This window comes from Protopterus annectens, chromosome 2.part1 (assembly GCF_019279795.1).
Source record: "Protopterus annectens isolate FY-2018-M chromosome 2.part1, PAN1.0, whole genome shotgun sequence".
Classification (NCBI taxonomy): Eukaryota; Metazoa; Chordata; order Ceratodontiformes; family Protopteridae; genus Protopterus; species Protopterus annectens.
This window is the reverse complement of record NC_056729.1, coordinates 601173811-601317989: the sequence shown is the minus strand read 5'-3', so window position 1 is coordinate 601317989 and position 144179 is coordinate 601173811.

Sequence of the window (144179 nt, the reverse complement as noted above, 5' to 3'; positions counted from 1 at the left end):
TTCTTGCCCAGCATGGGCAGAAGCTGCTGCAGAGTTAACATTTTGAATTTTGGAATATCCAGGAATGTGTTTAGGATAGACAGGTCCAGTACTGGTCTCCAGGCTTTGTCCTTTCTGGGTACCGAGAAGAGCCCTGAGTAAAATCCTTGTCCCTGCTCTTGCCGTGGTACTTGCTGAATGGCTCTCATGTCCATGAGGGATGAAACTTGTTTTTGTGCCTCTGCCCATTGATTGCGTGGCAGGTCTGGCATACCGTTTGGCCTTGGCAGGGTGTGAAAGTGGAACCTGTATGCTTGAGATATGATATTTAAGACCCATTTGTCCTGGGTGATCATGTGCCAATTTTGTGAAAAAAGTGCTAGTTTTCCCCCCAAAGGAGCTGCCAGAAGATAAGTGCTTGGTGCTGGCAGGGGAAAGTCATTGAGACTGTTTCCTGTATGGCTGTGATTTTTCCTCTCTGCTTTTGGAGGTAGAAGCACCCCATTGTTTAGGCCTGTATGAGCCTTGGGGCTGTGATCTGCCTCTGGGGAGTCTGTATCTGCCTCTTTGTGGCCTGTCTGACACTGGAAAGGACCAATTCTTTGTAGGCCAGTTCCTGCTAAATCTGGGAGGCTGTACCTGTAAGAAATCTTCACTGTTTGCATAGATTTAGCTTTGTCCTCCATTTTCTTCAACACCTCTTCTGCTTTAACATCAAACAAGGTATCATGTAGTAATGGAGCATCTAATAGCTTTGCTTTAACATGATCAGGCAGATTCTGTTCTTTTAACCAAGCATGCCTCCTAATGACAGAACCTGTAACTGCGGCCCTGCAGGAGGCCTCTAGAGAATCAAAACCACATTGCAAAGTATGCTTTCCCACTTGTTCAGCTGCATGCAATAAATCCTGCATTTCTTTGTTTTCTGCACATTCTGAATTTGTCAACATTTTCTGTTTGAGCTGTGACATAAGATATTGCTGATATTTAAGCATATGAAACTGACAACTTAAAGCTCTTACAGCCAAGGTAGCAGAAATATAAATCTTTTAACCCCATCTGTCCAGGGCCCTTGAATCCCTATCAGAGGGGATAGGGTTTTTTGCCGTGGAAGCCTTGACCCCCTTGGGACCCTGAGAAATAGTTTCTGGGTCAGCAGCAGGGTTTTTGTAAAGAAATTTATGAGAATCAGGAACCCTGTAGTATCTGTCTGGCTTAACAGGAGCTGGTGGTAAAGAGTCAGGAGATAGACCGCACTCTGAAAATACATCATCAACAATATCTAAAACAGGAGGAATAGCAAGTGGCCTGTGCTGGGATAATAAAAAGGAAGTCTCTGAGCCTTTTCTTGGATTCTGAGCAATCTTGGTTCTCCCAATGGAAATACTCCCTCATAGTATGCAGGGTTTCCCCAAAAGAATAATCCACAGGAGGTGAAGCTGAAGGGATAGATTCTTCAGCATCAGAATCCTCATAGGGAGGAAGGGAATATTCCTGTTCAGAAGAGGAATCAGAAGAAATGGAAACCTGATCTGAAGATTCATATTCTATCTCTTGCCTAGGTCTCTTATCAAGAGGGGGATGGGAACCCCTGAGCAAAGTAATTAGGTCTTCGGCCATTTTAAGCATCTGTTTTTTAGGCATGGAGGCCTGTCCAGGAGAATGCTGTACTTGTTTCTTTGTCTTTAGAGCTGCTTTAGTCTTTGCCTTTGAAGCTGAAGATGGCTTTACATACAACTGTGTAGGCCTGAAAACACCCTCAGAAGCCGATGCCTGCTCAGCGGCTCCGGACCCATCTGAGGGAATAGTTTCCAAGTGTCCAATACCTTGAGTTTCCAGTGGCCTAGTCGGCTCCACGTGGGAGTCGGAAGCAGCCTGTGGCTCTGAGGTAGCGGGCGTCAGGGGCTGCGAAAGCACCTCACTGAGAACCGGCGACAGGCCTAACGGAAGTCTCGTCGTCGGTTTTGGACCTCGGATGCCTGTCCTTTTCTTTTTCTTTGCGCTTTCTATAAACTCCGGTAGTCAGCTGTTCTGACGGCATTATATAATTGAATCTTCTGCCAAAGTAATGAAATGCAAAATCGTACCGACGCTTAATAGTGCATTGGTTAAATCCAACACAAAACCGACAACTAGCAACGTCATGGTCAGGGCCTAGGCAAGGAATACCTTATGAGATATTTGCTTCCCACAAGAAATACAATTATTAACTTTTTCAGACATCGGTCTGGAGCAAGAAAAAAGTTTCCCCAATGGGGTGCTTAGCTTTAATGAAGACTTCGGATCTGAAATTCGAATTTAAAAATCTCAGGAGTCGGCCGACCGGCACTTGTGAACTACTTTTGCTTCCGGCACCGCGCGGCAAGAAAGACTGAAGAAAATGGCGTCGGTTGCATCTTTTATACCTCTGGCGCACTGATGTCAGGGAGGAGGCGACAGCAACTGATGCTGGACCTAGACTTTGGAACTCGGGCCGACTGTAGGTAGCCTGCTAGCAGGATAACCCAATTGTAATGACTGCAACAGTGTAACACGATGAACATCTTTAGTTATTACTAAGTATGAAACTACACCTACCCATGTTGTTCAATGACCTTACTCTTTAACCCAAGCAGTTTACAATTAAACAATGAATAAATGGAAAGTACTATCCAATTCATGCTTTGATGAAAAGCTGAGACCAATAAGCTGAATGACTTCCTAATTAACATTACAAAAACTGCAGCTCCAGTCCAATTATATCCTTTTCAATGTTTCTTCTAGCAGTCATTTCTATTATTAAATATAGCATTTCCTTCTCTCTGAATCTGCCACTGGGGTCTACTTGCAGTTTTGTGTGGCTAGCCTGTCCTGTGAATAAGAATGATCTACACGATCAGCCATCTTAGCAGTTAATACATAAATGTACATTTTCAGCAGCTGACCTAAGTCGGTGAAAAGAGATCAGCACATCACAAAACTGTTGATTTCTGACACACAGATGCATGCACATTTCTGGCTTCAGTGTACTTCAGTTCACACAAACGTTCTGAGAAGGTGAGAGATGTGCCCCTCTGTTATGCTGTAAGGATATAATTGAAATCGTTGCTGCTGAACTTTGTAACACAATGTGAAGGAGTAGATATAATCAATGAATCGCAATGCTCTTTATTCCTGTCAGGGGTACATACATATGCAACTTTTTTGTCATAAAGAAATTTTTATACCTAAAATCCTTTTTGAAGCTCATTTCAAAGAGAATTGTATATTCTGTTTCCTCCTTACAAGTTCTGAGCTAAGGAAAGACTTTCAGATGTTAAAGTGCGACTTAATGCCACTCGTGAGACTTCTTTTTAAACGTCAAAGCATATTCTTCCCAGATTAGAACATCTGTGCAAAGTCTCTGGGTGTTTTAATAATCCTGGGTTTCAAATCTCAAAATAGACTACAGGGTCCAATTCACTGGACTGTTATTTCACATACTGTGAAACTCTAAGACATATGTCAATATTTTTAATTTTCAGTAAAACCGCCAGATTTGGGTACATACAAAAAAAATTTCAGGTGGCTCAAGCTACTGCAGAGAGTAAAGGGCGAAACAGAGCTAATAGCCTGCTAATGATGCAATCTCTCTGCAGAACGCAGTCTACTCCACCTGAAGGTATCATCTGTATACCAACATCAGACTCAAAGTGTAGCATTATGCAACAATCATCACATTCAGTGCAAAATGCCATTTCACAGTTACCATTTGATACACAGAAAAACTGCAGCAGAAGAACAGTACAAGGTGCCCTGCCTTTAACTGCTCACAACAAAACCATGATGGCTTGCACAATAATGTGTGAGAAGCCATATATGTCAATCAGTCCCAACTAAATACAAGTATTATACTGTAATGTATAGCATTGTCTACCTTATCTTCACATGGTTTCTGTTATCTACTGAATGTACTATGTTCTTCATCTGTAACTATGTTTGTAATACTTTAATTGCTAGGATTCTTCATCTGTAACTATGTCTGTAATATTTTAATTTGTGGAGCTTTTCTCCCTGGGCCTCCGCTGAAAATGGACCTGCGCCCAGTCGGACATTCCCAGTCAACAAATGTAAATAAATAATAACATATCTCAGTTAGGTATCATACCACTAAATGAGGTAGCAGATCATAATGCATGCTACTACTGAGTCACACAACAAACTTATTTGCTGCATCCTGTCACATGATAACAACAAAACCCTTTACTCAAACATCACAGCTCTAAATCTTCAAAAATTCTGCATCCTTTTAGGACTACTCATTGAAGTGGGAAAAGATAACAGCATAAAAGAACTATAAGGAGATCAGAGAAAAAGAAGACTGTTTCTTTGTGTATGACTTTTTTTTTTAATTTTACCAATGTACCACACTGATCACAACTGACAAATTTCAGGAACAGGCTGGGTGAACGTATCATAACAGACAACAATAACACAGAAGTAAAAGTGAATTAAATAATAAATAACACAACAGTTGAAAAACATAACACTATAATAATACAGTTTAGAAAAAATAAACATGCTTATACACTTTTAAAGGCACCGTCTTTCAGAAAGTCCCACTGGTGTATGGATAATAAGCATGGAGACAGGCATTTCAGGTGGAATAAGTTCTAGGATATTAAGTGCTGTACCCCAGTTTCACACATTTGCATTTTTCTTGTTTGCCGAGATGTTTGAGCTGAGGTCTAAATTTAGACTCAGTTAAGAGATATTTCAAGTGGATAGCATGAGGCTGCCAAAGTGTGAAAGTTGTTTTGGAAAATGCATGATCCATGTGAAGTGATCTAATTTTTGGTGGTTGCAGTTTACTTAAGTTTATTTATTTATATATTTATCTATCCTTTGTTGGCCAGGTTAGCAGCCCCATGATCTAATTTTTGGTGGTTGCAGTTTACTTAAGTTTATTTATTTATATATTTATCTATCCTTTGTTGACCAGGTTAGCCCCATTAGGCTAGTAGCCCCTTTTCAGGGAAGACTCCAGGTGGCATTTATACTACTCAGAAAATTTTGGCAAGAGCATCAAGAACTTCATCGACTCTTTCTGTTGTGAGGGGGAATGTTTCTGCAGATGAACTTCCTGCTTCTGTTCCTGGCAACGGGGCTGCCAGCAGAAGCTGTGCAGAAATGGTAGGAGAAGAAAGTTGCTTTGCTGGTGATAGCAGTGTGGTTCTGTCGTCAGACAGAAAAGTGTTGAGAAATGAATGGATAGCACAAATAGCTAGTGTTTAGCTGACTTTAAACGCCATGATTTTGAAATGTTTGTTGCAACTGAAATCACTTCTGGATTTGCCTGATGAAAATCTGGCTGGTTTATTGAACAAAGGTGATCTTGGAGAAGACTGAAATTATGTGGTCAGATATGATAGAAAAGTTTTTGTTCAGAACAGACAGTGATTTGAAATGAAAGGAAATAAGTCACAAGTTTGATGGACATAAGTTTACAGGTGGGATGCAATTTGAAAAATTGTAAGCTGATGTAGCTGGAAGAAAGAAGATACTGTAAACTTTTTTAACAAAAAGAAAAAAAAAAGGTTTGTTGTTTGGATAAGAAAGAAGAAATAATTGGGATAATTCAGTACTACCTTTGGGCTTTGAAGCAAATTACATTAAATCCAGGATTCTTTTGGGGAAACGGACATTTTCTGACCTAACATTTGAGACTGAAGACACAATAGAAAAAGTTTTGTTTAATTGTGAAAAAAGTAGAACTGTTAACCATGAAATGAATTTATGTTTTCTGGGCAGGGGACTCAATTAAAAAAAGTTTATGAAATTTTTCACTGACAAAATTGAGTTAAAAGGTGTTAAAAATATTTTTCATTTATGTGTTATTCAGTTTCTGACATTGTAAATGTTAAATATGAGAGAGTAAATGGAATGGGGGATGGGAAGTTGATGTTATTTTAAACTATGAAAAATATGTGATAAAGCATCTACCAAGTGTAATATATGTAGATGGTAACAGAGGAACAATTAGGTATATGGGAAACCAAATTTTTTTTTTTGTGCGGATTTCAATCACCTGATAAATGAAGATGTAATCAACGTGGGCGGCAAGGTCATATGATGAATAAGTGTAAATAGGAATGCAGATTATGTAAAAGTGAGAAGCATTTTTGGTATGATTGTAAAAAGAATACGTAATATAATGTTGAGCAAGATGATGAGAAAAATATTTTAATGCCTGAAAGTAATGAGAAAGTAGGGGGAAAGGTGTTAATGAAAAGAGGATGAAGTAATAAAGGATGACCTAGATAAAAAGGTTATATTTCAGGAGGATGAAGTTAATTGTACTGAGAGAGATAAAAATGAAGAAGAAATTGAAAGTCATAAGTCAGAATATGTAAACTCAAAAAATATTCAATTGGTGAAAGAAAAGAAAGAAAGAAATGAAAATGTAAAATACTTCCCTTAAACTTAAAAAGAAGGAAAATAAATAATTTTAAAGTGATTTCAGTAACGTTGAATAGTATTAATACCGTAAGAAGGATGGGGTACTGGAATGGTATGCTAAATATAATGGGGATGTTACTCTGTTAAAGGTTGTAAGATTCCTGACAAGTGAAGAAAGATTGCAAACAGAAAAAGCACGGTGTGGAAATATAATATGAAATTTAGGAAGTAAATGTTGTTCTGCAATAGCTGTATTGTATATAAAAAACAAGTCCATACAACTCTTAAGGAAAACAAGAGAATTTTTTAAGTGACAACATAAAAGCCACTATGAAAATTGTGGATATGAGAGTTTCTAGTGTCTTCCCCAGGTGTCCTCAAGCAGCTGAATGCAAAGTCTCCAACAAAAATACATCTCTACACCTGGAACAGATGAGACTAGAAGAAGCAAAATATAAAAAACAGTCATCACTTGTTCCAGAGATTCCAGTGCAGAAACCTGCCAGAGTAAAAAGAAAGTACAGTTGTGTACACTTACCATAAATGTAGATGTTCGAGTGTATTCACTGTTGCAGTCACTACATTTGGGTTATCTGCTTGCAGGTTGCCCTCAGTCAGCCTGATTAACAAAGTCTTGGGGCCTGCATTGGTTGCTGTCCCTTCTTCCATGATGTCAGGTCGTCAGGGGTATAAAACATGCAGCTGACACCATTACATTAGTTTTTCTTGCCCCAGATGTCAGGTGCCCCCCTAATGGGAAGCAATTAAACATAAAAGCACAAAGATATACCTCCAACAAAAAAAGCAAATACACCAAAAAGGCTTTTAAGCATAGTAAAGGAAAGTAGAGGTATTGCAAAAAGAAGTTAAGGGGCTGGAGGGAGGGTAACCAGGACTGCAACAGTGAATACACTCGAACATCTACAATTATGGTAAGTGTACACAATTGTACTATGTTCTTCGTGTTTTACTATTGCAGTCGTTACATTTAGGTTTTCCATGGTGCTTATAGCATAAATGAATGCAATGGCTTATTCATTTAGAAATGGTTTGCTTTGAACTAGCCTTCCCCTCTGCCCCTGCAGCAAATGCCACCAGCAGTAGTTCAGATTCCCTTTGAGGTTTAGTCCTGTCCAAGTAGAATCTAAGTTATCTTTGCACATCTAAGGAATGCAGTATCCATTTCCCTTTATTCTGTGGATTGGGAAAGAAGGTTGGCAAATGAATGGACTGATTAAGAGCCACACTGGATACCACCTTGGGCATGAAGGATGGAATGGTTCTGAGGGACACCCTGTCTGCATGAAAAATGATGAAAGGCTCCACTGCCATAAGGGCCTGTAATTCAGATACCCTTCTAGCTGAAGTGATTGCTAAAAGGAAAGCTGTTTTCCAAGAAAGAAATTTTAAGTCTGCAGTAGCAGCTGGCTCGAAAGGAGGTAAAGTGAGTTTCTCCAAGACAAAGTTAAGGTCCCAGGCTGGGGTTGGAGCTCTCCTAGGTGGTCTCAACTTTTTGGCCCCTCTGAGAAACTGCTTGAGCAGTGGATGAGAGAAGAGGGGAGGTTCTGTGTTATAATGAGCTGAAATGGCTGAGCCGTGGATTTTAATGGAGGAAAAAGACAGGCCCTTGTGAAGCATCTCAGTTAAGTATTGTAAAATCTGAGGTAAATTGGGCGCTGCTGTGCTCATCCCTTGAGACTGGTTCCAGGCACAGAATCTTTTCCATTTTTCAGTATAAGATTTTCTAGTACTAGGTCTCCTTGCATCTAAAATGATATCCATCACAGGTTTGCTGAAGGATGGTTCTTCTTCTTTCGGCTGCTCCCGTTACGGGTCACCACAGCAGATCAACTGTTTCCATTTCTTCCTGTCCTCTGCATCTTGCTCTGTCACACCAACCACCTGCATGTCCTCTCTCACCACATCCATAAACCTTATCTTAGGCCTTCCTCTTTTCCTGTTACCTGGCAGCTTCATCTTTAGCATCTTTTTCCCCAATATACTCTGCATCCCTCCAAAGCACATCCAAACCAATGTAGTCTTGCCTCTCTGGCTTTGTCTCCAAACCTTCCAACCTGGGCTGAGCCTCTAATATACTTATTCCTAATCCTGTCCATCCTCGTCACACCCAGTGCAAATCTTAACATCTTCAGCTCTGCCACGTCAAGCTCTGACTCCTGCCTTTTTGTCAATGCCACTGTCTCCAACCCATATAACATAGCTGGTCTCACTTCCCTCTTGTAGACCTTCCCCTTTACTCTTACTGGTACTCGTCTATCACAAATCACTCCTGACACTCTTCTCCACCCACTCCATCCTGCCTGTACTCTCTTCTTCACCTCTCTTCCACACACACCATTACTTTGAACGATTGATCCCAAGCACTTAAACTCATCCACCTTTGCCACCTCTACTCCCTGCATCCTCACCATTCCTCTATCCTCCCTCTCATTCACACACATATATTCTGTCTTAGTCCTGCTGACCTTCATTCCTCTTCTCTCTAGAGCATATCTCCACCTCTCCAGGGTCTCCTCCACCTGTTCCCTACTCTCACTACAGATCACAATGTCATCTGCAAACATCATAGTCCATGGGGAGTCCTGTCTGATCTCGTCTGTCAACCTGTCCATCACCATTGCAAATAAGAAAGGGCTCAAAGAAATATGGTAAAGGAAAGATTAAGTAATTAGCCAGGCTGCAAGGTTCAGTGTTGGAAGCTGAGGGTGCAGAATCTGGTTCTCCTGCTGAGATAGCAGGGAAGGAGTCTGAGGCAGGTGCCATGGAGATAACCGTGACACACTGCGCAGGAGGAATCAAAATCATCCTTGGTTTGCCCTATTTGATTTTTAGTAGTACTTTGGAGTGGTACTTCGGGGTGTCTCATTGCTGGAGTATGCTTGGGTGGCAGTTTTCCCAAAAGGAGCTATAATGCATTTCTTGGCACTGAGTTTTAGTCCATGACTTTGGCATCACAGTCACTTTGTTAGATCCTAAGGAATAAAACCAAGAACCACAAGTAGTGAAGGTAGAGTCCCAGGAATCACAAACCCACGTCTAAACCTCAAATCCAATTTATTGACAGCAAAAGCAAATCAAATGCAGACTGTATTTGGTTTGTTTTTGCTGTCAATAAACTGGATTTGTGGTTTGGACTTTGGTTTGTGTAATTTTGTTAGATCCCCTTGTAAAATGTTTGTGTCATGGGGGAATCCATGATAGCTCCCAAGCTGCAGTCATCTGTGAACCTTTTCAGCCAAAGGCCCTTGACATTAGCCTTTACCTCTGAGAAGCAGATGCCAAATAGCAGCAGTCCAAGCAGTCCTGAGGTACCCCACTAGTGACTGGTTTCACAGTGAAGGTGGAATCATAAATCCTGACTTCCTAGGTCCCATCTGTGAGCCATCTTGCAATCCAGTGAGCTGTGTAGGGGTTTATCCCCAGTTCGGTGAGTTTGTCAACTTTACCTGAGTGGGGTATTGTACTGAATGCCTTAGCCAGGTCCAGTTAGGTGGTATGCACCATCTTCCCCTCATCCATTGCTTTGGTGACCTTTTCAAATAATTCCAATATGTATAGTAGGCATGACCTTCTTTTTACAAAAACAACAAGTCTACATTGGTGTTGTTGGGGGTTGGTAAGCATACCCACTACAGATAAGCAAGTGAGTACCAACTTCACACACACAGTTAATCTTAAATTCATCTTGCTTCACAAGCAGCAATACCTTTATGGTCTGAATTCCTTTACTTTGATTACAACCTTCAGAGATGAATGCAGCAAGTGATTACTCTGGGGGATAAAGTTAATCTATAACAGTAACTGACCACTGCTTTTACCTAATCACAGTTAAATAGTCACTGATCTGCAGTGTCAGTAACAGTGTGAGCATGCCTGTCAACCCTCATTGAGTTTGCTTCATATTCTTGCCCCATCCTTCATAAAGTTTTTGATTTTCTTCTAAATCACTAAGGATTAGACTCATTCAATGATACTACAATCAGAGTTTCATACTTCTTACTGTGAATTAGAGTAATATACACAAATTGTTACTAAATGTGTGCCTTTGTCTCCACAGTTTCTTTTCTTCATCCAGATTTCTTGTATGTGAGAGTGAGTGTGAGTGTGAGTGTGTGTGTGAGAGTGAGTGTGTGTGTGAGAGTGAGTGTGTGTGTGCGTGTGTGCTTGTGTGCGTGTGTGCGTGTGTGCGTGTGTGTGTGTGTGTGTGTGTGTGTGTGTGTGTGTGTGTGTGCATGCATTTGTGTGTGAGGGAGTGGCAGAGAGGGAGACAAAAAAAAAAGCTTATGTACATTACTATGGCAGAATTTCTTTCACCAGTTCAAAGTAAAACATCAAGTAGTAGTTATGGGACATGAGAAACTGATAGTTAATACTAGCTGACAACAATAAAGTCGCTGTTAATCTGGCCTGACACTAGTATTTTACATACCTTTTTACCTCTATACTTACTTATGTATCCTTTGACCAGGTTAGTCCCAATGGGCTAGTAGCAGAGGAGACCCGAATGTCTCACACACACACACACACACACACACACACACACACACACACACACACACACACACACACACACACACACACGTGTGTGTGTGTGTGTGTGTATGTTCAAAGAAACCTGAAATGCAATGTTGCAAAACTACTTTCATTTGCTCATAGTCAAACAGCAGAGGTGAACACACTCAGAAAATTGGTATACTGTTATTCTTGAAGAAAGGTATCTGTGTGAAGAATGAAATACAAAGCACTCTCCAGCCAAGACTGTGCTAGACAACCAAGAGGAGAAGGTTAACACCTGCACTACACCTCAAGCAACTCATAGCCCTTCAAAACCCACACCATCAATACCCACACATAGCAACACTAAGCCCACATATGCGGAGGCCCTTAACATTAACCTGCCCAAGCAGTAAGGACCTCCGAAGCTAAAACACAAACAAACACCAGTCACACGCAAAGTGACACATAGCTCACAACACCAGTCTGCCACCCAATAACAGTCCCTAAGGCAGGACAATGTACCCAACACTTTAGTCATAGGTGACTCTATAGTCAGGCACACTGATGTCCCACTCACCAGGCTAAACAAGGAGAAAATTACAGTCAGCTGCCTGCTGGGTGCCAGGATCCGCCACATAACACTTGCACTCAAGTCACTCCACAACAAGTACAAATACAACTTTGTCATTGTCTGTGCTGGAGTGAATGAATTGAGACGTACCTCCCTGGACTACATGAAAAGAGACATGGAAGAGCTCTTGGATCATGTGGCCCAGGCAGGTATGACCCTAGCCCTGAGTAGCATCCTGCCTTCGCCCAGAATGATACCACAGTATGAGGACAAAATGAGTGACTTCAACAATTGGCTAAGCTTCTGTTGTCATTCAAAGGGGATCCAGTATTTGTCTGCCTGGGAAGACATGATGGACAAACCACGATGCTTTGCCAGAGATGGTCGGCACCTGTCACCCCTGGGATTCAGGTTACTGGCTAAAGCTTTTGCCACCCCTATAGTGCCTTTTTTAGGCAAGGTTCAAAGGATAAAACCACCACCATAACAGATACAAGCATGCAAAATCTGAAGGTAATGCTACTCAATGCTAGAAGTCTAAACCTCAAAATTCACTCTCTCGAGGCACTCCTAAAAATGGAGAACATCAATATCTGTGTAGTAACTGAGACCTGGTTCAAGGCTCCAGACAGCACCCCTGCAATACCAAGCTACAACTCTTACCACACTTTTCGGCCACAAAACCAAGACCAAAACACTAAAGGTGGAGGAGTGTCCATATTCACCAAGGTTATTCACACCTCCAGGCTATTTGCCCAAGACAATGCATCTGAAATTCTCCAGGTGCAACTAACACTAGGTAAGACTGCAATCCAAATTGTAGCTTGCTACAGATCCCCACCATGCCCCAAGATTCTCACTACACCTTTCTAAACATACTGGAAAATATTAAGATACAACCAAACACCCTAATACTGGGTGATTTCAACTACCCTGCCATTAACTGGGAAAACTACTCAGTTACCAACTCCTTTTCCCAACGGTTCTTGGAATTCATAAATTCCAATGCCCTGGATCAACTAATCCATTGTCCCACCAGGGGCTCCAATATCCTAGACCTGGTCATTTCCAACATGGGAGATAGATGCTCCACACCCCCCTCATTGGTCAGGTCTGACCATAAGCAAATCACCCTTGACATCCACATCCCACCCCCACCCCCCAGTAAGGAAGCCTCCTTAAAAAACTTCTCCAAAGCCAACTTCATGCTACTGAAGTCAGAAGTGAAAAACTTCACGACACCCATGCAGACGGGATCTGAAAGTTCGACTGCAGAATCCTACACTAAGGTACTGTACGAGCACATCCACTTGTGCATGAATCGTGCCATCCCAAATAGAACCAAGATGCTCTTCTCCAAAAAAAGGAAGCCAATCTGGTGGTCCCCTGCTATAAACAAACTATACAACAGAAGGAAGAAACTGTTGCAGAAAGGAGGAAAATCCCAGTATGCAAAAAACACCCTCACCAGCCTCAGTAAGAAGCTGAGATCCCCTCATAAAATCCTCAAAAGCTAGTTACGAAAATAAAATTGCCAAAGATTCCAAAGACAACCACAAGGCATTCTATAGTTATGTCAAGAATCTAAATGGCAATGCTCTAAGCTACAACAAAATGGCATTAAATATACTGATCCCAAGGATATTGCCAATATCCTGGCAGATCGATTTAGTGCCAACTTCACCCCCCTCTCACCCCCTAAACATCCCATCTCAATACCAAAAGATTGCCAAATTCCGGTAATCACAGCCACACAGGTAGAAACCACACTCTCCAAAGCTATGAATACAGCATCCATGGGACAAGATGACATTCCAGGCTGTGTACTACATGAACTACAAAATGAACTGGCACCTCACCTAAGTGTCATGTTTAATCATAGTCTCACCTCAGGCTTCATGTCCACTGAGTGGCGCACAGCTACAGTTATCCCACTCCACAAAGGGGGATCCGCCTTGGATCCCAGGAACTACCATCCCATCAGTCTGACAAGCCTGATCTGCAAGGCATGGAACGCATTATCATGGAACTTATAAACAAAGACATTGGCAACCTTCAAACACTGGACCTCACCCAGTTTGGGTTTGTGAAGGGCTGATCTTGTCTCTGAATCTGATTAACATCTTCGAATCAGTCTCCAGAGCTGTGGATGAGGGTAAGGCAGTTCACACAGCCTGTCTGGACCTCGCCAAGGCCTTTGACACCATCCCCCACTCTGGAATCATATATAAACTTACTAAGCTGGGCATAAATCCCTATGTCCCTCGATGGGTTGCCAACTGGCTTACTGACAGAACCCAGACTGTAAAAGTAGCCAACTCTAAATCCAGGTCCAAACAAGTGACAAGTGGAGTACCTCAGGGTTCAGTCCTGGGACCACTCTTGTTTGGCATCTACTTCTCTGAAGTACAGGCCAACACTAAGGGACTCTGGCTAACAAAGTTCACAGACGACTGCAAACTGGGAGCCATTATTGAATCCCCAAATGATGTGGATAGTCTACAAAAGGGCCTTACAGAAACAGATGCCTGGTGCCAGAGCCATGGGCTCAAGCTTAATGCCAAGAAATGCATAGTTATCCCCTTTGGAAAAGAACATGTACCCATGAATTACCACAAAGGTTGCAGGACACTAAACATCGAAAGTGTGATGAGAGACTTAGGGACACAGGTGGACAGTGGTCTCACTTTCGATAACCACATCGCCACAACAGTCAGGAAATCATTCTATGTGGCACACCTCATCACTAAGGGCTTTTCATCCACAAAAAAGGAGGTCATTGTCCCACTGTACTCATCCCTCATTAGACCCATTATAGAGTATAATGCCCAGTTTGGTATGTACCTCAAAAGACATCTGCAACAGCTGGAAAGGCCACAGAAATACCTCACTAAAAGAATCACAGGCCTAAAGCAGATGCCATATGCTGACCGTCTGAAAAACTCCAGCTATACTCTGTGGCATATCGTCTACTCAGAGCCGATCTCTGCTTAGCATACAAGGCCATGTCAAACCCTGAGCTGTTGGACATGCTCCACTTAAAGAAATCCCAATCCCTCAGAGCCACACGCTCCAGGGATCTAAACCTTGTCATCACAATGAACAAAACATGCTGGAGGGATAGGTTCCTGACCAAGAGACTCCCCATACTCTGGAATAGACTTCCCATACATGTCAAGCAGAGCGCCTCACTGGTCCTCTTCAAAAGGAACATTGATGATTGAATGGGAGATAGGAAATTCACCCCGGGGATCATGTCAGTCACCCTGCTAGACAGGGGTCCAGAGAAGTAAATATTGTGGGAAGAAATATCCAGGGAATTGTTATGGCTAGGCTTGCATAGGCCCTAGGGCCAATAGCCTAGTACCAACCTATGAACATTTCAGACAAAAACTAACCATGTGTGTTACTCCTGTAGATTTTTGGGGTTCTTCTACATCAGAGGATGTACTGTAGGGGACCTGCCCATTTCCAGAGATACAACCCACATTTTGGCTTTAATTACTGTTACTTTACTGTTATACTTGGAAGGAATTAGACTAATATTCAAACAGACTGCTTTAATCAGAACAGATCTGCAAGAGTACTTAATAAAACAAGCAACGTTAAGATATTACTGACATGTATATGCACAGTCACTGAAGCGCAGGGTAGAGGGATGTGAAATGCATACCTGTCCAACCCACAAAAACATATGGAGTTATGTTGCTAAACACACATATGTCCATATTTTTACTGTTAAGTAGTACATATGAAGTTTGACCATTCTAGATGTTCACTGGATATTAAGCCTGCTATGATCAGTATCCCTGTGACATTGTAGCCAACATTCCAATGGGCAGATAACTGTCTGAAATGGACAAAGTCATACTGTCACAGCATTGCACAGCCTGTTTACATCAGTCTATACACATATACATGCACACACACACACACAGAGTCTATCAGTAAGTGACCATGATTATTCTTGCTGTCACCCTGCTCTGGACTGTCAGAAGACTTGTGGTGATGCTGGTGGACCACAGACAAGGAGATAGAAGCCAGTGAATGCATAACCAGTGCCAATGAAAAAGTACAGTTTTGTACCTACCATAAATGTAGATGTTCGAGTGCTAATACAGCTGCAGTAATCACAGATGGGTTTTCAGCCATCAGGCGGTCCCTCGGTCGGCCGAATTCCAAAGTCTTGGTCCGGCGTCGGTTGTCGTTGCTTACTCTTCTGATGTCAGTAAGGCCAGAGTATATAAGACACAGCCGACGCCATGTTCTTCAGTCTTTCTTGCCCCAGATGTCAGGTGCCCCCAAAAGGAAGGCAATACATAAATAAAGCTTATCTACATATGCAATCAATGCAATGAAATGCAAAATCAGTGTAAGCAAGCAAATAAAACATAGCAGGATAACCCAGTCAGGTGGTATGAAGAGGTTGTTAGGCCCCATGCCTTTACCAAGTGGGGAAGGAGGGAGGGAAACCTGTACTGCAGCTGTATTAGCACTCGAACATCTACATTTATGGTAGGTACAAAACTGTACTATGTTCATCGTGCATACAGCTGCAGTAATCACAGATGGGTAGAGTCCCAAAGCTATGCATAGGGTGGTAGGTACTATGAGGAACTGGGTTGAGCCAGAATGCCCTGCAAAACAGCAGTGGCAAAGCCTGCTCTTGCTCTGGAATATAAGGGCAGGTGGTAGTGTTTTGTGAAGGTATGTACAGAACTCCAAGTGGCTGCCTCCAAAATATCTTTAGTAGGAACACCTCTGAGGAAGGCTGTAGAGGTGGCTGTGGCCCTGGTGGAGTGAGATCTGATACCAGTAGGGACAGATTTCCCATGATAGGAATAACAAAACCGTATGCAGTGGCCAATCCACTTGGAAATGGTCTGTTTTGTAACTGGTTTCCCTTGAGCCCCTACTGCATAGGACACAAAAAGTTGATCTGATTTCCTGAAGGACTTTGTTCTATCCAAATAATAACGTAGCTGCCTATGGATGTCTAAAGAGTGTAGCAGTCTTTCCCCTTTGTTTTGAGGGTTAGGATAAAAGGTAGGTAGGTGTATGCCTTGATTTAAGGCTACCCTGGATAGCACTTTTGGCATAAAAGATGGGTTGGTACGAAGGGAAACCCTGTCCTGATGGAAGATGAGGAAGGGCTGCACCGCCATGAGGGCCTGTAGTTCAGAAACCCTACGAGCTGAAGTGATGGCCAGAAGTAAAGCTGTTTTCCAGGACAAATATTGCAAATCTGTTGAGGCAGCAGGTTCAAAAGGAGGCAATGTTAATTTTTCTAGTATGTAATTAAGGTCCCAGGCTGGTATTGGTTGCTTCCTTGGAGGTCTTATATTCTTAGCCCCTCTGAGGAACTGTCGTAAGAGTGGGTGAGAAAATAAAGGAGGATCCGTGTTGAATTCTGCAGAAATGGCTGAGGCATGTATTTTTATGGAAGAAAATGAAAGTCCACTGTTCCGCAGTTCAGTTAGGTACTGTAATACCTGAGGCAAGTTCAATTTTCTAGGATCCTGGCCTCTTTTCTCATTCCAACAGCAAAACCGCTTCCATTTTGCGGAGTAAGCTTTTCTAGTAGATGGTCTTCTGGCCTCCAAAATCACATCCTGCACCTCCTTGGAGAGTAGGGTCTGTTGTGGTGTTAAGGAATTTTCCATGCAGCGAGGTTGAGTGTTTTCAGCTGACTGTGAAGTGTTTTGTAGCTGTTCTGAGTCAGCAGAAGAGGCATTAGAGGCAGGGACAAGGGAGGAGTATGTGTTAGGCTCCTCAGGAGTGGATACCAGTGTTGCCTTGGCCAATCTGGAGCAATCAGTATCATCCTCGGTTTGTCTGTTCTTGCTTTCAAAAGCACCTTGGGCAGAAGAGGCAGAGGTGGGAATGCATAAACTGTCCATGCTGTCCAACTGAATGAAAGGGCATCCACTTTCCAGGCCTTTGGATGAAAGGTCCTTGAATAAAACTTTTTCAATTGATGGTTCCTGTGGGAGGCAAAAAGATCTATGTCTGGCCTCCCCCACACTTGGATTATCTCTGTAAACACCTGAGGATGTAACTTCCATTCGTGTGGATCTGTCATATTTCTGCTTAGAGTGTCTGCCAGTGTGCTTTCCAGTCCTGGCAAGTACTGTGCTTGAAGTTCGATTTGTCTTTCCAGAGCCAAGTTCCAAAGAGTCATGGCTAGTCTGCACAAGGGGTATGAATGTGTTCCTCCTTGTTTGTTTATGTACCACATTACTGTGGTGTTGTCTGTTCTTATCAGTAATTGTCCTGGATGCAGGAAGTTCTTGAAAGCTGTAATTGCATTTATTACTGCTAGCATTTCTTTTTGATTGATGTGAAGGTGCTTTTCCTTTTGGGACCATCTGCCCTGAATGCACCTGTCCTTCATGTGCGCCCCAGGCGTAATCTGAGGCGTCTGTGGTTATGACTTGTTTTGCTTGAGGCTTGCAGAATGGAAGGCCTGTGTTTACTTGACATGCTTGGGCCCACCATAGAAATTCCTTTTGCAAACATGGAATTATTGGTATAATTGCTTGCAAACTGTGACTGTGTTGAGACCATAGATTTTTTAGGTACCATTGAAGTTTCCTCATATGCAGCTTTGCACATGGGATTAGAAGAATGCAAGATGCCATGAATCCCAGAGCCTGCAGGATTTTCCTTGCAGTAAGCCTGGTACTTTTTGCTAGTGTTTTGAAGTACTGAGATAGTTGCCCTTGTTTTTCTGGCGTAAGATATGCCATCTGGGTGTTTGTGTCCAAGTTGGCACCCAGGAAGATTATTTTCTGAGATGGTGTTAGCCTTGATTTCTCCTTGTTGATGGTATATCCCAGAGAAAGCAGTAACCGTGTCACATATGCCAGATGTTCCAGTAGTATGTGTTTGCTGTCCGCTTGGATCAGGCAGTCGTCCAGATAAGGGTAAATTTGTATCCCTTGAAGTCTGCAGTAGGCAATCACTGATGCCAGGCACTTTGTGAATACTCTGGGTGCAGTAGATAAGCCAAAGGGCAATGCAGAGAATTGATAGTGGATTGAACCTGCAAGAAATCTGAGGTATCTTCTGCAGCTTTGTCTGATTGGGACATGCAGGTATGCCTCCTTGAGGTCCAATGTTACCAGCCAAAACTCCTTGCCCAGCATGGGAAGAAGTTGCTATAATGTGAGCATCTTGAATTTTGAGTGCAGTAGAAATGTGTTTAGGATGGATAAGTCCAGAATGGGTCTCCAGTCGGTTCCTTTCCTTGGTACCAGAAAAAGTCTTGAATAAAAACCTTGACCTTGTTGGTGCGTAGGTACCTTTTGTATAGCTCTCATGTTTAGGAGCTTTGAAATTTGCAGTTGTGCCTCTGCCCTTTGATTTTGTGGCAGGTTTGGCATGCCTCTCATTTTTGGAAGAGTGTGAAATTGAAATTTGTAGCCTCTGTTTATAATGTCCAGTATCCATTTGTCTGTTGTGACAATATGCCAATTGCTTGCAAATAATGCTAGTTTCCCTCCCAAAGGTGCTGCCAGCTGAGACTTGCTTGGCATGGAAATGAGGGAGTCATTGGGTTTGCTTCCTGTATTGTTGTGCACTGTCTTCCCCACCTCTTGGTGCTGGGGATTGCCATTGTCTACCTCTATATGATCCTTGTGATTGCCCTCTGCCCCTTGTGCATCTGTATCTACCTCTTTGGGGCTTGTCAGTGGTTGGAAAGGACCAGTTTTTTGAAGGCCAATTTCTGCTAAAACGTGGTGGTTGGACCTGTAAGAAAGCTTTGACAGTTTGCATAGATTTGGCTTTTTCTTCCATTTTCCGTAGTATCTCCTCAGCATTAGTACCAAATAGTACATCTTTTTGTAAAGGAGCATCAAGAAGTTTAGCTTTCACATGATCAGGCAAATTTTGTTCCCTAAGCCAGGCATGTCTGCGAATGACTGATCCTGTAGCAGCCGCTCTACTGGAAGCCTCTAGGGCATCATAACCACATTGTAAGGTGTGTTTACCCACTTGCTCTGCACTATGCATCATATCCTGTAACTCTTTTAAATCTGGTTGTTCAGGTTGAGACATTTTGTTCCTTAATTGTGATAACAGGTACTGTTGATATTTAATCATATGAAACTGACAGTTTAAGGCCCTCATGGCTAGGGTGGCCGAGGTATATAACTTTTTACCCCACCTTTCTAGAGATCTGGATTCCCTTTCTGCAGGAAGTGGATTCTTGGCAGTGGAGGCCTTTAATCCCTTGGGGCCTTGTGAAATGGTTTCAGGGTCAGCATTATGGCCTTTGTAGAGAAATTGGTGAGAGCTGGGTACTCTGTAATACCTATCAGGTTTTACTGGTGCAGGAGGCAGAGAATCAGGGTTAAGGCAAGCCTCCGAATAGACATCATCCAGTACATCCAAAACAGGGGTATAGCCAGAGGTCTGTGCTGAGGTAACCAAAGAAATTCCCTAAGTCTTTTCTTGGAATCTGAAAAGTCTTGGCCTTCCCAATGGAAGTGTTCCCTCAAGGTATGCAAGGTTTCCCCAAAAGAAAAATCCTCAGGAGGGGATACAGAAGGAATGGACTGTTCTGCATCCGAATCCTCAAAAGGGGAGTAAGAGTGTTCCTCTGCATCAGAATGTTCTGATAAAATGGATCCCTGATCAGAAGAGGGAGATTCTTCCTCCACTCTGGGCCTCTTGTCAGGAGGGGGCTGAGAACCTCTGATAAGAGTAATTCAATCCTCAGCCATTTTAAGCATCTGTTTCTTAGGCATGGATCCAGGAGATGAGCCCTGTGCAACAGTCCTCGTGGGATGCCTGGCTGCTTTGGATTTAGTAAAGGCCTTAATTGAAAAAGAAGATGAGGGCCTAAATACACCATGGGTGGAGGTGGACCTGTCCACATTAGTAGGCTCGACATTAGCAGGGGCTTCGGTTGTAGTCTGGGAAAGGGCCGAGGACCCAGCGGTCTCGGGTACAGAGGACACCACCAAAGGAGTGTCGTCGGTAGTCAGGGACTGCAAAGGCGTCTCGCTGAGAACCGGACCACGTGTAGCCTGTTTTGGCGTGGTGTCGGTGGGGACCGTGGGCCTCGCGTGTCGGTCCTTTTCCTTGCGTTTTTTGGACAAAACGGTAGTCGGAGTGTCTGACGACATTTTATAATCAAAAGCTTTACCAAAGTAGTGTTGGGCAAATTCCGCCCGACGCTTGATAGTGCGTTTATTGAAGGTAGCGCAAAAGCGACAGCCCGAGACGTCGTGGTCTGGGCCCAAACAAGGTATGCAAAGGGAATGGAAATCCTTATGCGGTATTTGCTTCCCACAAGAAATACAATTATTAACTTTTTCTGACATCGGTCTGAGGCAAGAAAAGTTTCCCAAACGGGGTACTTAGCTTTAATGACTTCGGTTCCAAATTTTTTCGTAATTCAGGAGCTGGCCGACCGGCACTTGCGAACTGCTTCTGCTTCGGGCACCGCACGGCAAAAAAGACTGAAGAACATGGCGCCGGCTGTGTCTTATATACTCTGGCCTTACTGACGTCAGAAGAGTAAGCGACGACAACCGACGCCGGACCAAGACTTTGGAATTCGGCCGACCGAGGGACCGCCTGACGGCTGAAAACCCATCTGTGATTACTGCAGCTGTATGCACGATGAACATCCTCAATTCAGCCAATACCATCTGCCATCATGACAACAGAATTAATATCATGATAACATAATTAATGATAATATGCAGGTAGCACTGTGACATGCATGTGTACAGATTGAGGCATGGCAATGAGCCTTGGCTTATGAATCACACACCAACCAAGAGATTAGTACTGCGGTGATGTGGTTCTGGACAAGTGAACTCCTGCTGGTAAGGGATGTTTGGAGGAAGCAGTAGCCACATATACAACTATATACAGCGAAGGACATGGATGGCTTCCTCCCACTGAAGGTGTCAGTCTAAGAGATACAGCTATTATAGACTTGGTCTAGGTGGGGAATGGAAGACTGTTGGAGGACCATCCATCATGGCATGAAAAGCAACTTGCTGTAACATATGGATGAGCAGAAGGGCTGGGATGTTGTTTCCTCTACATTTAATGGGTAGCAGCAGATGGGCTACATGTTGAGAGGCAAAGAACAGTCCATATACACAACAGAGGCAGGTCCATGCTTTGTAAAAAGGATAATGTGCCCTCTTCCACAGTGGTATTGTTTGATTGAACGGTCTTCCTAATCTATCGGGCTGATGCATACAAATCCAACATTTCTACATCAGACATGTAGTAACTAGCTTCCTTACTACAGGTGGCTTTCTTAGCCCATCTTTATTTTGCACGTTAGGAGCCTAAACTCGGAGTGCACCTTACGCTTATTCTTATTTGATAATCTGCACACACAACATTTTGATGGACAGTGCTACCTCACAACAACATGAATTTACTCTATGTATTATAGAGCACTACTGTCACAAAAAAGCGTACCTCATGACAAGGAACGTACCTCATTTGGGGTCTTAAAAAGTTCATGTTCCTCAAAGTTCCTCAATGTTCCACATTGAAAGACTTTGTCACACATTCAGTGTTAGGAATTTTTTTAAGTGAAATCCATGGTAAATGGAAATGAATCATATTAATTCATTAAAAGATCTTCTTTAAAAGTAAAACCAGCATATTTAACCATCCTATGGCCTTCCTAGTTGAAGGTGCTAGTAAGCTATTAGTATGTGTTCCACATTTTGCCCATTTGTTCCACATTATGAGGGCTAGTGTTCCTCATTTTGGAGATGGAAGGTTGACAGCTATGCAAAAAAGCAGCTGATCAAGCAGAATTTTTTCCCTTCTGTAAAGTGCTGTAGTCGGCATTGTGTGTAGGTGATTTCTGAACTGCATGCCAGAATCACTCCAGAGTCAGAGCACTCTACCTTTTTAATCTGGAAGTCATGGTACCCTGTATCCCACTCTAGATCAGCAACAGTGTTCTTATAAAATTTTCAGATCAAGACACATCTGAAAGGATTATAGAGATATGGTCATTTGTATGTAGGTTACATTAAGGCATACCCATTACATTAAAAATGTATGTTTTGCCATTAAAATTCAAGACACCGCTACTTCAAATGCCTTTGAAGGTACAAACATGATATAAAGACATTTTATAGGTAAGAAACCTAAAATAATTCTCTTTATATACAGGAAGTTAATTAACTAGAAAGAGTACAAATTCTGGAGAATGTTCAGCAATAAATCAGTTAAAGAAAGCAACAGATGATAATGACAAGAAATAATACATTTCTAGCTAGGAACAGATCTACCCTGTACTCCAGATTACCTTTGCATTGAATGCATAACATGGAGCATACAAACCTGACTGCTAAGTCTTGTGTGTATGTCATCACTCTAACCAAAGCAATAAACCGCACACTGCATTTCAAGCTGCTGTGATAAATGCACAACTCAGACTGCACTGTAAGCCACATGATTAGTATCTTTCTCTCGCAGACTGGGTGCTTCACAGATAAAAGATCCTATCACCTGAGTGTTTTAGCGCACATATACAATGTGTGTCAACAATGGTGCAAAAGAAATGAATCTCCAAGTGTTGCTGGCAGCAGTGATCCAAGGTCAAGTAACGCAACAAGGAAGGAAAGGCAGCGGCTGTTGAGCTCTCATCACCACCTCCCTCTGAATTCCTAAGCACCACGACAGCACCACCTATTTTTAAAGCAGTGCAGAAATTTCCCACGTAGATGTAACAGCACAATCATACTTCCCCACGTGTCACTGCCACTGAAACCACAGCTATTCACTTTGATACATAACACTGCTTAGGTATATAACTGTGCTGAGATGAAAAAGGGGTTGATTTGTTAATCTTTGCACTACTAGAATAGCTGCATGGAAATGTGGCACTTTATTTAGAAAATCTTTCTGCAGTCCCCTAATGATGAAAAAAGACTGCTACCAACGGGCTAACAGGACAACACAGGTATCATAAAAAGTACGAAAAGAAATTAAAGACTGAATGCAGTAATCTCAAGAAATGTTGAAAACTGACCCCCTCTGTTGTCTAAATCAATAAAGGAATGCAAGAACCAGCAAGATTAAAAACAAACGATGTACTGCAGTTATTCATTAAAGGTTCAGTACTGGCAGCAAATGGTGGGAATTACCTGTCTGGCTGCACTGAGAGTTGTACACATAGTCTGGAAAAAAAACAGAAAATGGGTAACTTGTCACTATCCATCGCAGTTCACCACAATAGTCCAAGGGCAGTAGAATTCTTCACACGACAGTTAACACCACAGTAATGGCATACTTTCATTTCTGAACTACACAAACATGAATGAAATACCAGAAATGCTAACCTGTATCAGTATCCAAATGTTTTTAAGAACTGGAGACAAGAGCACCTTAATCTTACAGGGTAGTTGTACTGCCATTAAAGATCAAGCAGTTCCTAAGATTACCACACTCCTCAGCATTGGCATCAATGTGTATTGCTAAAGACAAACTACATTGCCAATACCTCTGGAGCATTACTGGTTGCTTTTGAGAATACTTCCTGAAACAGCTTCTCATAGCCATTCACACTAAAACAAACCATACAATGGAAAACATGGTAGTCTGCAAATAAATGTGTAGGTGTGTGTGTGTGTGTGTGTGTGTGTGTGTGTGTGTGTGTGTGTGTGTGTGGAGGGGGGGGGGTACAATTTTAACTACAAAATGTTTTACACAGAGGTTTTCTTAAGTGTAACAATATACAATTTATACAAAATAACATCTCTGTTTTACAGTAGCATAGCTATTGTGGGACAACTGCCTCAGGCAAAGTGTTTGGGGGGGAGGGGTGTAATCAGCCAATCTGGATCTCTTTAATGCAATACCGGCTTTTAAAGACCATTTAACTTTGTCAAACCACAGCAGATCAGGGTGAGTCACTGTCATTCATAGACAGCTAGTGTACCGAGGAGTTATAGGGACTTTAATCGAGTACTTACTTCTCTCCTTATGCATACACAGTTAACTATATCAGCTTTCATAGATAAACAAACATGATGCCTGCAGTCTGCTTCATAACAGGAACATTAGAATGCCATGCAGCTTTTTTAAGATTCAAAATGAGAATGTTTCTTACAATCAGGCACACTTGAGTGATATGCTTATCTGGCTGCCTGCAAGGGTTTAAAGAATAATAGATTTCTTGCATAAGCTGCACCTCATCTGCTGCATTTTCTTACATACCCATCACATATCCTAACTGTGCCAATGGCTGCAGATGCATGATGCTTTTGTGGCCATTAACTAACATCATTCAAAGTTTCTATGCTTTCTGTCTGGTTCCACGTACCACGAACAAGACCTTTGGGCTCTGTGATTCATTTTGTATATCATGGGTGAAATCAAGCAGAAAGCCTGGAAATTAAGTGTGCATTGCCTTCTTTACTGGGCTGCTACTGCGGCAGGAGTATGTTTTAGTTGAAAAAATAAATAATAATAATAATAAAATGAGACATGCCTTGGACACCTATTGCCTATGGCTGTCCATGGGCAGACCCCCCCTTGTGAGACAGCAGGGTTCTATTGAGCCATGGATACCTATTGCCTATGGCTGTCCATGGGCAGACCCCCCCTCCCGTAAGACAGCAGGGTTCTATTGAGTCAAATAGGTTCAACTGGATTAAGGCAAGCCATGTCTGACAGCCTAGCTGGATTTTTGCCCCAAATTTTGATCCTAGGTGTCAGTCCTCAAGGACACAAGTCTCCCCAAAGGTGCATGGCCAGGAATCCATCTGTGCCACCTCTGGCCTAAGTTCAGGAATATGCTTGGATTGCTGACAGGTTCATCTGGGAAGGAGGACAGTATGAAATGGTTAGAGGCCAGCTCTCCTAATCCTGAGATGGGGTATATTCCAAAGGAAGTGCTGCCTGTATGACTTCTGGTAGACACCAGGAGCCTCAGCGTACTTGGGGGAGTAGGTACATATTATAATATTACTGCAGACTCCACTATCCATGCAACAGATTCCAACTGGCTTTGCTACATGAAAACTTCCAGTGCTAAATCTCATATCTCCTCATCAAATCCTCACTTCCTGGACATTCCAAATGTCTAACACAAGGTTGACTTTCTGAGTAGCTGAAAGTCCACCTGGAGATAGGGCTATGGCAGGACTAGCCTAGAAGGGCAGGTGTAGTAACATGGGGAACATACGGAAGGTTAACCGGGCTGGATGGAGAAAAATATAAAAAGTACTCCAACATGTTAGTTATACCTTCTTCCATATTCTGTATCTGGTACTAGGACAGAACTGACAGGGACCCATATCAGAAAACAGGTGAAAAGGGAAAGCAGTCACAGTGAAATACATGACAACCACAGCCCAAAGACCTAATCTGGGATGAGACTTTACAGCCTGGGGGTCTGAGGATGGGAACCTATACCACAGGGATGAACTTGTACATCAACATTTACTGTTCTGATAAGTTATTCACATGACCGTAACATGTTCATCACAGGGGAACACAACTGCAGTGTAATTCCATATCCATAGGAAAACTAACAAAGACCAGTTCTGCAGTACTTCCCTTCAAGGCTATATCATGCCTTGCAGAATAGCAGAGGCAAAACTCACATTTCTGGGAATGGGTTATCCAGTTTGCAGTGTTTGGAGAAGATATACATAGATAACCAAATCAGTACTTCATAAACTCTCTAAGCATACAGTTCTTGAAGAAAACAACTGTAACGGCCACTACCCTAATGGCATGCACCTTCATTGCATCCCCTAAGGACTTCTTGTCAGATTCGAAACAGAATATGATATAATTAGACAGACATTTGAAAAAATTCATATTTGTTATTTTTTATTTATATTTGCATGCACAGCCCAGTTGAATGGGATCACATAAGAAATGAGCAAAATACATTTACTGATACAAGGATATGCTAAAAACATCTACCTGTTTACAGATGCAAAAATATGCTATAACACTTCTGCTTGGAGACCAGTATGCCCACTTTGCCTGTGATGAAGGACATAAATAGGTAGTCTGTTTGCTTAAAGTCCTTGATTCCGGCAATGGAATACCAGACTGGCCTAAAACAGCCTTTTTCCTTTGTTTTAATGGGTAACTCATTCACGCCTATAGTGCTATTTGAGTAAGTCCTTGGTTGGCACTTTCATTGTCTCTTCAGCCGACAGCTTATAGACTCCATGCCTGCAGCCCCACAGTGCGCTCATAACTTCACTCATACCTGGAAAGGTTTTACTCATGCCTAAATGCGGTATTGACTTCCGCATTTAGGCACGTGCAAAATAAAAAAATGCTGCCATGGAAAAAAATCAAAATAAAATATTGTTCTTGTCTTCATGTATTGCTGCAGTATAGTATAGCCATTTTGTAGGACAGTAAGCATTATTTCTGCCCTTATAGCTGTCCAGACACATATTTTAGCAAAATGTATTTTCTGTTTAAACCTTTGCTTTGTAATTTATTTCTCTTATCAGATTTTTTCCCAAGGTACTGAGAGTAAGCTCTGGTTTGTCAAGTGTACATGTTCCTGTCTAACAACCTAGTTGGTTGGTGCACTGTGATGACAGACATCACAGTGCAGCAACCAATCATGGTGTTTGAAATCTGTGCAAGTATTTCCTAATCCTGTTATTTTTGTGGGGGCTTTGCTTTCCCGCATATCTGGCAGTATAAGTCGGACTGCCTTTTTTTTTGTGATGTAGAGAGATGTAAGAGCAGCTAAGAAGTTTTCTACCATTAGGTGGGAAAAAGAATTTGTTTGGAGTTAGACATATTCATATCAAATGAGTGCTCAAGCTGAACCCTTCAGTATTCTGTTCCACTTCTGCTGCTTGCCATCCTGGAAATATTTTTCTTACATTTTATACTTCTTTGCATAAAAATGAGCATGGGATTTTAGAGAGGTTTTTAAAGTTTGTACTGTTTCGGACTGTGGTGGTGGTGCTGCGGTAGCGTTGTTGCCTCACAGTAAGACGTTGTCCTGTTCGATTCTCAGCTAGAGCATCTTCTGTGTGGAGACATGCGTGAATGGGTGTACCTTCGTTGAAGGTTGTGCGTCAGGGCTGGCAACGCGGCACGTAAAAATCTACTGCCAATCATTAGCGGACCGGAGTTCCTCTGTGGCGACTCCTAACCAGGAAAAGCCAAAAGACACAACAACAACTGTTTCAGACTGCAAGAGTAAGATGAGGAAATGATTTACTGAATATTTAGCACATTTAGAGTGATAGGAGATTGTTGAAATGTTGTGATGAGACAGCACTAGACTCTTGTTTTACAAATCTAACCACAGCTGCTGGCACGGAAACGTATAAACTGTCAGACGCCTACACAAAAAACTAATAACGCCTGCATCTACCACACAGTCTTTGCTACTATCTTCTCTCCTTTTTAAATAAACCTTTTTAGAGACCATCACAGCAACTTTGTCTAGCCTTGCATGACTGGGACTTGTGTACTAGTAATGACATTGGTGCTGGGACTTGTGTACTAGTAATGACACTGGTGCTGGGACTTGTGTGTACAAGTAATGACACTGGTGATGAGACTTGTGGACTAGTAATTATACTGGTGCCGGGATTTGTGTACTAGTAATTATATTGGTGCTGGGACTTGTGTGTACTAGTAATGACACTGGTGCTGGGACTTGTGTGTACTAGTAATGACACTGGTGCTGGGAATTGTGTGTACTAGTAATGACACTGGTGCTGGGACTTGTGTACTAGTAATTATACTGGTGCTGGGACTTGTGTGTACTAGTAATGACACTGGTGCTGGGACTTGTGTGTACTAGTAATGACACTGGTGCTGGGACTTGTGTGTACTAGTAATGACACTGGTGCTGGGACTTGTGTACTAGTAATTATACTGATGCTGGGACTTGTGTAGTAGTAATGACACTGGTGCTGGGACTTGTGCACTAGTAATGACACTGGTGCTGAGACTTGTGTACTAGTAATGACACTGGTGCTGGCACTTGTGTGCTAGTAATGACACTGGTGCTGGCACTTGTGTGCTAGTAATGACACTGGTGCTGGCACTTGTGTACTAGTAATGACACTGGTGCTGGGACTTGTGTACTAGTAATGACACTGGTGCTGGGACTTGTGTACTGTACTAGTAATGACACTGGTGCTGGGACTTGTGTACTGTACTAGTAATGACACTGGTGCTGAGATGTGTGTACTAGTAATGACATTAGTGCTAGGACTTTTGTACTACAAATGACACTGGTGCTGGGACTTGTGTACTAATAATGACACTGGTGCTGGGACTTGTGTACTACAAATGACACTGGTGCTGGGACTTGTGTATTAGTAATCACACTGGTGCTGGGACTTCTGTACTGTACTAGTAATGACACTGGTGCTGGGACTTGTGTACTAGTAATGATATTGGTGCTGAGACTTGTGTACTAGTAATGACATTGGTGCTGGGACTTGTGTACTAGTAATGACACCGGTGCTGGGACTTATGTACTAGTAATGACACTGGTGCTGGGACTTGTGTACTAGTAATGACACTGGTGCTGGGACTTGTGTACTGTACTAGTAATGACACTGGTGCTGGGACTTGTGTACTGTACTAGTAATGACACTGGTGCTGAGATGTGTGTACTAGTAATGACATTAGTGCTAGGACTTTTGCACTACAAATGACACTGGTGCTGGGACTTGTGTACTAGTAATGACACTGGTGCTGGGACTTGTGTACTAGTAATGACACTGGTGCTGGGACTTGTGTACTGTACTAGTAATGACACTGGTGCTGGGACTTGTGTACTGTACTAGTAATGACACTGGTGCTGAGATGTGTGTACTAGTAATGACATTAATGCTAGGACTTTTGTACTACAAATGACACTGGTGCTGGGACTTGTGTACTAGTAATGACACTGGTGCTGGGACTTGTGTACTAGTAATGGCACTGGTGCTGGGACTTGTGTATTAGTAATCACACTGGTGCTGGGACTTGTGTACTGTACTAGTAATGACACTGGTGCTGGGACTTGTGTACTAGTAATGACACTGGTGCTGGGACTTGTGTACTAGTAATGATATTGGTGCTAGACTTGTGTACTAGTAATGGCATTGGTGCTGGGACTTGTGTACTAGTAATGACACCGGAGCTGGGACTTATGTACTAGTAATGACACTGGTGCTGGGACTTGTGTACTAGTAATGACACTGGAGCTGGCACTTGTGTGCTAGTAATGACACTGGTGCTGGCACTTGTGTACTAGTAATGACACTGGTGCTGGGACTTGTGTACTGTACTAGTAATGACACTGGTGCTGGGACTTGTGTACTGTACTAGTAATGACACTGGTGCTGAGATGTGTGTACTAGTAATGACATTAGTGCTAGGACTTTTCTACTACAAATGACACTGGTGCTGGGACTTGTGTACTAGTAATGACACTGGTGCTGGGACTTGTGTACTAGTAATGACACTGGTGCTGGGACTTGTGTATTAGTAATCACACTGGTGCTGGGACTTCTGTACTGTACTAGTAATGACACTGGTGCTGGGACTTGTGTACTAGTAATGACACTGGTGCTGGGACTTGTGTACTGTACTAGTAATGACACTGGTGCTGGGACTTGTGTACTAGTAATGACACTGGTGCTGGGACTTGTGTACTAGTAATGATATTGGTGCTAGACTTGTGTACTAGTAATGACATTGGTGCTGGGACTTGTGTACTAGTAATGACAACGGTGCTGGGACTTATGTACTAGTAATGACACTGGTGCTGGGACTTGTGTACTAGTAATGACACTGGTGCTGGCACTTGTGTGCTAGTAATGACATTGGTGCTGGCACTTGTGTACTAGTAATGACACTGGTGCTGGGACTTGTGTACTGTACTAGTAATGACACTGGTGCTGGGACTTGTGTACTGTACTAGTAATGACACTGGTGCTGAGATGTGTGTACTAGTAATGACATTAGTGCTAGGACTTTTGTACTACAAATGACACTGGTGCTGGGACTTGTGTACTAGTAATGACACTGGTGCTGGGACTTGTGTACTAGTAATGACACTGGTGCTGGGACTTGTGTATTAGTAATCACACTGGTGCTGGGACTTCTGTACTGTACTAGTAATGACACTGGTGCTGGGACTTGTGTACTAGTAATGACACTGGTGCTGGGACTTGTGTACTGTACTAGTAATGACACTGGTGCTGGGACTTGTGTACTAGTAATGACACTGGTGCTGGGACTTGTGTACTAGTAATGACACTGGTGCTGGGACTTATGTACTAGTAATGATATTGGTGCTGAGACTTGTGTACTAGTAATGACATTGGTGCTGGGACTTGTGTACTAGTAATGACACCGGTGCTGGGACTTATGTACTAGTAATGACACTGGTGCTGGGACTTGTGTATTAGTAATCACACTGGTGCTGGGATTTGTGTACTAGTAATGACACTGGTGCTGGGACTTCTGTACTGTACTAGTAATGACACTGGTGCTGGGACTTCTGTACTGTACTAGTAATGACACTGGTGCTGGGACTTGTGTACTAGTAATGACACTGGTGCTGGGACTTGTGTACTAGTAATGATATTGGTGGTGAGACTTGTGTACTAGTAATGACATTGGTACTGGGACTTGTGTACTAGTAATGACACCGGTGCTGGGACTTATGTACTAGTAATGACACTGGTGCTGGGACTTGTGTACTAGTAATGACACTGGTGCTGGGACTTGTGTACTAGTAATGACACTGGTGCTGGGACTTGTGTACTAGTAATGACATTGGTGCTGGGACTTGTGTACTAGTAATGACACCAGTGCTGGGACTTATGTACTAGTAATGACACTGGTGCTGGGACTTCTGTACTAGTAATGACACTGGTGTTTTTGTATTCTCATTTAGGTCAACTTCAGGAAAAAAACAAATGATTGCAACAACAAAACCATGCATTTTAAAGTGCTCCCTTCTCTCTTCATGTGTGTGTGTGTGTGTGTGTGTGTGTGTGTGTGTGTGTGTGTGTGTGTGTGTGTGTGTGTGTGTGTGTATACCTATATAAATATATAAAATCTCTAGAAGTATAGCCATTATATAGCAGGTGTGATCCTTAGCCTTTCAGTATTGTTGGACTAAAGAGCTGGGCTCTCCGTATTGTTAATAAAGTGCATAGTTATGCTGAATGTTGTGCTTCATTATCTTTTACAGTTACTTTTAGTAATACTGACACAAATGATCATATGCTGATTTGTCTTGTGAAGTTCAGCATGTCATTTAGGTATGCTTCCAGGGTATATTTACTGAATGTTAAAGTTTGTATGGAAAATATAGGGATCAATGCAGAGAGTCATGTTGGACTATAGAGCTGTTAGTATAAGTGCATACATCATATATTTATGATATTAACTTAACAAAGTGTTCATATGGTACTTCATGGCCCCAAGTCACCACAGTGATCAGGAATGGTGTCTCAAATAAGTTTGATACTCTGTAAAAGAGAAAGTCCAGTTTATTTTATACAGATATTATGCATACATGTCAAATGCTAACAATTATATTAACTTGAACAAAAGGTACTGCATGGTACCATACTAAAGATTATACAGTGCTGCAAAGGTTGTCAGTAATATACTGCCAGCTTACTACCAAACTGAATACATTTGCTTAGTAAAGCAATATAGATAACTGTGTAATATCATATTCCTATACAGAATTCAGTCATTATCTACCAGAACAAATAGAAAAGCACTTCAATTGCACAGTCAACACAGGGGTCACGCATGGAAGTTCTGGGGGGGGGGTATAACAGATAAAATCTATTTTTTCAGAAATGTATGTTATACATTTCTAATTATATTAATAAGTTGCACAAGGTGTTTGCTTTATATTCCATGGTACCAAATGAAAGATAATGTAATACTGCAAAAGTCGTCACTGATATCTGTTGTATGCTTACTACCAATCTGAAGCTATTTAGATTTGTTTAGTAATGCAATACACATATTTGCACAAATATCATATTTTCATACATAGCTCTTGAATTTTCCACCAGAATACGTTGTAAAACAGCATGTCACATGACAGGTCTCCACAGATGTCAGGAATGACTCCTCAGAAAAGTGGGATACTCTTAAAAGAGGAAATCAAGTTTATTTACTACAAATATTATGTTATTTATTTACTACAAATATTATATTATTTTTATTTGATTGCTGTTGGCTAGTGGAATGAATGGGTTGATACACTACAATATAATATATCATATCACATACCATTTATAGGTTTTTGGTTTTGTATTTTCATTCATGTTTCACATTATTTCTTTTTATTTTTACTTGTGTCATTTTATGGCGTTTTTTTGTTTTATGTTTTGTTTTATGTGTTGTGATAGTTTTGATTAATGTTATGCATTTACTGGAAGTGATACTATGAAATTGAAGTTGTTTAACATAAGGGCAATTTTAAAAGTGTATTTTAAGCTATGGTTCTAAAGGGTGAATTGCTTTTAGATGATGTGTTACAAATTGAGTAGTTTATGTATCCATTGAGTGCATTCATCTATTTGAATCAATTATCTAATTAATTAACAGCATCAATTTGTTAATTTATTCTACCTGAATTGGATTTGATTTTGTATATATATGGGTTTATAATATTTTGATGTTGAAACCTGATGAGGCGTGTTTTGTAACACGTGAAAGCGCTTGTGTTTTATATTAAAATTCTTGGTTTATGACTCAACTGTTCGTGTTGGTCCGTTCCTATTACTTTGTTACTATTATTGCGTTGATTCTATTGGAAGTGGACCTTTGCTTGGTAGCAGTTCTTTTTGTGTCGTTACAAATATTGTCATATATATATATATATATATATATATATATACATATATATATATATATATATATATTAATAACTTGAACAAGAACGTGTTTATGTGGTACTCCATGGAATCAAATGAAAGAACACTCAAATGCTTTAAAAACTCTGCACTGACAGTTGTCCTGCTAGCACTGCATTGTAGATACTTACATTGCCTTTCCTATTAAATACGAAAATATGGCATACCATTCCTAATTATACAAATATCTCAAAAACTGAGTGACTTCTACAAAACTGCTTTGCAGAAAATGAAGAACGCATCTGTGCAAATAAAGGTCACACTGATAGCTATGGTCCATCTAATATGGGTACAAAGACATTAATGCTTGTTTGCATAATTATAACTCATTTTACTTTATCAACATCAATATTTAATTAGCTTTAAGTCTGGCTGAACTTCTAACATCACCTACTTAATTTCTCCAAGTCTTTTGGGTTTCTAATACCGTGACAGGAATGGACCCCATTCCTAAGTCAAAGTATGATTAAAGTTCATGAAATTAGTAATGTTTCAGTCTTTGATGTCAGTCAAAAGTGCTCTTCGCAGCACCTGCATTGCAGCTAGGACTGACTCCTTATACAATTCATATGGCTGGGATTGACTCCTTATGCAATTCATACAGAGTTACATGTACCGGTAGCACATCTAAATGTTATTTGTCTTTCGGCTTTTTCCCGGTAAGGGGTCGCCACAGCGGAACTCTGGTCCGCTAATGATTGGCAGTAAATTTTTTTTTACGAAATGCCGAGGTGCCAGCTCGATGCCCAACCTTCAACGAAGGCATGGCCATTTACACACGCATGTCTTTCGAATGCTACCCAACCGCGGGAGGACATGCAAAGTCCACACAGAAGGCACTCCCAAGCCAAGCCGAGAATCGAACGGGAGAACCGCTTGCTATGAGGTAACGATGCTACCACTGTACCACCGCGGCATATGAATGTAAATTATTTTTTAAGAGACCATCTGCTCCTACTAATATTGGAACTGTCTGGGTATACTTTTTCCACATTGCTCTCACTTCTGTCTGCAAATCCTGGTATTTTATGACTTTGTGTCTCTGTATATAAGACACTGTAATCACTGGGTGTAGCAACTTCAATGATCAATGTTACTTTTGTCTTCTTTTCATGGACTACTATATCTGGTTTTCTCGCATCTGTTTTTTGAACTGTTGGTAATAGGTGTCCCATGTGATATAAACTTCATAATTTTCTATAATGATTTGTGGTTCATGTTTCCAGTGCTTCTCAGCTACTTCAATATTGTAATGTTTGCATAATCCCCAGTGCAACAGTCTGACCACATTACTATGCCTTTCAGTATACAGGCCCTCTGCTATTTGTGTAACATACCCATCAACAAGATATGCAACTGTTTCCAATTCTGTTTTACAAAACCTGCATTTATCTGTCTCTCTGACATGTTCAATGGATTCTGTAAACCAACATGTATGTAACCATCCTGGTACTCCAATATCAACCTTTAGTTTCTTGTATTTAAATTCACCTCTCCTTAACCATTCCTGTGTCAGATCCTAAACAACATGGGTTGTTACTGGAGTTTTCTATACTTGCAACTAAATTTATGCATTTTCCACATTTCTTGCCTTCTCATCTGATCCTTCACTTTATACTCTTTCTTTTGTTTTGTTTTTTTTTGGCACATTCAGTTACTACCTGATTTTGTTCTACTCCTGGTTTGATTTTCATTCCCACTTGACACCAATATGCTTGTGCTAAACTAAGCAGGGAAGTCATCTTAGATTTAATTCTCCTCAGGTTTTAAAACTTTTATTACGTTTGGATCTTGTGAGTTCAGCAGATATGTATGCAGTCCTATGACTGCAGATCTATACATGTAATCACATTTGAGGAGGCCCATATCTCCTTCAGAATGAGGAATATATAATCTTGTTATACACCGATTTTTATAAATTATGTGATAAGTGTAAAGCGTTTTCCTTATTTTCCTGTCCAACTGATCCAATAACTTTTGGGACCAGTAAACCACCCAAAAAACTGTAAGTTAGAACATGAAGTGAAAACTGATTTATAGCTTGGACTTTTGTTCCTAGATGTCAGGGCTGTTTTCAGTTTTAATTTTAGTCTTCTAAAATATTCCTTACTAACTTTTGTTCTCATTTGCTCATGTTTTTTCATCAATCCTTCATCAGTTCTCAAATATTTATATATTCCCTCATGCTCGGGTTCCTTTATATCACATTCCTGTCCCAGCCTGATGGTTTCTTTCTGTTGTAGCCTTCCTGCTTTAAAGGTTACTTTTCCACATTCATCAAGACCAAATGACATTCTTATATCATCTGCGAAAGTTTTGACCACTTGAACTATGTATTTTCAAATCATCCACAAAATAAGATGTTAAGTCTTTACACTTTGTTATTTTCTGGGAGCCAAAATGTAACCGTGACCTAATCTGTTAAGTAGACAGCTTAATGGGTTAAGGGCAAGACAAAAGAGCAATGATGACTAAAGAGTCACCCTGGAATATCCCCCTTTACATTTTTATCCCTGGGATAATAATGTGTCCTTTATCATGGCTTTGCTGCAGAGTGGTTTGACAATGTTTCATGGTCACTATAATATAATTGTTCAATGCAGGGTGCATCTTGTACATCTGTAAGCACTTCTTTATCCATGAATGTGGAATGCTGTCAAATGCTTTTCAGTAGTCTAACCATGGCATACTTAGATTCTTACCTTTTTTTACAATTCGCCATTATGCCTTTAACAACAAATGATCCTTTGTTCCATATGACTTTCTTTAATTACCCTTATGTTCTACTGCTACAATCAAGTTTGTTCTAAGTGACTATAAACTTTATTGGCAACATTGCCAGTATATAATTTTCATATCGTTGGAAGGCAAGTTATTGGTCTACAGGTTCACTCTTAAGGACAAATTTTGTTTTTCCTGTTGTTAACCAGGCTGGTATATGTTCAGGATGGGTATATAAATAATTCTCACTCAAGGCTAAATCTTTGTGTGAAGATGTTAATATTTTTAGCCAGAACTTAGGTACTTCAAGTGGGCCTGGGGTTTTCAACTTAGGAGGTTTCCTTAATTTTGTTTCAATGTCTCTGGCCATTACTTCAAATGAATAGGATATGAAATGTGATGAACTTCTTACCGTTTCTTCACTTCCTCTGTCCATTCAGCATCTTTATGTTCCACAGGGTCTTCATAGATATTTTCTTCAAAATGTATCTATTTCTTCTTTTTGGGGGGTATTTCTATTCCTTTTGTCTTGTTTCCCAATTCTCTATAAATCTTCTTTGGATCATCAATGAATTGTTTAGTTTGAACTTTTCCTTTAGGTTTATCTGCATATCTTCCAAGTTTGTTTGTCTGTGTTGATATCTTTAGTTTATTATTTGCAAAAGTGTACAATAGATCCTGGTCTTTTCTGATATTGTGCATTCCTTTTATCATGTATAGCTAAGTATGTTTCATGATCTTTTCCCTCTTCTATACTTTCTAACAGTGACACGTCTTGTCTTAATTGCTTTATAGTTTTCTCTATTCAATACTTCCATGATGGCATTCGATTTCTCCCTTTCCTTTCCCTAAATGGCCTGTGTTTTTGTTGCAAGACTTTATCTTACCACTACTGTAAGATGAGTGTGTATGCAAAATAAATTTTGTATTTTAACTTTTTTTGTTACTTTTGTAGCTTTCAAGATATAAACATTTGTTTACAGGAAGGCGGCAAAACCATATTCTCAGAATTTTAGGTCAGGCAGAGAGTGTCTAGGCAGGAACTCTGCAGATGTCAGGAGGTGTAAAATTCTTCTCAGCCTGGGTGTGAAACAACAAAGAAGAAAGATAGGGATCTGGACAGACTGGTTGAAGGCCAGTTCAGAGAACATTTTCAGTCTAAAGGATAAAGGTGGTCCTAAGGTTTACTATGTCTTTATGGTATAAGTACCATGCAGGCTTTTTATATAGGGTTTTCAGTTCTTATAGCCTTCTAGATAATGTCACTGATATTAAGAACAGTGTCATTCAGGATAAGAAATTTATTTACACATCCACCAAGCTTAAAACATGCCACGGTCAATCTTTCAAAAAGATATTTTATTGAGGGGGCCAGCTTTTTAGGTGCATTTATCCTTTTAAAAATTGTGTTTCTCCCTCCTCCTCCTCCTCTCAGCTGGCCACCAGCTCCTTTCTTCATTCACTGGATCTAATGTGCCTGCCTTATTCTTCCTCTGGCTCAATATGACCCCACTTCTGGGACTGCCGAGGAGACTGAGGATACTGGTGCCACATCATATTGCTACCAAGGAGTGTACCCTAACTCCTGCTTCCTCCTCATGGCAGTCTGCATCAGTAGGCACATGTGTGCTTCCACTCATGCATAACCTCTAATTAAGAATTAGGCCCAACTTGCAGCACATAGCCTAGTAGGCTCTTAATGCTACCGTACTGCAGTGACCATAGGCTGCCTCCCCCCTCCCTAAGATGGGCGGGTTGATGTTGGCTGCTTACTCCCACCACTTTGCTGCCTCTCCAGCACCCATGCACCCAGTTGAACATAAATCACCTGGATTCATAGTTTACTGGTGAGTACTAGGCTAACTACCCTGAAGGACCATTTTAAGCCTATCAAATAATAAGAGGTCAGAATCAAACTGTGTACCTTGTGTCTATGAGATAAAAATCTTAACCATTATACAAAATCCATCCCCACGGCAAGGACTTAATCCCTCTGTGCCACAGGGTCACTAGTTTTTCAAAAATGTTTGACCAAATAGTAAGCAGACAAAGAAGGGTCCAGGGTGTAACATGCTGAAATAGTATAAAGCAAAATACTGACAGAAGAATAAGACAGATCTTTCACTAGAAGTTTTGCCAAATACTGAAGAATCTCCTGCTCAATTCTCTGTTCTGTGGCAATGCATTTGAAAGAGCACAATGATGACAACCTTTTCTACTTTGCTAAGCATGGAAGCCACTGTGGTGCAGTGGTAGCGTTGTTGCCTCACAGCAAGAGGTTCTCCCGTTCGATTCTCGGCTGAAGCGCCTTCTGTGTGGAGTCTGCATGTCCTCCCCTTGGTCGAGTGGCGCTCGAAAGACAAGCGTGAATGGGTGTGCCTTCGTTGAAGGTTAGGCATTGGGCTGGCACCTCGGCATCATAAATAAAATTGACTGCCAATCATTAGCGGACCAGAGTTCAGCTGTGGTGACCCCTAACCGAGAAAAGCCGAAAGAAAAACAACAACAACTTCTAGCCTCTTACAGGATGCTAATGAACTTTCCTGAAAGCCTGCCCTTAAACGGTGTTGAGCTGAGCTGATCCATGCAAACAATCTTAGAGTCTTGACATCTGGGGGAGCTAGACTTCCCTGTCTTGCATTACTAGAATGCAGTGCTATGAGAGAAGACCACTCTTGGCCAGCTGAACCTGTAGCTAGAAGGAAAAGTTGTGTAAGAACTTACCATAACCATAGATGCTCTTGTCTTCCATGTTGCAGTATTCTGCATAAGGGTTTACCCTTCTAGTCTTGCATACACATGGCCAGTATCCAAAAGCTTTTGGTGCATGAGACGTCAGGTCTAGGTGAGAGTACTTGGACCATAAAAGTGATGTTGCCATGCACCAGACCTCAGAACTGAAGGCCCCAGTCGGAGCCTGTCCCAATAGGGCAATGCCAAGTCATTGCCATCCAGAGAGGGAAACAGGGGGGAGAAGGAGGGAGGGCAGGACTACTGCAACATGGAAGAGATGGAAATCTATGATTATGGTAAGTTTTTACACAACTTTTCTATGTCCTTCTATTCCTATGTTGCAGTATTCTGCACATGGGTTAGTGTCAAAGCTCACTGAGAAAGGGTGGTTGGTATGGAAGCATATTCCAGGAATCCATGTAGGATAGCCCTAGCAAACCCTGCCCTGGATCTAGAGATGTGGTCTAGTATGTAGTGTTTGGTGAAAGTATGAACTGAAGACCAGGTGGCTGCCTCCAGGATGGAGGAGGTATCCAGGCCCTTGAAGAAAGCCCCTGAGGATGCCATGGCTGTAGTGGAGTGGGCTCTTACTGTACCCTGAAGTGATTTACCATGGTGCTGATAACAGAACGTAATGGCCTTGGAGATCCAAGTGGAAACAGTCTGTTTGGACAAAGCTTTCCCTAGTGCTCTAGGAAGGAAAGATTTAAAATGTTGGTCAGTCTTTCTGATAGACTTGGTGTTGTGGAGGTAGAATCTAATTTGTCTGTGAACATCCAGGGAATGAAGTATTCTTTCACTTCTTCTTTGTGGATTTGGGAAGAAAATGGGTAAGTGGATGGCCTGATTGAAAGACAGGTCATTGACTACCTTGGGCATAAAATATGGGTTTGTCCTGAGGGTAACCCTGTCTTTATGAAAGACAAAAAAAGGAGGGGTAGCCATTAGTGCCTGGAGCTCAGATACCCTTCTGGCTAAAGTGATAGCCACTAGCAGGACTGTCTTCCAGATGCAAAGTTTCAGGGAAGCTTGATCAGCTGGCTCAAAGGGTGGAAGTGTAAGCTTCTCCAGCACATAGTTGAGATCCCAAGGAGGAGAAGTAGGTTTCCTGGGGGGTCTGAGATGCAGGACCCCTTTGAGGAAGAGCTTCGAAGGAAGTCTGGATGCCAAGGGGGATCCATGGGTAGGCATGCAGAGATGGCAGACAGGTATGCCTTAATAGATGAGTAGGCCAAGCCAGTCTGAAGTAACTTACACAAATAAGACAGCACTAGGGCAGTGTAGCTGGTAAGCAGATTCAGATGCTTATTTTGACACTAAGTACTGAACCTTTTCCATTTAGACAGGTATGATTTTCTAGTGTTAGATATTCTGCAGAACACTGAGCACGTCCTCACTGTAAAGGTGTCTGGATGGGATCAGAAGCCTATCTGCCACAGGGTTAGGTGTTGCAGCTGCCACTGAGGATGTATTAGAGATCCCTTGTGCTGTGTGAGAAGGTCCACTCTGTGGGGTAACTTGTGGTGATTGCCCTTGGGCAATTGAAGGAGTAAGGGGAACCAATGCTGTCGGGGCCAGTAGGGAGTCACCAGCAAGATTTTCGGATTGTCCTGCTGAATCTTTAGCAGGACCCTCTGAATCAGAGGGAAGGGGGGAATGCATAAAGGTATTTCCCCTTCCATGAGCTAGTGAAGGCATCTATTGTCAGTGCCTGTGGGTCTGATATCCTGGTGCAGTATCCAAGAAGTTGTCTGTTGTTGGCAGAGGCAAACAGGTCTATTTAAGGTGTTCCCACACTAGTACAGCAAGTCTGCAGAGCAGGTAGGATTTGGTTCCTTCCTCCTTGTCTGTTGATATACCACAGGACTGTGGTGTTGTCTGGATATATCAGAAGAGATCCCTTCCGAAGAAAAGGAGTGAAAGCATGAAGGGCTAGGAGGATTGCCCTAATTTCTCTGGCATTGTTGTGTTCTGTTTTCTGTCTGTATGTCCACAGGCCTTGTACTTTTTGAATGCCGAGAGTGGCCCCCCACCCCAGGTCTGAGGCATCTGTATGCATGACCTGAGAAGGTTGAGGTGGTTGGAGGGGGGATCCTGGGTTGAGATTCACCTGAGCTAACCACCATAAGATCTCCTGTTTTAGGCATGGGAGCAAGGACACAATGTGCTCCAGTGGGTGGTTTTGCTGCTTCCAGACAGAACAGAGGTACCACTGTAACTTTCTAATGTGTAACCAAGCTAGGGGTAGCATGGGAATGGTAGCTTCCATTTTACCCAGAAGCTTGAGGTACTGCCTTGCGGTCAGTTGGGAGGAATGTAAAATCCCTTGCAGCTGTTCTGTAAGAGAACTCGCCTTTGCTGTAGGCAGGTATGCCTCCATCAAGTCTGTGCGGATTCCGCACCCTAAGAACACAATGTCTTGGGTCGGTGTGAGGTTGGAATTTGGGAAGTTTATTTGGAACCCAAGAGCCTGTAGGAGAGACACAATGAACTGGATATGGGTTAGGAGATCTTCTTGGCTGGCAGCCTGTAAAAGCATGTCATCCAGGTATAGGAATATTTTTATCCCTTTTGTCCTGCAAAAGGCCATTACCAGAGCCAGGAATGTGGTGAAGACTCTGGGTGCGGTTGAAAGTCCAAAAGGCATGGCAGAAAACTGCCAATGTGAGAAGCCCACTAAGAATCTTAAGTAATTTTTGTTTGTGGGTCTTATGGGAATGTGTTAAGTAGGCATCCTTGATGTCTAGTGTACCTAGGAAGCCTTTGCACATAAGAAGAGGGAATAGAGCTGGCAGGGTCAGCATTTTGAAAGTTGGCAACTTTAAGAAAGGACTGAACCTTGAAAGGTCTAGGACAGGTCTCCATGGCCCTTCTTTTCTGGGAACCAGAAAAATCCTTGAGTAAAATCCTCTTCCAAATTGAGAGGGAGGAATTTTTTCTATAGTTCCCTGGTTTAAAAGGGACTGTAGTACTGGTAGCAGGAGGGGCAGCTGCTGAGCAGGGGGTTGTGGGATAGCTAGTCTCAACGGAGTGGTTATCCATGAGAGGTAGTAACCTTCTTGGAGGATGGAGAGGACCCACTTGTCTGAAGTGATCTGATTCCAAACAGGAAGGCAATGGAAAAGGCGAGCAGACAGTGGGATGGAAGCAGCTGGTGGGAGATGCAGGAGTGGTAGATAGTCAGACACTACCTGCCCTGTCCCGAAGGGGTATCCTTTGGCTACAGGAGGAAGTGCTTTAGCTGAAGGATTTTTTCTTTCTTGCTTGCCTATGTCTAGTTTGAGGACCAGGATTGGAGTGTTTCCTGATGAACTGTGTTTTCGCAGGATAGTTCCTGTAAAATTTAGGTACAGGGAGACGGGCAGATGTTTAAGATCCTGCATCTCTTTTCCCTTTTGTTGCAGGGGTTTGAAAATATCTGCTACTTTAGAGCCAAATAAGGCAGCATTGTCAAGTGGTTGTCAAGTGGTGCATTATTGAGCTTAGCCCTGAAGTCATTTGGCAGAGGTTGCAAGTGCAGCCAAGAGTACCTGCAAAGTGCAGAAGCTGACGCTGCTGACCTTGCTGAAGATTCTGCAGCATCATAGCTCCATTTAATTGAATGCCTGGACTTGGGACGTAAGGGCCAGTCCAGAAGAGATAAATGATTTGGCTGAGGAGTCTGGAATGTCTGCCAACAGTTTAGTGGCAGAGTCTAGAAGAGACAAGGCGTACTTTGCCATATGAGTCTGGTAATTAGTAGCTCTAAATGCCAAAGTGGAAGAGGTGTACATCTTTTAGCCTATCCTTTCCATAGTTTTGCTGTCTTTGTCAGCAGGAATGATGGTGGTGGTAGGCATGAGTTTGGAAACTTTGGCTGTGGAGACAGAAATGGTAGCTGGATCTCCAGGAGGGCACTTGATCAGGTGCTTAGCAGAATCTGGAACTTTGTACAATCTGTCTGCTCTACAAGGAGCAGGAGATTGTGAGTCCGGATTGAGAGATGCAGAAGAAAAGGCATCTAATAAGTCAGGGAGTATAGAAGGAATGGCTGAAGGGCTTGGTGTTTCCATTTGAATGAGGTCATAGTGCCTCTTTTGTATTTCAGACATGTCTGTGGATTCCCATTTGAAATGTTCTTTCATTTTATAAATAGTTTCAGAGAAGGTCAAATCTTTATCTGGGAACATTGGGTCTATAGATTCTTCCTCTGGGGATCCATATCCCAAGGGTGAAGAAGTTGAGAATTATAAGAGAGGGAATTATTTGAGGACTCTGAACAGATGTCCTCTTCCATAGTAACTGTTTCTGCTGGTTGAGGCCTAGGACTAAGGACAGGAGGAGGAGAAGCAGGGGGAGGAGCAACTGATGTAGCTGAGAAAAGGCTTTGGCTAAAGGCCTGCCAGTCTGGAATAGTTTCTGCTGGCTGAGAGATATGCTTCTTTTTTTTTTTGCTCCTCTTGAGAGTCCCAACGGGCGTCTGTTTAGGAGCGAGCATCAAAGTCTAAGGCAGGGAATCAGAAGGTTCCTCTGAACATGCTGGTTCCCCCCGGTGTCCAAAACAATCGCCGGAATAGTCTCTGTGGATGTGCTCTTAGCCACTGGTAGTACAGCTTCCTCAGAGGTACCCACGACATGCGGTGCAGTGCATCCGATTCCAGATCCTGAGACCAGACTGATGTCAGCCACAGGTTGTGGATCGGTTGGAAGAGGCTCAGCAAGTGTTACAGGCTGCAAAGATCTGGCCTTCTTTTTTGGTGGTTCAGAGGTGACATCTGATGAGCCCTCCATTTGCAAGGCAAGTTGTTTCAGACATTGGTTCTCTAAGTACAAGTTGAGTACATGCAAATGACTGCACAATGTTTTCAGAATGAACACCTGACAAATAGGGCAGGCCTTATAATCTTTCGACTGTCCGAGACAGAGCAAACACTTATCATGGGTGTCTTTATAAGGGATCTGATGGCCACACTGCACTGACATTTACCCTTTCTGGATGACATGAAAAGGCAGTAATATAAAAAGAAGGACTGAAAAGGTCCCCAACGGGGTACTTAGCTTGAAACTTGAATCGGCTGTCACCGAAAGAAGGAACACCTGGCATACAACTGGCGGCTGGAAGGTTCTGAGGGATGGTGTGTGCCGACATCACTTTTATGGCCCACGTACACTCGCCTAGACCTGACATCTCATGCACCAAGGAGGGACTGAAAGCTTTTGGATACTGGCCGTGCATACGTGAGACTAGAAGAGTAAACCCATATACAGAATATTGCAACATAGGAATAGACTGACATCTATAGCTGTTGTGAACAGCTTGGTGCTACCAGTAAGATTTGACTAATCTGAGCTTCTGTAACACTCCTGGCAAATTTTCATGAGATGGAAAAACACAGAGGAGATACATGTGTCAGGGGTACTGAGCATTTCAACCATGTAGGTTCTTCTGCAGGAGAATATGTAGCAAAATGTTGGTTGCCGAGGCTTTTTATCGGTCTGTGGCACACTCCATCTCTGTGTAAATGACCTGGAAACTTAACTCTGGATTCTAATCATACTTGTTAATGCTAGACCAGCTTGGTTTGTCTGCAATCACATTCTGGGCATACACAATGCAAGGGTCTTGAAGGTGCAGACCTAGTTGAACTGTCAAGTTCATACACAATCAATGTTAAATTGCAGAGTTAGTAAGAGTGAGTGGGTGCCTTCCTGTTTGTGAATGTACCACATTATCATGATATATGTAATTACCTTTACATTTCTGGCCTCACCTCTGATCTGAGGGCCTTTATGACCAAATATAGTGTCATCATCTCATTTACAATGATGTACTTGCTGACCATGTTCCCATTCCAGGTGCTGCGCACCTTCAGTTGGACAGGGTGTATTTTTGATGTAAAGTTCAGTGTACAATGATTAGGATCTGCTCTCTCTCTCTTTCTGTCTCTCTCTCGACTGGAGCAAACTGTATTATCTGGTGAAGGGGGTGGTAATAATGTTGGCTAAATGTTCCTGAGATACTATGGCATCCTTCGTATATACAGCCTGATTAACACTACCATTAAGACTGATGCTGGCATATGAATCAGGACCCTGAGTCATGGTCAAGAATACAGGGTTTGTTTTTCCCTTCCAACAAAAGGGACTGAAAAAGGCAAGAATTCCCAGTAAGGGCAGATGTGAAACTTTGTGTTCTCAGAAAAGCAAAACAGAATCAGACACCATGTGAACACCTGTGGCACTCTATTTGAGCTTTAAAAACAGGTGCACTAGAAATTGCTCTTATTCAAATTTAATTTTGGGAATCAGCTGTGGCACTTGTAAATGGGGATGTCAGGCATTCTTTAAGTACATGACAACTAGGAAGACTACTGGTAAATTAACAAGGGAAGACACTGCAAAGTGAGTATCCTGGACTTGGTAATCCTTAATTATTTGTTTAGTATGGAGAAGTCCAAAATGACCAGTCATTCTTGGGTACCAGGAACAGTCTGAACAAAAGCCTTGTCCCATCTCCCGCTGAAGGATTTATCCACTATCCTCACGGCATCCCTTTCACATATACGTAGTCTAGTCCAGAGGGTCTGAAGGGGTGTCCATAACAGCCCGAACTGCACTGAAATCTAATTTGTAACCTAAGGAATAATATCCTTTACTCATCCATCAGAAGCCAGGCTAAAAAGAATGTTCCTGATGTTATTTAGTCTCCCCTTTCAACAGGTGGGGATTAGTTGTACTTGTTCCTTTAAGAAAAGGAACAATCCCTGCCAACTGTTGCCTTTTACAGTCTGTATCTATAACTCTGGGAAATAATCTGCTGGACCCGTTTGTACTGAGTGAAATCTTTCCAGTTTTGCAGGCATTCTGTGATATCTTTCAAAAATTCTGGTATAGAGGGAGGGATGGGGCTGAGAAGGGGGGTTGAGAGGGGGGGAGAATATCCAAACAGTCATGGTTGGTGAAGGCACATCTTCTAACCCTCCATGCATGGGAGTGTGTGAATAAGCTGCTTAACTCTGCAATTTTAACTTGTTTCTTCACCTTTCTAAAGAATTTGGCTGTAGGGTTCCCAAAGAACAGCTTCTGAGAGAGTGTGGCGTTAAGGAGTTGCACCTTGATATTGCAGCCTCAGCCAAGCATGTCTTGTAATGACAGAACCCATAGCTACCACGTTGCATCAGCAGCATCATAATCTCATTTAATTTAACATTTTACAATCTTATAAATGCCTGACTGAGGTCTATTAGGTTTGCCTAAGATTTCAGTTGGGCACCTCCCAGTCTCTCATCTGATCTGAGAGAGACATCTGTTTATTTATCATATGCATCTGGCAATTAATGTATATAATGACCAGAATGGTAGCTGTGTAAACCTACTTATGAATCGCCATTGGTTTTATAATGGAGACATCCTGCTGTCTCAGTGAGGTTGCTATCCACCTCACATGGAGGGAGGAAGGGTGTTGAGCTCTGGAAGTAAGCATGAATGTCCAGGCCTTCTGCAGCTGAGCTTCCAGAAATCAAGAATACTGCAACCATGATCAAATCCAAGAATATCTGGTGCTGCATGGGTCAAAAGTAGGGTTGCCACCTTTTCAAATGCCCAAAGTGGGACGTTTTTGGTACAAACGTCAAATTTTGTAGGTCGAAACATACCGATGGCCAGTACAAAGGACAGAACTTCACTTTTTTGCCTAAATAAAAGCTTATTCTTGTAGCATTTTAGTTGCTTATTCTGTTTCTTATAACACTTAGGTGCTTCACATATAGAATGACTGTTTTATACAACCACTACATAAAATATAGGAAATAATTTTGTCCTAAAATCTCAGGATATTTGCCATTTGAACAATTTTTTTGCAGGACACAGAGGGACTGTCCCTCACAAAGTGGGACAGGTGGTAACCCTAGTCAAAAGGGGTATCATCAGTACTTACTGCCCCTCCTCCCTTTTCTTCTGGATGGCCCTAAAGTGAAATGCATGCTGAAAGAGAACTTTCCATTGGAAGGAGAAGGCATCCATTGCCCATGCTTCTTTGTGTGGTGCTCTGCTGTAGCTATTGTTGTTCAAAGCAGGAAAGAGGTCTACCTCTATAACAGCCCACCTGTGAGCAACCTGAAGAAAAACATCCCTGTTTAACATCCAATCATATGGACTGGTTGCTGATTTACTTAGTACACCACTGAGTCACAGGGATGGGATGTAGACTGGCATTAGGACCATCTGGAACACAGGCTCTACCTTCCAGACAGTAATGACCATCCTATATGATGGATAAGTGCAAGCTTCCTTTTATTTGTTTAAATACTGCATTACAGCAGTGTTGTACACTTGTTTATATAACGCATTACAAAAGCACTGCACTGTTATTTATGTACTGCGTCACAGTAGTGTTGTACACTTGCTGCATACTGCATTAGAGTAGTGTTATATAACAGTTTGTGTATTGCATTGCAGAAGTGTTGTGTACTTATTTGTGTGCTGCACTCTAGCAGTGTTGTATACTTGTTTACGTACTGCATTATAATAATATAGTATGCTCTCATTTGCAAGATCTCTTCTTTCCATATAGGGTTGAAAGCTTTGAGTCCCTGGATCAAGTCCATTTCTTCTTTTACAATTACATATTGACTCTTTAAGGTTGGTCCCAACCACCATGTATCTTGAGGTCTCTTGTGGGGGATCCCCACCCTAAGCCAGAAGCATCTGTGGTTAGAGTCTGGCTGTGTATTCCTATTTGAGTGGTAGCCCTAAGTTCTGTCTGATGTGGCTTGCTCACCAGTTGAGTTGCTGCATAATGCAAGGTAGCAGAGGAATTGTCTCCTACAGTGACAAAGTGTAGGATCACATGTTACTTGGATATGACTGGAGCTTCTGCTTGTGTATATAAGAGGGACCATAAGAACTCTGAAGATCGTGAATTCTTGTGACCTCATGATCTCCCTGGTCATGAGAATAGTTTTCCACCTCAGGGCCTGAAAGTACTGTGCAAGGAATTCTACTTTGTCTCAAGGGAGGAAGATCCTCGGATTTTTGGCACTGTCTCCAGGGAGGTAGATACTCCGATTCCTGGTGACTGCCTCAAGGAAGGAAGATTCTCTGATTCCTGGGGATTGTCTCCAGGGAGGGAGATCCTCTGATTCCTGGGGATTGTTTCCAGGGAGGTAGATCCTCTGATTCCTGGGGACTATCTTCAGGGAGGGAGATCCTCTGATTCCTGGGGATTGTCTCCAGGGAGGAAGATCCTCTGATTCCTGGGGATTGACTCCAGGGAGGAAGATCTTACTCCTGCTGATTTTTTCTAGGGAGGAAGATCCTCTCATTCCTGGTGGGTGTCTCTAGAGAAGAAGATCCTCAGATTCCTGGTGGGTGTCTCTAGAGAGGAAGATCCTCTGATTCCTGGGGATTGTCTCCAGGGAGGAAGATCTCTTCCTCCTGCTGATTTTCTCCAGGGAGGAATATGCTCTTACTCTTGGTGATTGTCTTCAGGGATGAAGATTGTCTGATTTCTGGTTATCAATAATGTGGCAAGGAGCTGCAGTCTTTTGTAGTGGAGTGAAACTGGACTTGGGGTTGCTAAATAACAATCCTAAGATTTGAAAACAATCCAGAGTGAACTGCAGAGCAGTAGCTAAGTATTGCAAAAAGCAGTGCGTGTATGCGTGCGTGTGTGTGTGCGTGCGCGCGCGTGCACATCTGTGTTGTTGTGCGGGTAAGTGTATGTTTGTAGGTGTCCATGCAACAGCACTGCATAAGTTCTTAGGGAGGACACTAGTACAGTTGCTTCTAACTGCACTCTAATCAAGTCAGAGAAATGATAATGAACTGTTAATGAGCTTTATGCCATTCAGTTCCTGCTTGTCTTTAAATAATTTTTACCACTACAGCAGTGCTAGGGCTCACCAGCAAAGCTCTAACAGTGGTACAGCCATAATGTCTCTGAATCTGCTCAGAGATTTCTCATGTAAGTAAAGTAAACAGATCGGTCTGTCACGGTTACCTGTGAATCTAAAGCACTAACTGGCACAAAAACAAAAAATGTTTTCCAAGCCACAAAACACTTAATAAACTTGCAATGAAGCTTTCTGACACTGTTAAAGGTTTAACTACAAAATATCATTTGACAGAGTGCTAAACTATCATGTTCCTTCAGCTTAACCACTGTGAGCAAATGTGTAGCAAAGAGCACTCATGTTTCTGTTGATCTTGGTGGGAAGGAAAACTTATGAAATGCTAGTATTCCAGCAAGGGGGAAAAACAGAAATGTTTTTCAATAAAAATCCATTCCTGTAACTATTTATTCTGCTTAAGTGGACTCTTTTGTCAGAGTAACCACTGTGCACTATCCATCCAAAAAGTACACGTGCAGTGGAAACACTGTCTTAAGAGAAATGATAAAAAGTCTAAAAATTGTACACATCACAGTAATGTAATTGTCAGTATTTCTCCAAGTTAAACAAAGCCACTTTCAGTCATCTGATTAAAGCGCTTTTATATACACCAACTCGGCAGCCTCCTCAGAAATTCTCTTCATCTGACAAAAATGCCAAAAGCTGAACCATTCCCTGCAATACTACAAAGGCTCCCAGGGACTGAAACATCCCCTGCAATAGTATGAAGGATTCCAGCTTCTAATGAGCTACTCTGCTCACTGTAATATATTATGTAGCTCCTTTACATCTGCCCTGTCTAAACCAAGCAAACAGGAATTCGCCTGAAAGAGTCAGGCTATTTCTAAATTCTGTTTTTGCAAGTCTAGCATTCCAATAGTCGCATGACACCAGCAACAGAGAACGGTAGAGAAGGCACTGCAGTTCCTCTCTGAATACTAATGAGGTGAAATCAAGCAGGATGAGGGAAAAAAAGTGCGTGAAAAAAATAAAACTGACAGCAGCTGCACTTTGAACATGCACATTTTGTGTGCTTCCTCTCATCCTTGGTAAATACGAGTCTCACCTCTACATAATGATATATACATACAGTACAGTATCCAAACTGAAAGGAGTGCATTGCTCTGATGTAATGCTTTCCTTTTCATGTCCAATCAGGCCTTGGGGCATTCATGTCCTCTTACACAAATTTACCTTCAAGACTCTTGCAGACCACCGTGAGGCCATAAACAGCTAATGTCAAGGCTACTTTGTCCACTTAAATGACTATTTCTAATTTCTGCTCTTCCCCCCAAAAGTCTTTAGTGTTACTTGATAAAACCTACACTGTTTATGATCCTATTACAGAAAAACTCTCATTCATTACTACAAAATGGGATTCCTGGCTGCTGTTACCACAGTTTCTCCACCCACCACAGTCTCTGGCAATCTCTGTGTAACAATCAGACTGCTGATACTTCTGTTGCAAAATACAGTGATCCAATTATGCCGAAGTTAGAAATGTTAAATAAGAGCTAAACAACCTAAGTAAAATGCTTGTGTTTTTTGGAAAAATGGCAAGTCTACCTTAATGGCACATAATGATCAAAGAGCAGAAAAAAAAAATCATTCATCAAATATCTATAAATTTAAGATCAAAACTTATCTCTTAGAAATAATAATTTTACCTGCTTGTATGCCCTCTGCAGCTGCAAGCTTGTGCATTTCTATCTGAAACGGCTGAAATCCAAGGAAGACAATAAAATCGGAATCTAATGGGAATATATTCTAACAGTACTTCAGTCAGCTTCTTGTCACCTCATGATGAAATGAAAACAGCAGCTGTCCAGCGAAGAAGAGGAAACATAAAACCAGCCAACAAACACAACTGCATACTTGACACTAATCCTACACAGTGGCACCGACGGCTGCGAAACAAAGTAGCCGGGATAGCAGATCAGCAGAAAGACACTGATGCAGACCTAATTTAAAAGCATCTATGTCCCGTCTGCAAGGATGAACTTAACAGAAAATGAAAGTAATAGACTGAAGGATTTGTGAGACAACCTCCTGAATGATGTTGACACACTGTGAAGCAGAACAATACAGGCAAAGCGGGATAAATTCCATGTATTATTCATACCTCTCAACCGTCCAGATTTTTGTCTCATATTTTTGGTCTGTTCCTCAGAAAATGTGTGGTTTTCTGGCAAATCACTGAGGATTGACGTCACTAAGTAATGACATACATTTGAGTTTCAGACTTCATATCCTTCAGAAAATACATGCCAACACAAACCCTGTTATTCTAACAACTTTCTAAGTTTATAAGAGCAATTTTTAAAATTTGCCTTTATTTTTGGCCCTTTATCCTCCCATTATTTTAGGCTTTGTCCAGATTTCATGCGCTATGATGCCAGTTTATGATGCTGCTATTCTTTCATTAATTAAGACACTTACAAGTTGGATGAACTGAGCCACTTAAGAGATTTTAAGAAATTCTTTTTCACAGAGGGTCTATGTTAAATCATCGAACGCTTAAAAAAGTGAACAATGATCTATCGAACCCATGTTAGTAAAAGCTTACAATCTCGAACGCTTAGAACAGCAATTTTTTTCCCAGGGGAAAAAAAATCGCTGTTCCACAAAAAAAAAAAAAAAAAATTAAACATTACATAAAGTGGGGGGCTTCGCCTCCCACCCCCCGATGTGGTGGCTGTGTCCCCCACACCCCCCTACTTAAATATACCAACTCCAAGATTGCACTACAGTCATGAAAACGGCAAAGTAATGGAAGCGGCCAAACAATTTCTTTCCCAGGGAAAGAATTCGCTTATATGCCATTTCGTGCTTTCAAGTTCGATCAAGATGCATTCGAATGAATGTGTCTTCGATCATTTAATAGGAACCCTTTTACAGAAAGAGTTGGGGTAGCACAACAACCAAACTACGGTGTTGAACATGTCTTCACACTCACATATGGATGTGAGCCCAGACACCAGTCCAGCATGAGTTACATTTATAGCTGCCGCTTTGCTACTGGCTACGAACACATTCTAGCTGTGATGATGTTAACCTAATAAAAAAACATTATACAGACTAAGAAACTTTGGTTTGTTTGGAATAAGAACTGACTAAGGAAGTGCAAAAATATTAAGAACAAAACCTAGAGATTTCTGAAAGGTATAAAAAAGAAACCTGGATATGGCAAAGAAAGAGATCTGACATGGTGCAATATTTATGCAAAGGAAAAAGCTAAACAAATCAATGCAAAAAAGCAGCTCCACAGATATTTGAAGCGAATTACAGGCAAAGGCCCCCCAGATATGGAAAATTTCACAATATTAAAAAAAGATCACAAAGGGGGATGTAGAACAGAAGGTTTGTAAAGTAGAAGTTAAACAAATAGAAGATGAAGTTATTGATTACCTGCAAAGTGAAGAATTTATTGTAGAAAGTCTAACACAGATTGTGTCACAATATGATGGAACAATGAGTCTCCAAAATAAGGAGAAACAGGAGTGGTAGACATCTGAAGAAGAAATATTGAGATGGGAAAGAAAAAGAGACTTAATATGGTGGAATAGTTACGCAAAGGAGAAAGCAAAACTAATCAGTACAAAAAACAGCACCAAAGACATTTGAAGAGAAATACATGCAAAAGCATCTGGACATGGAAAATCTCACAATTAAAAAAAATAAGAAAACAAATGGGGAAAGTAGAAATAGAAACTGAAGTTATAGATTACTTGTAAAGTGATGGATTTAGTGTAGAAAATCCATTTCTGGTAATGCCACAGCATTATCGAACGCTGAGTCCCCAGACTACGGAGAAATGGGTGGAATGAGAATCATCTGTTCTCTTGCCATATGAAGACACTCTAGAGCATTCAGTACGAAACCAGCACAAAAGTTCAGCTAGAGTTGTACAGCAAGTGAAGGAATGGGAAACGGTGGCAACTTTGACACAGTCAATGATCTGGAGTGATAGTCCATTGACTTTCCTTTTGAAAGAGGAATGGATGATGTACAATGCAGCTGAAGAGAATGTCACAGGAAGATATTCTGGAACTTTCTGTAGAATGCCCATAGGAAATGGAGAACAAAGAATGTGCACTCAGTTTAGAAGAAAATGATCCAAGTGAAAAGTTGTTGGATTTAAGAGAGATGGATAGACATATTAAGATCAACGAAAGAAATAGATTACAAAAAAATCAATAAGACCCAAAATGTTAGAAGTCTGATAAAGCAAATAAACACAGTAATGAAGACTATAACAGAAATTCATGTGATATAACAGAAGAAAATGGGATGTATTACTGTGAAGCTAAATTAAGCAAGAATGCCTGACAGGGTGTGTGTTAATGTGTAATTAATGCTCACCTAGCGGTGTTGTGAGGCCCGACTGCAGGCCTCTTCACCCCTGGAAGGGCATTAATTACACATTACCATACACCCTGGCAGGGGCAGCTCATGCTATAGGACTGCAACCCCCCCCACCTGTAAAATGAATAAAATAAATTCTCCCTACCGTAGAACATAAATTCCCCCCACCATAGAACATAAAAAATAAAATTAAAAACATTTCCGGACTCCGCACATGCGTGCTTAGTTCCTGACTGCTGTGTTAGGCAGACCAGAACTCTCCAGACTGCTCTGTTAGGCAGTCTGGATAGGGAAGGCAGGAAACTCCGCCCTTCCAGCCCAGAGGTCTGTGCAGTGATGACCGCACAAACCGGAAGGTCACCAGACTGCATCGCCACAGCATGCACGGGCCGTTATGGAGGACAGAGACAGGTGATCGGGCTGCAAGATTGCTACGGAGGACTTAGCTGGGCTGCTGCAGAGTTGTGTATGTGTGTGTATAAAATGCCCCAGTTGCTACATGGTGGTGGGTACAGAATAAGGCTTGAACCCTGTACCTTGGGTCCAAGTGACAAGAGCCTGAATTCCCTACCCACCACCATTTGTAAAACATTTGCAGATTTTTGCCTCATATTTGTTCTGTTCCTCATAAAATCTGTGGTTTCTGTATTTTTATTACTTAACACAGCCAGTAGTGCAGTGGTGCAGTGGTAGCATTGTTGCCTGACAGCTACAGGTTGTCTAGTTTGATTCTTGGCTGGGGTGCCTTCTGTGTGGAGTCTGCATGTCTTCCCTGTGTTTGTGTGGGTTTGCTCTGGTGTCCTCAATGGATATTTGTCCCTATTTTTTGGACTGTATTCCCCCATTATTGGTTTCGTCCAGGTTTTTTGTGCCAAGGTTGAGAGCTATGGTGATAACTGAACTCACTGAATATGTTTGGGGGCTGTATTCCCCCATTATTGGCTTTGTTCAAGTGTTTTGTGCTAAGATGTTGACAGCTATGGTGAGAACTGAATTCACTAAATGGTAGCCATTTAATTTTCAGTCTTCCTTTCTTTCATAAAAATAGATAATTTAGCATAGTGGTATGTTGCTCTGACTGTTTTGCACAGGGTCCTAGTTTCAATACTTGGCAGTGAAATGTATGGTGGTAACACAGCATTTTATTCTAGCAACTTTCCAACATTATACAAGCAATGTTTAAAATGTGTCACTGGTTTTTGGGATTTTGTCCAACCCCCAAATAAATGTTGGCTTTTTCCAGATTTCTGGTGCTGCAAAGTTCAGAGATACAGCTGAGTGTCAAGTAGATTTTACAAGGAGCTGAGAGTTGCAGGGGAACAAAAGTTTAGTGCTGCTTATGCTGAGTCTGCTTATATTGTTAATAGCACAACAGGTAGTGTACTTGCTTTTGATGCAAAAGGCTGTGGGTTCTACTCCCACAGTAGGTAGATGCATTGCCGATACTGTACTCTGTTGTAAAGGGGATGGATGCTGCAGTCCTCTTTGGTGAAGATACCTAGTAATTACAAACCTATTATCAGTTTGCCATCCATTCCCTTTTGCAATATTACTAGCTTATTTTTTTAATGCAACACAGGCAATTTATTCCTCAAGGGCAACAGGCACTTTATTTGTAGATGAAACAATGACATATAAAGTTGTTTGCTAGCAGTAACCTCTTCATTAGTTAACAGATTTCTTTAATGTGAAATTATTTAGATGACATTTACTTCTTCAGAGATCATTCATATTTACTGATACTGGTGGACTGTAGAAGTTTGAGTAGACTTTTATGATGGAAATGTTCTGAATTAGGCAGTTTTGTCATTATTGATGCATGCATTTTGTTTCATTGTTTACTGGAAAAATGTTCAAAACAATAAATTTAAAATGCCCCCTAACAACTGTACTGTATTGTTCAAGGAATATAATTTAATACAGTCAGGAAGGTGTATCAAAGAGCATGTGTATGTTTTGTGTTCAAGGGGCCTATGATTTGAAAACAGCCCAAAATTAATCTTTATCTGCCACTGGCAAAATGTATTTTCTTTGAATGTGGATTTCAATGTTGTTTCAATGAATGTGAGTTTCAAGGGCAGAGAAGTTTTAATGCTAAGTCTATTTTCATTGTGAGACTGCATTGCTTTGTTTAGCAGATATCTATTAGGGTTTATGCTGTAAAATATAAAATAAAACTTTCAAATGAAATCATATCATTGCAGAAGTAAAGCAGTATGCACATTACAGTGTTTATGGCAAATGGGGCGAAATAACCAAGGAATGGGACATTGGAATGGCTGCAGGGGGGACGCACCATTAGACCATGATTTTGTGAGGAGGGGGAAGGGCAGCAAACTCAGACAGCCCCGGCTGAACTATACCTCTCAATTGTCCAGAATTTTGCAGAATGAATAGATTTTTGCTTCTTATTTTTGGTTTGTTCCTCATAAAATTTGTGGTTTTCTGGCAAATCATTTAGGAATGAAGTCACTAAATAATGACAGACATTGAGTTTCAGACATCATAACCTTCAGAAAAATGCATGCTAAAGCAAGACCTGTTATTTTATCAACTACCTTAAGTTTATACAAGAGCAATTTTTAGTATGTTCCCCCAATATATTTGGCCTTGTCCAGATTTCCTGCATTAAGAGGTTGAGAGGCACATGCAAATAAATCGCTTTATAGATTTAGGAATATCCAAACCTCTCAACTGTCCCCAATTTTGGCTCAAAATGTTGCTCTCCCCCTAATAATCCCTCTGCAAAATGGCAATTTTGGAAGAAAACGTGTAGGGTTTACAATTTTAAATAACTGTAATGATCAGAGTTACAGATTACTTTTATTTCAAAAATACATGTAGATGCTCTTATTTTGTCAGCTGCTCAAGTTAACAGTACTAATTTTAAAAAGGTGTCCCTTCTTTGACAGGTTCCCAGCTGTATTGTGTGACAATTTTATATTTTTGCATAACATATTTGGTCTGTTTTTCATAAAAAAATTAGTAGCAAATCAATAAAGATTGAAGTTAGAAAATAATTGCAGACATTTGAGTTTCAGATTTAATACCCTTCAAACATTCATACTAATACAAGACCTACTACTATTTTTTATCTTTCTAAGTTTATAAGAGCAATATTTAAAATTTGTCTTTATTTATGGGCCTGTGTCTCACTTCTATGTATGGCTTTGTCCAGATTTCTTGCTCTGAGGTTGAGAGGTATGAATGTCAGAGCCATCACTGTCAGACAGAGACATTTCAAACTGTAACCTACTTGTTGCACCCCACTCCCCATTGTAGTGGCTCTGGATGTGTCCAAGCAAGGCAAGGAGCAGTTATGCAGTGTAAGTGTGCAGAGTATTCCTCCATCCAAGGTAGACCACAAGTACGACCGTGGCTTTTCATCTGTCCTTGATTTTGCAGAATGTTCTGGCTTTCTGTCATATTTTTATAGTGTTGATTTATGCTTCTTATTATTCAGAAAATGCATGCTGTTGCAGTGCCCTGTTGCTCTGTTTTAAAGTAGCAATGCTTTAATGACCATCAGGTAAGCTTGTCGGAGATTGGAAGATGCAAGTAAGCTTTAATAACCATACTGCTAAAGAATTACCAACATTGAAAGCCTTTTCATTGTTGCCATGCAGAGAATATTTACATAACTAGATAACGTATAAGCCTTAGGTATTGAAATGCATACGACATTATTTGTAATAAAGGACAGGATTAAAGTATTTTCAGGAGCTCATTACATTTGTTGGAGACTTGCAGTTATCTTTGCAGGCTTTACCCGTAAACTAAACAGAATGCCAATCTGTCATGTGTGGTCCATAACTTGTGCAGTAATCCTTTAAGCAATTTATCTTGAGCTTGTTTCTTGTTCGCTGTTCATTTTTTACTTTGATCATGTGTTCCCCATGAAACAAGTAGATAGTTGTTGTCAGGCAGCAGGTCTTTTTTGGATAAGAAACATTTTTACAAGTGGGGGTATCACAGAGATTGCTACTTTCAGCATGTTACTTGGTAATTTTATAAAGCTGAATATAAATTATAATTAGAACTGCAGTGCAAGGAGAAGTGATTTGAGCTGAGGGATGCTTTTTTTTTTTATACTTGATTTTGACTGGCATTCCAGTAATAAATTTAAAAAGCAATTTATTTTTTCATGCCTCACAACCTTTGTGTTTCCATCTAGCTATTAAGTAAGTTGTTATGTAGCCAATGCATTGAAATATTTTTTTCTTCTACACTTCATTTTGTCTTGATTGGACTCTCGTAATGATGGTTTGGCACCCAGGGCAGCATTTTTAATTAAAGTTCCAGTTGTTGTGGTTTTGAGCATAGCTCCACCCCTTTATAGTTGGTCACACCCCTTCCCATTGGCCCCATCCATTCAGCTGTCTCCTGCAGCCCCCCTTTAATTTGAAGTCACCAGCCGCCACTGCAACCTGGATAGTACTGTTGCACTTAAGAGAATGGTCTCTCTGTAAAATTGTTGTGTTTTACTTACTTATTTATATATTTGTTTATTACTATATATTTTTGTTTTGTCTCCGCGGTGGTGGTGCTGCGGTAGCGTTGTCGCCTCACAGTAAGACACTGTCCAGTTCGATTCACAGCTAGAGCGTCTTCTGCGTGGAGACATGCGTGAATGGGTGTACCTTCGTTGAAGGTTGTGCGTCAGGGCTGGTAACTCAGCATGTAAAAATCAACTACCAATCATTAGCGGACCGGAGTTCTGCTGTGGTGACCCCTAACCGGGAAAAGCCAAAAGATACAACAACAACTATGTATTTTTTTTATATATTTTGGATGTAAAATAGTTCCTCCACCTAATGTTTCAAAGTTGCTGTAGCATATGTAAATGGTATTAGAGGAAGCATTTTGCATTCAAACATTTTTAAAAAATATCCAGATATTTCCTTTATTTTTTGGTCCCTTACTGCTAAAATGGTTTCTTGCCAGCCATTGGATATTGAAGTCACTAGATAAGGACATACATTGACTTTCAGACTTTATTTCCTTCAAAAATTCCATGTTAACACATCTCCTGGTATGTAACTTACTTTTTATTTTTTTTTAGGTATAACATTTAAAATCTGTTCCTATTTTCGAGCCTTTGTTCCCATTTTATTTCAGGCTTTATCCTCATTTCTTGAGCTAAAAGGTCAAGAGGAAAGCAAACGTCTTATCTGCTGCTGCCAGTGTTCCATCAATCTCACTGTCTCTCTCTCTCTCTGTCACACAGACACCCCCCCCCCACATACACACACATACCTGTACTTCAGAAAATGCATGCTATCATAAATCCTAGTATTACAGCAACTTTGTGATTTTTTTAAACAGGAATATGTTCCTGTTTTGAGCCTATGTTCCCCCTTTATTTTACATTGTATTCAGCTCACTTATCTAAGAGGTGAGAGGTACATAAACCTCTTGACTGCTGCTGTTGCCAGTGTCACTATTCACTCACTCTCTCTCTCACTCATACACACCTCGCCTTTCATGCACACATTTACACACAGACAGAAACAAACACACACACAGATACACAGAGACAGAAACATACACACACACACACACACACACACACACACACACACACACACACACACACACACACACACACACACACACACACACTTTTTCCTGTTATATTTAGATTTTACACTCGCTAAGCAGCAAAAGCGCTGCTTAGCGAGTGTAAAATAACGGCTCGATCATTCTTGCTCACACTCACATGCACGCATTCAGTCACACACACAGAAATAAACACACACGCACTTTTTTCAATTTTCTTTTTTTAAATATATTTTACACTCACTGAACAGCAGAAGCACTCCAATAAAGGTGCTGATGTACAGTTTGCCAGTTCTCTAACAACAGATAAAGCCTTACCACAAAAACAAAGGGCAATAAGGTAAGGGAAGAAATCAAATGCCATCATGGAAGTATCGAATAGTGAAAACTATGAAGCAATTAAGATAAGAAGTGGCCCTGTTAGAAGAGTATAGAAGAGTACCAGATCAACAAAATTACTGAGAAAGACAGACGTGATAAAAGCAATGAGAAGTAGCAGAACAGACCAGGATCTATTGTGCACTCACAAATAATAAACTAAAAATATTAGCACAGGCAGAAAAGCTTAGAAGACATGCAGATAAATATAAAGGAAAAGATAAAAAAAGCAATTCATTAATGACCCCCCCAAAAAAAAAAAAATTATAGAGAATTTGAAAATGAAGCAAAAGAAATAGAAACACCACCAAAAAGAAGAAATAGACACATTTCAGAGAAATACGTATGAAGACCATACTTAACATACAAAGATGTTGAATGGATAGAAGTAAAAGAAACCGTAAGCAGTTCAAATATATAGGATATGAAATGGGATGAAGTAACAGGCAGAAAAACTGAAAATTCCTAAATGGAAAAGCCCAAGTCCAGATGGAGTACCTAACTTTTGGCTAAAAGTATTAACATCTTTACACAAAGATTTAGCCCCGAGTAAGAACTACTTATATGCACATCCCAAACAGACATCAACCTGGTCAACAACAGGAAACACAATACTCCTACTTAAGAATGAACCTACAAGCAATCCTAAAAACTATACACCAATAACTTTCCTTCCAACGATGCATAAACTATATATTTGAATTGACAGAGTTTACAGTCATTTGGGCAATGAAAGAAAGTCATATGGAACAAAGGATCATTTGTTGTTAAATAAAATCATAATGGAGAGTTGCAGAAAGGGGAAGAATCCAAAATATGGTATGCATAAATAAATGACAGCATACCACATTCATGGATAAAGGAGTGCTTACAAGTGTATAAGATACACCATATACTGATCGATTGATTACATAAAAGCGACCATGAAACAGTGGCAAACCACTTTGCCGCTAAGCCATGATAAAGGACAAATTATTATCCCAGGGAAAAAAATTCAAGATATTCCTGGGTGACTCTCTCGCCTCTGCTCTTTTATCTTGTCCTTAACCCATTAAGCTGTCTAATTAACAGATTCAATTATGGTTACAATTTGGCTTCAAGAAATCAAACTGTAAAGACTTATCTTTCTTTTGTGGACGATATAAAACTGTATAGGTCATCAGATGAGGAGCTGAAGGCCCAACTGGAAATAGACAACATTTTGTCACATGACATATAAGAGTGTCATTTGGTCTAGATAAATGTGCAAAAGCAACCTTTAAAGCAGGAAAGCTGCAGCACCAAGATAAAGGACAGAAATATGACACAAAAGAACTTTAGCAGGAGGGAGTGTATAAATATTTGGGAATTGTTGAAGGATCAACAATAGCATATGAACAAATGCGAATGAAACTCGGTAAGGAATATTTTAGAAGGTTAAAATTAATACTGAAAACAGCCCTGACAACTGAGAACAAAGTCCAAGCTATAAATCAATTTGCTTTTCCTGTTCTAACTTACAGTTTTGGGGTGACTGACTGGCCCCAAAAGGTATTGGATCAGCTGGACAGGGAAACAAGAAAAATGCTTCAAACTTATCAAATGATATATGAAAATCACTATATACCAAGATTATATATTCCTCATTCTGAAGGAGGTATGGGCCTCCTAAAAACTGATTACACATATAGATCTGCATTCGTAAGACTGCATACATATATGCAGATCTCACGAGATCCATGTACAGTGAAAGTTTTAAAAATATAAAGAGAACAAGTCTAAGATGACCTCCCTGCTTAGTTTAGCAGAAGCATATCAGTAACCAGCAGGAATGGAAATTATACCAGGAAAAATCAGCCAGCAACTGAATGTGCAAAAAACAAAAGAAAGAATAGGAAAAGGATCAGGTAAGAAGGCAAGACATAAGAAAAAAGCCATAAATATAGTTGCAAGTACAGAAAATTCCTGGTATAACCCCATATTGATCAGGATGGCTAAGGAGAGGTGAATTTAAAATAAAAGGTGAAAGGTTAATATTGGTGGCCGAGGTTTGTGGACTAAATATACAGTATATTGGTTTGCAAAGTCCATTGAACATGTGGGAGAAACAGACAAATCCAGGTTCTGTAAAAAAAGATCTACAAGCAGTCATACAGCCTGTTGCTGGGTGTTGTATACTAATAAAGAAAACACCAGGTTCACTGTGGATTAGGGTGCAAAGATATACAAATCTCTAGGGTTCTGTGATACACTAACAGCAGAGGACCTGTATACTGGAAGGCATAATAATGCGGCAAGACTGTTGCCTTGGGGATTGTGCAAGCATTACAATACTGAAGTAATGGAGAAGCATTGGAAATATGATCCACAAAGCATTATAGAGAACAATGAAGTTATATCACATGGGATTATCCATTACCAACACTTCAAAAAATAAATATGAGAAAACCAGACACAGTAGTCCATGGAAAGATGACAAAAGTAGCACTGATCATCAAAATTGCTACACCCAGTGAATACAGTGTCTTATGTACAGAGAGACACAAAGTCATAAAATACCAGGATTTGCAGGCAGTGTGGAAGAAGGATACCCAGAAAGTTCCAAAAGTACCAGGAGCAATGGGTCTTACAAAAAAGAATTTACAGTCATATTTAGATATGGTACCGATACATATAACCCTGTGGGAATTACAGAAGCAGTCAACTCAGGGCACATTGCGGGTGCTACAAAGAGCACTTTTGGCTAACATCAAAGACTGACATGATATTAATTTTGCAAACTTTAATCATACTTTGACTTAGGAATGGGGTCCATTCCCGTGATGGTATTAGAAACCCAAAATACTTGGAGAAATGAAAACATTACATAAATAAATGCAGTAACAGCAACATTTACATGCTAGAGCAACACTGTGTAATGGATACACTTTGCAACATACGTTATTCTTGGTATAATCTGGACATATTTCCATCGCTAGAAACAGATGGCTGTGGAATGGGGATTATCAAACTATGAATACTTAGATTTTAAAACACAGTTTATGTTTTAACTTCAGTAATGACTGGGGTTTAATTTTCCTGAATGATGTACCCCACATCTGTCAGCCAGAAAATGTGACTCTGGTCATAAGTGGGACTTAAAAGCAGTAAGCGGATCATACAAAGAGACATTTGCTCACACCTTGCCATTCTACAGTTATTGATCCAGTGCTTCTCTCTAAGCAGCAGTACTACTGTCTGAAGGGCACTCTGGTGGAAACTAAAAAAAACACAGAGAGAAAGAGACGCTGAAAAGGAACAATGAGAGTACGGACAAAAATGTGAAGAGGGAATACCAATCATGCTGAGGAAAACTCACCAAAAATGTGAAGAGGGAATACCAATCATGCGGAGGAAAAGTCACCAAAAATGTGAAGAGGGAATACCAATCATGCTGAGGAAAACTCACCAAAAATGTGAAGAGGGAATACCAATCATGCTGAGGAAAACTCACCAAAAATGTGAAGAGGGAATACCAATCATGCTGAGGACAACTCACCAAAAATGTGAAGAGGGAATACCAATCATGCTGAGGAAAACTCACCAAAAATGTGAAGAGGGAATACCAATCATGCTGAGGACAACTCACCAAAAATGTGAAGAGGGAATACCAATCATGCTGAGGACAACTCACCAAAAATGTGAAGAGGGAATACCAATCATGCTGAGGAAAACTCACCAAAAATGTGAAGAGGGAATACCAATCATGCTGAGGAAAACTCACCAAAAATGTGAAGAGGGAATACCAATCATGCTGAGGAAAACTCACCAAAAATGTGAAGAGGGAATACCAATCATGCTGAGGACAACTCACGAAAAATGTGAAGAGGGAATACCAATCATGCTGAGGAAAACTCACCAAAAATGTGAAGAGGGAATACCAATCATGCTAAGGAAAACTCACCAAAAATGTGAAGAGGGAATACCAATCATGCTGAGGAAAACTCACCAAAAATGTGAAGAGGGAATACCAATCATGCTGAGGAAAACTCACCAAAAATGTGAAGAGGGAATACCAATCATGCTGAGGAAAACTCACCAAAAATGTGAAGAGGGAATACCAATCATGCTGAGGAAAACTCACCAAAAATGTGAAGAGGGAATACCAATCATGCTGAGGAAAAGTCACCAAAAATGTGGAGGGAATACCAATCATGTGGAGGAAAAGTCACCAAAAATGTGAAGAGGGAATACCAATCATGCGGAGGAAAAGTCACCAAAAATGTGAAGAGGGAATACCAATCATGCAGAGGAAAACTCACCAAAAATGTGAAGAGGGAATACCAATCATGCTGAGGAAAAGTCACCAAAAATGTGAAGAGGGAATACCAATCATGCGGAGGAAAAGTCACCAAAAATGTGAAGAGGGAATACCAATCATGCGGAGGAAAACTCACCAAAAATGTGAAGAGGGAATACCAATCATGCGGAGGAAAAGTCACCAAAAATGTGAAGAGGGAATACCAATCATGTGGAGGAAAACTCACTAAAAATGTGAAGAGGGAATACCAATCATGCTGAGGAAAACTCACCAAAAATGTGAAGAGGGAATACCAATCATGCTGAGGAAAACTCACCAAAAATGTGAAGAGGGAATGCCAATCATGCTGAGGACAACTCACCAAAAATGTGAAGAGGGAATACCAATCATGCTGAGGACAACTCACCAAAAATGTGAAGAGGGAATACCAATCATGCTGAGGACAACTCACCAAAAATGTGAAGAGGGAATACCAATCATGCTGAGGAAAACTCACCAAAAATGTGAAGAGGGAATACCAATCATGCTGAGGAAAACTCACCAAAACTGTGAAGAGGGAATACCAATCATGCTGAGGAAAACTCACCAAAAATGTGAAGAGGGAATACCAATCATGCTGAGGAAAACACACTAAAAATGTGAAGAGGGAATACCAATCATGCTGAGGAAAACTCACCAAACCAATGGTTGCATGGGCAACTAATCCACATAATTTAGTAAACAGTGTGTGACTAGGCATACTGTGCCAAAAATAGTATAATACACTCCTATTATATTTTATAAATGCGTGCGTCTGTATAGGCCAGTTATTGCAAAGAAAGACTGACTGCTAGATGAGGTGCAGTCTGTTTGCTTTCCTCCCTTACTCCAGTGACTAGATGGCAGGTGGCCTGGCAATGCTAATCTGGTCCCTGATGTGAATGGGAGATGTGACAGATGTAACATTATGCATCCAGTGATGGGACTACCACCCTATTTAAACAGCTTTCTGCTTTGTGGTCATTGCTTACTAGGACTGGTCCTGGTCCTAGTAATTTGAATGGAATAAAGACAAAGGACATAATGTATATTTTTCCATGTAATGAATACTGGATGATGCCCCATGTGAAATAATATGTTAAGTTCTGTAGGCCACTCAGGCAAAAGGGCAACAGTCTGATCGAAGCACAGAGATGTGGTCTGCAAGGGCCATGAAGGACGACAAATGTTTAGAGAATGGCAAACGCATTATAGTACTATGGATGCTTACAGATACAGCACAGGCAGAATGAGAAAACAGTAAATCTGTAGTTAAAGATTAGAAGCACAGGTGGTAAATGGAACAGGAAGGTTTAGGTAAGACTTTATGGCAATAGTACTTTTCAGGAGAGTGTCGCGATGCAAGTTAAATGAGGTATTCAAGGAAGCTTGATATAAGTGGATGAAGGCAGGTAGGCAATTTTCCAGAGGCAGACATAGAAGTCAGTCAAATGTAACTTCTGTACTCTTCTGCAGATCTGCTGAATATGTGTGTAACTGTACACCAGGAATGACATAAAGATATAACCACTGAGCTTCACTTCACTGGCTATTGCTTGTAACATACATTGCACTGCATGCTGAAAAGAAATAGGGCAAGTACATTCTGTAATCTTCATCGAAAAGAATGACCTGTGCATGTTGTATAGATCACTCAAGCTTTAAACAGCTATCATGTTATCTTAACCAGACAACCTCTTAAGTACCACAGTTTACGTGGATGCACTCAACCCCAAACATTAAAGCAAAAATAAAGTTAATGTCACAGCAACAAGCACTAGCCACAAAATCAACTTTAAAAGAAATGAGAAATTCACTGAACTTCTTGAAAGCAAAGCATCATGGGAAAATCAGTCTTGTATGGGACTTTAATATGAGCTGGTTCTATCCATGGTCTCCAGTAAAAGAAGAATACAGCAAGTGTACTGAACCCATAAACATGTGGGTAATACTAATCCTAAGGAAGTAGCTTAGGACTAGTGCTACTCTTTTGCTTCTGCTGAGAAAAATCATTGATTTCTACCCAAGTGCAGCTCAGTTGTGACCAGCATTATCTCCACTACCAAAGAGATGGCACCTCCAGTTAAAAACTGTAGCAATTGTCTCATGTTTACTGACACCCATCTAATATTTAAACAGGATGACGCTGTGTGAGAGATGTAGTTATACAGGCAAAGCTCTCACATGAAGCCATGACAAAAAACATGCAGGTTGTCAGCACCACTCAACATCACACTAAACAAATCACATACAGCTCAGGCCAAACATGAAAACTTAAAGGTAACATACCTAAACCACAAAAGCCCCTGAATATAACCCAAAGAAACAAGTACCTTTAGCAACCTCATAAACAGACAACACAGACAGCACCCACTGCAAAACATATATCTAATAGTCATACTGACTCAGTTCAAAAGCCCATAAAGCAAACCTCCCCACAATTAAATGTCCTAGTCAGACGTGACTCCATATTATGGCATACTGATGTACCACTCACCAGGCTGTGCAAAGAAAGGGTCACATTCACTGTTTATCAGGTGCCAGGATTTGCCATATCACACATGTACTTGAGTCCTTGCACCACAAGTACAGATATGACACAGTCATAGTGAATGTGGGTGTAAATGACGTAATATGTACCTCCCTGGACTATCTGAAGAGACATGTTGGAGCTCTCAGAATATGTGTTTGGGGCAGGTATGAACCTTGCCTTCAGTAGCATTCCAGCATCACCAAGAATGATGCAACAGTACGAACACAAGATTTATTGATTTCAACACCTGGGTTAGCGTCTAGTGTCATTCTAAGGAAGTACAGTTTAAATCAGCCGGTAATAGTAAACAGTCCTATAGATTCAACTATCCCCCCCAAGGATTTAATATATTGACTGAAAACTTGCCCACCCCCACAATGTCTTTTTAGGCAAAGTCAGTCTTTCCAACATAACAAAACAGAATACGAATAACATAAACGGTATTACTGCTCAGTGCTAGCTGCCTTAACAAAAAACCACCACACGCTAAAACTGCTTCTTGTCTGGAACAGACTGATACATGCATCATCACAGAGACCTGGTTCAAGACAAATAACAGCACACCATCAGTGCAGGGGTTTAATGCCCACCACGGATTCAGTCCCACCACATTATGTTAAGGCACTAAAGTCGTCAGTGTATCCAGGTTTTAAAAAATCATCCTCAGATTCATTATACAAGATAATCTAGAACTTCATATCCAACTTACTATTAACAACATCCCTAATAATGTCACAAATAATTATAGAACCTCCTCTGTGCCCCTTCAGCCCATAACTCCTGCCTAACCAGTATAAAGCCCCTATGCAGGGAGCCAAACACTATTGTCCTAGGAGACTGACTACCCCTCCATTAAATGAGAGACTTGTACATCTGCAAATATGTATTCCCAGAAATTTTTGAACTTCATCAATACAAAGTCTCTGGACAAGTTAGTCTGCAAAACAACCGAAGGTGTTAAAATCCCAGACTTGTTCTTTACCAATATGGGGCAGCTTCCTCCCTGATCAATTTGGACCACAAAGTCACATTCACCTTAAGACTGAAGCTGGAAGAAACTGACAATAACTTGTTATTCAGAGATTATGGCAAGGCTATTCTACTAAACCTGAGTGATGACTTGGCTAAATTCCAAAGCCCCTCCTACCCTGATGACTCTACTGCTTATGCAGAATCCTTTACGGCCAAATGCTGTACACGTGCAAATATTTCTACAGATGCACTTGTCCCACCTCAGAAGTAAATGCTATGCCAAATTTAAATAATAAACCACTGTGATAGAGTCCTAATTTAAACAGGCTGTATACCATTAGAAACAAAAAAACACTCATTGCATGTAAAAATAATGTTTACTCTCAAGATGCCCATAACACTCTTGCAAACATAAGTTATTCTGGACCCTGAACAAATCAACCAAAGCCAGACACAAGGTAAAAAATAATCATGTAGGTGAAGGATTACCACAAAAACTTCTCTCACTATGGTAGAAATATCAGAAACAATGCCCAGCACTGTATATAGCCAATAGTAAAGGATATCACATACTTAAACCCAGAGGGCATAGCCAATATAGAAGCAGAGAAATTCAGTTCAAACTTCACCTCCCTCCCTCCCCCCCTCCATCCATCCCTCTCTCCTCTATATTCCAATATCATATCCCTGCATCTATGCCCCCTCCCCCCAAATCTCCTAACAAGAAGTCCTCAAGGCACTATCCAAGGCCAAGAACACTACTTCTGTAGGGCCACTGTGCTGCCTATCGGTTAGCCTGAAGCATTACTTATCAGACCCCCTACACAGGTTATTCAATATCAGCCTCCAAACAGGAGAACAGCAATAGTAATTCCCCTTGCACAGAAGGTGGGGCATCAATAGACCCATTCAACTATAGACCCATAAGCCTGACCAGCCTCATCTGTATGGTTGTGGAAGGGATCATTATGAAATTAATAAATAAGGACGTGGGTAACTTGCAAACTCTCGACCCAAGCCACTTCAGATTTGTCAAGGGCACATCCTGCCTACTTAACATGGTCAACTTCACTGAGAAGCTAGTGAAGAAAGGAATGAGGAGAAATCACTACACACAACATACCTAGACCTCTCAAAGACATTCAACACCATCCCACACTCGGGTATCCTAGATAAGCTCACCTAGTTAAAAGTTAATACCTATGCAACCTGCTGGATAACAAACTGAGTCTAGGAAATTAGGGTGAACAGCTCTACCTACCTCCTCCAAAAGAATCCTCACTAGTACCATAACCCAGAGTCCAGTCTTTGGGCCACTTCTCTTTGGCATTTACTTCTCGGAGATCAAAGCAAATGTTAATGGCAAACTCGGTCCTATCATAAACTCCCTAGAGAATACCAAAATCCTCCTAGAGAATCTCTCCCAAACCAATAGCTGGAGTCAAGACCATGGACTAAAAGTAAATGCCAAGAAATGTACAGTCATATTCTTTCCCTTGTAACTATCACTTTGACACCACACCCCTGAAAGTTGATCCTGTAGTCAGGGATCTGGGAGCCATTGTTGACGAACTGTCTCTGATTACTACGTATCCACTATTGTAAGGAAGTCCTTTTTCATAGCACAGCTTACATCTAAAGGTATGGTGACACGGTCCAGAGATGTAATTATTTCACTGCACTCATCTCTCATTAGGTTGATCATTGAATATAATGCCCCATTTTGTATACACCTGTCCAAAGTACTTTCTCACAAAAAAATCAAGGGCCTAAATCACAGAAACTATACATACTGTCTCCTTGCCCCTCTACCTGGTATCATACAGGCTGCTAAGAGGCAAGCCTGAACAGCCCCTATCCTGTCCGACCGATTACACATTTGCAAGTCCAACAGTAGCATGAATACCTGCTCAAAGGATCTCACTCCCTTTTGTAACATAAACAGAAGATTTTGAAGGGATAGGCATATATTACAGAGAATACCTCTTCTAAGGAACTGCCTTCAACTCCACATAAAGTAAAGTATTTCTTACTCTATTCAAATACAATTTGGACAAAAGGATGAGAAACTACAAATTCACCCCTGGTTTAGCACCCATGTCCCTCAAGGATAGTGGCAACAAGTAAATGTCCCAACAGTTCCTTTTTTCTGCCTCCCTGTTCTGCCTTTACATTATTCATATGCAGATACAAAGGATAAAAAATACCATTGGAATGTAAGGTTAGGCTTCTTAAGAGGCTAACAGTTGAACAGCCTTTAAGATCTATAATAAATATAAACACTTTGGCATAGGTAACTGTGGGGATTGTTTGTAAATGGTACAATTCATGTTTAATGTTTTTTTCTATAAGAAAATGTTGGATCTTTTTCTAAATTGCACAACTTCATGTATACTTTGGCACTATCATACGCATCTTATTCTAAAGTCATGTTACTGTCAAAGTCTTTGTATTCTCTCTAAAATGCCACTATAGTTACTTACCCTTTTGTGTACAGAATTGGTTAAGTAAATAAGTCACAATTTGCTGTTCCTTTGTACCTCATGTCATGGCTGAAGACAGTCTCTTATTTGGTCTGCCTACCTGGTTAACAAAATGAATCAGTGAATGAATTAATAAGCAACATCTGATATCAGCAACACGGGCAAGTTAAAATTCATAGCTGATAATAAATAGTGACTGAAAAATATAGCTTTCTATTATGTTGTTCCCTTGAAAACAGCTTATTTCTGCTCCAGGAACACTGGGTGGGTCTAGCCTTCCATGCTCAATCCACCCCCACCCCCCCAGCTCACCCCCATACAATACATTGACAGTCATCAGGCCTCCTAGTGCTGGTTCAGAAAAAAAGGGGAAAAAAAACGGAATTTTGTTTAGTTTTTCCCAAGCCAAACAAACTGGGACATGGGTAGCAAAACCTTGTCTACACCAAGGAGGTGAATCATGAAACCGAGAATGAAGAGAAACGTCTGTAAAACTTTGGCAGCTCACGTAAGCATTGTATACCACGTGGTATCATTTGTGCTGACAGTCGCTGAATGCTTTTCTCTACTGCTGAAGAAAATAAGGGGTTGTTACTCGTATCTTCAGTTAAAGAACCCCTTCATGTGCTTATGAGTGTATCCACATTAAAGACAGTAAAATGAAGCAATCAAGCAAAAAGTATTAAAAACATGATTTCATCACAATCACTGTATGAACCTTTATGAAGAATTGTGAATGTAACCTTAAAGGGAATCTTGTTTTGTTAAGGAGCATTTTTAGCATGAAGATGTCCAGGTGAACAGCTACTTATGGTTTGGCGTAGGTTTTTCACACACATCCATGTAGCTTAGCGCCAAATTTTAGAAACTATTTAGAGTACTAATTTCATATTCTCTGTAAGCACTTACAGACTGCCTAGGATGTGAAGACATTTTATTTTTTAATATGAAGTGCTGGAAATTCAGCATAATTAGCAGAGTCATTAGCCTGTGATACAGAAATTACACAAATAGCAGCCCACACCTTTCTCTCAGCTTGTTTTAATTGCTGCATTTTAGTTTTAATAACATAGGCATTTTCCACTTTTGCAAACTCATCTCAGAAATTCTTATAATTCAGTTCATATGCAGCTTTCTCACAGTCTATATAAGACCGCAGCAGAACCCTCTGGGGACTGCTCCCTTAGTGGCAAATTTTTAACACACAAAGCCATCACCACTTACTTCCAGAACTCACTGTGTAAAGAGTCCTGACCCAGGAAAACATGTGTGAGATTAAGGACAGTAAAACATGGGTGGATGGCAGCAGTGTGATTGTTACAGCATAGCAGAGCAAGACCTCGACATGAAACTAATGTCCTATCAGTTTTGACTTTATTCTTTAGAAACATCATGGAATCAGTTCTAAAAGAAATAATTCTACCAATGATTCATGGAATCCATGGTAACATGAACTTATAACAGGAATTTTATGAGGTACAAATTTGTTAAGAGTTATTTGACAAGGTAATAAATAGTAGATCAGAAAGTGGGCATGGATATGACTTACTCAAATGTTACTAAGGCATTTTTACACAGAACCAGACAAAAGGTTAGAGGACAAGTTACAAAATCTTGGAGTAGGTCCTACAGTAGTTGAAGAGATAAAATATTGGCAAGGCAACAGCACACAGGAGATCTAATAAAAAGAGTCAACTTAGATGATGGGGATGGTGAGAAGTTGGACACCAAAGAGGTCAGTATAGAGTAACGATCATTTCAATGTCTTCAGTAGCAGCACTGCACAATGTTTGGAAACTTAAATGTACCTTCAACAGATAATGCAAAAATATTCAGATGGATAGTACATAAGAAGGCTTAGAAAAGATGAGAATATGTGAGACTTGGCTAGACTGAATGATAACTCAAACATTTCAGTTCAAAATCCCAGCAAAATCAAACAACCCTTGAAAACTGAGAATATAAATGGAAGGAAAGCAAAACTAAACTGAAGAGGGACCATGCTGTAGAACATTAACAAATGTAATCAACAAATCAGGCAATAAATGGCATTATTTTGCTATACTTACCTTCCTGAACATAAACATCATAACTTAAAAAGTTCACATTTCACAACAGGAGGCCTCTGAAACTTCTAGTTTTGTACACACCCCTCACCTGGCTAATAACGGCAGCTTCTCTTCCTCTAATACCTATACACATCCTCTCTCTCAGTTTCCTTACTTCCTTAACGCTTAATTTTGATTTCATTCTTTATTTGTCCTGTATCCAACATCTGCTCCACTTATCCCCTCTAACAAATGCTTACTTAGTGAACCTATCAACCCGGGGATCACTCCAGTGGCTTTACTCGACAGAGGCACTGGGAACTAAGGTCGGATGGCACGATGCCAGGGTAATCCTATGGGCTAGGCTTGTAAAGGCTCCAGGACCATTAGCCTAGTACACACCTATGAACCTATAAGGAGGAGGAGAATGGAGGGGAGAGTGTCAGCTCTTTGAATGTTCCACTCTGACATTTGTTTTGTAAGTCATAAACTCTCACAGTTACGTCAGCACATTTCGGTGCTACATAATAGTGTACTTATCTTGCTAATAGTGTATCTATCTTGCTTTAATGATGGTATATGTGCATTATTCTAAATGTCATATATGTATTAATATTTGTATAAATCTATGTATTTACAGTATATTATAATATGTTATTCACCTATGTATATACATTATACATTACAGGACTTAATGATTCCATTTCTATTTTATCACTTCTTAAACTAAAATCGGTTAAACTGTAAATCATTGCATTGCATTTATTATTTCTCATGTTTTTAAACTATATTTATTATATTATATTAGCAATTTGTGTTGTTTTATCTTTATAATAATTTCATTTTCACATAATACATTTATAAAGTCTACGATATTTATTAATGTTGTTGGGTTTAAGTGTTTATACATATATATGTATGGTTTTAAATGTTGTGAAGTCGGGTACATGTCTTTTTCCTATGTATTTCATTTCCTCACCACTTCAGTAATTATTAGTTAATTGTCAAGTGATTCAATAAATCTATTGGCTTAATTGTCAATCAAGTTTAGGGTATATAGGTGCAATTATCATTGTTAATTGTTTTGATTTATGAAGAAGACTGGGTGACACTCAGACGAAAACACTTTGTACAATTTCAGCGTTAAGGATTTTTTACAAATAAAGTTTCCTGTCTGGTGATTACTACAAATTCTTCAAGATTTTTTTGTTTGTTTTTTATATACATATATATATATATATATATATATATATATATATATATATATATATATATATATATATATACATACATAATATATATATATATATATATATATACATATATATATATATATATATATATATATATATATATATATATATATGTGTATATGTATAAATATATATATATATATGTATATATATATATATATGTATATATATATATATATATATATATATATATATATATATATATATATATATAGAGAGAGAGAGAGAGATCTTTTCTTATATTTGTGGAGCTTTTCTCCCTGGGCATCCACTGAAAATGGACAAAATTATGCAGCTGGACTTTCCCTTTAAACAAATCTCAATAAATAAATAAATTAAAACAATGTAAAGTTTAAGACAAGCCGGACCCTTCAGGGCTATTCCATATCTGCAAATCTTACTTTATGTTAATACCATTTATAAAGGAGTGGGTACACCTTAATCCCACTTTCCCTTTCAGGACTAGCAGTTAAAAACAATACCAACTTCCATTTTGAATGGTACTAAAAGATAAGGTTGTCTGCACATATTGTTAAACAGAATATATCTGGTACTTAGGCATATAACTTTAAGCAATTTTTTTTTTAATATTTTCACATTTTGAATATACCTTAAACAGTATGAGTGTAGTGGACATGAGCAAAATGTCACAAAACTGGTGTACTGTCTTAATCTTAAAAGAATTTGTGTGTGTGGGGATGAGTATTATGCAGAAAAACCAAATGAGGAAAGAGATTTAGGAGTGATCGCATCAAATAATCAAGGTAGCGGTATGAAAGAGGAAACAAGGAAGGCTTGGGGAGCACTGGGATGCAAGGAAGATATATCACCCTCATCTGTGGGCAATAAGTTATTATATCCTTATTTCAATAGCTGGTTGTTTTCACATCTGGCATATTGTACACAGTTCTGCAGAACTCATTTTTAAAGACATAATTCAAAGTGCCAGTTCAGAGGAAAGCAGCAAAATTGTAAAAGGTCTGCACCACAGGTCATATAAAGGTTGCAAGGGTACAGTATGTATAGTCCTGAAGAAAGAAAGCAGGCAGGGCAAAGGTACAGTATGTATAGTCCTGAAGAAAGAAAGCAGGCAGGGCAAAGGTACAGTATGTATAGTCCTGAAGAAAGAAAGCAGGCAGGGCAAAGGTACAGTATGTATAGTCCTGAAGAAAGAAAGCAGGCAGGGCAAAGATACAGTATGTATAGTCTTGAAGAAAGAAAGCAGGCAGGGGATGTGACAAAAAGTGTCTCAATGATAACAGGTCAAGATGACACCCCCTTTAAAAAAGAAAATGGAGCACTAAATGAATAGTTCAAAGGATATGCTCAAAACATTATTTCACAGAAAGAGTAGTAATAGATTAAGACAAACTATGCAATGTATGATCAAACTTAGTACAAAATAAATAAACAAATTAGAGTAACATAATACAATTATTATAAAGAGTAAAAAAAATAACGGAGTGCACCAATGGTTAGGAAGCATCTGTAGTTTGTCTCTTACTATGTGGGCTGAGTGTTAAAACCTACAAAGTTTAACAAATTTCATCTCAGTATAAGGGACTAGCATAAATTAATAAAGAAAGCATTCCAGGCAAGCACACACTTATTTCTCCTAGCCTGCCTAAATGACAAAAAGTTAAAATTTCTGGACACAGAAAATTAAGAAAAAAGATATTAAACAGAAGCCCTACTACACTGAACTTTTTGTAGTTCCAATGGATACCAACGATCGCATGACGCATCAAAAAACATATGGGCATACCTCTTAGTTCAGATTTTCACAGACTGTTTAAATTTTCACCTCATATTTTTGGTGTGTTCCTCATAAAAGTCTATGGTTTTCTAGCAGACCATTGAGGACTGAAGTCACTAAATAATGATAGACATTCAAATTTTTGATTCCATATCCTTCAGAAAATGTGTGCTAATATAAACCCTGTTATTCTAGCAACTTTTCAAGTTAAAGTAATTTTCTAAAAATTGTCCCTGATTTTGGACCTTTGTCCATCCATTATAATTGGTTTTGTCCAGAATACTTGAACAAAACAGTTGAGAGAGATGAGTAGGGAAAGTTCCCCTGTGCCCTGGGTAAATTTCTCTCAGTCAATATGAACACCACCTCCAATCTCCACTGAAAAGAGGCCTTAAACCTAATGAATAAACAAAATGCAAGTAAAACAAGGAAAAACATATATAAAAATGAAGTCACAGTAGAACACAATAAAATGCTGAAAGGCCATATGTTTCCTTTATTTATAATTTTCAATTTACTTTCTCTTAAATTTGGTGACATTAGTTACACTGTTCTGAACCTAGAAACAGAAAGATATGTGCACTTTATGAAAAAAGTGAACGCACCTACATGGTCATAGGGAAATACTAGAGTAGCAGCCTTTGTGGGCCATTTTAATCCTAGCCAATTTCCCTTATGGTGCTTGAATTAATCTATCCCTTTTGCTGTCAGATCGGCCTTACTCATTCCATGGTTGATAATTATATATCATCCATAGTGAGACTAACTGGGATCATGCCATAGATACTTTGAGGGGACCTAGAATGGGGCAAAGCGTTTAGGAGCTGCTTTCATACATTAGTAGTACAGGGGGCAGTCTTGAGGTACATTTTCAGTTTCCCATCCATAGATCTAAGTTGCACTCTTGAATATGGACGGGGATGAACTTTGTTTTATGTGGATGGGGGGGGGTCTGTTCCAGAGCAGTGTTATGCTCTGTAAGATATACCTGCCCTTCCAAACTGTTCTGTTGATGTTGCAGAGGAGGTTTATATCCCTGGACAGAGTATTACTGATGCCATTTGACATGCTGATGTGCAGTAGGTCCATCAGTATTGGGTCAGGGAATACCCTGTATGCCAGATACAGGTCACCTCTTAGCACGTTGTAGAATACAGAGTATAGTAACAGGGCTTTGAGTCGGTCCATGTAAGACATACTTTTTAGGCCTTGTTTCCTTTTAATAAGGTTATCTGTGGGTGTTCTAGTTGTTGCATGTATTTGGACACATACATACCAAAAGGGGAATTATACTCAGTGGTTGGCCTAATTCTTTTCTTTCCTTTTTGGGTTCATTTCTGATAGCACATTTGCTTTCTGAGAAGCAACAAAGCAATTACAATTTCCAGTTTTGAATGATGGAATGAACATAGATCAAAATTAATGACAGCTAGTCTGTTCTTAACGATAACATTTGCAGTGAGAATAACCCCCAGCTGAAAACATTCCTGTCTTTGGTGGAAAATATGTTTACAAGTTGTACTTTTCAAAGATTATGGTACTGCGTATTGCTATAAAATTTGACATGGGTGGTCATAACATTTTAATACAATACAAATAAAAACTAATTATGACTGCAGCAAACTCACAAAGGTAAGAATGTATTGTATAACGCATTATCATTTATATTAAAAGATGCACAAATTAATTCTTTTAGGTCTGGTAACAATGACCTTGACTTATAGTATCAGTCAAAAAAGTGCCTCTTAGCTAAGGGACAGAAAAACATGTCCAGCAAATGGGTGATGTACTTCATAGCAAAGGTGGATGGTGGGGATACAGTAAGTGAATCCATGTCCTAGTAATACAATTACAGAGGGCCAGTAGGTAAGATAAGAAAAATTAATGTTTTTTAAGTCAAGCAACTGTTGTCATCGGTTGTGAGGACCCAATACAGACTAGTTGGAAATCCCAGATGTGGCCCTCAGACTCATATACATTGATTCTGGGGGTGACCTCAGGATGGTTTCCTATCACCAAATGCCATAAATATGGGGGTTGTAAACTGCAAGGTAAAAGTATTTACAGTGGATATAAAAAGTGTACACACCCCTGTTAAAATGCCAGGTTTTTGTGATATAAAAAAATGAAACCACAATAAATCATTTCAAAACTTTTCCCACCTTTAATGTGACCTATAACCTGTACAATTCAATCTAAAAACAAATAAATCCATTAGGGAAAAAATGTAAAAAATAAAAAACTGACAGTATGCTGGGTGCATAAGTCTGCAAACCCTTAAACTAATACTTTGCTGTGTGTGCACACCCTTAAACTATTACTTTGTTGACACACCTTTTGATTTAATTACAACATTCTGTCTTCTTGGGTACACACCTGCCATCGATTAAAGAGACTCTGATTAACCACAAATAAAGTTCAGCTGTCCTAGTAGGATTTTCCTGACATTTACCCAGCTGCATGCTACAGCAAAGCCATGGTTCACAGAGAGCTTGTAAAGCATCAAAGGGATCTCATTGTCGAAAGGTATCAGTCAGGAAAAGGGTACAAAAAAATTTCCACAGCATTGGATATACCATGGAACACAGTGAAGACAGTCAACAAAAAATGGAGAAAATATGGACATCAGTGACTTTGCAAAGAACTGGACATCCCTCAAAAATTAATGAAAAGACAAGATGAAAACTGGTCAGGAAGGCTGCAGAGAGACCTACAGAAATACTGACGGAGCTGCTGGAATTTCTGGCAAGGACTGGTTGTGTACTACATGTGACAACAATATCCCGTATTCTCCATATGTCTGGGCTATGGGGTAGGGTTGCAAGACGGAAGCCTTTTCTTACACAGAAAAACATCCAGGCCTGGCTAAAATTTACAAAACAATACATCAAGTCTCGCAAAAGCATGTGGGAAAATGTGCTATGGTCTGATGAGACCAGGGTTGAACTTTCTGGCCACAATTCCAAAAGGTACATTTGGTGCAAAAACAACACTTCTCATCACCAAAAGAACATCATCTCCACGGTGAAGCATGGTGGTGGCAGTATCATGCTTTTGGGTTGCTTTTCTTTAGCTGGGACTGGGGCTTTAGTCAAGGTGGAGGGAATTCTGAACAATTCCAAATACCAGTCAGTTTTGGCTTAGAATCTTCAGGTGTCTGCTAGAAAGATGAAGATGAAGAGGAATTTCACCTTTCAACATGACAATGACCCCAAGCATACATCCACATCAACAAAAAAAAAATGGCTTCACCAGAAGAAAAGTTAAGTTTTGGAATGGCCCAGACCTAAATCCAATAGAAAATCTGTGGGGTGACCTGAAGAGAGCTGTGCATAAGAGATGCCTTTGCAATACGACAGATTTGAAGCTCTTTTGCAAGGAAGAGTGGGCAAATATTGCCAAGTCAAGATGTGCCATGCTGACAGACTCCTACCCAATAAGATATTAGTTTAAGAGTGTGCACACTTATGCAACCAGTTTTATTGTACATTTTTTATTTTTTATATTTTCCCCCTAACAGATTTGTTTTTTTTTTTAAATTGAATTGCACAGGTTACAAGCCATATTAAAGGTGGGAAAAGTTTTGAAATGATTTATTGCGGTCTCATTTTTTATATCACAAGAACCTGGCATTTTAACAGGGGTGTGTAAACTTTTTATATCCACTGTATGTAATAATTAAACATAGGAGCTCGAAAACAAACATCTATAGAGCATGGACAAAATGTCTTCAGAGCTTCTTTGCTATTTCTTGAACAGTTGCTTTGGGTCCCACCTTGCCTTTACTCTAATTCACACAGCAATATACATTTTTGGGCAAGCATATGAAATGATGTGACAACAGCAAAGTTAATCTTTTCTGTGATAAATGGTAGGAATAGCTACACCTCTGTAGAAAAAAAGGAAAAAAAACAACCGTGTCTAACTTTTTAAAGGTTACACTGATGTCCCTCATAGTGTGACAAGAAGCAGTGTCAGATGAATTCAGTGAATTCAGAGTGCATACCTTAGCACAAAGGTGTAGACCAGCTCTCAGTAGGAAAGGGAAAGTTTCAAACAAGAGCCATACCCAGCCATAGAGGAGTTCCAGTACGAGGACTGATACTATGCTCTGCACATCTGGCTTCAGCTTCACTACACAGCAACTCTCACAAATGAAAAAGTCTATATCACAAGAAGAATAAGGCAAATGTCAACACAATAACCATCATAATGTAGTAAGCTTGTGTCTGGAAACCATTACTGGTGGAGTAGACATAAAATATTTCTTTCTGTACACATTAAGATTTCGCTTGAATAACTTCTCCAGTTCTGAGGTTCTAGTTCTAAAACAAAAGCTAATAAACCAGAAAAGATGCACAGACTTGATGGTGCATTTACAACATTTATCAGAATGCTGTTGTGTTCTCCTATTACAATACAAAGCTTTAGGTCTTAAAAAACAAACAAGCAAACAAAAACCTTCTTAAATTTAGTTTATGGAACGTGGGGGGGGGGGGGCTCAACTTAGTTTTAACTTAACTTGGGTTTACATCTTTAGAAGTTTGAAAGAACAAGACCACCCAAGGTTAATGTGAGTGTTTGGATTACCTGCATAACCAAAATCTTATTTTCATATGGTTACACAATCAGAAATAATCACTCCACATGTCAATGCTACAATCAAGTTTGATTTACACAGTACTGTAACATTACATAAAGCTACAATCATGTTTGGTTTACACAGTACTGTAACATTACATAATACTACAATCATGTTTGGTTTACACAGTACCGTAACATTACATAATGCTACAATTATGTTTGACTTACACAGTACTGTAACATTACATATTGCTACGATCATGTTTGATTTACACAGTACTGTAACATTACATATAACATGTTCCAGTTTGATAAATGTAATTGTGATAGTAAGCTTCAAATGAAAATAGATAAATTTGTCTTTAACTGAAATTTATATGATCTACATAGGGTTCTCATAACACTCAGGACATGTGCCATTTATTTGGTAGCTAAGGGACGAGGATAATTTCTTACACAGTGAACAGACACTATATTTTTAAGTTACATTATTATATGAAACATTTAAATTTAGACTTGAGAAGTAACTGCAAGAATTCCAGCCACCTCATAAATATTACCTCAGCATTCCTATTTATACACCTGGACTTTTTCTTTCATTCAGTCTTGTTGGCAGTGCATCACAAATACAAAGTATGTGGGAATATGCACAATTTCTTATGGCCAGCTATTCCTGGGGGTTATAAGACAGTGAAATGAGGAAAGAACACTTAAAATGCAATGAGTGAGTTGATAATGTGAAATCCTTTATATTATTTTAAGTGGACTGTGGAACTTTATACTTGAAATCCGAAAAACACATGCCATACATTTTTACTTTAGCCTGAACCTGACTTGTAATTCTTACAGCATTTTGTTCATAAAGTACTTGGGTATTCAGCTGACATAGTTTCATTGATGTCTTTACATATTCTTTCATCTGAATCTGAAATCTTGCATAGTTCGCCCCTTGAAGAACTTTGTTTCTGCGACACTGTAATATTACTGTTTACTTCTTGGGGTGTATCATTCTTTATTACAGTACTTGTGTAGCAATTATTGTTCATATTACTTTATTCATGCACCCTAGCACCAGATATGTTACTTGCCTTTCTCCAAAACTATTCCATTGTATCTCTGTCTGGTGCAACATATCATCCTTTTGGGGTGGGGAAATATAGGACGTCATTCATCATGGCCAGTACTCAAAGTTTAACTATGGTCGCCAAGTCGCTAAGCAGATCTAGTGGAATATCATGGATGTGCTTCATTAGAGTGTACATGCTTCACTGAGCTGCACCAAACCTTATGCTGCTATGTACCATTGAGGAATACCACCCGCTAGATCCCTACATGGCAACAACACAGGGGTGAGGTGTTCCTGCATGGGTAGCAGGCATGACAAATGGCTAACCAGTTCCCCAATATATGTGGCCTCCTTGTCAAATTATCAAACATATGACATCTAAGTTGCAGGCTTTTACAGAAGGATTCCTTCCTTTCTGACACACACACACACACACACACACACACACGCACGCACACACACACACACACACACACACACACACACACACACACACACACACACACACAGCATTTATGGGTCATCAAGGGGCCTAGCCAACAGTCCAAATTCAGAATCAAACTGTGTGCACTGTGTCTGTGAGGTAATAACCTTGCCCATTATGCCAAACCCACCCATTAGGGAGTGTCTGTGGATTGAAGTGGCTGACAGTGCTGTCATCAGTTGTTTAAAATAAGCATCTATTTTTCTGGCTTTGCATTTGTTTTTCACTTGATGTAACAGTCAAGCATTAACAGTGCACTCTATACATAGATGTCTGTGCTGACCTGGCCAGGATGTGTGTGACAACAACTGATCATTGGCAGAGTATTTCACTGGCAGGGTGCTGCACTGAGTAGTGTTGTCATTTAACAGCACTTGGTTCTCCTGTTCAGTTTTTCGCTGTTCATTCCTTGTACGTGAAGTCCTTTTCTCTTTGTGGATTTTATCCAAGTGCTTTGGTTTCTTCTCCTGGACCCTCAGCAGTATAACATATGCCCCTCACCATTTTTTCATTTACTTTTCATCCCAATCCAATACCAGAGTGGTACACTGACGATAACTGTCTTTTTGTAGGCGTATGAAGGCAGTCATTTTTCCCAGAAAGGCTGAATATATTTCCTTACTCATGATTTTTTTGATCAGGCCATCAAGTCAAATATTAGTTTAAAAAAAGTCTAAGATGTACCCCATTGCATCTACAACTCTGACTTCTGGGGTTCTAGCAGACCCCCATCTTAAGTCAGTTATTTACTCTAGAGCTAAATTACAGTGGAGTCTTGGCCAGTTGTTTCTACAGAAATAGATCCAAGCATCATAGTATATTTTTCCTCAAAGATAATCTTTGATGTTTACTGGACTTTTTGGCAGCATGTACTATTGTGAGCAGCACTTGTCCCAAATGAACAATGTGAAAAGCAAATTAACATCTGTTATCACAGATGCACATCTGACCAACGCACTTCACACTGCAAATTCAAGAGTTGGTGCAGACAGACTACTAGTGCAAAAACAAGCAGTGTCAGACATCACATCAACTGTGGTTTCACATGTCACATATCTCGACAGCATTTTATTCCGATTTTTGACATTTGTTATATGCTTTTTGGTAAAAGTTCACTTGGATTTGTACAGTTATAACATTTTAAAAGTAATGGTACAAATGCACATATTAGATTTGTGCTGTTGTAACAAGGATACAGTTTGTAAATGTCTCAAGTTGTAAGTTTGTTTTCATTTTGGCAAGAATACAAAAGTGATTCTGAAACCAGCAGTGTTTGTTTCTTGTTCCACGGCTGAGGTGCACCATTGGTTGTGGAGTGTATAAAAAGCAGATACAGCTTCAGTATGGCAATATGACTTCCCAGTCCTTTCCACACACACAGTAGGTGGTCCTCGGACCAAAAAGCTTGGACGCTCATGGGTTACTGCATCACTTCTCCCCTTAGACCACATTTAGGAGTCCACTTTCTGTGCAGCTGCCCCTTTTCCAATATCCAGATTCCCTTTATCCTTGAGGACTACAAGCATTCTTGACCATCTCCCTCAAGTTTTATAAACTGGGTTATGACAACTGTGCTTCTTTCTCTCTCTTTTGTAGTCCTTCACAGTTGTTGTTTTAATGGGAGGGCAGTAGCTTTTGACAGAAACCTTGTGGATCATTGTGGCAAAACCTCATCAAGCCAAAACTGTGTTCATGAGATTTTAGTTACTCAAGTTCTCCCCTTCCTACTATGTTGTATGACATGGCGCTTATCTATACAACTTAGGATCATCACAAAGGGAAAACAGACCATTAAAAACTCATTGATGCAATGAGTTAACACTGATGACTTCTGAAGTCGGTTTTGACAATGGTGTCTCAGATTTAGGGTTACTGCTATCACCCCTCTTTCCACTGGAGTAACTTCTTTCACAGGAAGTGCAGTAATTTCTGACAGCTGTGGTTCTGAGTCAGAATATTCACCATTAGCAAAACAGTGTAAGAAACTTCTCTGTGTGGAAGATTTTCAGTCCATACATTTCTAGTTAATCACTGTATATTAATCAGATCAGACAATAGTAGTAGAAGTAGCGAACGTAAACTCGTCTTAAGTCAAAACAAAACAAAACAAAAAGTAATAATTGAAAATATATAATTGTACAGCATTACTAAGTATTTGAAAGTAATCCAAGCAAGGCAGGCAGTCTGTTTCCAGTCGAAAATTCTTTAAGTACACAGACAAGCGATCCAAGTAAAACAAAAATAGAGTAATAAGTTCCTCACAAGCTTTCTAAATATATATACTTTTTATCAGGCATGGGAGTGGTTTATTGTGCTGTAAAATAAAGTGTTATTGGTACACATGTTAAATTCACATCCCTTCCCCTATCAGTGTGACATTCAAGCTGGTCCTGCCCTACTTAGTAGCTGTCATAATAATATATAACCCTTATGTACTTTAAATAAAATTTATAATGATGCGGTACCTCTTATTTAATCAAATTATTAAGTAGATTATTAAGTCTGTGATTTTATCCAAGACAATATACTACACGGCTGGAAATATATCAACCTTAGTTTATTTGGCAATCAAAAAATATATATAAATATATACATATACATTTTGCATGTAAAAATCAGTTTCTATTTTCATAACCTATTGTTAACAAAGATCGCTTTCGTCCTTCTAGACTTCTTCAGGTCAGTGTACAAGAATCCTAAAAACCTATATAATTGTATAATTAGTTAGTATTGTTATTACACATCATTTTGAATAGAGTGGAAAAAAGAACCAGAAAAAAATAAAAATAAGAAAAAAATGTATGTATGATGATGGAAACAAAATATAGACTTAAATTTTAACCGATTTAAAATGGTATTTAAAACCACTTTGTAGAATAAAATAAAATAAAACAATAGTCATGTAAACTATCCACCATTAGCTGGCTCTTTTTTGTTGAAGTGGCCATGGTAGCAGCCTCTAATGGGGTGTCAATACTGTCTCTTACCTCTGCTATCTTTCCAATATGATTGCCTTCTTGCTTGACTACATATACCTACATGTACCCAGGGTGATGTGCTACCTCTCAACTGTCCCCGATTTTCAGGGACATCCCTAATTTTGACTCAAATTTTAGCTCTGTCCCTCTTGATCCCTCCTAAAACTGATGACTTTTGGAGGAAAGGTGGTGAATTACACTTAATGAATAATGACAATAACTATGAGTTAGAGATTTATTTTACTTCAGAAAATGTATATTAATTCATATGCTCTGATTCTGTCAATATCTCAAGTAAATATCATTAATATTTTAAAAGTGTCCCTGATTGCCCCTGATTTCTTCTGGATTTGTCCCTGATTCTGTTGAAATTTGTCCCTGATTTGTTGAGAGCTAGTAGAATATCAGCTGGGTATCATCCAAAACTAATAGCCATTTGTCTGTCAGCTCCCTTCCAATCAAAATGAAATCTGCCCAGTGATACCTGGAAAAAAAGTGTCCATTCCATGGCCCTAGCCAGAGTGGACTGCCTGGGCAGGTAAGATTTCTCTCCAAAAAACATCAGGCTTAGCACTATCTCTGATGCAGTGTTTCTTTTAACAGTGGCATCTTTACTCTCTACTAGAATGGCATACATACTACTCATCAGATCTCCTGAAGCAGTTGCAGATTCAAGGCATCCTACTACTTAGTTATCACTGTTTTCATTAGCCCCCCCCCCCACATTTTTTATTTATTTATTTAACATTTGTTGACCGGGAAAGTCCGACTAGGTTCCACAGATCCTGTTTTCAGCAGAGGCCCGGGGAGAAACGCTCCAGATCATTTGTTTGTTCACTAACCTGTCAGTGTGGACATGTGGCTCACACATGCCATGTCTGGTTTTAGTTTAAACATTACTCAAAGACATTACGGGATGTATACTTCAGCCTCCATTTTCCAATTTTGCCTGTACAACCGTAGTTAAATAATATAGTTATTGATTTTTCATCCATTTTTCTCTGAAAGACCACCACCACCTGCCCCCCATTATTAGTTATTTTTACAGGAAGTATACTAAAAAGGTCAATGGAGACAGCGAGATGGAAAGGGGCAAAGAACCAATGGCAGGCAGTAGGAGACCAGATCTTGAAGGAGGCACAATACTTTGTAACCTTCAGCCGATTAAAAAAAAAGCTGCAAAGATGATCATGTGTAATTATTCAGCCAATGCTTAAGGAGGTTTGCCAAAGGCCCACAGACTCTGACAGTACAGTAAGGAGGGAAAAGGCGATGAACGTTTAATGAGCATCTTTCTATAATACTAAAGCACCATGTGCCTGTTGTGATATTATGAGCAGGTCATTTAACCAGAAGAATGCTTCTGCATCATGTCTGAAAAGAAACTCTTGTGCTTAGCAGTCTCACCTGATGTAGAGGCCGTTGTGCCTAGTATTCTCACCTGACTTTGTGTAAAATAGGTTTTATTTGTAAAAGGTTGCAAACTGTGAAATATCTGAACATGGCCTACTTTACTTTCTCATAATGATGCACTTTTTTAATCAGTCAGGGAAATGTGGGTGCCTAAGATGAGATGAAGTGAGGATACACTGTATGCTCATAATGTAAGAATGCACTAGAAAAGCTTCTGGAATGAACTTTCATACTCCAATGCTTTGTTATCACTTACTTACTTTTATTTATTTATACTTTACTGACCAGGTTAGTCCCACTAGGCCAAAGGTCTTTCTTCAGGGGAGACCTGAGGTGATATTCATAATGACTAGGGACTAGGGGAAATTTGGCTAGGGCACCAGGGAAGTTCTCTTACTCTTTTCAGTAAGTGCCATGGGATCTTTTATATCTACCCGAGCTATCACCAAATCAGGCCTCAGCTTAGTGTTTCATCAGACTCCAGTTTTTACTCACTCTACTCCTGACAGGTAAGATAAAACCAGTCACATGTTTCTAATAGTCTATTCTAAAGGACCGAAAGGCTAACAGTGCTTCTAGTTATCTTCATCTCACAAGTATTAATTTACCATCATACACTGATACAAGTACATGACCCATTCAGAATAACAGGTTAATTGCTGCATTTGGTATGTGAAAACACTAAAAAAATACATTCAACTCATATTTTAAACATGTGTCGGCCTACAAGAAAAATGCAAAAAGAAACCAGGTCTAAGAGTAGTATATAATAACTCAATTTGCAATTGGGTATAGGTCTTTCAGTCTGCAGGTGGGGCAACTGAAGGAACTATCGCATCATTGTGGTAGACCAAAAATAAGGAAAGCTCAGTACAAGAAGAACAGCTTAGACAAATGAATGGCAGTCACATGACCTCTTCTTCTTCTTCCTCATTAATAGATACACAAGAAAATAGGTGAAACACTTTTGTTAGACATGGAACATGTCACCTTCCCATTCTGCTTATTTCTATCAACTTGACAATTCTGTGTTATATGCTCTCTGACACATGCCCATCCCACATTATAAGGCTTCCTGTATAGCTTCCTGCATACATTCCTGAACTTCCTGTCTACTGCTGCAACTGACACATACAATGGGAATCAGTAACGGGCTTGATAGGAATAACAAAATGTCTCCATACAAGAATAAATAAATAAAACATGCAAACCAACTGTTCTTGATCTGTGTAAATTTATCTGACCATCAAAAGTTGCTTCATGGCAAAGTAATCTGAATTATTTCATAAGAATACTCATATGTATCAAATGTGCTCTGCATTACAGGATTTTTAAGTCATGCTCAAAGTTTGACTGTGAGGACAATGCTATTCCAGATAAGAGTAAGTACTTTTAGGAAACCATTAAGTTATCATTCTTTTCCATTTAACGACATAAAATTCTTAGACTGACGATGCCTGATAAACTTGCTTCATCAACAACTGTACAGATTTAGTACAAATGAAATGCAAATTAAATTCAAGGGAATCCAAAGGAAAACGGGGCTACATGTCATAAAACGTATGCACACAACTGTGATTGAAATAAAATAGAACACTAAAGTGAGAGCACTAATGTTGAAACTCATCAGAATGGAATCTGATTCTGCAAGGTCTTCTGCCCCCTTGCATTCTCAGCATGTGGGGCTATGCTGGTCATATTCCTGCTTAAGTATATTAACCTTTACTCAACTGCAGTTGTGCTACCTCAACACTGGGTTTAGTATACATTAATGTGAAAATACTCTTTATTAGCACCTGCTGGATCAATTTTCGGAACATTACAATTGTGTATATTGCACACTCAGGAAACAAAGCACTGCGGCTCCAAAGGTACCATTGCAAAACTGACTATTAAACATACTGCAAGCTTTTGCACCCCCGTGCTTTTTCAAGTCTAATAAAATTTCACGAAACAGAGCACAAAGAAATACAAAATTCTTTTATCATCTGACATCAGTCATCCATTAACTTTGTAAAAACAATCAAATGCTATTTGTTGTTAAGTAGTATGTGATGTATTTTAAGAACAAGTTTATGTTTATATTTAACCGTTTAACTGCTTTTAGATTTTCACATTTTTACAAGGTTAAGGTTCAACCAGTTTGGGCTTTTGCTGTTTTTGTTGTATCACACATTCAAACAACTTCCAAAAACATTCTGACATCTTAGCAATGCTGAAAAGTACCATAATTTACAGCTCTTCTTTTTTTATGTAGGGGCTACATCACTGCAGTTCAGAAAAATGAGCTGCATGCCTGAAGTTACCAATGGCAACTCTGGATTCTGAAAGGCAAACCTCTGGTATAACAGATAAATAGAGAGAGAGAGAGAGAGAGAATACAGTCCCCTGCACTACTTAGATGTACAAACATTTTTATAAGAATAATGATATAAAATTGAAGAAGTAATTCCTATTTCTTTCCAGGCAATATCTTTACAGTACACAAAATGCACACTGTAAAAGAAATCAGAAATGCCACAAGAAAGCAGCAGCAGGTGGACAATATGCATCTTTAACATGGCAGACAGAAAATATGCCACTCATTGCAAATCAGAAATGATGCATGCTAAATATACGTTATTCCAAATAAGCATCAACATATTTAGCATTTATTTTTTAGGCTTTTCAGTACTGTGATAAGAATGGACCCCAAGACGTATTGAGGAGATATTCTGCTAGACTTTACATTAAACTCTGCTTGCTCATCAGAATGTATACATATACATTTTTTATATAATAAAAGCATTTTTTATTACAAAACGTGCACTCTGATTGGTCAATCCATTCAGCATATCCACTATAAATCTGACATATACAAAACAGAAATAAATCTGGCACTACACTGCACTGATCATACTTTTCATAACGTCTGTTGACAACATTTTGCAGAATGGACCTTTTTCACATCATATTTTCCCTCTGTTACTTGTAAAATGTTTGACTTTGGGGTAAATCACTGAGTGTTCCAGTCATCAAGCATTGCAGTCACTTTAAAACATTGTTCACAAACTGTATATATATATATACATACAGTAACTTTTATACTACTAACTTTTAAAGTGAATCAAGTAATACTAAAAAAGTATCCTCAATACTGGCCATCCTCCTGCAACTAATATTCAGAACTCTGCAAATGGTTGGTCTGTCCAGACAGCATGCTCATTACAAAAGTAGTGTGCCCCACAGAAGCTACAATTAAAACACCTTTCTGCTGCTGATGCGGCCACGTGGAGAACTGAACTGTAAAGAAAAAAACTAAGAAAGAAACATTCACTATAGCAAGGTACTCTGCGGAACAGAATAAAGTGATAACACAAAAAAAAACCTTACAGCCCTTAATGCAGGGTTATCTGGCATTATTTACTGACTTCAGCCACAAAGATTTGCCAAAAAACACTTTTTTTGCAGTAAAGATCAACAGTATAACTCTAATAGCAGGGCATTCTATAAAAATGTATATAGTTCAGCTGTACTCTAGAAAGGATACGGACCAGGGAAATGGAAACTCCTAAATACTTAAAAACAAAACAAAACAAAAAAGAAAAGATGGAGAACAATGAACTTGGCAGTTTATAGACTTAGAGCATTCTTAGTACACATCTTTCATGCCCTAGACATTATAAAGAAAAGTTAAAAATGTTTTCCTTAAATAATGTCACTGAATAATGGCAATACTCCTCCCAATCAAATCACTGGTGCTATTCCCTTGTGATCAAACCACACCAACCATGAGTAAATCCTGTGTTACCCACGCCCAGTCATGGGTTATATCTTAAAGATATACATGTACATAATATATATATATATATATATATATATATATATGTATATATATATATATATATATTTATATATATATATATATATATATATATATGTAGACACATATACACACACACACACACACACACACACACACACTTCCAGCAGCTTTGGAATGAAGAAAACCACACAGAAGCTGTAGTGCTTTTGGCACAGCCTACGACAGGAGAAGAGGAGTAGCCCAGCACAGAAGAAGTAAGAACAGCACCAAGGAAAATGAAGTCAGGGAAAGCAGCATAGTCAGATGAGGTCATAACAGATATGATAAGGATGTTGGATGAGACAGTGGAGAATGGCTCCTGAGGGTACTCATACCAGTGTGGAGAGAAAGGCATATCCCAGATGACTGGAGAATAAGCATATTAGTGCTAGTGGTCAAGAACAAAGGGGAAATTCAAAACTGTGGGCAGTAGAGAGGTATCAAACTCCTGTCACATTGCATGGAAGTTCTGGAGAGGGTGATTGATAAATGAAAACACAGAGTAGTAGAAAGTCAGAAGGGAGATGAGCAGTTTGGATTTAGATCAGGATGCAGCAAAGCTGACCCAATGTTTGCAGTGAGACAGACACTTAAGAAGAGATGAGAAAAGAGTGCAACTGTGCATTCCTAGATTTGAAAAAGCATATATGGCAAGGTCCCAATAAAGCTGATTTGTGCAGTCCTGTGGTGGTGTGAAATCCCTGAAACATTGGTAGAATTAGTGCACACTACGTACTAGGAACCAATGACAAGTACGAACAGTGTTCAGCATCAAAGAGGGGTTCCCAATGGGAGTGGGTGTGCACCAGGGTTTATCTCTGAGCCCACTGCTGTTAATACTGGTGGTCGACTACATTAGCAAATTGGTCAGAGGGGAGAGATCAACAAAGTTGCTGTATGCAGAGGATATGGCAGTACAGACAGACTCTGAGCAAGAATTTCAGCAAAGGACAGGGGAATGGAATGCAAAACTGAACGCACATGGGATGCAACTGAGAACAGGTAAGAATGTTGTAATGCCAGCAAATGGTGGAATTCAGAAGAAGCAGAGAATTGAGACAGAAAGAGAGTGGAACAGGTTCATACCTTCAAGTATCTGTGAGGGGTGTTTGAGGAGAAGGGAGGTCTGAATGAGGAGGTCAAAGTTAGAATCAGAGGGGTTGCAGCCAGCTGGCACAGAGTATCAAGGGTAGTTGTATGACAGAGGAAAGGCAAAGAAGTGTACAAAACAGTGATGTGATCAGTACTACTGTATGGTGCAGAAACCTGGGCAGTAAAAGCAAAACAGCTGAGGAAGCTAGAGGTGATGGAGATGAACTGCCTGAGATGGGTGCTAGAATGCCCATTGTGGGACAGATGAAGAAATGAAGACATAAGACCAGAAGCCAAAGTAGCACCAGTCACAGAAAACATCAAAAAGAAGAGGTTACAATTGTTCAGGCACATGTGCAGTAAAGAAGAAGAGAATCTGGTAAAGAATATTTGGGATAGGCAAGAAGAAACAAGGGTGGCCAGGAAAGAAGTGGATGGATTGTGTGAGAGAAGACTTGCAACAGTCAGGCATGACTGCTGAAGAAGGCAGGACAGTGGATTTGAAGAGAGAGAGAGAGATGGTGACAGTTAACATGACACCCTGACCTCATGTAGACAATGGGAAAAAGGGGGCTGATGATGATGATGATATATGCACACATAGACCTACTGTTTTTTTCTATAAAACTAGTCTGAACTACTCTGTTACTGCTTACATTTCTGTATTTTGTTTGTAAAACGTTTTGTATTTCACATGGGATGAGCCTGAAATTGGCCAGTGTTGCTCAGTGCACTACCCTGGTAAAGAAATAAAGAAAGTTCATGAAGCATGTATTGTTACAGTAACTGAGGTTTGCCAATGTGCAAATAAACAAATTAGAAGGGCATAAGAAATGGTAATAGCTTACAGTAATGGATTCCACACTAATAAACAAAAATTTGTTTTACTGATGTTAATAGGGTCAACTCAAGTAAACTTCCAGTACAACAGAAGGGTACTGTTTTGTTTATAATACTGATTAATGGTTCATTGCAGAAAGATCAGCTTGCAGACATTCACAGATTCATAGGAGACAACTAGGCTAATGGCTTAAGAGCCCTTACAAACCTAGCCAGTATAACCTGATTTTACCAAATATATGGTGCCTGGTGCAAGAGGATAGTATGGATTTGTGCCTATGCATTGAGTATATTATATATTACCCCTATCCATAAGGGACATAGGCACTATCCCAGGTGTGAATTTGCAATTTCCCATCCATTTATCCAAATTACATTTGAATAGGGCCAGGGATGTGAATAGGAAGCTTGTTCCAAAGAAGGGACCATCTTTAAGACACATACCTGTGTCTCAAGCATGTTTTGTTTGAGTCACTGACTATGCTTAGATCCACAGATCGGGGAGACCCTTGTGCTATTTGACTTGCAGAGGTGTAGCAGCTCCATCAGGGCTGGATTTGTGTCGTTAGGTCAGGCACAGGTCACCCCTTAATAGCTGGTAGAAGACAGAGAAAAGAGTAGGGCTTTTAGTCTATAAACTTAGGACATGTTATTTACATCCTGTATTTTGTTTGTAAGGAGCCTCTGAGGCCACTCCAGCTGTTGTAAGTGCCTAGTCAAGTACATGCCAGATGGAGCATTGTACCAATTGCTGGTCTAATGATGGCTAAGTACAGTACTTATTTAACATTTGTTTAAGGGAAAGTCCGACTTGGAACAAGCCAGTTTTCAGTGGAGGCCCAGGGAGAAATGCTCCATATGCATGTCTTTGTAATGTGGGAGGAAACCGGAGCACCCAGAGGAAACCCACACAAATGCACGGAGGACATGCAGACTCTGCACAGAAGGCACCCCAGCCAAGAATCAAACTGGAGAACCTCTTGCTGTGATGCGACAGCGCAAACTGCTGCACCACTGCACTGTCCAGTAGGATTATAATTTCCTTGGCTCTGGATACCATAACTTTATTTATAAGTTGTGCCACAAGAAAGGATTTCCTCACCACTGTGGACACATGGTGGTCAAAATTCAGGTATTAATATATCTGACTGTAGTGCTAATAACCAGAGTTCAGTGAAGTACCCTTGTGATAACAGAGCACCATTATCGGGGTTTGTAAACAGATAATGCAAAAAACTGGCTTTTGCGTACTTGCTTAAGGTCATGAAACCTAAGGTTAAAAGTCTAAAAAGGAATATAAAGATAAAATAATGGATGTCATGAGTAATTTCAAATGTGGGGTCTATACTTTTCAGTAAATGGGGATAATTTTTAATTTGTCTTTTAGACAGTATGCTCATATAGATTCTGCAAAATTGTATTAATTTATATAAACTAAATGAAAGTAAGTCCATCATGCTGGTTTTGCTCACAGACCAGATATATGCTTTAAGTTTACTAAAATTTATTTATTTAAGTTTGATGACCGTGGAAGTCCACTGGAACAAGAAGAGCCTGTTTTCAGTGGAGGCCTGGGGAGAAAAGCTCCACAATAACTGCAAGTAACATTGCACATGTTACAAAAGGACATAGTTCATACAGCTAATTAAACATTTACAGATAAGCTCCATGATATTTGTAATTGGCTTGTCACAATGTTACAACAATGAAAAAACATAATTCAATACAGAAATTTCAATATTTACATAAAGTGAATACTTTTGTTATAAACTCAATTGTAGGATTAACGTTTCAAAATATATAGCTACTACTAACAGGTTTGGAAAATATTATGCATGGAGACGGTAACAGTATATTTGAGAATGGAGAGTACAGTACAATAGATATTAGAGAGAAAATTAGTTTTTAGTAGGGGAGGGATTGTTTTGGGTGGGATGAAGTAACAGTAGAGGTAGTTGGATGAGTCAATGCAAGGTGGAATGAGGGGGGAGAGGTTTAAGTTGGATAATATATATAAAAAATATAATTATTTGCTTCCCAAGTGAGTCTATACAATTAATAGTTATTATGTTCCACTCATTTTTGAAGGTTGCTACCAAAATATTGTATATAATGTAAAGCTGTTGGCTTTAATCAGCAGCAGAAGTGTAATTTCAGTGGGGGATGCCATTTCAAGCAATGCACATTAGTAACAAATTACATCTTTATTTCTGTATTCTACAAGTAATTTCAGCTTACTCATTTAGAGTTTAGCAAAACTAAATTGACCAATACATAGTTAATGTCAGCTTATAATAAAGCCTTCAATTAAAAATATTTTTTTTTCCATTTTGCTGTACTATAATTTCTTCAAGATCTTTTATTTTAAAAAGCTTTAATGCATGCAGTGTTTGTACTGTTTCTGATGTATGGTGTTTACTGTATTTACTGTTTGGGAGTATCTTTTTTAATTTGGTGCCATATAAAATGGGTCTGAGCTTAACTTCTACGCCAACTCTGTAACAAAAAGAATTATTAACATCATCTGCCATACTTTGCTCCATCCTGCCACTCCTCCCTTCTAACTCTGAACCTCTCAGCTTCCAAAAATCACAGCAGTGGACCATCAAAAATCATAGCAGAGGATCTAAATCATACCACTTAAAATGTGGTTTATGAGAAAATTAGTGGCCTGGGGGAGGAAGCATAATAAAAACTGCCTTCTTGGAGGATGCAGTTTGTAAAATTAGAATCCTTGTAGTTGTAGTATATAAAGTCAGACTGGGAGGTAGGAGGATTGCATTGCACAGTTTGCCTGATGTACAGAGTGTGCTTAACTCTGCTCTAATTATTCCCATATACACTGAAAGGGCCTCTGTAAATGCGCTCTCAACTCTATTTTATTCCATCTACGTAAAACTGTTTGGAAATGTAAATGTGACGCTGTCTAAAAATCAGTTTGCAACCACCTCCGCCCCTCCCTTTCATTGTCCCTTGGGAATAGCTTTAGCAAGTGAAACAGTTTACAGTGCAGAGTAAACACACCCAGTCAATGGGCCAGATTCAACTAAGCCTACACCAAGTGTACACGCTATGTATGCAAGAACATCCCTACCACATTTTTTGTGCTTTCTATTCACTCAGAAAGATTACACATGTAGTCTATAATTTGCAGTAACCTTTACAAATCATCATGACTTCTTTAAAGTTGCAAGAAAATCAGTAGGAAAACTAAAATTAGAAGGAAAAAGTTGTGAGTTATGCCTGTGTTGTCTGTTCACTCAGAACAGTGTACACTTAGTGTAGGTGTTATTGAATCCCAGGGAATATTTATAATGATATGCACAGAGAGAATATTAATAAAAACACGCACAAAGAATACTTATGCCGACATGTATACAAAGAATATTAACACACACACAAATATTTACATGACTACACACTGAGAATATTACTACATACCATCACACATATACAGTGAATATTAATACTGACATACGTCATCACTTTGTCCTTCGTTTTGAAAACTAGTGTAAAAATTAATCTGAATGACATGCCTTCCTTACTCTTTGTTGCCGTTTAACATATTAGTAAAATCACTTTTTCAATCTGCCCCCATAGCTCTGAACCTCTTTGCTAGAAAATGAGAAGAAAGACAAAAATAGTGAGGGGAAAAGGTCTACAAATTAGTGCGAGTTTTAAATGTTACTCTAAAACAGAGCAACTGATTCTGCATTGACCTGCGTTTTCTGAAGAATAAGAACTATGAAATTCTAATGTCTGTAATCCTCAGTAATTTACCAGAAAGTCATAAATGTTATGAAAGACAGAACAAACAAAGTGAGACAAATGTAAGGACATTCTGCAAAAGCAGGGTCAGTTGAGACCTGCGAATGCTTGTTGGGACATTTCTGCTGTGGTCTTGCTGCTTCTTACCATAACTGTTGATAAAAGGATGACACACCGATCTTTGTTTAGCCCTTCTAACTTACATTCTTTTTCCTAGTCATCATCACCATCTTGTATCCCATGTAGTTTTCCACCTTGGGAAACACATTTCCATATATTTTTCACTGTGACATTCTCCAAGAAACCATCCTCTCACTGGGTCTAAAATAAAGCCAATGAAAGAGTGTAAATTGAAGCAGACTGCATTTAAAGTGGAACAGTGGAACAGACAGTTTTAAATGAAGAAATCAGAGTGCTACACCAAATGCGGTGCGTCTGAGCACTATGACCATGTCCTCCTTTCCATTTCCTCCAATTTAGCTACTCTTCCTCCTCATTCTACCATCTCCTTACCTGCCTGCAGTTACTCCTCCTCTCTCCACCCTCTCATTACCACCAATGCAGCTTCTCCTCCCCTCCCACCCTTTCTCTACCTTCCATGCAGATACTCCTGCCCTCCCCCCCACTATGTGCAGCGCAGCCTCTCCTTCCCCCCACCCTCTCACTACCCCGGTGATGTTCCTTCACCCCTCCCCGTCTTCCACCCACACAACATTCCGTTATTTTATTTCTAATCTGTACTACTTATCATTCCTTGGAAGAGACTTGACTGCGGTAGTGGTGCTGCGGTAGCATTGTCGCCTCACAGTAAGATGTTGCCCTGTTCGATTCTCAGCTAGAGTGTCTTCTGTGTGGAGACATGCGTGAATGGGCATATCTTCGTTGAAGGTTGTGCATCAGAGCTGGCAACTCAGCACATAAAAATCTACTGCCAATCATTAGCGGACCGGAGTTCCACTGTGGCGACCCCTAACTGGGAAAAGCCAAAAGACACAACAACAGCAACCATTTTCTCAAACAAAATAATGAAATAAATAAATAAAACTAACAATTGCATCATCTGGTCATCTGAGCCCTGACAATAAAAGCAGTCCACACCATATCCCCCTTATGTCTTTTAAAGTGCCTTTGGCCTTATGTCATACTGTTGTACTCTTCCATCTTTCTCACCCATCTTAGTAGCCACTGCCTATACATTCTCCCACCACCAAGAGACAGACGTCACAAGTGACCACAGCAAACTATATGTGGATTTATTAGGGATTAGTGGTTCTCCTGATTATAGACTGTTTTCCTTGAAACTTACCTCATCCTACTAACTCTTTGCTACAGAAAGTGTATGTATATACACACACAACACATGCACACAAACATATGTGCACACGCACACATACACAAGCGCACACAGTTTGGCACAAATGTGTTTAGCTCTCATGAAATAGAAAAATGGGTACAAAGCAACTGTCCTAAGAATAGATTCAACAAAAAAAGGTCAAAGATTTCATAAAGACAAAATGCTTGTACAAATCTTAAATACAAAAAGCTTAATATCCTGGTATAGAGTACCCGTGAAGAGTAAAAGCTGTTTCTCCACTCAGCAGCTCAGGCAAGAGAGAACCAGACAAAGTTCGTTAACATTACTAAGCCAAATAAAAAAAATACAGCTCATTAGTTGTCACTCTTACATCTTTTTGATCCTTAGTCGTCTTAAAAACTAATTTCCCAAATGTGCAGGGAGCCACAAAAAATATATGAACTTAGTTCTCATATAAAATTCGACTTGACAGTGTTTTCACTACTGCTAGCCTTATCAAGTCTTAATATATGTTCACCAATTTTAAAACTTTTGGTACTTTCTTAATTATACTGGACCCATTGGGAGTTGGTATAATGGTTAAAGTGTCTACGTCATAGACAAAAAATACGGATTTTGAATCTAACCTTTGAAAGGAAAATTGGCTAAGCATAAAATGGCCCACAAAAGCAGCTATCTCTGTACTTCCCTATGAACCTAAGATATGGCAAACAGGACCATCCTCAGTATAAAGTCCCATGTCAACTACCTAGTTACTGGTTTCTAAAAAGACCACCCTCTCCCCAATCTCTGCTCACCGTCTCTTAATGTTAAATCAGATTTCTGTCTACCTTATGATTTTGGCATGGTCTCGTATTTTGGGGACATAGGCTAAATTATGTCTACTAATACAATAACCCTTATCTTATTTCCTGCATATCTTAATAGTAATAACAACTAAATATAATAATGTTATCGTTAATAAAACACAATAAATCAGAAAAATAAATACAAAACACAGTAAGCACTTTTGCAGAGACTGCTTCTTCAGACAATAAAGACAACTCTTTTCAAATACAATAAATACATTCTTCTATCCAATGAAACTTAAAAAGTTTAATTAGTTAATTAAAAAATTACTTAGAGCATAAAGGTCTCCTGTGTTTCAAATTGGGTCTTAAAGAGAACTCCTTCAGGATGAAATTAAGTATTCTGAAGTATCAATAAATGAGATAAACATTGCTTATAAGAAAATCTTTATTGGTTTAAATGATTTGTTATTAGAAGGAATAATAGATGTGGAAACATTTAATTTTTTGCATAACAAGGAGCCGAGAGTTCCTAGTATTTTTGGTATTCCCAAGACCCACAAAAGTACAGCAGACCCCCCCAATGAGAACGATCGTGGCAGCTAGTCAATCAGCCACTGCACCACTAGCCAAATAATTGGATGTTAAATTGAAAAATACCTCCTTGAATTCCCAGAATACACTCAAAGATTCATGGGATTTCCTTAGGAAAGTAAAGAAGGAGTTGTTTTCTTACCAGTTGATATTTGTAACTATAGATATAGTTGACTTGTTCAACTCCATTCCTCATGGTAATCGGTTGGAATTCTTGGAAGATGGACTTAGGAAGTGTGGACATTTAATGATAGAGATATATATTTGATAATTATTTTAATGGAAATGGTACTCAAATACAGCTTTCTTTACTTTGAAGGGGAGTTCTTCCGTCAGGAAAAATGTGTAGCAATGGGAGCAATGTGCGCACCAACTTACGCTAATTTGGTCCTTTCATGGTGGGAACAAAAATATATTTTCCACTCTATATAGAAGGATTACTGGGTCCTATACAGCCGATTTCTGGATGACATATGTATCTTTTGGACAGGAGGTGAGGATAAGCTCAATGAATTTGTGAACTATACATCTTTAACTACTAATTTTTTGAAATTTACTTACAATTATGGACATGAATTAATTGAATATTTAGATGTAGGGATTAGAAAGGACAAAGAAAAAAAGTTTAAATCAGAAGTTTATGAGAAAGATACATATTGTAATTCATTTCTACACTTTCAAAGTGCACATCCCTTTGCCCAGAAGAAGAGTATTGTCAAAGGTCAACTTGTCAGGGGCAGTAGGATGGCTTCGAAGATGATGAGTTTTTAAAAGAAGTTCACCTACTAGAAAGCATGTTTTTAGAAAGGGGTTACCCCACCTATATGATTGAAGAAGTGATTAAGGAAGTGACTTTACACAGAAGGGACAGATTTGCTCCAATTTTAGGAGCAAAAGACATTAATGCACGAAGTGAGGAGATGAGTCGTAAAAATAATGGTTATGAAAATGTCTTTGTTCTTGATTATAGTGGTGACACAAATGTTATTATAGAATCATTGAAAGAAGAATGGGATAGATTTAGCAGCTTATCGGATTTGAATCTCTAGTTTGACACACCTTTAAGGTTTGTTTTTAGAAAAGGGAAATGTATAAAAAACATACTGGAAAATAATAATTATACTAAAGGAAATAATAAAAAAGCTGGAACTTTTAAATATGGATCTTGCCCACAATGTCCCTACATTCTTAACAAGTCTGAGGTATATGTCTCTAGTCGCAATAGATGTATTGCCTCTAAGGTATACTCTAATTGTGAATCAAAAGGAGTAGTTTACCTTGTAACCTGTGAGAAATGCAAAGGTTTTTATGTGGGAAGACCGAGAGGTGTTTAAGGAGAAGAATTTTTGAACATCTATATGACATTAAAAAATGTAATAATAAAAATGCTTTATTTAAATACAGAGAAATGTGGGCAAGCAATTTTTAAGTTTTTTATACTTGATGAGGTTCAAAGAGATGCCAGAGGGGGACCATGGGAGACACAATTAGAATACTGGGAAGTATATTGGCAGTTGATTTTAGAAGCCAACAGATGGCCCAGTTTAAATGACATAGTGTCCCTGGCACCAGTTTTGAAACTGTGAACTGCTAAATTGTAAGCCTTTACAGGCTTATGTTTTAATATCATTGAAAAGTTTTAACACAAGCACAGTGTTTTGGTGTTAAGATATTTTTCACCTTTTTATAATTTTTTAGTTTTATTATGCACACATTTGTTTGTGTCTTTTGGCTTTTCCTGGTTAGGGTTCCTGGTTAGGGGTCGCCACAGAGGAACTCCGGTCTGCTAATGATTGGCAGTAGATTTTTTACATGCTGAGTTTGCCAGCCCTGACGCACAACCTTCAACGAAGGTACGCCCATTCATGCATGTCTCCACACAGAAGACGCTCTAGCTGAGAATCAAACGGCACAACATCTTGCTGTGAGGTGACAACGCTACCACAGCACCACCACCGCAGTAGTTTTATTATGCACACAAACTTTTAAAACCAAAGAGGATGCATTTTCCCATTAAGGGTAATGGCACACTACTTCATGCATATATTTATACATTCATTTTCTGCATAGGTGTCTTAAACTAGAATTTAAAGTTAGGGAACTATTAAATTATTGGTTTTAATGATCTAGATCAAATGTACATGAATTATATGTGTTTTAAAATATTTTTAGTTTATTTTTACATTTTAAAACGTACATTTGTAAGTTATACATATTTGTAACAAGTGATTTTGGTGTAGCACTTTAAACAAAATGTTTTGTAATTGATGTTTAATTAATTGGCTGGAATTAATTAATTACTGAGGGTGGGCTTTGTTATATAATGTTGAGTTTGGAAGCTTGGCATTATTCTGATGAAGTTACAGATGGAAACGTACTGTATATTGGTGTTTCAGCGTTTAAAAGTTACCGAGTGTTTGCTGTATCAAAATAAAATTCTGTTCAGGTAAACGGCTATCCAGGTGCTTATTTCTTGGTTTTATGTTGTTTATTGGCACCTTTTCCTCCTTTTGAACTTTATCTTAAAGAGACCTTATCACTCAGGCCTTGACACCTATCTACTTGTAAATTCAGTATCCAGTACAGCTCCCTATTCTCTGCGATACTCTTAACATCCCCCAGCCTCTTGCCTAGTGTGATAATCTCAGTTACCTTAATTTTAAAGCAATGGTCATCACCCTTATCCATGACATGTCTGGCAATTGAATTCAGAACCTTACCCTGTTTAATGTCACAGACATGTTCCTTGATCCTATCTTTAAAACAATGATCGAGCCAAATAAACTATATGGTTCATAACACAATTTGCTACTACCAAGAAAAAATATTTCTTATGAGTTGAAGGATGGATTAACAACCTGAAATTCAATATACATATTGCCCAAACCATTGAAAAGGTCCATAAGAAACTCAGTCTCTTGTATAGGAATAATAAATTCCTAACTAAGGAAATTAAATCCACTATTGCCTGAACTCCCCTCCTATCTACTGTGTTATACGCTTCCCCAGTACTAACCAACCTCCGTAAAACAGACCTCACCAAATTTCAATCTTGCTATAGTAAGATGGACAAATTTGCAACTGGTGCTTCATATAGATACCATCACTGCATATCAGACAACTAAACTGGCTTGAACTTCCATAATTACTGCACTTTAAATCAACTTACCTTTGCTCACAATATTCTCCATCAACCAGATAAAACTCCAGCTCTTCAAAACCTCCTGCAGTCATACATCTCCTCTAGACATCTCTGCTCATCCAAGAAATCCCTTCTACAGGTCTCCAAAGCAAACAACGTAGCCAGAGAATCATTATTCTCACACTACATTTCCAAATTATGGAATAAATTCCCAGGTCCTCTTATTTCCAACAGCTCTATCTCAGAATTCAAAAAGCTACTCAAAACACATCTTACAAACTCCTGGCTCTGTCGCTGTAACCCTACATGATAGCCCAGTCTCCTTTCCTCAGTAGCTAATAACCACTTTCAAAATGTCTTCCCCAAGCTTTGAAACTGGAACTGGCTGCTGTATTACACTCAAGCTCAAGTATTACTCCTGCATAATGATTTATGTATTCTGTTCAGGTTACATCACTGATCAATACATGACAAATGAATTAAAAAACAACAGATATTTTCCAAAATATGAAATGTTTTTACATGACATCTTGGCTGCATATATACTACAACTGCCTCATGTTATTATACTCTTTCACTCTCTTTGTACAGCATTGTATTCCCTGGTATTATTTTGTACTACTTGCTATTTTTTGTATTACTTGCTGTCCCTCTGTATTACTTTTTGTATATATCATTCATTTATTATTATATTTTTGTCATTTATTATTGTATAATGTACTATGATTTATTAAGTAAATGTGGAGCTTTTCTCCTCGGGCCTCCATTGAAAAAGGACCTGTGTCCAGTCAGACTTTCCCGGTAAACAAATGTAAAATAAATAAATAAATAAAAATATAACTACTGTCACTGTCCAGATACGAACAAAAATTGCAATTTCCACATGGAAATGTGCCAAATTCCATATTCTGTACTGAATTTCTTTTCTCATAACTTAACATCTGCTTAAGTGTCTTTTTGTTTTTAAACCTGAAAGGGTGCTTGGCACCTATCACACCATTAATAGAGTAATCGGAGGTGAGGATGTGCCAGTTCTTCTCAATAATACTACGTATGGAACTGACATTGCTAGTGTAGGTTATGGTAATAGGCACTCCTGTCATACTGAAACTGGATAAAGTTCCGACCTGACCATTACACCCATCTACCAATACATTCTTTTCTGAATAATTTATCATTACTTATTCCTCACACTGACCTTATGCACTTTGCAAAACAAGCAAGTACGCCTTTATATAACCTTTAGATAAAGTACTAACATTTCTGTAAATGTCTCTCTACCACTGTCATACTGTTTCTCTTCTGTAGCCTCTTAAAAAACTCTGGACATTTACACTTACCTGTAGTGTGTCCTTCAATAAATTGTAATTACTTGAGCCTTACTTTCACGATCCTTTTCAACAGTGTCAACAATCAGAACTGTTAATATTTTATTCATGTCAAATTATTTTCTACAAAATGTATAATTTGTTATGTTTGATGAGGTCATGGTTAAAAGGGGCCTTTTTACCAGCCCACTTATCCATTGCACAAATTTCTTAAAAAATTCATGTACTTTTTGTACAGGTCAGTATGCAATAATGCACCACATACAACAGAGTCTCTCAAACACAGGATTTCTCCATAACACTACATGTAGATCAGTGTTAGAAATGCATCAAATTAGTGGCCAAAGCATTCGGTGTGTAAAGCAATGCTGCTGTCCATCTACTGCGCCATTAGTACCAAGAGGTTTGTTTCATCTACTCCAAAGAAATCTTTTTACCCCTTCATACAGCATTACTACTGTAGGCATCTAAAATGGATGCTGTATCCAGGAAATTACTATACAGTCTTGCCAACATAATCCAGCTAGGCGCTCATCCGGCCCCTATGTTTTGTCGCCACCTAGCACTTTGCCCTTATCTTCTAATGAAGACCTACAACTACCTGCTTGGATGGGCCAGTGTACCATTTGGTAAGCCATGCAGAGTCCCTCCAAAGAGAAAACTCTAGTACCATTTTTTGTAGACAAAGTGCATCAAAGTTAAAATTGTACATTTTTACTTAAATTACCACTTTGCATAGTATTGTTATTGGACAGTCTGATAGGCTGGCATGAGTACTTATTAGCTAGGAAGTATGCAAGCTTAAATTTCCCAGTTATTTATGTGAAACAAGAGACATTACCATTTCTGTTACGGGCTAGCTGACTGAGACACAATTGTGACTGGTGGCATAGCTGCTTCAAGGATGCCTGTAAATGTGCTTGAAGGGGTATTGGCTGTGTGAAGTAGTGCCATGTTATTACTTCACAAACAGGTCCAAACACTTAGGATCCAGGATATCTGAGCATTAAAATGGACAGCAGTGATTGCTGGGCACAAACAGAGGCCCAGAGACAACTAATAATTTGGATGCTCAGATATTATACCCTTCTGAAATATCACATTTACAAAATATTAAAACAAAGCTGAAACGTGCTCTAAGACTACACTGAACTTCACCACTTTTTGTGACAAATTCTATTACTGCTTCAGTGAACTACAGAGCACATCTTACTATATTTTTAATAATGAAAGCAGTCTGAAATACATACACACACACACACACACACTCCCACATGTGTGTTATATATTTTATACACACACGCTCTCATATATATATATATCATACACACTGTACTGACCCCTCTAATACAGGATTAAATTATTATTTAACGTAATACTTCATCTTTTATACATACATACATGCATGCACACTCAACATAATGTTTTAGCTTTATATCAATTATTTTCTAATAAATGATTAGAAATAAATCAAAGAACGGTGATATATCCAACAGTTTACAATTCATTCAATTAATATAAATATGACACTCGAGTCTGTAAATTACTGTTTAAATAATTAATATTTTGTAACTAAGATAATAAACAGAACATTGCAGAATAATAAAACAAGATAAAAAACAGAAAACATAGAAAACAGGTGGAGAAGTAATTATTCTTTTATAGGTTCATAGGTGTGTACAAGGCTAATGGCCCTGAGGCCTTTACAAACTTAGCCCATAGGATTACCCTGGCATCATGCCACCCGACCTTAGTTCCCTGTGCCTCTGTCGAGTAAAGCCACTGGAGTGATCCCTCGGGTGAATATTTTATTTCCCATCCACTCATCAGATTTATCTTGAAGAGGGCCAGTGAGGTAATCTGCTTGACATGTACAGGAAGTCTATTCCATAGCATGAGCAGTCTCTGGGTTATAAACCTGTCCCTCCAGCATGTTCTGTTGATTGTGGTAATGATGTTGAGGTCTCTGGAGCATGTGTTGTGGACGGACTTGGATTTCTTTAGATGTAGCATTTCTAACAAAGCTGGGTCAGTCATGGCTTTGTAAGTCAAGCAGAGATTGCCTCTAAGTAGCCGATATGAGACAGAGAATAGTTGGAGTTTTTTTAGTCTGTCCATATAGGACAAATGTGTAAGGCCCAGGATCCTCTTTGTGAGGTACTTTTGCGGCCTCTCCAGTCGTTGCAGGTGTTTAGTGAGGTACATGCCAAATGGGGCATTGTACTCGATGATTGGCCTAATGAGGGAAGAGTAGAGGGAGACAATGACCTCTTTCCTCCTGGATGCAAAACCCTTAGTAATGAGATGTGCCACACAGAAGGACTTTCTGACCACAGTGGCAATGTGGTGGTCAAAAGAGAGGTTGCTATTAACCTGTGTTCCTAGATCTGTTATAACGCCTTCTGTGTTCAGTGGACTACCATCGATGTGGTAATTCATGTGAACCAGGGTTTTCTCAAAGGGGATGATGACACATTTTTTGGCATTGAGCTTAGGGCTATGGTTCAGACACCAGTCGTTGGTCTCGGTGAGGCATTTCTGTAGGATGTCAACATCACTAGGGGAGTTAATGATAGGTCCCAAATTGCAATCATCTGTGAACTTTGTCAGCCAGAGTCCCGTAGTGTTGCCCTGGACTTCAGGGAATTAGATAACCAAATACAATTAAAAATATAATGCAAACAGCGTTTTAACAAGTACATTTATCTAACCCCACTTTTGGTTTCCTTCCTTTACTGTATCTGAGAGTGCAAAGACAGTATCTGTATGGTCTGACCCAAGAAACATCCATCCTAGTTCAACAAGGTGACCATCATAGTACCAGTTTGCACTGGAGGCAGGGCTGAGAACAAGAATTTACCATCTACACAAAACAGCGTGTGCAGAGGTCTTCCCCTCCTTCATTCACTGCTTTTTCAAATTTGTATCACACTTCCATTTTTTTGCATTAGCTTTCAACACACTTGATACTATGGGGCTAGAGCCTATACTGAATGCAATAGGCGCTAGCAGGAACGAACCCAAGATGAGAATGAATCTACTACACAGCAAGCACACACAAACACAAACATCTACTTTTGCATATACACCTCAGTATAACCTTGAATTACTGATGAATCCATTACAGTGACTTTTGGTTGAAGGGGGAAAGCAGGGACTTCAGTCAGAGTCCAAGTAAACTCAGACAGATCATACAAATTCCACAAGGAAGGTAACATATTCTAGTTGTCAGCTGTGAAGTATGCACTGTAAAGCTGAAATTCTAACCACTGAGTCTCTATGCCACCCCATTAAATTGTAAATAAATGCATACATACATACATAAATAAAAACTTTTAAGACAAGATCCATTTGTTTACTGTGCTATAAGCAACAAATGCGTAAAAGACAGATGTATCCTTTTTGGTAGTAAGATTTGCACTGATCTGCTAAAAAACATGGGATTCCGTTTATCTGGAATACACCTTTTCACAGCTCCTCCCAAGTCCAGAGTGACTGGCACCACTATAAAAAGTCTAAAATCAGCTGTATACCACAGACCACTATGTGAATGTTCCAGACCTGACAGAAACAATTTTTGTGTCTTTCGGCTTTTCCCGGTAAGAGGTCGCCACAGTGGAACTCCGGTCCGCTAATGATTGGCAGTAGATTTTTACATGCTGGCTTGCCAGGCCTAACGCACAACCTTCAACGAAGGAACGCCCATTCACGCATGTCGACACACAGAAGACGCTCTGAGAATCGAACGGGCAATGTCTAACTGTGAGGCGACAACGCTACCGCAGCACCACCACCGCAGTGTACCTGACAGAAACAGTAATCTGTACAATTTACACTGCCCTTCACCATTCCCAATTAGAACCCAAACTGCAAAAGTAGTTTAGTACTGAGCTGGAAATCTCCTAGCCCTGTTCCAACAGACATACAACTTTCAGGTTTACTCTGAATTTCATGAATGTCAGTCATGAGCACTTGCAGTAAAAATTAATCTTTACTTTACATAATTCTGTTTATTATCAAGCAATCCCTCGGTCTCCTGGAGCAAATATTCTTGTCATATTCAGACCTTCTAGCCATCTGACAATGGCATATTACATCTTAATTTTGACAGCCTATTAAACATGCAGACAATAACAAACAGAGACAATCTAACTGCACTACTTCAAAGGTCAAATCCTGCTGACGAAAACTGGGACTGATCCTCCGCGTGTAGCACACATGATTGATGCGTTCTTAGATACTGTTGTGCCTATTTATGAAAATATGAAAGATCATCATTTATTATGTGGCAAGTCACAGCAAGATTGACAAAACTGACTGATGGATATTTATATTTTTTGCTACTGATGAAAGTCTGCAATTTGTCCACAGTTTTGCCAATACTTGGAAAAAGCCAGCCTTTAAAAAATTGCACACTGTCAAGTGAATGGTCACATGGTAAACAAAAGTGACAACTTGTAAACATGAACACATTGGGGAGTGTGAACAGTGGTACATTATCACTGCTGTTTCAGAGCAAGAGATTCCCTGGTTCATGTCTGAGCTGGGGTACGTTCTGTGCAGAATTTGCACATCCTCCTCCTTTATTCTTATTGGTTTTCTCCAGGTACCTCACGGTCCTCCCACATCTGAAAGACATGTTAGGTGGCTTGGTAACTCCAAATGTTCATAGGTGTGTGAGTTTGAGTGAGCGAGAGACAGAGAGAAAGAGATTGAGAGATACATACAGAAGAAAGAACTGGCGATCTACTTTTCTTCCGCTACTTACAGGGATGGCCTTAGCAACTGTGGAGCCCAACTAGGATCATTTTGTGGATACACTCAGCTGAACCCCTGGTCTACCACCTCAAGCCTCCCTTCATGCTGTTTCCTGGACTTAAGACTATTTCAGATTAGGTATCAGAAATTTATGTGATTTATTATCTTATGCTTTGTTATAAGACATGTCAAAACAGAAGTAAACTATAAGATGTATCCTGTAGTTTCTCTCTCTCAGGGTCCAGTTTACTCAGGCACACTATAAGGGAGCGATTTGATGGGCCACTGAGACCTTGTATCTAGGTAGTGTTTTATCACGTAGATGCACTGTGGCTTGCCAGTAAACATGTTCCCCAACTTCGCTATGACTGCACTGACCTCCTTAACCAGGGCAGGAGATGGCTGCACACTTGCCCTTGTCTCTTGCCCCCCACTCTTCATTTTTCCCTTCTTACCCTTCTCCACATTTAACTCATGCTCTGATCTCCTTCACAGCCTGTGCCCAGCTATCTGCAAATGCTTTGTTCACTAAAGACTATTTTCTGCACAATAACAATGTACTCAAGACCGAATTGTTGTATCACATTTATGATTGTGTTTCATATCTCTCAACCTCTTACTGCAAGAAATCTGGGCAAAGTCTAAAATAATGGAGGTACAAAGACACAAAAATAGGGACAGAATCTAACTGCTGCTCTTATAAACTTATAAAGTTGCTAGAATAAAGAATTGTTGTGTAAAATCTTACCATAACCATAGATGTCCTTCTCTTCTGTGTTGCAGTATTCTTTACATATGGGCTGTCTTCCACCTAACAACCCGACGTCCGGCCAGTATACAACAGCTTTTAGCTATTGCAGGTACATGGGATATCAGACATATATTCTCAACATCAGCCATCAAAAGGAAGTCTGCATGTACAATCCTCAGAACTGAAATGCCCCAGAAGGAACACCACTCCTAAGGAACAATAAAAAGCCACCCAAGGAAGGAACAAGATGTAGGGGGAAGGTGGGAGGGACAGAATACTGCAACACAGAAGAGAAGGAAATCTGTGGTTATGGTAAGATTTTATGCAACTATTCTATGTTCTTCTATTCAATGTTGCAGTATTCTTTACATATGGGAGAATACCAGAGCTTAGTAGGAACCTTGGAAAGAGGAAGGAGCAGAGAAACCTTGCACTAAAGAATTTTCAATAAAGCCGTGGAGAATGGTCCTAGCAAACCCTGCTCTTAATCTAGAAACAGTGTCCAGCTTGTAATGTTTGGTAAAAGTGTGCACAGAAAACCATGTAGCAGCCTCTAGAATAGAATTAGAATCCTATCCTTTAAAGACTGCTCCTGAGGAAGCCACAGATCTAGCAGAATGAGCCCTAACAGGCACAGCAAGAGATTTACCAATAGCTTTGGAGATCCAAGAAGAAATTGTCTGTTTAGAAATGTGAAAACCCAGAGCCCTGGGAGGGAAAGAAATAAAGAGCTGATCAGATTTCCTAATAGCCTTAGAATTATCTAAGCAGAATCTACGTTGTCTATGTACATCCAAGGTATGCAGAATCCTTTCACGTTGAGATTGAGGTGAAGGGAAGAAGGTGGGTAATTGAATAGACTGATTAAGAGACACCTCATTCACCACCTTAGGCATAAAAGAAGGATTAGTACGCAATGAAACTCTGTCCTTGTGGAAAACCAAGAAAGGTGGGGAAGCCATCAAAGCCTGAATCTCTGAAACCCTCCTGGCAGAAGTCAAGGCTACCAAAAGCATCGTCTTGCAGGTACAAAACTTTAAAGAAGCAGAAACTGCAGGCTCAAAAGGGGCCAGAGTAACCTTCTCTATGACACAGTTCAGATCCCAAGGAGGTGGAAAAGTTTTCCTGGGAGATTTAAGATGTAGGATGCCTTTGAGAAAAGTTTTACTTCCAATTTGGACACTAAAGAAGGACATAATGGCAGACATGCAGAAATTGCTGACAAGTGAACTTTCACACAGTATGACAAGCTACTGTTGAGCAATTCACACAAGTAAGAAAGGGCTACTGGAAAATCCACAGAAAATGGGTCCAGATTTCATTATAGACACCAGATGGAAACCTCTACCATTTGGATATGTAAGATTTTCTAGTATTGGTTTCCGGGCCTCCTAAAAACCTGAAGAACATCCTGTGAGAAAAGGTGCCTTAAAGGAATCAAAATTTGATCACCCACAGGGTCAGTTACAAGGTTGACAAATGTGGATGATGCAGGGATCCCTTTTTTTGTGTGAGCAGGTCCACTCAGTGAGGTAACTTGTGATGACTGCCCTTGGCTAAATGCAGAAGAAGAGGGAACCAATGCTGCCTTGGCCAAAAGGTAGTCACCAGCAAGAATTATGGCTTGTCCTGCTGAATTTTCAGCAGTACCTTCTGATTGAGAGGGAATGGGGGAAATGCATAAAGAAATATCCCCTTCTATGAGAAAGATAGGGCATCAACATTCCTAGCCAGAGGATGTGGGAATCTGGCACAAAAGAGAAGAAGTTGTCTATTCAGAGGGGAGGCAAATAGATCCAGAAGAGAATTACCCCATTGGTGGAACAAGTCCAGAAACACGTCCTTGTGAATAATCCATTCATGGGACTGAGTCATGTACCTGCTTAAGCTGTCTGCCACAGTGTTTTGAGCAGATGGAATGTAAACAGCAAGAAGAGTCACCTTGTACTGAATTGCCAATTCACATGCCCTGAGAGCTAACCTGCAAAGAAGGTAAGACCTGCCCCCCCCCCTCTGCTTGTTTATGTACCAGAGAACAGTGGTGTTATCTGTAAAAAATTTCAGACGGCCTAGTTGAAAGAGAGAATGAAAGGCTTGTAGAGCCAGAATCAGAGCCATCTATTCTTTGATGTTGATGTGCTCCCTCCTTACAGATGGAGACCAAAGGCCCTGAATCTTCTTGGAAGCAAATGTTACCCCACACCCTGTGTCTGAGGTGTCTGTGAATAGATGTTGAGATGACTGGGGCAGAAAATGAGGAAGGCCGGGATTCAGAGTTAGCTGTCGAATCCACCAAAGAAACTCTGTTTTTAGGCAGGGGAGGAGAGGAATCAGAAACTCTAGAGGGTGACCATGTTGTGTCCGGGGTGAGTTTAGGGACCACTGAAATTTCTTCATGTGGAGCTTTGCAAAGGGCAACATGGAAATTGAGGAAGCCATGAACCCAACTAGTCTTAGAAACTCTCTGGTTGAACTGGAGGGAAGAGGCATAAGGTTTGCCAGAAAGGCAATGAAAGACTGAACCTTGTCCGGGGGAAAGAAAATCATCAAAAGGTCTGTCCTGAACCTGCACCCTAGGAAGATCTGATCCTGAGAGGGAGTCACAGAAGATTTCTTGAAATTTATGGTGAGCCCTAGACTTTGAAGGAGATGAATGGCCACCTGCAGGTTTTGATACAACTATTCCGACTGAGGATCCAGAAAAAGAAGATTGTCCAGATATGGATATACCTGAATACCCTGGACTCTCAAGAAGGCAATCACAGGGGCCAAGCACTTTGTGAATACCCTTGGGACAGTGGAAAGACCAAAAGGCAAGGCACAGAACTGAATGTGCAAAGAACCCACCGAGAAATGTAGAAACTTCCTGTACAGAAGATGATTGGGAATGTGTAGATAAGCATCTTTGATTTCTAGAGAGGCAATGTAAGACTGAGGTGAAATCAGAGGAAAGAGTTTGTAAGGACAGCATGGAGAAAAATGGGACTTCTAGGAAAAAGTGTTTAAGTGGGAAAGATCTAAGGTTGGTCTCCAAGGACCATCCTTTCTGGGAACCAGAAAAATCCTTGAATAAAACCATCTGCCCTTCTGGTCCACCGGAACATTTTGAATTGTGCCTTGAGAAAGCAGCTGAGATAGCACCTCTGGAAACAAATCCAGTTGATTTGAAGGATGCACTGGGATTCCCATGAAAGTAGGGAGAGTCTTCCATGTCATGAAGTATCCTTGTTGGATAAGAGACAGAACACAGGAATCCTGAGTGATCCTTGCTCAAACTGGAAAAGATAGAGATAGGCAAAGAGGTAGAGGGTTCTGACTTGGAAGAGGCTGCTGATAGTCACAGAGAACTTGGCCTGGCTTGAAAGGGCTGCTGAGCAGAAGGAGCAGAAGCAATAAGTTTGGATGGAGGAGGCCTCCTAACAGACATTTTGGGCCTTGAAGCAGAAGCAGAGGCAGAAGATGAGCAAATTGGTCTCCTAACAAAAGATGTCTTAACAAGAAAATTCCAATGGAAGTTAGGAATAGGGGAAACTAAGAGGTGATTCAAATCTTGAAGTTCCTTTCCTTTCTCTTGCAGAGTCTTAAATAAGTCTGCAGCTGCAGAATCAAAATGAGCTGACGTATTCAAAGCAGCTACTAGCAATTTAGCTGTAATGTCGTCAGGTAATGGCTGAAGTCTGAACCAGGAGTGTCTCCTAAGTACAGAGCCAGAAGAAGCAGCTCTGGATGATGCCTCAGCAACATCATAGCTGCACTTAATGGAATGTCTAGCTACCTGTGAAGAAGATGCCAAAACAGACAAAACCTGAGTTTTAATTTCAGACTCTGGTAATTGAGCAAGAGCTTGTGAAGCCTGGGAGGAATACGTAGACATAGGAGTTTGGTAATTCATTGCTCGGATAGCTAAAGTGGAGGACGTGTAAAGCTTTTTACCCAGTCTCTCCAGAATCGTGCTCTCCTTATCCGATGGCAAAAGTTTAGCAAAGGAGTCAGCCATGAAGACTTATCAGAAGCTATAGAAACAACAGCTGGATCAGCTGAAGGACACTTGCAGAGGAACTTACAATCATCAGGCATCTTGTGAAATCTATCTAGCCTCTTTGGAGCAGGAGTCTGAGAGTCAGGAGTCTTAGAAGAGGAAGCAAAAGCATCCAAGGATGCTGGAAGGACAGGAGGCACTGCAGAAGGAGAAGGAACCTCCATTTGCAGAAGGTCATAGTACCCATTTTCTTCTTCAGAAATTTGGGAACAGTCCCATTTGAAAAATTCCCTCATTTCGTTAAAAGTTTCACCAAAAGAGATCTCTTCTATTGGGGAATCCCCCCATTGTATTCCTCCTCTGGAGATGCATATTCTAATGGAGATGTGATCTGAGTGAAGTATGCTAAGGAGTCTTCATCAGAGGAAGAGTCATCACTATCAGCATAGAGAACATGTATCCCAACTCCTCAAGTAGGGAAAGAAGTAAAAGAAGGAACAGGAATAGCAGAGGAAGGCTTCAAAGCCATCAAAGCCTTGATTAGACTCTGCGAGAAAGCATCTCCGTCAAAATGAGGAATGGAAGGGATGTGAGTGTGTCTAGTCTTTTGCTTTTTCTTTACATGCATTTCTCCATGAGAGGAAGTAGATGAGCCTGACGTAGGCCTAACATCTGGAATGGTCTGTGGAAGATCACTAGCAGGAGTGGTAGGAACATCCCCAGAGTCCTCAAGCATAGTGAGCCACGGTTCCCCTTAATCCACCTTAAATGGACATCTGCACTGCCTCTGCAGATGTGCTGACATCAGATTCCTTAGTGGCTTTCAATAAGGTATCCACCAAGTAACCAGACCTGACCTCTGAACATAACACGGGGTCTTCACTGAACTCAAGGGACACATCAGAGGTAAGAGAAGCAGCTGGAGAGGACTAAGACCTAGGTTTGCTAACTTTCCTCTTCAAGCTCGGTTCAGCTGAAGGATACCCAGAACTCTCCACAATGTCCCTAGTGAGACATTTAAGACACTGATTCTCTAAATAGAGATTAAAAGCCGAAAGTCAGCTATGCAAAGTTTTAGGAACAAAGGTCTGACAAATGGAACAGGGCCTAAGCAGAAAATACAAAGGTTGTGGCTATCTTTAAGTGGAATCTGCCTTCCACACCTACACTTGTCCTTCCTGGATGACATGAACTAATTACAAAAGACAGTAGCAAAGAAAACAAATCCCCAATGAGGCACTTACCTGAAGCTGGCAGTAACCCATGGAATCAGACTACAGACTCACGTAGCAGTCAAAATGTTCTAAATGGCAGCAGAAAAATTCTGAGAGTTGTACTTGCAGATGACCTTTTATGGCTGACATTGTCAGAACATATGTATGACGTCCCATGTACCTGTAGTAGCTAAAAGCTATTGCACACTGGCCGGATGTTGGGTTGCTGGTCAGAAGACAACCCATATGTAAAGAATACTGCAACACTGAATAGAAGAATATCATATTGTTGTTGTTATTTTTTTTTTATGATTACAGGTGTTTGTTTTCATACCGATATGGACAATTCCTCACTTATTTCTTCCAAGTGTATTATCTGGCAACCAATCATAAACCTCATATCAGCAGGTGAAGCAGTAGAAAACCCAGTACCTTTCCAATGGTACCTCTCCAATGGTCATTAAGCTAAGCCTAGACCATAAATGGAATAATACACAAATCCACATGGTTGCTCCAACCAGCTTTGTGTTGAAAATCATGTTGAGCACTCAGCAATGGTAACTGACCACTATGGGAACATGAGCAGCTAACACTGTGAGTCAAGCAAGAGACATGAAACTGCAGCTACTAATAACACTGGACTACCCACTAGCACAATGCATAATGGGGAATATTATCTGCTCCACTAACAAGACATGTAACTACTAAAGGGGCAAGACTATCAGTAGGAAAATACCTCTTTGCCAAAGTGTTTTTCAGGTAAATCTCTGGACAGCATAAGGCATAATGACTCTGTCATAGCCTACTGCAGGGCCTTATGATGGAGCAGGACTCTATTGGGCCAACTAGGTCCAGTTGGTCTAGGTTCAGCCCTGTCTACTCACCCAGTAAACTCTATGGATTGTGGTGTTTGTTCATGGGTTGCTACAGAAGTAAAATGCACCTTGGCAGCACTGGGTGGACTGATGGGATGATATCAATTAAAAAGCAAGATTAAGACCTTACATCACCAAGAAGTATGGAAGCCTGAATGCCTGCTTTCGACTCACTGTCTCCAATACAAGATTCCGGTTTAAACTCAGAAGTACTCAAACTACAGCTTTGTCTTACGGCACTGCTGATGTAATCTTGAAAGATGCATCAGTTGCAAACCCAATGTTTAGTTATTACTTAATTTTAAAAGTAATCTGCCAGACCTTGTCGTCACTGAACAGGAACTGCAATGTATAAAAATTCAAAAAAGAAACTGATCAGATAGTTTAATGAAAGCTATACTTGGGTCACCTTTATGTAATCTATATGGCATCAAGAACAGGGGGAAGCTATGTGTATAAATTCAGAAAGCTGTTAATGAAAATATGTATAATGTCTATGTTTTTGTTTGCATTTCAAAAAACAACTTGCAATATTTATAGTAATGCTCTGTAGTTTTTGTTTCCTGATTTCTAAAACTAAAAGCATAAAAAACTCAGATATCATGTCAGGATAGTCATGCACAGCATTGCAAAAAATGAGTTTGATTTATCTAAACAAAAATACCAGGACTGACTTAATATATAATCCATACAAAATTATATTACCAGGTTTACCATGAGCAGATTTTTACATACTGTTCATGAAGTAGAGCCAAATTCCTGAATCTTGTGACTGCCACAAGAAGGATGTCACTAGGCATAAGCATCATGATGAGGCTTGTGCATGTTGACATGCTATCTCTGGCAAACAGACAGTCATAATGGTGGTCACCCATCATCTAAGCAGTAAGTGGAACATCAGCGAAAAGGTTATGCAAACACCACTATTCATCAATGTAGAGAGATCCTTGGAGTGGTTTAATAAGATGGCATGGGATGTATGCTAGGAGCCAGGCAGACACAGAATACGAAAACTGCCTTACATTAAAGTACAGCAGGTCCCTGCAGCACTATGACAGTCAGGCATGTGCTTCGGGTGAGGTGATCAAATGAAAATGTTCAGTCTTGGGAGTGTTTCATAGGCTTTTCATGCAATGAATACTTCCCACCTGCAATGCAAGCACCAAATTCCATGCAGGATAAATAGCATTTACATTGTGCCCAACCCAACCCTAGCAATACCAAGCATAAGCAGCTGTCGGCAGCAGAGCATGTAACCAATCAGTTTGGAAGAAACGCTATTACCACAATTATCTGAATAGTAAAACGTTATGCCAGAGAACTCCTAGTCTGCGAAGCTAACATACCGCTGTTCTGCTGTGTGGAATTCTCCTTGATGGTTTTATACAACAGCCTTGTAATGCCCCTTGGAAGCTTTTTTAAGTCACATACATTGGCATGTCTGCTGCTTGGTTATTAAGCAACTTTACCAAAACATGAACAAAGTGAGTAAAGAACACAGCCTGTGTGTTCTCATTCACTTCATTGTTTCCAGTGATTGTATATGGTGATTATGCCGTGGTCTCACCTGCAAATGCATACGATTCATGGTTATCCGAATGCTGAACACTCCTACAGCTGGTGTAGAGTAAAAGCATTAAATTACAGTAAGAACTATACCTTAACCAGAGAAATTAAACCTCAGTATTTCCAAGTGATCAAGTTAAAGGTAGCAGTCACTCTTGTACTATGAAAGGAACACACCAAGTTTCATGGTTTTATAGTCTGTTGTCAAGTGATGCAATTTCATATTGCCTTTCATGTAAATTGGCCACAAGTTAGACATTTTCAGTGCAGAAACATTGAAACAGACAGCATTAACAGAACATAATGGGCTAGACTTTTAGCTATGAACAAGTTCCAAGCATTGTCTTTTCTTGAGCTGTCAAATAAACATACTGCAGCCAGCTTCCCATTTCATCACTGCCAGCAGTCCTTTTCCATACACCCAACAGAGCACATGTATTCTGGTTAGCAAGGAAGGAATGGCAAAAAATGTTGCATACTAATCCAGACAGAGGGCAGCACTTGTTTTGTTTGTTTCTTTGCCTGATATTACAAGAACACATAGTGATATAAGAGTAATTAGTGACAATTTAAATAGGGACACATTTGTCATTATGCTCCAGAATATAATTTTCATCTTGTAAGTGCAATATACAAACCATAACATTAAACAGATGCATGTCATCATTCCATTATATTTTGTATATGTTCTCCTAGGAGAAATGAACATTTAAAAACTGTTTGACTATTAAAAGCTGAAAAGTGTCAGTCAGTCAATGAAAAGAAAGCACAAGTGAATAACTGGTTTATGAGCCCTTTTTATCCACAACTCATGCTACAAGGACAAGTATAAATTCAATCCATATTGGCATTTCAGAATAGGTGACCAACCAAAATGTTATTAGGAGGTACAAACAACCCTAGCAGACATGGAAGAATCTGTGGTCCCCACATAGACAGTAGGGGTAGTAAGGACTGAATCGCAGGACACTAATGCTGTGAGGCAGAACGGCACTGCATTCAGTGGGATTCAATAGAGGGCACATCCTCAATAACACAGTGAGCACCGATCAGTCCATTTATGAAATATTCATCTGCTGCTCCTGTGGTTAAGATAACCTCTCTTTGGTGTGTAACCTGAAGATAATCTATGAAGCTGTCTGACCAACTTTAACTTGCAATTTTAAAACACATGGCAACTTTTACATCCCAATATTTCAAGTGATGTAAAATCTTCTCTACTGGCAGTGCCGTATATAAAGACCTTACAAACTGAATAAGCTTATTTACTACATTACCAGCATTGGTAAAAATCTAAAATACAAGATCCAAGCTTAATTAAACCAGAGATATAGAATCTGACTTCACTGGGAAAGTATTACATCTCTTTGAAAAAATTCCTAACTTACAGCACTGCAAAAAAGAAAAGAAAAAAAAAATACTTACTACATATACAGTGTTAAGTATACATATGTACATTCTTGCATTACAAATGTACTCATATTATTCTCGAAGCAAAATGCAAGGTGTGGCCTTTCAAGACAATGTCAGATATGATACTCCAGCTGAACAATTGAAGGAAGTTGAGAAGACAGTGCCTGGGATAGGTCCTGCAACCCAGGTTTCCATTTTTTTAAATAGTGTTATTTTAGCCATTTACTCACGTCGCCAATCCCTTTATATAGAATCTTTAATACATATATAGGGAAATAAAACTATAAAGGTGATAGCTTACTAGTCATTGGTACACACCTTTGGGAGTCTCAAATTAGCAGCATTTCCCCACTACTTCCATTCTAAGTGAATGTAAATGTGATCAGAAAGGGTGATTTGAGTATTATAATCTCATCATCTGTCCAATACAGAGTATTATGGACAGAAAATAGCTTTCCAAGAAAATAAAGATCATGTTAGTAAGTCAGCCCCAGTGAGGATGTTCAGAGTTGAGAAAAATAATATTAGCAATAAGTAGTTACTGTGCTGCTAGTAGGTTTCGACTATGGAAAATCTCATAACAAGATTACATTTTTTTCAGTTTCTTCCAACAGTGGCCCTACACGTATTTTAGACATGGGAGTATAATTTGTGGATGCCATATTAAAGCCATCACAGTTTAATTCAGCAATATTAACACAGCATATAGTCTTTTTTAAAACAAGAAATATCTTTATTAAATTATCACGTATGACAGACAATCATACACTTACATAATGAAAATAAACCATACTGACATAACTTTAGTTAAAAACGTACCTCACAAACCATAATCACATACATTTAGTTTCAAACATTACACATCAGGTATTATCTAGCCAGTCATTGTCAGTCAAACATTACGAAGCTCATTCGAATCCTGTATTCTTTTAAATATCATTTCTCCTTTGCATGTATTGTTTGAACAACTCCCATTGTATTCTATGAAATTTGCTCCTACCCTTTTGTAAAGATCCCGTTTCCAGTTGTTTTATCTCTGTTTCTGTATTCTAGGTCGAGACTTTGATTTTCATTTTCTAGTAATTTCTTTTTTTGACAGTCACCATAATTAGACTCAGCAAGGCTTTACTATGGCTAGGCAATTCTGATTCTGTATCATAGCTCAAAAAAATCATTTCCTTAGTTACATCAATTTGCTCACCCAGTATTTCTGACAGAGTAGTCTGCAGGGAATTTTTAAAGTCTGCCAACTCATTACACTTCCAGAAAATATGTTCCCAATTACCTCTTTCTTCCACATCATACCTCCAACATTTGCTATCTACCTAACCAAAAATTCTTTGGAGTCTACTTGGGGTATAAAAATCCCTATGTAAATACTTCCAAGCAAATATCCTAAATCTTCTAGACATTTTGCACATTTGGGAGACATACATATATCTCCCGCTGTTTCTTTGTGAACTGCTTATCCAATCTTTCTTCCCAATCCTTTCTAACCTTCTCTAATTAATTCTTATAGTTATTATGCAATATTTTATATGCTCTATTAATTATTTCTTTTAAACAGCATCTTCTATTCTAGATTCTAATAAAAACTCTATCAGTGCTGGTCTTTCACTTAGAATCCCCCTGTTTATTTCTCTTTGCTTATACTATATCAGTCCTTGATAGCGAAGGTAATCTAGTCTACAGTCCAAAAAAATTCTTGGCCTCTTTCCATTCTATTACCTTTCCATCTCAAATTATTAGCTCCCAATACCTTGCTTCTTTTGCCAGTTTTCTCCAATAAATTTCAGCCCCCTTGTCTGTATCCCTAACTGCAGTCATCCCTTTTGCCGGAATCTCCCTTCTCCATCCTCTTGTTGGCTTAGTTCTTAGAATACTTTCTGCTACTTTATGAATATAATATTCTGCATGATTATTGTTATTTTCCTTAAGGATCTGCATCTAAAGTCCCAGTCTCTCTTGGTTTCATGACCTTCCCCTGTTTCATCATCATCCCTTTCCACTTTGAATTATAGGTTTCTGCTTGTGCTATGTACAGAAGCCTTAACTGTGGAGCTCTGTAAAATCAGGTAATCCCAAACCGCTTTGTTCTACTGGAAAAATCATCTTATCCCACTAGATGCTTGCTGTCTTTCCCTCTCAGATAAAATTCGCCAGCTCTTTTATAATTGCTATCCACAACTTATGTTCCGGTTGATAAAATATGATTGACCTGAGTGTAAAACTAAAGGGACTAAAAAGATGTTAACTGCATGTATTTTGCTGTCCATATCTGTTTAATAAAGCTTCCAATTTCTCAGTTTTTGTATTAGATTTTGTTTAGTCTCTTCCCACATATTCTTACCTGCCACACCAGAATCCATTTTAATTTATGCTCTGAAGAATTTCATTTTATCGTGTCCCCGTAAATAGGGATATTACTGAATCAATTTGTGTGTGGGTACATAATTTATAGTTATTGTCTTTGTTTTAGTTTCATTAATGTTATATCCCCAAAAGATATGAAACTGTCTGAAAATGTCCCACAACACTGAAATGTTCTTTCCTCATTTTATCAGGTATAAAATAATATCATCTGCAAATAGAGCCAGCTTTTCTTGACTACCATACTAATTATATCCTTGAATTTCTGAGCCCCATATTTTCTTTGCCAGTGGTTCTAAATATAATGCAAATAACAAAGGGGAAGAGGACACTGCTGTCTGGTTCCTCTGCTCAAACAGAAATTATCAGAGGAACCCAACCACTGTAATCTTCACCTCCATTCCCTCAACACAGCATATAGTGTTACTACAGGATTATGGAAATAAAGCTATTATGAATATATATTATCAAAGAAAAAATACATTAGGTTAGACAAGAAATATAAGCCCACTATGCTGTTGTATAAGGCCAGACAAACCAACTCAATGTTTGATCAGAATGAAATACTGAAGAAACTGTTTAAAATAGTCCAATGGGACTCAAACAAACTTCAAAATCCTCATTACTGTAGCAATGATAAAATAATGCCAATGTGAACTTGCAGAATGAGAGAGAAGCAAGATAGGAGATTGAGAAAGGAAGTGTAGTGCCTATGTGTTTGCCACATGCAGATGATTTCATTACTGTAGCTAAACAATGTTTGGATTTGTAATATTGTGGTAAGGATTGAAACAATTGTTAAAAAAGCTGGGTTACAGTTACATGAATTGAAGAGTAAGGAATTGATGAAATTAATAAAATGATATATCATACAAGAAAAAAAATAAAGGTATACTGGGAGTGAAATTTGAAAAGTATGAAAGCATAATAGGACAATGGAAAGAAATAATGGAAGAACTTTAAAAAATACTGATTTAGTGGAAAAGTTATTACTTAATATACATTTATACTCCCAACAAGGTGGTTGACTGACTAGGTAAGTGTACTTCAGAGTTTATTGACCGGTGGCGGTGCAGGTGACTGGCTTATTTAATTGGTTATCAAATGAGCTCATTGTGATGGGATTTATATACATGTATTATATACACTGAATACGTATATTTGGGAAAACATGCATATGAGGGGAAATTCACATATCTAGCAAAGACAAAACTGCTAAATAGATATTTTTAGTGCAATCTTGATCCCCAAAGAAGGTCATATACAATGAAAAGAAAATCTAATTTTAAAAGTCCTGCAGTATATTTAGCATCTGTGCATCTTTTTATATAAAAATATGAAAAAGACAGAAACTGACTGATAGGAAAAATGTTATATGTGAAACGTGAAATGTGAAAAGGTAGGAAAAATGAAAGGGTGAAAGAAAATAAGTAGCAATCAGAAGAAAGAAGGAACAGAAAGCATCTGAAAATAAAATACAATGTATAGATTAAGGACTAATGGAAACAGAATGGGAAGGTTGAATGTGATCATATAAAAAGATATCTGGTGTAACTATGGAAAGCATTAAAGAAGGAAAGAATGCTATAAAACATTTTTGGAATGTAAAAGAATGACATGCTTTGCAGAAAGTTTAAAAAATTAGTATAAATGAGAAGGATTCAAAATATAAAATATGGATATGGCATTGTATTTAAAGTATGATTAAAGAAGAAAATGTGAAATTGAAAACATGGGATAAAATGGAAAAGAAAATCTGATGCATTATTGTATAATAAAACAGAGAAGATGATGTGTTAGTCAAAATAAAAAGATGGTCATGAAGAAAAGATTTTTGGATAGAAGGAATGATAAAAAAGGTAAAAGAAATAAGGAACAATTGTTAATGTGATGATAATGTGATTTTGACACTATTAAAAGTGTAAATGATTTTGATAGGAAACTGCAAGGGCAAATATTGTAAATATCAGAGTTAACACAATGTTAAATGTGTACGGTATTAATCTACTCTTTTTGTAATAAGTGCCATGAGATCTTTATACTGACCTGAGGTAGCACCAAGTCAGGCACATGGTACTTCAGTTTAAATGTCTCAGTCAAATACAGCTGTAAATTAGCTATACATCCAACAGTACATGCACAGGACTGTTTAAAAAATGTTCTTATAGTTACAGTATTTGCTTAATAAATTTATGGGACGTAGCTCATTTCAGTGTCTCATTTGAATTTTTGTTGGTTAGATAAACATATAAACAAGCATCGAAGACACGTGTTCACAAATTAGATTAAACACTGTATCTCAGGCAAATTAAGAAGATGGAATTTCCAATGGCATGTAACAATTCCTCATCACAACAATTCATGACAGACAATTTCCAAGCTCCACATTTATAAATAATAAACGCAAAACCATTGATTTCGTATCATGGCCATTATAATTTTCATTACCTATCATGACCCCCGTGATAAATATGTTTGACTCCACTGAAAGTAGTCTTACTCAATTAGAAGGTATTAATTTTTCAATCACTTCATACTTTTTCATGTGCTTTTTCAATTTCCAAGCATACTTCCCTTCACATTGGCATTATTCCTACATTATGTGAAGTTGCACTTGACATTGTAAGGAAAATTCTCTGTCTGGATAAAGTTACACAAGTTAACAAAGCTCTTTTCATAAATCTATATATTAATGGGGCAACTTTCTGATGCCTTATTCTGTTGTTAGCTGCATAAGTTCAGAATCATGCAACTGATTCTTATTATAGTTAGCAAACTACACGCAAAGTGAAGAAGCTTGCCACATTTGAGGTCCAGGTTCACTTTGGACGTTGCTGTATTACTGCCTATACCGCCCGTCTTGTTCTCTCTCTCTCTCTGCATATGTACTTTTACAAGCTAAATCTTTGGCTTCACTCACTTTTGATGGTGGAAACATGTTGTCTTTATGGGAGCCTATCATTTCATGCAGGCATCAGCTGCCCCCAACGATTAGGCAGGCATGCTGACAAATTGACATTTTTCATATGTGGCTTATAACATGGCAAATTTCTCACTGCTTTACACCCCCTCCATGACCTACACATACATTTTCATGTAAGTACACACACACATGCTGTCAGGCACATTGTGTGTGACACTCATACCTTTCAACCCCGTTAGTGCAAGAAATCCGGCCAAAGCCTAAAATAATGAGGGGACAAAGGCTCAAAAAATAGGGACAGATTTTATAGCTTGTTCTTATAAACTTAGAAACTTGTCAGAATAAAAGATCTTCTGTTAGTATGCATTTCTTGAAGGATATAAATTCTGAAGTTCAATGTGTGTCATCATTCAGTGAATTCAATCCTCAGTGATTTGCCAGTAAAAACACAAATTTTATGAGAAACGGACCAAAAATATGAGGGAAGAATCTGGACATTCTGAAAAAATCTGGACAGTTGAGAGGTATACTTGTCAACTTCTTTATTTCTGGATGAAATAATCAACAGTCATTTGAAAATGATTGGCACTAAACCAGGCCTCCCAAACTTGGCCCTTGTGAGGGCAGAAAATAGCCGTTACTTAAATCATTCTTCCTTAGCAAGCCTTTTGATGACCTGGACTATCTTTTGATCCAAGAATGTCAATAATTCACATGGCTGTCCTGTTACCTCTGAACAAAAGGCCAAATATTCTTCAAAATATAATTTAAGTGTACAATACTCCTTCTCTTTAGTGAGATGCAAGTCTATGAAGATGTTAGAAAAAATGACTGTCTGTGCAGGTAACATCAGGGAAGTGATATATTTATAATAGAAAATTATCTGTTCCTGGTTTCAAAAGGGACTCTGGCTAACAAAGTTCGCAGATGACTGCAAACTGGGAGCCATTACTGAATCCCCAAATTATGTGGATATTCTACAAAAGGGTCTTACAGAAACAGATGCCTGGTGCCAGAGCCATGGGCTCAAGCTTAATGGCAAGAAATGTATCCACTTTGGAAAAAAACAGGTACCCATGAATTACCACATAGGTGGCAGTACACTAAACATTGAAAGTGTGATGAGAGACTTAGGGACACAGGTGGACAGTGGTCTCACTTTCGATAACCACATCGCCACAACAGTCAGGAAATCCTTCTGTGTGGCACACTTCATCACTAAGGGCGTTTGGTATGTACCTCACATGACATCTGCAACAGCTGGAAAGAGGCCCCAGAAAAGAATCACAGGCCTAAAGCAGATGCCATATGCTGGCCGTCTAAAAAAACTCCAGCTATACTCTGTGGCATATTGTCTACTCAGAGGCAATCTATGCTTAACATACAAGGCCATGTCAAACCCTGAGCTGTTGGACATGCTCCACTTAAAGAAATCCCAATCCCTCAGAGCCATACGCTCCAGGGATCTAAACCTTGTCATTACAATGAACAAAACATGCTGGAGGGATAGGTTCCTGACCCAGAGACTCCCCATACTCTGGAATACACTGCCCATACATGTCAAGCAGAGCGCCTCCTTGGCTCTCTTCAAAAGGAACCTTGATGATTGGATGAGAGATAGGAAATTCACCCCAGGGATCATGGCAGTCGCCCTGCTAGACAGGGGTCCACAGAAGTAAATATTGTGGGAAGAAATATCCAGGGAATTGTTATGGCTAGGCTTGTATAGGCCCTAGGGCTGATAGCCTAGTACCAACCTATGAACCTATAAGAAAGCTCTGTATGTAAATGAGTTGAACATCCCAACATCTTTGTGACTAGAAGATAAGTATATGCCAGTATAATACTGCGTCACTTGCTATTTCAACACAGCAGAGACAGTGGGAGACTATGGGAGTTTTATATGAGCGAACGCTTGTCTCAGTTTCTTTTAAGATACCAAAATTATATATACAGGGTGACAGAAGAAATACAGCTACAAGCCTGACTCTGGTAGAAGACAGAGGGTACATTAACACAGAAACTACTGGAAAAAATAACTCATGCCTAATACTGAATGTTTTATCACATTGCTCATCTCAGCATGTTTAACAGACAACACATATTTTACAACAACACAAGAAACATTCAAACATTACTATTCTGAACTTCACATGCAGACCACTAATGTTTCTCATACAGTGGTATTTGGTAGTTACAACAACCACCTAATAAAAATGCATCATCAGTTAGATTTCAGCTTCAAAAAAATCTATCGATTGTTCATATCCGGATAGAACTCATAATCTTAAAATCCCATCTCATATACCTCCCAGGTTAACAGATATAGTTTTGTCTATTTATCAAGTCATAGTGAGAAAAACTAGCAGTACACTTCACAATATCTCCTACCAAACAGTGGCTGTGCCTTTTTTCCTTTGACACGATGTTACCTGTTATCACAGGCAGGGCATTCTGCAATGATGTCTAACTCTGTAAATTAATTTTAATACCATACCTATTTTGTCTACTCGTCCTACTGTACTTGCATTCATTTTGTCTGAGAATGATCTGATCACTGTATCCAGTTACCTAAAAGAAAGACATAAATAAATGTATAATTTACAGAAGCAGTTCTTTTTAGCTATAGTACCCAGAATCGAGAATTATGCCAGGCAACTCAAAGAATCTGAAAGTGGTGCAAACACTAGTCAGGATTAGTTTGGCAACAGAACAAAGATTTTCTCCTTCCTAAGCTAGGATGTTACTCTATCTAATCCACATAGTATTTCTTTCATTCAGAAAGCTGCTAACAAAATATGCCCTTTTCATAGCTCTCAACCCTCCATCTCCAAAATGAGGAACACTAGCCCTCATAATGTGGAACAAATGGGCAAAATGTGGAACACATACTAATGGCTTACTAACAACTTCAGTTAGGAAGGTCATAGGATGGTTAAAATATGCTGGTTTTACTTATAAAGATCTTTTAATGAAGTAATATGATTTATTTCTATTTTGCCATGGATTTCGCTTAAAAAATTCCTAACACTGAATGTGTTACAGACGCCTTTAATGTAGAACTTCGAGGAACATGAACTTTTTAAGACCCCAAATGAGGTATGTTCCTTGTAATGAGGTACACTTGAGAGGTATGGCCCTTTTATTAACCTCTCAGACACTTACTATTTCACCTTACTAAATTCCACAAACATACCACCAGTTCCATAGACGGCTAGCATTAACTTTGTCTTGTTCATCACAACCTATTAGGAATGTAAAACTCTGGAACTACTACTTTGCATAGCACCACCCCCTTTTTTGTTTTATTTTAGCCAGCACTAAAATAGAATTTTGTAAATGTGCACCTCAGTTCAAAATGTTGTGTCCTAGACATAAGAATTAACCAACACAATCTTTCTTCAGCAAGGCTTTCATTGATCCTTTACAGAATCATGCCAATGTAACTGCTTCATTGTTTTATTTCCTCAACCACACTCTCCCCTGCCATTTCTTTTACTTTGTTAGGAATCCCACTTAACATACCTCTTTTTCCTAAACATATTCTCTCTTTCACTGTCCTTCATGTCAATGTACTAGATGTAATCCATTTCAATTTGACCAAGACATTTGACTCTGTTCCCATGTAGAAATGAAAACAACCTTATTCAAATTTGGAATGAACCAATATATATAATAAAGTGAGTTGTTAATAAGCAGACAAAGGGAACACAAAGCAAAAACTGAAGGTAATATTTCTAAAGAAAGGAACGTTGCAGCTGTGGCCCCACAGGGTTCTGTTCTTGGACCCTTGCCATTTAATCTGTTTATGTCTGATTTCTCATCTCAAAGTAAGACTTTAGTCAGAAAGTTTGAAAACTATATTAAAATCGGGGCAATTATTAACTCTGTTAAGGATCAGGCTAATTTATAGGACTTCCTGGAGACCATTCACTTATGGTCTTTAAAATAAGAACATGGTCTTTAATGCTAGTAAAATTAAGGTGCTGCAACTTGGGCTGAATAATCTGTTGTTTTCCTTATACCTTGGATAATATTTTTATAAGAAATGAGTGCAAAAACAAGGACTTAGATGTGTTGCAGGACTGCAGATTGAAATATGATAATTTAATATTTGCACTAAAAAAAGTGCTACTCTGTTATTAGTAACATGCATCTCTACTTCAAATTCATTTACCACAGTCAAAATATCATAAATAAATTTTTTTGTTTCCTCAATGTGGCACTCTTCTCTGAGGAAAAGCTATTCTCATTCCAGAGCTCGGAAATTGTGGAATGATTTCCCTATAGCGATCAGTAAGGCCTCTTATCTTCACTACATTCAGAAAAATTACTGATGTTTGGTTTAGTGGTAGGGCTTCTAGTCCTAAACAACAGCTAGCAAATTAATTTAGTTTGTCTCTTAGTCTGATACTCACTAAACATCGAACATTAATGTTGTCTATCTAGTATGCCTCTTGTTTCTACTCATCACACAATGTGTTTCATTAACTTAAACATGTTATGTTTGACTTAATTTACCTTACTCATACTTCAGACATAAAATTAAGACTGTTTAGTTTATTTTACCTACTCATGCCTTACAGAACTTCTAGACTATTCTATGTATTATACAGCGGATATATAAAGTTTACACACCCCTGTTAAAATGCCAGCTTTTTGTGATATAAAAAAATGAGACCACAATGAATTATTTCAAAACTTTTCCCACCTTTAATGTGATCTATAACCCGTACAATTCAATTGAAAAACAAACAAATCTGCTAGGGGAAAAATATAAAAAATAAACATACAATAAGCTGGTTGCATAAGTGTATGCACCCTTAAACATACTTTGTTGAAACACCTTTTGATTTAATTTACAGCATTCAGTGTTCTTGGGTTGGAGTCTATCAACATGGCACATCGACTTGCCAATATTTGGCCACTCTTCCTTGCAAAAGAGCTCCGAATGTGTCAGATTGCAAGGGCATCTCTTTTGCACAGCCCTCTTCAAGTCACTCCACAGAGTTTCTATTGGATTTAGGTCTGGGGTCTGGCTGGGCCATTCCAAAACTTTTCTTCTGGTGAAGCCATTCTTTTGTTGATTTGGATGTATGCTTTGGGTCATTGTTGTGCTGAAGGGTGAAATTCCTCTTCAACTTCAGCTTTCTAGCAGATGACTGAAGGTTTTGGACCAAAAATGACTGGTATTTGGAACTGTTCATAATTCCCTCCACCTTGACTAAAGCCCCAGTTCCAGCTGAAAAAAGCAACCCCAAAGCATGACACTGCCACCACCATGCTTCACTGTGGGGATGGTGTTCTTTTGGTGATACGAAGTGTTGTTTTTGAGCCAAACGTACCTTTTGGAATTGTGGCCAGAAAGTTCAACTTTGGTCTCATCAGACCATAACAAATTTTCTCACATGCATTGGGGAGACTTGATGTATTGTTCTGCAATTTTTAGCTGGGCCAGGATATTTTTCTGTGTAAGAAAAATCTTGCAACCCTACCCCATACCCCAGACATATGGAGAATATAGGAGATTGTTGTCACATGTAGTACACAACTAGTACTTGCCAGAAATTCCTGCAGCTCATGCAGTGTTGCTGTAAGTCTCTTGGCAGCCTCCCTGACTAGTATTCATTTAGTCTTTTCATCAATTTTGGAGGGACGTCCAGTTCTTTGCAACGTCACTGTTGTCCCATATTTTCTCCACTTTTCGATGACTGTCTTCACTGTGTTCCATGGTATATCCAATGCTGTGGAAATTTTTTTGTACCTTTCTCCTGACTGACACCTTTCAACAATGAGATCCCTTTGATGCTTTGTAAGCTCTCTGGAAACCATGGCTTTTGTTGTAGCAGGCAACTGAGTAAATGTCAGGAAAATCCTACTAGGACAGCTGAACTTTATCTGGGGTTAATCAGTCTCTTTAATTGATGGCAGGTGTGTACCCAAGAAGACTGAATGTTGTAATTAAATCAAAAGATGCTTCAACAAAGTATTAGTTTAAGGGTGTGCAGACTTATGCAACTAGCTTATTGTACATTTTTTATATTTTTCCCCTAACATAATTATTTGTTTTTCAATTGAGCTGTACAGGTTATAGGTCACATTAAAGGTAGGAAAAGTTTTGAAATAATTTATTGTGGTCTCATTTTTTTATATCACAAAAACCTGGCATTTTAACAGGGGTGTGTAAACTTTTCATATCCACTGTATTTAGTACAATTAATGTCTTCCAAACATTAATGTCATACAAAGATGCTTCCATTGATTTATTTTTAAATATTTTACCAGCACACTATTTTACTGAATTTGAAGTTGTGTACTTGATTCCTACATTTCATTTTAAGAAGTAATATATACAAATAACCTGTACATATCGAAACTTTAACCCTGCTGAAAGTTCACGGGTGATAAAAAGGTCTTCGCACCTGCCTACCTTCCCAGTTAATAAACATTAATTAAAAAATAACATCATCATCCATTAATGCAAACTTCATAAACATTACTGGAATATGTGGAAAGTTAGTCTTACAACATGGCTGATCAGAGCCTACATCTTTGAAGAACAGCCACTATGCCATTGAGAATTACAATGCAAAACATACCACTCAACTATTGAGCATTAAATGTCATAGCACTGGAACTTAAAAATCATTGCCAAAAGTTGAATTTCGCGCAGGTTTTATTTTGTAAAACTCGATCTTCACCTACTAGATCTCATATTGTTAATTAAAAGAATCTTTGTATGCTGTGTCATTAACATGTTGCTAGTGACCAGAGACTGCCTAGAAACTAAGACTTGATGCTGTATTTCCTTCGGGAGCGTGGATGGGTTACTGCCAAAGAAGGGGCACCCTATACTGGTCACCAAAAAGTGAGGCTCAGTCAGCTGTCAGAATGTCAAAGCAGATGCAACACAGGAAGCCTCACCTGGCTCAAACACAAAAAGAATTGACAGGTAAATTTGACACAGTGGTCATGCACATTAGAAGCGTAGAGTGACACACATACCATCCCTGCATCCTTGTCCCTCTTGGACATGGTTGCTTTTCTCAGCCATGATCTGTTTGATCAGTAGTGCAAATAGTTTGAATTTTTGCTGTATAATGATTATTTTCTCAACGTTTACACTATTGGAGTTTTAATTTGGCTAAAGCAAATCTGAAGAACAGATACCAGAGTGTTAAACTATTTAAAAATAGCAGTTTATGTATATAACACCAGGATGGAAGTAGTATCATTTCACAGTTCTTAAAAGTAGCCAACCATTATTATAACATTTAAGTAAAAAAAATCACATATTACTTATTTAAACTAAACTAAATTAACTTTAACTCCTTGTTACTGGTCAATAACTATCCACTAGTGCTAACAATTGCAGTAATTCTTTCTATGCCAATTTTCCTTGTACACCGTTTTAGTCCTTTCTTAGTCACAGCCATGCTTTTTGACCTGTCAGCCTCTCTTCCTTGCCAGTTACATTTTCATCCTCCTTAGTCTCGTATCAATATTTTTGTTGCATTTCAGCGTTAACACATCAAACAATAACTGCACTTCCTGTGATTCATCATAACTCAGAGTCATAGATGCTTCACAGCTGCACATGGCATAAAAGGGTCTTACCTACAATGGACAACAAGATATAACATTAGTACATCCCACTGCTTACAAGGATTAAAAGACCCCAGACCTTACAAAAACACTGTATAGCAGTGTAGCCTTCTTGCTACCACTGAAGGTAAGTATTTGATGCTATATGCGCAAAGAATGTCAGCAATTACAAAACTTTTGCTTTCTGTACAGCCTTATGTACACGAGCAATAACTTTCTTAAACAGACCACCTTGGTATAAACTGAAGCATGTCATTTTACTAATGTACTGTCAGGGTGTGCAAACTCATATGCTAATGGTATTTACTGGATGCAGTACATACTCATTTTTGCAAAAAAGAAGGCTCTAGGATGCAACCAATTCAGCAGTTCCCTTACCCACCTTTGAACTGTTTCTATAGCTGTCCTACATCACAAAATAATGCCAGCTTCAAACATTTACAATTACACTTTTGACCTGCTCATATCAAAAGCATTCAGAAGTTCCAGATTCTGGTAAGGAAATCAGAAGCATAATCATTCTGAAGTAAAAGAATCAACAAGCTGTTATCAAAAATACTTTTGTCTGTTTTGCGGCAGTCAGTTCTTTCCCCAAATCATCAAAAATAAAAAAAGTCTCCTTGCAGTTTTTATTTTGATGTTACAGTTTTTAAGACCTACCCATTGCAATAAATGTTACAAAGGCAGCAAAACACTCCACACATTATTTACCCTAAAAATTAGGGATAAATATATATATATATATATATATATATATATATATATATATATGCACACATACACAGACACACACATATACATACATATACACACACACACACACACACACACACACACACACACACACATACACACTTTTGTATGTATCTGATTGTTACAATTAGTAGGTCAAGGTGACAAACACCTGCAGTTTTTAAAAGATCAGTACAACTGCAATTTATTTGTGCAAAGAGATCAAGTCTGAAAAATCTACATGAGATTCACTGTAATAAAGCAAATAGCTACAGAGTTTAGCCTTTTGTCATTCCACTTTAAGACTTTCAGTTACTAACTTCATATTCACGCACATTCATATTCAACTTCTCTACACATGATACTCAGTAATACTCACTTTGACGCTACAAACAGACCAATTAATTTACTCAACCTGATGTTTCTAAAGTAGGATGGTATGTCCAGCACTGTTAATATTTACATGGTACATGCCTAGATTGTCTGCAGTTACTCCTATTAACACTGTGTAAAGCAAGCAATGGCTGCACATTTCAGATATTCTTCTTTGGATACTACGGTCATTACTATGGTTATAAGAGAAAAAAATGCAAAGGGGGTAAAAAAAAAAAAAGTAGCAGCTGCAATGCTTGAGGGCCCTCACTGCAAATCCTGGTGCCCATGGCAACTAGTTATGAAAAAAAAAATTCAGTGATCGCGTGTGTATACAGACGTGACATGCACAGCTAAGCAATGACCTCAGAAAACTGCCTGAAACCTCTGAGGCGCATACTTGTATTGCTGCATACAATCTACTGTAACAGTAATCCAACATGCTGATTTAAAACTTTACTGACAAGAGTGTGTGTGCCAACCAGCAGTTTTATAAGGGAGTGGACACTTGTACATAACAGGATTATGGCAAAGATGATGGAGAAGAAATCAAAGTAATACAGCCAAAACTTAAGAATGCGGGATTGTATATTTGATAAGCAGCCATTGCCTTTGCAAATATAAATAGGTCTTCAGAAGCAAGCAGAGTATAAGCCAAAGAAAATAATGACACTGTTTCTTACAGAAAAATAAAACTGTGCAATGGAGCCATGCAATTATATCTCAAAGATGGTGTCATCAAAACCTGACACTCTTTCATGAATAGTTGCATTAAGCTTCTTACAATGCATGGGAAAAGAATGGCTGGAAAGGTAACACTCAGTGATGTAAAGGACTAAATCTTTTTATGATTTAGTACACATCTTAAATCAAAACTTTTTTTTTTTGGCACGCCAAGTGACTGGCTTCAGCTCAACAGTATCAAAAAAGCTGACTGGATCAGAAGGAATGGCACAAGTTTTGAACATGTACACAATGATAAAACATGCCAACTGGGTTATAGGAAGGAACTTACAAATGTAAATCAGGTTTAGCTATCAAACATAGTAACTTAATAATAGGGTAGGGTGTCATGAGCACACTTACTGTTGAATCTAGATTAGTGACATCTCTTCAGGGTTTCTTGCAAAGACATGCTATGACAGAGCATGCATATTACTTTACAAAAAAACACACAATACTAATTACTATAAGCACTAGTTAATGTTCTAACACAGATGAGGATCTCACTTTGTTTAGAACTCCAGACTCATTCTGCTTTGGACAAATTACAACCACACACACATAAAATAAAGATAAAGTGCTCCTCCTTGAGCATGGTTTGTTTACTTATTAACATTTGATTACCAAGAAAGTCTCACTGGGTAGCCTATTTTCGGTGGAGACCCTGGGGAAAAAACTCTAAAGTATTATAAAACATTTTAAGAACAATAATTTTACGATCTTCAAAAATAATACAAAAAAGTTTTCAGTTTAAATAATTATACCAAATTAGACATAATATGAAAACATTGGTTAAGAACAGATATAAGTTATATGACTATGACTTAATATTTAGATACATTTTAGACAGTTTATAGAGAAATTAAAGGTAATTTAGTATAATAGAAACAGGAAATGAAATATGAAGTGAGAGAAAAGCAGGCTTATGGTGTACTTTGAGAGAAAACCAGGGGAGAGAAATTGATTGAAGTAAGGAAGTGAGTGAAGAAGGGAGAGTAAGGTGGTGTAAGATATGAATAAGTACTTGTTCACATAGAGGGATATAGTTTATCCTGCTGTTGAGCAAGAACAGAGGCAGGTTTTGGCTAGGAAGTCTTTCAGAATGGTTTTGAAGAACAGGAGGGAAGGTATTGAACAGATGGATACAGGCAAAGAGTTCCAAGCATTGGCAAAATGGTACGAGTATAGTCAATGCCCAGTAAATCTGATAGGTTTGTGGACAGACAGGAGTTTTTGGTCATTGGACTGTAATGACCAACTGGGAACATAGTTGTGTAGAATGCTATTTAGTGCTGGAGAAGAAGGCGGATAATGAATAATTTTATAGGTGGTAAGAAGCTGTGTATATGTTAGTTCATGGGGTAGTTCTAACCAATTTTGGCATTCATTTAATTAAAACTTTTAATAGCAATTAATATTAAATATTTTAAATATTAAATTTGTAATTTAATTCAGTTTAGGCTGTTAGAATCATAGAAATGAAAGTGCAATATTAGCTCTCATTTAGGACTCTGGTTTGTATTCTTCCTGTGTTTCAAATAAATCTTTCTTGATTTGCTAGATCGAAAACCATTGAGAAACCGTTTTATATATGTCATTTGCACGAGCACTACCTTACAGCCCATTTTGTCATCTTTTACTGTTGTAAGCAATGAAAATTAAACTTGGTAAGCTCTTTTTCAGAATAAGTTGCATTCAAAACTATATCATGCTACCTGCTTGCAAAGGCATTAGCAATTTGGTGCAAAGAGACTACCAGTCTGACCAATGTCCAAGGGTGTGAGTTATACTCATGAAAACGAAATATGTTTTCTTTCTGAGCACGTACCAGGAATATTCATAGTAGTTGTAAATAAAGTATGCTAATACTTGCAGTATGAGTCCTTATATAACTCACTTAGAGAGAGAAATAGTCACATACCGCATACACTTATGTTTGCAGTAAACAGTTCAAAATGATACATTCATTCTTCGGCTTGTAGGAGAAAACATTTGGACAGGTACATTTTAAATATGAAAGGGGTAGGACAAAACTATAAAGTTCTGATTTTGTCAGTAGGATTTTCTGTTGTTTGAGTTCTAAGATTTAGTCCTGAAAATGAATTCTACAAAGTGAGTGTCTCTGACAAGTCTATTTTTCTATTTGACAACAGTTATAACATTAGATAAGGTCACGCTCCCAGTTTCTTTCCTTTACAGGGGTATTCATTCTGAGTTGTAATCTTTGGCTTCTGCAATTATGAATCTCCTCCATGGACCACAAACCCTGCAAAGAAATTAAACACTAAAATATACTGCCTTGTTTTCACATAATGTATGCCACAACTATATCTTGAAAGCATAGGTTGTAAAAATTCAAACTGTACAATTATAAAGTACCAATGCAGAACATACTTTTGTATGCATTGCTAGCAATGTTCATCTGTAGCAGACCAAGTCACGGTTTAGAAACTTGTGGTTAATATATAAAACATTTAAACTAGATGCAAATATACTGCTGTAAATTTGATTATTATACTTCAAAAGTCATTATTGTAATATTGTCCTGTAGCATTGTGATATTTTACAATTAAGTTATTTTTTACAATTCTAAATCTCATACATACAGTGCACAACTAAGATGCAGTTTCTTCCAAGTTCATTTACTTAGCTTAAAACTACTTTTGACTGTCCAGACTTCTGTCTCCACCCCGTTTTATTAACCTCTCTGTATGCATGAATGTTATTATGCAGCTCTCAAGTTAATAAAATATCAAGATCCATTTTTTCTATAGTTCCAGAATTAGACCTTCAACATTTTATGTAATTTAAGTTTATTAAAATTGAACTTAACACTAACAGACCTGCTGAGAAATACTCAGGCACCTTCTCCACTCTATTGATACAGCCTCCCTAGTCTGTCTGTCATCTTTTGCACAGTCTGTTTTCACAGTCTACTAATCAATATCTTTATCATCAAAGCCATCAATGTATAAATTAAGTTAAATGACCCTTAGCACACACTCTTTTTTGCATTCCACATTTCACAACAACTGTGCCAAATGCATTATTTCTCCATACAGTCTGCCTTGGTCACAGAATGACACAAACACGGGTAAATAGGACACATGCCACTCTGTTTCATAATTTCATGCACATTAGTGCTGAAGTCATGCTTGCCAAATAAGTGACATTCTTAAAGTGTCAGTAGACACCACAAAATAGAAAACCAAAGTACTTCAAAACTATGAACATTTGCAAAAATTATACTGCACATACAGTATTTCAGGCATATAGATTCTAGAGTGTTAATTTGGACAGATAGTTACTTTCATTCTGACAGTACCTATTAGATTGTGCAACTGGCCAGAAACTAGGCATTAAGTAAATAGTAGGGCACTCCAGTTTGATAATCAATACACTGTGACTGCTTTGCCAGTGGTCAAACTCTTATGACCCTTTTCACAACAGTAAACATGGGAAGGTAATAATGTCAAAGTAAATAAAAACTGGACTCCAGAGTTGAAATATTCCAGTCTACACACTAAACAACCCTTTCTTTTGCTAAAAAATACCCTCCAGTTAAAAAACATACAAAGCAATGAATCAGTAAACAAGAACAGTAACAGCTCATAACTTCATACAAACTTACAGCACTGCATTTCAACTACAGCATATGGCTTTTAATCCAGTAATCATATTTTTGGTTCCCCTCATGCTTCCAGCTGATCATCAGTAGCTCAGTGCTGCACTTAAGCTCCTAGCTCAAGTCCCCCCATTGCTAACTCTTAGGTTTGGGACCACTTCAAGTTATTGGCAGGTTGGAGAAGAGAAATTTTAAACTGGGAGCAGAGCTACCAGATGACAGTGCCACATACGCTGTCCTGCACACCACCAATTTTATTTTTTATGGTAGTGTTACACTGAAAGGCTGGACAAGCACTGAAACATAGTCTGTGCTGTGAATGGGCCTGTCTTGAGCCGAAAGTACCACCTCCTTTCCCATCTTTCATGCACTGCCTCTACCAGGACCTAATCAGTGAGCTAGCTACATCACAATATTCCCTTCTCCAATGATTGGCATACTCATTTTCCCTGCCACTCAATGAGTTTTCCACATTGCCAATCGATCCTGGGTCATCTGGGCTGCAGTCACGGCTTTATGTCATGAGTGTCTTAAGTAATCTTAAGTAGTCACTACTTTTAATTCACGTATTTCATATTTTCTTTCTTTTCAGTGCTGCATGTGATAGTGTTAATAACTTAGACAAAATTTCCAATATTCCACAAAGCAAAATAAGACAACTTTTATATAAAACCACATGCAACTGGTAAATGAAAACACAAGAGTCCTTCAGTATGCCTACTTCATTCCTATTCTATTGTATTCTGTTCAGCTCCAGCAGCGGCAATTCATCAAAATTAAGCAAAGTAAAAATATTCCAAACCAAGGAAATATCTTCTCCAAGTGAAAACTAGGTGAAGTGCAACAGTACACCATTGCGATATTATGTAGTGGACTTTTCTCTGCATGACCTGTAACTGTAACAGATTTGTCAGTGTTAACCAGCTGTTCGTTAAAACCCGCTTAGTTCCTGTCCACAGCTACTATTAACATTCAATTCCTTTCTTGACTATGCAAACATTTTTATCTTAGTCCAAAAATTATCATGTTTGTGCCATAAATAACGTGTTGTTCTGCATGCGTCTTGTACCAGCTGATGCAATTTATAACCGTATTTGAATGCGTGATCAGCAAAATAGCCTACATTAAATGTACAATTTAAAATCATAAACCATATTTCAACATGCAAATGCTTATTCTCAGTTACTTTTTCTCCTGAAGGGAAACACGCTGCACACACAAGTAGACATGTACACAGCTGGTGGTGGAGGGGGGTGGGGGTACATCTTAAGTCTGTAAATCAAAACCTGGCTGGAAAAGGAAAAGATGTGAGAAACCGCTCCTGCATTAAAAATAAGCATGGTGTGCACTTTGCTGGATATTCTCAAGAGGACATAAAAGGTGGTCCTGTCACAAACCTGCTGTTCCCTTATCTTACTCAACTCTGGACATGACAATGGTGTGTAAAAGGTACGATTGGGAGGTGTGCATCGCTAAAAGGGAAGGCAGATGGTTAAATTTCCTTGTAGTTACAGCAGAGGGGAAGCCAATTAACCTTTGGTGGTTCGGATTCACCACAAAGGCTTACATAGTAAGATGCTCTAGCACCAATCCAGGATGGAGCATGTGAAAAGAGAACGGCATGCTAATACATCTTTATCTGCTTTGATACACCAACGGCATTAGGTTTAAGTCATGTTAAGTTCCCTACTTACAAAAAAAGTACAAGTAACAGTACGAGCAGCAGCGAGTCAGTCTGATAGCTAGACACTCCTGCTGCATAACTTTGCGAGTGTAGAAGCGTTGAAAGCTGCACAACTACACAAATAATGCTAGCAGCGTGGTGCATCAGTAATACTGCTACTGGCATCACGACTGCTGCACATGTAGTTTGCATCTGCAGCTTCCATACAGCTTCTACCCCTACACTCCCTGCGATCTTACAACGGCCACGAATATCTCCCAATGTGAGAGAAGTAATTATATTAAACTCTTAGTGGTCCATTCCATATACCTATTGCATTCCATATTATAACAAAAACAGAAATTAGGTTTGGTTGCTCCTTACCTTGACTATTGTGCTGGTTGTTTTCCATGATATCTGAGTCCCCGCCACTCAGTTCGGCCAGTCTCTGGTTGGTGGTGGCTGTCATTTCTGCTCGTAGATTTGTCACCTCCTGGCTAGCCATTTCAATAGCCCCATCTATCCTCCGAGCTAACTGCTTACTATCGTCCATCACCTTAAGGATCTTCGCCTAACCGGAGGGAAGAGAGAGCAGACAGCAACATGGTTGTCACATAGTCTCCCTTTCTGCTATTTCCCTGCTGTGTTAATACCACGGAGAGGACGCCAGTGAAGGAATGAGAGCTACCAACAATATACCTCCAGTGAGTTATACTCCAGCCCGCAGCCCTGCGCACCAGAACACAAACCTTGGGAAAACCGGCAGACAGACTTTAAATGGAATCTACCATCTGCCAGTGATTCTGAAGGGGGGAGTCTTCATAAATGAGAAGAAGGCTCGTCATTTGCATTACATTTCAGCATTGTCCACGCGACCTTTGCCGATTTGTTTTGTTACTGAATTTAAATGAAGGATGGCTTTTACTTGAATAAACAGTTTTCGTTCATTAATCAGTATCTTACTAAATAAAGTTCGACCCCCACCTCTAAGTTTGTAAAATTCCTCAGCGCAGCTCCAAGCTCATTTGGCTCCTTCCCTTTCCTGAGTTCATTAGGGATTCTCTGGTGGATCCGGCGGTTTATCGATTCCCACGGTTGATCATAGGGAGGAGTATTGCTACAGCTACAAGGAAACTGCGAGTTGAAAGCTAAACTTAACTGTCAAGTGGAGATAGGTATATATGAGTGAATAACCTAAAGATCACAGCCGACAAACTGAATTACAGTAAATAGTCCCTACATCGTAACAGGATTACTAACATCGTAGTGGAGGAAGGCTTTATGCTAAGTGTCTCATAGCCGGAGTTCGAACTCTCCACCTCTACGTCTAGCTCACTAAGGGACCTGCATGTGATGCCAGCAAACTTACTTTTGCAGACAGGCTGGCCACACATCATATTAAAGAGATAAATACTATGTCTTGCTCTCTGAGTGGCATACCTCTCAAGATTTAAACAGTGTCCATATTATTCCCTCATGTTTTTAGGGTTGCCACCTTTTCAAATGCCCAAAGTGGGAAATTTTTTGTAGAAACGTGCAATTTTGCAGGACAGACATAGCCACTGGGAGTGCAAAGGACAGAACTTCACTGTTTTTGTCCAAATAAAAGCTTATTCTTGTAGCATATGAGTTGCTTATGCTATTTCATATAATATTTAAGTGTTTCAGATACTAAATAACTGTTTTAAGCAACTATTAAAGAAAACTTAGTAAATATTTTTTGCCTTAAAATCTCAGGACATTTCCCAATTTTTAGATTTTTTCTCAGGACAAAACTGCCCAAAGTGGGACTGTCCCTCGCAAAGAGGGACAGGTGGTAACCCTACATGTTTTCGGCCTGTTCTCATAAAATTTGTGGGTTTCTGGCAAATCGCTGAGGATTGAAGTTGCCAAATAATGACATAGATTTCAGTTTCAGACTTCATGTTCGTCACAAAGTGCATGCGAATACAAATAATGCTATTCAAGCAACTTCCTAGTTTATAACGGCAATATTTAAAATCTGTCCTTATGTTTCCACCTTGCCCCCCACCCCCCACCATTATTTTAAGCTTTGTTGAGATTTCTTGTGCTAAGAGGTTGTGAGTTAGGCAACCAACTGTCCCCATGACTTGGCTCAATTTGTTGCTGCCGCCTTAGAAAAAATAGTGATTCCTTGCCAAAAAAGATGGATTACAGTAATAACAAACAATAAATGAATTAATGACAATCATTACAATTTCAGACTTCTTTTATCCTACAAAACTGCATACTAATTCACACCTTCTTTTTTTCTGTCATTTTGAGTCCATAGTACTAATTTTTAGAAATTGTCCCTAATTTGGGAACTTTCTTAGTGATTACATTTGGCTTTGCCCCTGATTCTTAGAGGTATGAGCCTGAGAAATATAAGAAGTAGCCAGAGGACACCAAAAGCTTGGTTATGGTGGTGAGGGATTTAGAAGAAAAGAAAAAAAAAAGTCTTCAAAATTCCCAAACCAGATTTTCCAATGCAGCTATGTTGTTAAAAAAGTTATTCATGATATGGTAAATCATTCATTTTAATTTTCAGATTTTTTTTCATTCTGTAATAAGAAGCCAATTTACACATTGCCCAATGATATTTTAAAACATAAATTTACATTAATGTATGATGTTATGCAATCCTTGGTCTCTGTATTCTCTAGTGCTTTTAGTCTACTTTGTTTCAGTTTCTCAGTCCATGTCTTGACTTGTCTTGAGGTGTTAAGGTTTACATATCCTTTTTTCTCTCTCTTCACAATCTCACTCTCTTTCCTAGATTTTAACTACCCCTCTAAAGGGACCCAGCTATAACACATTACTGAACTGCCCAATCTAATCCTATTTACCAGACTTTGTTTGGGAAACAAGTGATATCACAAAGAAAGACTGACTAAGTATGTTTTAGCTATATATATGTCCCTGAATACTTGAAGTGTGTTCCTAGCCTAACTATCTGCCCAGGCCTACCAGCAGCCAGCAACTCTCCCTATATCTTGCTGCCCAGACCCTTATTCCTACTCTGCTATTATTACCACTTGCATTCCTGCCTATCCTCCTTTGACTTCTAATACATTTCCTACTGCTACTCCTATAACTTTACCTTCTCTTCTCACTCTTTGCCTACTTACTGCTTTCAGCCTTCTACCTGTATCTGTACTCTAATATAGTCTCTATCCCCCTCCCTTGCCTACACTATCCTGACCTTAACCTGCCTACTATAGCTCTGCCTACTAAATACCTAACCTCCTAACATTATTCTACCAGTTATAACTTACCTGCTGTTTCTACACTTGACTGATTGTTTCCTTGGTTTCATACTCCTCTGGCTGAACCCGCTCCGTTCGGCCTCCGGGCTCACTCCGCTCCCCTCCCTACCCCCAATTCCCACCCACCCCCCAGGGGTCCTAACCTTAAAGCTCCCTGGACACACCCACTACTCTGATCTTCCAATCCTCCTCCCCCCCTCCCTGGACACACCCCTACTCTGATCTTCTAATCCTCCTTCCTCCCACACCCACCCATACCCCTTCTCAGTCACACACTCACACTGAATCTCTCTATTTTTAACCTCTATATCTTCCACTTACACCTCCTTATTGTACTCCATTTACACTAAGACCTACCTCTTTCATTGTACTCCAGTCTCTGTTTTACTCCAATCCTCTTTTGTCTTTCCTACATTGTTCTATACTTCTACTCTACAATAACTACACCTTTCTACTCCACCCTCTCTTACTTCTCTCACCTTTCACAAACACACCTACTTCTACTATGGCTCCATACTTGTCAACCCAGATTGTACTCTCTACACTACTAATTTCCACCCTATACTCAATATACCTCCTATCCCTCTATGAAAAACCATTGTATGTCCAACCTTTCTATCCACATAAACATACCACAACATATCTCAATCCTCTAAATTCATATCCATATACTTCTTCTACCCCTAACTATCATCTACCTAGATTCCACTGACTGTCACATCTAAAATATGTTTTGCCTTCGGACAACAAAACTAAATTTCTAACCTTTCTAAAATGTAACCTCACTATGAAACCTATCAATCTTAACCTTCAAGCTGGAGATATCCACCCTAACCCTGGTCCAACTTTCCACTCTCCCCTAATGACCATACCCAAACTCAATAACACCTTCCTAATAGGACATCTTAATACCCAAAGCATAAACAACAAAATACCCTACGTACATTCCCTCCTACATATACATTCATTTGACATTCTCTGCATCTCTGAGACCTGGCTAAAGCCCTCCACTAAAGACACTGAGATTACTCCCCAAGGTTACAATATGGTAAGACTTGACCGTCCCAACCGTAAAGGTGGTGGAGTTGCAATTCTTCATAAAAATCATCTAAATATTACTACCCTTCCTGCCTCTCCAACACAAGATAGCAAGGTAGAAGCAATCATTTCAAAACTCCAATTAAATTCCAAAAAATCCCTTTATATTATATGTATGTACCTACCACCTGGTAATAACATACCAATCCTCGAAAATTACCTTAGCTGGATATCTGTCACATATCCCCAAGAAACCATCATACTAGGTGACCTGAACATAGACTGGAATAGCATTACTGCTGATAATCCTTCTTCTCATATCAACCTCCATGGTTTTATCCAAACCATCACTTCAACTACTAGGCTCAACAAACACAGTAAAAGAGAAAGCATTTTAGACTGGATTCTTATAAATAAAGTCAAAGATAGTTACAAAGTAGGAATTTTACCAGATGATGTTAGTGATCACTCCTTAACATTCATAACAAGGGAAAAGGCTGATTGTATAAACCCCTGCATCATAAGAAACATACGCACCATCAAACACTTCAATCCAGAATTGTTTCAGTCTGAACTTAGTGCATGTAATTGGAACCCGTTAAAAACACTCCCTCTTGAAAATGCAGTAATGTACTTTAACTCTACTTTTTTATCCATCCTTGACTTACATGCTCCTGAACGTAGCATTAGAATTAAATCTAATGCTGCCCCCTGGCTCTCCCATGAAACCAAAAAACTTATTCTCACTAGAAATAAAGTCTGGGCCACATGGAGATCACACAGAAATAACCCTGATCTTCTTCACTTCCGCCAGCTTAGAAATCTAACCAAAAAAGCAATAATAGCTGATAAAAAGAAATTCTACTTCAATTTACAACAAACCCATCTTAATAATTCAAAACTTTTCTGGTCTTCAGTTAATAGACTCCTTTCCCCTGGACGTTCTAAAACACCTTCCCCACTTAATTCTGATCCTGATACCCCTCAACAAACTGCAGATGCTTTCAACTCTTTCTTCACTGAAACTATACAAGCTCTTGCTAATCAATTGAACACTAATAACTCACACCCAACATGTAACCTTATAAACTCTTCCTTTAAATTCTCTCTACATCCCATCTCTACATCTTACATACACAGACTCCTTCTCAAGCTTAAACCTTGTACCCCCTCTGCTGACAAGTTACCTTCACTCTTTCTTCAAAAAGCTGCCAAGGCTATCGCATATCCTATTTCTATTCTCATAAATAGGACAATCAAAGAAGGTATCATCCCTGATATATGGAAGGTCTCTCACATTATCCCACTCCATAAAGGTGGTAACTCCATTGACTACTCTAACTATAGACCTATTGCTCTCCTCTCTCCCCTGGCCAAAATAATGGAGAAATGTATACACCATCAGCTTGTACAACACCTCTCTCTCCACAACATCATAGCTAACTGTCAACATGGATTCAGACCATATCACAGTACTACTACTGCCCTCCTTTCCTTTGTAGACACTATTAACCTGAACCGTAACAACAACCTACTCTCTTCTGCCATCTTCATTGACCTCTCCAAAGCATTCGATATGGTTAACCACTCTTTCTTAATCAATACTCTTGAATCCCTATCTTTTGATATCCCTGCCATTAGATGGTTTACTTCTTATCTCACTAACAGAAAACAGGCTGTTCTCTGGAATAACCACATCTCTTCTCTTCTGCCTGTTTCTATTGGAGTTCCACAAGGTTCTATTCTTGGCCCACTTCTCTTTTCCCTCTTCATTAATAATCTCCAAAATACAATCCCCCAAGCTACTTGCATTCAATATGCAGATGATTCTACACTCATCTGCTCTGCATCCTCTACCTCAGAACTTAGATCTCATACTCAAAAAGTCTTTAATACCATCGAAACATGGTTCTCTAGTCGATTTCTCTTACTAAATGCTAAAAAAACTAAACTCCTCCTCTTTACCCCCACCTCCAGGACCCCCCCTTTAAACTTCACCATCTCCTCTAACAATGCCACTATCATCTCTCCCGACTCTACCACTAAACTGTTAGGTATTACAATTGATAATAATCTCTCTTTCAACCAACATATTAACAACACCATAAAACTTGTCAATAGGAAAATAGGATCTTTATATCGTATTAGACCATTTCTAACTCCCTCTTCTAGAACTAGGATTGCTCACTCCCATCTTCTTTCCTCTCTTCTTTATGCTTGTCCCATTTTCACCAACCTCAAGCAAAACAACCTTACCAAATTAACTACCTGCTATAATAACATTGCTCGCTTCGCTACAGGGAACCCCTACAGAACACATCACTGTCTCAACCTGAAACTACTAGGCTGGCCAAAATTTCAAAATTATCTTGCAACCCAACAACTCACTATTGCCCATAAAATTCTGTACCAACCAATGAACACCCCTATACTCTCTCAACTCATAATCCCCTATAATAATCTTAACTCTCTCCGCTCCTCCAGTAAACTATTGGCTAATTCTATAAAATCAAATAACACTGCTGGTGACTCCCTTTTCACCAATTCAGCAGGTAGAAAATGGAATCTACTTCCTAGCAACATAACAAAGATTACATCATTACCTCTTTTCAAACTAAACATTAAACTTCACTTCCAAAATCACTGGCTGTGCACCTGTAGTAAACCTGATTAATCCTTCCACTACTTATACTCTACTTCATTACTATCTCCTACTTCTTACTTACTCTATCATCCACCTGGCTTTCTTCTTCTTCTGCCACTTGTTTTCCTATTACTTCTTTGCTTACGGACTGTCTTACTGGCTCTCTTTGCTTGCTAACTATCTTACTTGCTCTCCTTCCTACAACTTACCTCTTCTAATTTCTCATATTCTTAGCTCTCTTTTCTCTTACTTCCTACCTTATCATTATCTTACAAAGTATTTTTTAACTTTATAAGATGTCTTTGAGTTTAACTGTGTGTGGTAGTATTTATGTCATTTAGTTATCTTTATCAGACTTAGTATTTTATATTTATATAAGTATTTTTTTGTGACTATAACTATGTGAGTCAGTAATTAACTCACTTAGTAATAATGAGTAACTGTAGAATTGTTAGTCTCTGTCTCTTAAAACTTTCTTTAAAACACTAGTATGTTTGCCTTATTGTATTCTCTGTGGAGCTTTTCTCCCCGGGCCTCTACTGAAAATGGAAATATCTCCAGTTAGACTAGCCCGGTCAACAAATGTAAAATAAAATAAATAAAAATAAAAATGTCTCATCTCTCACATTCAGTGGAATGGTTTGTAAAGCTTCCACTTGCAGTGAACTTTCCAAATGACACCTTCTGCATCCAAATGACATCTTCTTCATGTATGGTTTAATATACTACACATTGATATTCATGGTGAAGGTCAAGGGGAGAGTGGGTGATCAACTCCCATTCTTTCTTAACTATATAGAAAGTGATACAGGCATTATTTGTATTTAATCTGATTTGATTGTATTTGCTTTTGTTTACCAGGAAAGTCCAGTTGGATGAATGTAGCTTTTCGGCAGTGGCCCAGCGAGAAAAGTTCCTTAGAAGTTTACATTTTAAACTGAAACAGATTAAAAAAATGCAAATAGAATAAAACATGCAGGCATAACAATATTTTAGCATGTAAGATTACATAAGTAGTATATAAAAACAGAATAAAGTTTGTACACAAGGAACAATGACTTTAGCATTTAATTAAAATAAC